The sequence below is a fragment of the Sitophilus oryzae genome, unplaced genomic scaffold (assembly GCF_002938485.1).
Source record: "Sitophilus oryzae breed Bouriz unplaced genomic scaffold, Soryzae_2.0 scaffold_1430_pilon_pilon, whole genome shotgun sequence".
In the NCBI taxonomy this organism is placed as follows: domain Eukaryota; kingdom Metazoa; phylum Arthropoda; class Insecta; order Coleoptera; family Curculionidae; genus Sitophilus; species Sitophilus oryzae.
Genome location: NW_022146094.1, coordinates 1,634,570 through 1,759,117, shown reverse-complemented (window position 1 = coordinate 1,759,117; position 124,548 = coordinate 1,634,570). Strand labels below are relative to the sequence as shown.

The 124,548-nt window shown below is 30.7% G+C and overlaps 11 protein-coding genes and 1 long non-coding RNA gene across 24 annotated transcripts in view; 8 read left to right on the top strand and 4 right to left on the bottom strand.

Annotated features, from left to right (window-relative positions):
* Positions 1–4,836: 4,836 nt before the first annotated feature.
* LOC115876313 lies at positions 4,837–10,311 on the bottom strand. 3 transcript variants are annotated; one of them, XR_004049126.1, is made up of 9 exons: positions 9,973–10,311; positions 9,787–9,912; positions 9,317–9,479; positions 8,683–8,948; positions 8,149–8,365; positions 7,972–8,092; positions 7,751–7,891; positions 5,850–6,010; positions 4,837–5,188 (listed from the first exon to the last, which is right to left on the bottom strand). It is a non-coding gene; the product is annotated as an uncharacterized LOC115876313 (long non-coding RNA). The 3 variants fall into 3 exon arrangements; XR_004049127.1 differs by having other exon boundaries at positions 8,683–8,909; XR_004049125.1 differs by having other exon boundaries at positions 8,683–8,851; positions 9,973–10,307.
* A 2,697-nt stretch (positions 10,312–13,008) lies between these two features.
* Positions 13,009–19,852, bottom strand: LOC115876311. Of its 3 annotated transcripts, none has more exons than XM_030892044.1 (12): positions 19,582–19,852; positions 19,474–19,528; positions 19,018–19,126; positions 17,466–17,680; positions 17,085–17,224; positions 16,181–16,444; positions 15,953–16,114; positions 15,519–15,723; positions 14,919–15,273; positions 13,712–13,806; positions 13,330–13,395; positions 13,009–13,277 (listed from the first exon to the last, which is right to left on the bottom strand). In XM_030892044.1, the coding sequence occupies exons 1-12, from the start codon at positions 19,648–19,650 to the stop codon at positions 13,249–13,251; spliced, it is 1,764 nt and encodes a 587-aa protein (XP_030747904.1). In that variant the 5' UTR covers positions 19,651–19,852; the 3' UTR covers positions 13,009–13,248. The 3 variants fall into 3 exon arrangements, with proteins under 3 accessions (XP_030747904.1, XP_030747907.1, XP_030747906.1); XM_030892047.1 differs by having other exon boundaries at positions 13,334–13,395; XM_030892046.1 differs by having other exon boundaries at positions 19,585–19,852.
* Positions 19,853–20,514: 662 nt separating this feature from the next.
* On the top strand, positions 20,515–23,819 carry LOC115876312 (elongation of very long chain fatty acids protein 6). The gene has a single exon (XM_030892048.1). The coding sequence runs from the start codon at positions 20,751–20,753 to the stop codon at positions 21,609–21,611; it is 861 nt and encodes a 286-aa protein (XP_030747908.1). The 5' UTR covers positions 20,515–20,750; the 3' UTR covers positions 21,612–23,819.
* Positions 23,820–29,025: 5,206 nt separating this feature from the next.
* LOC115876310 lies at positions 29,026–30,019 on the top strand. Of its 2 annotated transcripts, none has more exons than XM_030892043.1 (2): positions 29,026–29,502; positions 29,571–30,019. In XM_030892043.1, exons 1-2 carry the CDS (start codon positions 29,211–29,213, stop codon positions 29,876–29,878), a joined length of 600 nt encoding a protein of 199 aa, XP_030747903.1. In that variant the 5' UTR covers positions 29,026–29,210; the 3' UTR covers positions 29,879–30,019. The 2 variants fall into 2 exon arrangements, with proteins under 2 accessions (XP_030747903.1, XP_030747902.1); XM_030892042.1 differs by having other exon boundaries at positions 29,038–29,514.
* Positions 30,020–30,150: 131 nt separating this feature from the next.
* Positions 30,151–31,762, top strand: LOC115876308 (eukaryotic translation initiation factor 4E1-like). 2 transcript variants are annotated; one of them, XM_030892040.1, is made up of 5 exons: positions 30,151–30,294; positions 30,589–30,642; positions 30,810–30,982; positions 31,075–31,252; positions 31,310–31,762. In XM_030892040.1, the coding sequence occupies exons 1-5, from the start codon at positions 30,289–30,291 to the stop codon at positions 31,559–31,561; spliced, it is 663 nt and encodes a 220-aa protein (XP_030747900.1). In that variant the 5' UTR covers positions 30,151–30,288; the 3' UTR covers positions 31,562–31,762. The 2 variants fall into 2 exon arrangements, with proteins under 2 accessions (XP_030747900.1, XP_030747901.1); XM_030892041.1 differs by having other exon boundaries at positions 30,204–30,298.
* Positions 31,763–33,076: 1,314 nt separating this feature from the next.
* LOC115876307 (four and a half LIM domains protein 2) lies at positions 33,077–72,028 on the bottom strand. Of its 5 annotated transcripts, none has more exons than XM_030892039.1 (10): positions 71,996–72,028; positions 67,969–68,054; positions 53,904–54,060; positions 53,526–53,687; positions 53,187–53,468; positions 41,775–41,975; positions 41,543–41,717; positions 35,818–35,987; positions 34,882–35,085; positions 33,077–33,863 (listed from the first exon to the last, which is right to left on the bottom strand). In XM_030892039.1, exons 1-10 carry the CDS (start codon positions 71,996–71,998, stop codon positions 33,723–33,725), a joined length of 1,581 nt encoding a protein of 526 aa, XP_030747899.1. In that variant the 5' UTR covers positions 71,999–72,028; the 3' UTR covers positions 33,077–33,722. The 5 variants fall into 5 exon arrangements, with proteins under 5 accessions (XP_030747899.1, XP_030747898.1, XP_030747896.1 ...); XM_030892038.1 differs by having other exon boundaries at positions 71,790–72,023; XM_030892036.1 differs by lacking the exon at positions 71,996–72,028 and adding an exon at positions 68,731–68,928.
* Positions 72,029–73,735: 1,707 nt separating this feature from the next.
* On the top strand, positions 73,736–80,915 carry LOC115876306. 2 transcript variants are annotated; one of them, XM_030892034.1, is made up of 6 exons: positions 73,736–73,858; positions 78,427–78,674; positions 79,741–80,059; positions 80,122–80,344; positions 80,419–80,622; positions 80,680–80,915. In XM_030892034.1, the coding sequence occupies exons 1-6, from the start codon at positions 73,844–73,846 to the stop codon at positions 80,823–80,825; spliced, it is 1,155 nt and encodes a 384-aa protein (XP_030747894.1). In that variant the 5' UTR covers positions 73,736–73,843; the 3' UTR covers positions 80,826–80,915. The 2 variants fall into 2 exon arrangements, with proteins under 2 accessions (XP_030747894.1, XP_030747893.1); XM_030892033.1 differs by having other exon boundaries at positions 80,416–80,622.
* Positions 80,916–81,512: 597 nt separating this feature from the next.
* Positions 81,513–92,202, top strand: LOC115876305 (sodium/potassium-transporting ATPase subunit beta-1). Its single transcript, XM_030892031.1, has 7 exons — positions 81,513–81,723; positions 83,236–83,386; positions 86,557–86,814; positions 88,433–88,602; positions 88,664–88,741; positions 88,809–88,992; positions 91,286–92,202. Exons 2-7 carry the CDS (start codon positions 83,239–83,241, stop codon positions 91,474–91,476), a joined length of 1,029 nt encoding a protein of 342 aa, XP_030747891.1. The 5' UTR covers positions 81,513–81,723; positions 83,236–83,238; the 3' UTR covers positions 91,477–92,202.
* A 498-nt stretch (positions 92,203–92,700) lies between these two features.
* LOC115876335 lies at positions 92,701–93,869 on the top strand. The gene is made up of 3 exons (XM_030892069.1): positions 92,701–93,155; positions 93,248–93,482; positions 93,538–93,869. Exons 1-3 carry the CDS (start codon positions 93,153–93,155, stop codon positions 93,849–93,851), a joined length of 552 nt encoding a protein of 183 aa, XP_030747929.1. The 5' UTR covers positions 92,701–93,152; the 3' UTR covers positions 93,852–93,869.
* Positions 93,870–94,308: 439 nt separating this feature from the next.
* On the top strand, positions 94,309–114,834 carry LOC115876304 (serine/threonine-protein kinase 26). 2 transcript variants are annotated; one of them, XM_030892030.1, is made up of 11 exons: positions 94,309–94,504; positions 94,566–94,774; positions 108,568–108,792; positions 109,415–109,682; positions 109,747–109,988; positions 110,051–110,196; positions 110,473–110,674; positions 110,733–110,913; positions 110,994–111,110; positions 112,361–112,538; positions 112,606–114,834. In XM_030892030.1, exons 2-11 carry the CDS (start codon positions 94,760–94,762, stop codon positions 112,616–112,618), a joined length of 1,587 nt encoding a protein of 528 aa, XP_030747890.1. In that variant the 5' UTR covers positions 94,309–94,504; positions 94,566–94,759; the 3' UTR covers positions 112,619–114,834. The 2 variants fall into 2 exon arrangements, with proteins under 2 accessions (XP_030747890.1, XP_030747889.1); XM_030892029.1 differs by lacking the exons at positions 94,309–94,504; positions 94,566–94,774 and adding exons at positions 98,696–98,991; positions 105,827–106,309.
* Positions 114,835–116,151: 1,317 nt separating this feature from the next.
* Positions 116,152–122,797, bottom strand: LOC115876303 (transcription initiation factor TFIID subunit 6). Its single transcript, XM_030892028.1, has 8 exons — positions 122,318–122,797; positions 122,026–122,256; positions 121,774–121,971; positions 121,541–121,720; positions 118,411–118,711; positions 117,029–117,336; positions 116,547–116,678; positions 116,152–116,489 (listed from the first exon to the last, which is right to left on the bottom strand). The coding sequence occupies exons 1-8, from the start codon at positions 122,558–122,560 to the stop codon at positions 116,271–116,273; spliced, it is 1,812 nt and encodes a 603-aa protein (XP_030747888.1). The 5' UTR covers positions 122,561–122,797; the 3' UTR covers positions 116,152–116,270.
* Positions 122,798–122,960: 163 nt separating this feature from the next.
* Positions 122,961–124,548, top strand: part of LOC115876300 (ubiquitin-protein ligase E3C) — a 5,739-nt gene continuing 4,151 nt past the window's right edge. Inside the window, exons 1-6 of the mRNA XM_030892026.1 lie at positions 122,961–123,142; positions 123,211–123,341; positions 123,401–123,586; positions 123,641–123,845; positions 123,898–124,218; positions 124,277–124,548. The exon at positions 124,277–124,548 is cut by the window's right edge and continues 29 nt beyond it. Of these exons, the coding sequence (XP_030747886.1) occupies positions 123,139–123,142; positions 123,211–123,341; positions 123,401–123,586; positions 123,641–123,845; positions 123,898–124,218; positions 124,277–124,548 (1,119 nt within the window). The 5' untranslated portion in view covers positions 122,961–123,138. The remainder of the gene's footprint in view (positions 123,143–123,210; positions 123,342–123,400; positions 123,587–123,640; positions 123,846–123,897; positions 124,219–124,276) is intronic.

Sequence of the window (124,548 nt, the reverse complement as noted above, 5' to 3'; positions counted from 1 at the left end):
TTTAAGCAACAAACTATCATTATTACCAATTATCTCCATGATCTCTTTTTTACTCTTCTTTGCTATATTAAATTTCATTATTAGATGTTCAGGTTTCTGAAGAAGTTCTAACAAGTTCTCATAATTCAATTCTAACTGAGTCTCTGCCTTCTTGAGATTTTCACAAAAATCCATTAAACTATATAAGCGATTTTCCTTTAATAGCAAAGAAATATTTTTATCAGCATTTAATAATTCCACTTGATATCTGAAACACTGAGATTCTAACTCTGTTCCATTCATCGTTATTAATACTTTATATTTTTTGTCAGCTTCTTGTTTGATAGCAATAGCCATTACAAAAATTCCTATATATATATAAAATAAATAATTAAGTAATAAAATTATAAATGTTATGAAAATATTTACCAACATATGTAAAAAATATCCTGTTTTTCAAATTCATAGAAAGTTCAATATGGGGTGGATCTAGAAAAAGATCTTTATGTGTTTTTAAATGTTCTTGTAAGCAATCTGAAGTTCCTATCCAGGGGCATACATTGTTTATTTCCAATAGTTTACAAGATATAGGGCAGCTTATTATTCGATACCTAACAAACATAAATATTATTAAGCTTGGCCCTAGGGTTCCCTAGATATTGGAAAGAGGTATATAGCAAATTCAATCATTCAGTCTTCAACTTATACCTTTAAAAAAATATGAAAAAAAAGGGGTAAAAAGGTTAAAAGGGGCCCTAGAATAGGCCTCAAAAAAACCTAAATTCTATTACCTATATATGTAATATATTATTTGCACCTATCATTACTTACTTGCATGTTTTCTCATGTAAATCTACTTCGTCATGTTTTAACATTATTTCACAGCCAATTTTCTCATTTGCACATGGAAAAGTAATGAATTTTATTAGTTCCTCATACAAAGATTGTCTTATAAGAGAAGATATTCCAGAATTTTTGGTATTACATCTACCACAAGCATATCCTAAGGTTTCGTTATAAATGATAGGAGGGACATTTAATGGTTTGTTGCAAACAGAGCACAAAAGTAATTTTCTTACTGCTGTTTGGTCCAAAAGCATTATATCTTTAGAACTCATTACGATTTCAATTAAAAAATAAAAAGTACTACACCAAATAAATGGAACAATTGGGTACAATCGGTATATCGGTACAATGAAAAAGTATGAGCAATGAGCAGAGAAAAACAGAAAACAAAAACAAAAGATATGAACCAATAGATTAAATATAAATACACAGATCACAGACACAGATCACAGATTAATAATTAATAATTGGTTAAATTTCGAAAAAACGTTGTTAAATATGAGCCATAGATTAAAAATTGAAATAACAGACGGAAGCAGAGAGAGAGCACAGAGCACAGTTCTTCTCTGAGGACAGAGACAGATATCAACAGATTCAACAGGCTAAGCATAGTCTAGGGTACATCCACATGGCATCCACATTCCACATTTGGCACATTTGCACATTATCCTAGAAAAAGCGGAACGGCGTGGCTGCGTAACGACCTTGGGTCGATTTCATTTTATCTGTCAAATCCCTCTGTCAAAAATTTCAGCCAATAGAATTACGGGAAATTCCTAGCCTCCATACGGGAAATCTATTCAAGGTCGTTACGTCGATAAGCTGTTCCGCTGGTTCTAGGATGGTATGGATTGGTATGGATCATAGGTATGGATCATGGATCAGTCCATGGATCAGTCCTATGGAATACTATGGATCAGTCCTTGGGTATTAAGTATGAAGATCAGATTGAATATGCTCAGATATCAGATTGAATAAAGATTTCTTCCCCGCTGCATCTTTTTATATTGTAGCTTATGTACCTATTCTCTGTAGCGTTTATTAAAAAAAATGATAAACATACTGTCTAAAGCAAGTGATTCGCCAAAAAATATTGTTCAGTTCCGCTTTTTCTAGGACGGTATGGACAGCACTTCAGTTAGTTATTCTATGGACAGCACCATAGGTTATTTTCTCTGGACAGCAGCCATAGCTGTGTACGAAATTGCCCATTTTTTAAAACTAGAACATCGTTAATCCAAGGTTAAGCCGTTAATCCTTTGCTAGATATAAAAATTAAGCTGTAGAGTAAAAGTGTTTTTAATACCTATCTTATAAATTGTGTTTACGCTCCCACAATTCTGTATAATATACTTACCAATACCTACATATAAAAAAACACATTCCAAATTATTTCATAAATTTATTATTACACAGTTGATTTTAAAATACAGTATTAATAGCTATAGTCATTAAATTTTGAAGAGTTTGTTTTAATAAAATGAGCATACTATTGAAAATATTGTATTATGTATGAGCTTTTTCAAATAATAAAAATATGTTCTTACTTTTTAACCCCCAAGAATTAAAATATATTGCATAAATTGATCCTCAATATAGAATTTGATATACATATTGTAGACAACATTTTATTAAAAATATAGACCGTTTATAAAAAAAAACATAATTTATGTTAACATTATAAGTAGCAATTTTACCAATAAAAGAACTTTTAACTCTTAACAATAAATAATGCTATATCTAATTATTTCTAAGCAACTTTCAGATCTATCTTCCTCAAATCTCAAATAGCATTTACAGAGAAAGTTATAAACCTTTATAAAAATATATGTAGGATATAGTAACACATTGAATTATAAAAAATATATAGATATTAACCAACAATAAAATTCAGTAAATATTCTTAACTCTAATTTTATATTTTAAGTAAATATACCTAAAACATATTTGTGCTTATTTTAAAAATGTGAAACAAATCTTTAAGCTACAGTTTCAGTCTATTTCTAGATTTGGAAATGGAAGAAGTAAACCTACTTTTATTATCCATTGCAGTTTGTTTTGATATGGGGTTTGTTATGCATACTTTAGGTATCACTATTTTTAATTCTCGAAATAACTTTTTATTTTGAATTTTGATTTTTAGTAATTCTAAGTTTTCTCGTGCTACTTTAACTTTTAAATTCTTAGATAATAGCTTTCGCTTATAATACTCTGAGTCACCGGGATACTGCCACATTTGTCTTCTAGGAAACTTAAACATGTGAAGAGTTGTCTCTTTTCTCTCCTGATATGTATTTTCATACTTTATTTCAATATTATGTACACCAACTTTGTTAAGATACCACTCAGTACGTTCCAATTTTCTTTCCTTTAAATTATCTGGAAAATAATGATTGTCTCTTTTCATCAGTTGTCGTCCGAGATCTGAGGAAATGGGAATAACTGGACAGTTTACAAATTTAATTGAAGTTGATGTTAGACAATGTATCTTTTCTTCTGTAAAATTCAGACTAACATTTTGTAAACCAAAATGTGTTAAAAATGTTTCTTGTCTAGGAGGATTTGCTTTTGGACAGTAAAAAATATCTCTCAATGGAATAATTGGGTATTTGTTCAGTTTATTATCACCATTCAGGGGAAAGATTCCTCCTGTCTTAATATTTTTAGGCTTCAATGTTGGCCTTCTTGTTTGCCTTAAACAATGTGACTTTGGCCTTTTCAGTCCTAGGCAATTTTCATCATTCACAAACGCAGAGTCGTTTAGATTGAAAGTTTCATTAGGTTTTTTAAAAAATTCACAACACTTGTATACTAGAAAGCGAAGAACTTGCATAAGATGTTCTCCATCCGAAGTTAAGCTTTGCTCAATTATTTTTTCAGAGGGCCACCAATCGGGCTTATTAAACTGCTTCAAACATAAACTTTTGTAGAGACCTCTAAAGTCTTTTGAACTTCGAGTTTCCATTTTAGAGCTACATTGTACAAGTTTTAAAACAAGATTTTCTAATTTTTTTCTACTCATATTCTTCACGCATTCCTCTGGAAAATCACCATTTAGAACCCTTAAAGCAGAGCTAGATGTGTCAGGATGAAACATTTTATACAATAATCAATAATCTGATTTATCTATTGATAAATTTAATTTTTTTTATCAAACAGTCCTTTTAAAACATCTTTTTTTAAGTTTTGACTTTTGACAAATGACAAAATGACATGACATGTATCATACTAAAGATAGCTAGAATTTTCTCCAGTGTGAAGTTGAGTGAGTCCTTGTCGAATACGTCTCTTTTTTGCTGCTAGGGCTAATATAGAATGATCTAGATGGATCTAGATGTGGTGACAGGCAGGGTTCGGAAGTAGTTAATTAAGACGTAATTTACCTGATTAACTACGTGTAGTTTTTTTCAAAAACTACGTCTTTTCCCGTTCATTAACTACATGAAAACTACGTTAATAAACTATGTATTGATATTATGAATAATTTTCCTTTGTATGAGGTGTAATAGGGATAATATGATTTAAATATTATATTTAAAACCATATTTCTTCTGTTTTATTAAATACATTATGTGTTTTTAAAGCTTCAAGTTATTATAACCTCACCTCAAACCTTTGATATTTGAAGGTAAAATACATAGGTTACATAAACTACACCCTCTACATAAACTACATTAACTACAAGTAATGTAGTTTATGTAGTTTTTAAAAGTAACATGTAGTTTTCCGAACCCTGGTGACAGGGCATACTATGTTTGCAGAAAACACGAGCGGCGTTCCTCGACCAGAGAGTTGTCAATTGCCTACCGCAGCCAGAGATAACTACGAGATGCCCAAGTCAATGTGTATAACTGGTTCTCTAATAGCTATATATAAAAATCCAATGACGGATCCGTGGAATCTGGAGATAGTTGGCGCTGCGATCGGCGCAAAGCGATTCAAAAAGCGCGCCTTTATTTGAATTTAAATATTTTTATATATATATTATAATTACCAAATAAAAGACTAATATAAGAATTAAATTATTTATTAAGAGATAAAAAAATAATATTTTCAAATATGTTACAATAAAATGATAATTTTAAATAAACATAATAATAAATAAATGGTACAAGGAAATAAAACAAACATTTGAGATACAAATGTTGCAGTAAAAAAACAGTAAAAAATGGAATATCCGCCTTTTTTCATATGAAAAAACCATGACATCAGGGAAAAAGCTTTACGTGCCATATGCTTAACGCACGTTAGGGTCCACGTGGAAACACAAACATTCAGCACGGCGAAACAACGTGGCCGCATCCGAAACTCCTTCCAAAGAAAACTTTTCAATACATTGACAAATTTTTATCCTGTGTCCATCCTTGAAAAAAAAAGTATTATTAGATGTGAATGAATTAGGGTTTCCATACATCCGGATTTGGCATGTTTTAGTTTTTATGGTGTCTGGGGTATTATGCGATTAAACTGTTTCACAAAATTATTTAGTTTTTATGATCAGATTTACCGTACTTTCTTTCAATTTCCGATTGGATTACCCTTAAAATCGATCGGACACCTTAAAAATTAAAAAGAACATTCTTTCTAAGGTTTCCATGTTTAGGTTTTTAAGGTGTTTATTAGGTGCATACCTAATTATAGTAAAATAAAATATATTCCTTAAAGTCTTAAAAAAATTGAAAATTAAAAGGGTTACAAAATATGTATTTCTTCTTTATGTATGTATATGCTAGAAGAGCTAGAAGAATGTCAGACTGTACTAATAAAAATTACACATAATTAATTGCAGTATGCCATATATGAATTCTCGTATAAGACCATATGAGGAATACATTTTTTTATTTGAAAGTGGAAGACAAAGACATATTATGAAATAAAATATCTTCTTTAATTAATATTATATTTAATGTTGAAATTTTGTACAAAAAATCAACATTAAATAAAGACAATGAAACTTGAAACTAATAGATGTTTTATTTCAGCATATTAATTTGTTGTTTATTGAAATTACTGGGATATATTACCCCATGTCATTTTCCTTAGGAGTGCATATTCCTTTTCAATACTATCCTACAATTGCTTCTTGGTCATGTTGCTCTAAAAACTGAAGAGTGTATATTTGTTTGATGACATATGTTTATGTTAACCCTGATGGTGCTGCAATTTGTTTTAGAACATAGTTCACCTAGAAAATATAATACTGGTTATGTCATTTTTTTATGTAATTGTGATATGTTTTGATCTGTAATGTGTTCTGTAATGTGAGCTGTTTTCATGACAAATTAAAAATTTATTCCTGTTGGTTTAATATATAAACAAACATAAACATTGAAAATTTGAAATTTTTAGTTTGATAGTTGTTAATGTTGACTAAATATCATATTAAAAGAAAATAACCATCTATTAAGAATACCGATATTTTATATGCTACACCAAGGATATTTTTATACTTAAATACTTCTATTAGTACTTCTTGAAAAAATATTATAATCTACGTCCTACATCCAATCTAAGTCCAATGAAAAATATCGAATTTTGGATTGTAGCATTATTTCAGAGAATCATAGTGCGTTGGAACAGATGGTTGTATGAACATCAGCATTTTCTACAATACTAAATATAATAGATTTATTTGGTATTTTAGTATTTGAGATTAATTCTATAAAATTTATTGTTCGTTCTTATAAATGTTGGTTTAATTAATTCACGGTTATTCAGCTCATTAGACACGGAGTAATGTACTGTAGCCAAACGATTAGATTTTTACAAATTGTAAGTTTTGGATTTGTTGTAGGACTATTTATAATTATTTGCAACAAGTACTACAGTGTCCCAAATAAATAAAAATATCAAACACTAGTTAAGTAGATGTAAAAGAGGACTAATTAATATGATCTCAGTATTCGAACTACATACATTAATTGACTATTTGCGTTGATTAATAATTGCTCCAGTACTAAAAAAAACTGAATTTTGTATGTGTATTAGACAATGTGGTAAAAGTAACACCTAAATTTTATGTCATTTTTTGATAAATGCTTATTTATAATAACAGAGACGTTCATATTCATAACTTTTTAATATATTGATTTCTGATTCAAATCTACATTTATTTATAATAATTTATTAACTAACACAATTAAATGTGATTAATTAATATTTGGGCGGAAATAATGGTGGTATATTTAATTAATGGTACACTCTTTTGCAAAGATTTAAATAGTTATCTCTTTGTAAACAAATGGGCTAGCAATATTATCGTTTTTAGCATCGGTACAGTCTAAAATGTCAATATTATAAGAAAATGCATTTTCTATGAGAATTTGAAGATATAGGTAAAACGTTATATAATACAATTAAATTGTGCATCTGATTCACGTAAAATATACAGGGTGTTCCATTTAAATTAAACAAGTTATTGCCGTTTAAAGCTAGTAATTATTTAAAATAAATTTTAATATAAAATAAAATTTTTAGACACTCTGTATAAGATAGTATTATTTTTATTATTGCAACACAAAATTTAGAAAACAGAAAAACTTCAGTACAATATTTGGTTTTAAAAACTTAAATACCCCTAGAGAAATAAAGCATTAAAATTGTTACTGCATTTTTAGGTGAGATAAACCTTAATCAAAGTTATCTTTATTTTAATTGGAGAAACTAAAAATTTCATAATATAGAGAGTGTTCCATTTAAAAAAATACAACATTGGTATTTTTTATTTATTCGGAACAATCTGTATCTTACAAAAGTACGTTTAAATTGTAGCTCTAATAGTCCTTAAACAAACCCAAATCTTTTATAATTTGGAAAAATTCAAAATCTTTGGCTACAATACTCCGTGTCGAATGAGGTGAATAACCCTGTATAGCAAGATTACACCTTCGATGGTATTAATCTGAAAGCGCTGTTAGTTCCTTACCTAATTTTTGAGTTAATATTATATTATCCTTTAAATTTATCCCACTATCTACTAGCACTTTTATTTTTCTGTTGGGTATAGACTCATAAGGTAAATAAGTATATAGATATTCTTGTGTGAATTTTCACTATCTTGAAATCACTAAAACAAAGGTAAATTAATAAATGAATTTTTTCCAATATGTGAAAACCAATATTGGAAGACAAAAAAAAATAGTTTACCAGATAGTCCGTTCTTTATGTTTTACCCTCTCTGATTGTATATTATCCTCTCTGATAGTCTTATCAGAAGTTGCAGTGAGGCTCCTTTACCCTATATTTCAGATTTTGTGACTGACATTTCCTACAAATATAGGGAATATAGGATGTAAATTATTTTATATTACGCTTTGGGATTACCTATGAATGTCGGCAGTTTTTCTACATGATACACAATGATGGTGCTTCAATTATGAAAGAACATGAAGATGATATACCACTTCTTAACCATAAGAAAAGCATGTTTTCCACAAGACAAGTGACGGATTCATCTGTCATACAGCTCTTCACCTCGTTTCCCTTTAGTAGTTTTGTTCTGTTTCTATAAAAATATCAGTTCATTCCACTTTAACTGTACCTACAAATTTTACATATTGCTTATCACCTCTATCTGCAACACGATCTTTTTATAAATACTTATAACTAAGAGATTATAAATACATGTGTAAAAGTTAATATAAACAATTACCTATTAAATTAAATATAAAATATAAAAAAATATATGTTCGAATATAACAAATTTATTTTCTAACTATTTTAAAATTGATTAGACCCGATTACTTAAAATTATTTACCAAAGTAGTAATAGGAAATATTTTATTTAAACTAGGATGTTATAAATAAAACAAAATAGTTTATATAAAGAAATAATAGAATATAAGCTTCTTTACTTACAACCATTTTTATGTTTTCTTTTTGAAAGTGAATTTTCTACACTGGTTAGTTCTTTTATAACTTGAATCACTTTTATTTTATTTTAACAGTGAATATTATTATTTTCAGGCCTATCTTCTATACACTTTCATGGTCATATATTTCTCTTGTCTAGCGAAACCTGATTATGCTGCAATGTTCAATTTTGTTATTAGTCCCATTAGAAAATAAAATACTGTATTTTTTCTCTACAAAATTACATAACATGATTTATTGTGCTGATGGAGCTGCAAAATATCAATAAATATTTTGAAATTAAAGTACCTTTGTATAAATCAAATGTGAGGACAGTTTTATACATACGTTGAATTAAAAAGAAAATGTGAATTTACAATTTTGTGATTTTTAAATGTATAGAAAAGTTAATCTTTAAAAATGGCCATATTTTAAAAAACATTGGTATTATTTGACATATAAAATATTATTTTAAAATTTAGTGTAATATTCCCTGCATATTTTATAAAAACATGGAAGTGAAACTATATAACACTTGAAAAAGAAGAAGATATGAAGAAAGATATGAAGCTAATTTACAACCCTGTATTTTAAATAACTTGAAAAAATATATACTAGAGCCTAGGGCTTAACTGCTCACCTGAATTAGTTAAATCCTGGGTAACGTTATCACAGAGTCATTCATAGAGCAGGAATAGTTATGTTTCAGTTTTATATCAACCAAATTTTACTATCATCACAAAACAACATAATTACAAAAGGCATTGTGTTATATTTTCAAAGATTCTTGTCATATTTTTGGTCTACAAATACAAAACATTATTAATTTTCTTACTCCTCAATTATTAAAATATAGCTGATCCTCAAAGAAAGTTAATATCTGACTCGAAAGTTTATAAACAGCAAATGTCCATCTACAAATAAAATTCACAAATGTGTTTTTAATATAGCATTTTTAAACAAGCTAAGCTGGCTAGCCTCAGGCAAAGAATATTGTATTTTCGTAGTAGAATTATCTTTGACTTTTTTGTCATGGCTTCTCCCATCACCGGGAGAAGAAAATTTTATCAGTTTTATTGCAATACTAAACATATGTTTATATGTACTTACTTTTCAGTATTTTTGGAAAATTATGCATTTTGGCTAAATTCTGGACTCATCTTTGTTATTTCCTCCATAGATCTATCAATACAACATTTTTCTTGAGCGAAATATAGGCCTTGTTCCCATGTTGGTCTTCAAATAAAAATTAACTAATTGCGTTGAAATTCACTAATTATTGTGGTTAATAGATACCTCTGGGTAATTCGCGCAATATATAGGATATTAGTGATCACTTAAACACACATAATATTGCTAATACAACTCAAATACTTTGGAAATTCGCAAGCGAAAAATCAAATCGACAATCGATATTTGATATGAGCAATGGCTGCCGCGGCGTCGCGTAGAGCGGGACTAGCGGGAGGCGGGGACTAAAACGGATGCGGAAATAAAAGCAGTAAAATATGTACCGGGTCATTTAAATTTGCGAAACAGCGCCCTCTCACTACAGATGCTAATTTTCCAAAGAAGTTTGATCTGGCCAGAGATCCGGCAGGCCTAATTCCCATATGCGCTTGATCGTCTCGTAGTTGTCTCTGCCGCAGCCTACCGACTACCGACTCAGAAAGTGGTTCCCATAGACAAGAAATATACTAAAGTGGGTAAAGGTGTGGATCCGGTGGCTGACCTTGAAGCCCATATTTGCTGGATTTGATCATCGATACTACGCAAGCGCACATCGTCGATGTTGCCAAATTGCAGTTTATTTTCGAATTATTTGCAGTTGAAAAAATTTTTTTTGAGTGTTAAGTGTTAATCAATAACTGTCAATAATAATACAAATTCTATAATTAATTTTATAATTTCAGATTTATCTTAATATCCAAAATTAAGGTAAGAAGGATAATGAAGATTGTGAAATGAAAGTAATATGAATATATAAAATTGTAATAATCACAGATGAGATATGAATAGAATAGAATAGAATAATTTATTGATGTCAATACCATACAAATAGTGGCGTACATAAGTCAAAATATAAAATAAAATACATATATAAAACACAATTAACTTAAAAATTAACACAAAAGACATAAATTTAAAACCATCATATTAGGTGGGTATACAATGACAGTTATATATTCTAGTTAATACATTGTAATATAAATATAGGGTGGGAGTTTCCAGTTTCCACATTCTGTTGTAGAGGGAATTTCCATCAAGTGAGATTAATATGTATATCACTCGAAAGAAATGGAAGTGGTTGAATAATAATAACATTTATTTATATATTTACACGAATTTTTTCTTATTAGAATTGTTTTATTTCTTTCAAGTTATTTAATTTCTAGTTATTTACAGACAGGCAACAATAGCTTTGATTATTTGTATTGATGTTTTGAAATACTACCATGACGAGTCTTATAGAACAATACACGTCAATGGGAGATAGAGGTAACATATTTTACCTATAATGTTACTAATATAATATACTTTGATTGTAATGTTTGTCGTAAAGAAGCTTGTCGATCCTTATTTGTCCATAACAAAATTCTGTATGTACAACATACATATACCTAATTTATTATTAAGAAAATTAGATTATATGATCTCAGAATTTTAAGAAATTTTTTTTAAGATAAAATAGTTTCTTCTCAACTGTAATATTGTCAACTTTGGCCTGTATTTTATCTATTTAAAAACATGGGATTGACAATCCCCTTACTAAAATACATACTGGAAGGTACCGATTAAGTTTCATTGCATCAAATACCTTTGCTATAAATCCTGGCTCACAATTTAAGGCCATTGCAAAATGCTTTTGAACTTCATCATAGATTTTACAAGAATAAAAGTGTAATATTGAAACAAAGTAACATTGTAAGCTTCATGACTAATAGTCTCATTTTTAACACTCTTTAAATATCATCTCGTTAACAATTATGAATATTATATGATTTTTTTCAGTGATTTGTGGCACAGATACAAATTAATATATGCCCCATAACAGTTTTTAAATAAGAAACTTCTGCCTACAGATTTAATTTTCTTATTGGCATAATACCCTTTCTTCCTATATAAATCTTGCCATTTTTTCAGTCCAATGTTCCTTGTATTTACAGTAGTAGGAATACTAAAAATGTTGACTATAGAACTTGATACTATGTTTGAAAAAGCCTTCATACCTGTAACTGTGCATAAATCTAATTAACTGAATTCTCCTCCTCTTGACACTCTGAACACTGCTGCTGCTAATGTTAGAAATATTTAGCACAAAACTACAACTACCTACAACAAACTTTACAATAAAAATGTTAAATTTTCGCTGTTCGATTAAAATACCCTATCTCATGTTTTCTTTTCCTCCAAATAATCTTCTTGTCAAGTAAGGACCAATCTTATTTGACATATTTCTGGTACACTTGAACTTGTGCTTTCATGGACACTATAAGAGTGCACTGTTTTACAGAAGCACGAACATTGATTCCAAGTATCTTCTTCCTCCACACGTAATAAAAACATCCTCTTTAAATGGCCACATCATACACTTATTTTTGACCATTCCCAATTACAATCACGATTTTTACAAATCGCCTTTAGGAAAACTAAAAATAAACCGTTTTGGATCATCTGTAAACACGATTATGTTGTATAAACTTACACATGAAAACTAATCATTTTTCCCGGCGTATTAGCTTTCTTAGAATGACTATGCAATATACAACAAGCGTTTTTGAATTAGTGTTTAGAATAATTGAGATAATAATAAATTTTAACTAGATAACAACACAAACAAAAAAAAAAACAAAACAAACAGATGTCAATTAAAGAGGGGAAGTGACAGCGAGACCTGGAAGATGTCTGCCATCTTGCCGTCGACAAAAATTTGGATGCGCACTCGTCGAAGCTCATTCTCCCACTTCCATATCTCTGTTTGTTCCATACTGAGTACTGCGAATATTCGCTTTCTATGATTTTGCGGTATAGCAAAAAGTTAAAATATTTTAAGCTTTTTAGCGATTTATTTTCGAATAGGATAGGTAATGCATGTTAAAAAGACTTTGTAAAAAGATAACTCGAATTGGGCGGGAATTGTTTTCTTTTGAATTGAGTAGATTTTCTAAGGTATATCTGTTTTAACGCCGCGAAATTAATTTGACATTTAGTTCCGCAATTCGGCGCTCGTGAGGTTGCAGCCTAAGACTCTCGTTAACGTTAATTAGTCGTTATTGAGCCTAGAGATCTATGGCCTAGACCCCGGAGAAAATAAATGAAATTTAAAATACATCTAATTTATATCATTTATTAATAATAACATACATATTAACATATTATGTATCAATTGTTTAAAACAGCAACGCAGTAAACCCTAGTAGAGAGTACAGTCAAAATATTTTATTCCTACCATAATGTAATACATAATAAACTTAAATATTTAAAAATACTCTTAATTTAAAACATAAAACGATAGCTGTTATTTAAATAGCATAGGTAAAATATCACATATTGTGATTCTGTTGTACACCATTATGTTACTGATGATACGGATAATTCTTCTACAAAAAACTATATTATATAAAGAATTATTATTAAATTGACCAGTCATACTCACACCAGGATTAATCTCGTCATCTAATAATCTGAGGAGGTGCTGAAGAGAGTCCGGGCTATCAACTAAACAGAAAAGACAATAAATTAGCAATTGGTAGTTTAGTTTGGCAATAGCAAAGATTAAGAAAAAAAAAATTATACTACCGTATGATCGAAAAAAAAACGTCGTCCAGTTGGCTTGGAAATGAACATTGATGACATTTCCCATATAATTTTACATATAAAATGACAGCGATCTTCATTTCATAGCCATAGCTGACAGTTTTTTTTTGGTCATATTGTACTAGGAGTACAATACAGTGTCATCAACGGTCATTTCTAAGTCACGTAACGCCTTTTTTTTTTCAATAATACCGTACATTTGTTTCATCTAACAGACCTTTATCGTCATTATGGATGGTTTGTGATTTATCGTCAAAGATGTCCTCTTCTTTTTTAATGAACGGGATTTGGATGTTCTCACTAGCCGGGTCCCTGCAAGCAGAAAAAAAAAACAAACGAATTGGACATTTTCATAATTTGATCCATTCTACTCGAGCGACTATTACAATAGATGCGAACTCGTACGAGTGAGTCGATTGTTTACCAACCAGATCTTAATATTCATAGTTATTGTTATTCAGAACATAATATGGATGCTGTAAATACCTTTTTACTGAAAAAAAAAACATTAGCAAATGGGTTGTAGATTATTTCTTATGTAGAATGTAAAAATGTATAAGGAGAATTAAAAATGGAAATTAAAATTTCTTCTAATAAAATCCATCCCATCAAAAAGATAGAATGTAAAAAATGCCAAGTGTCGCAATACAATTCTTCCACTATAAAAAGTTGTGAGATCTCATGTAAAACCAAGTCAGTTTATTTTATTTAATTTCTCTTTAAACACCTATTCAACAGTTTTGTTACTAATTGTTAGTATCAATATTAGTCATCTTTATTCCTGTAATAATTATAATGACTTTAAAGAGAAACCAAATAAAATAAACTGACTTGGTTTTACATGAGATCTCACAACTTTTTAAAGTGGAAAAATTGTATTGTGAGATTTCGTGTTTTCCGGTAAACTAGGGCAGGGGAATGCAATAAATTTTAAAACCACGGAATATATTTCCGATATATACAAGGTGTTCCAGGCTGAGCGTGCATTACAAGTTTCTATAGAAGTTCCTACAATATCTAGATAGGAGATTTTTTTCAAACAATTTTTTCACCAAATTTGGCGTTTAGGTTATACATTTTTTTTGACAAACAGTTATTTTTGTCCAAAAATTTTAAATATTTTTTTAAAAACGGTTAATGCCGGGTATAGAGTGTTTAATATCAAAATTCATAAAATTTTACCGAGAATTTAAATACGCAATAAAAATTGGGGTAGTCCTTAAATTAAGAAAGTTGCTGTCAACTTCCGGTATTTCCGAAAAAAAATATTTTTAGTCCATAGATCTCATTATGAAACAATGATGTGCAAAAAATCTCCGAACACCCTGTACATTTTGAATATCGGACCCATGAAAATCGGTCTTAATTCGTAAGAAACATATCAAGTTAAAGGTTTTTTTTCCGACAACTTGTTTTATACGTACGATTCATGATGCAGTGGCGCGTCGTCAGGATGGTCCGCGGGCGCCATGTCCTCGTCGTCCAGCGGTTCCGTCTTGATCTTGGCCAGGACCGGTTCCGGCGAGACCGGCTCTGCCTCCGGAACAAGCGAATCCGGGAAACCGGCGACCGAGACGCGGTCGAACTCGCTTGGCGGCGCGCTCGCCAACAGATTCAAACTGTCAAAGTCCGTGATAGCATCTTCCTCGTAGGGGTCTGGCTGTTCCTCTTTGAACCCGAACAAATCGTCGAACGGGTTCTTCTTCTCGTGGCTGGTCGCGGCCCGACCTTCTGGCGAATTCTTCTTCGTGTTTTGCGGTTTCGGCTCGCCCGGCAGACCTAGGAGAATGTGGATGAAAAATCTTTACAATATGTTACAGACCGTAAGCCGTAACGGGTCTGCTAGTAAGCGTATAAAACATTTCCTGAAAGATCTGGAAGACAAAAATATCAAACGAGACAGCGAAAATAAACACGATTATTGTGCGCACCATTTCAAATTAAAACTAATAAATTTCTTAAAAAATTATATTTTCTACCTTTACAGTGCAAAAACAGACTTTTACGGTGTTTCTCGGACTTACCTACTGTACCGTGCAGTCTTCTGAATCGGACTATTATAGTTTTGGCATACATTTCCTCGGCGCGAGTTTTTTGAAAGGCTTCGATGGCGTCATCGACTGTGTGAAAAGAGACAAACGCGTACCTCGTGTACTTCATCTTCTTCGCGAAACCTATGTCCACCCTCTTATTTTTCGGATAAGCCTTGTGAACTTTTTCTACCGTAACCTGAATTATGCCAAAAAAAAACATTGCATGTATTAATAAATCGTTTGAGAGGGAAAACTACACTCCATTGCACTAAAGCTGGCGATACAATATTTTAGCGTATTCTAAATGTGCATCTTAGATAATATAAGATCGGCTGTTGTACGTCTCGAAAAAGAACTAACTACTAAGCAAAATGTATGCTATTTTGTAAACTTTTCAAAAAGAGTCAAATAATATATCTTCTTACCTCCTGAGCTAGATTGCCCACATACAAAGTTAATGGATCGATATCTTCGGGACCCAGTCTTAAATCTTCCTCCCTGTCCTTCTTGGGCTCCACCGTCAAATATCCGTCGCCAAACTTGATTTGGTTCAGTTCTTCCATGACCTTGCCCACGTTGGCATCTTCCTAAAATTGAACGGCAAGTAATATTTAAATAAAACGCGAATTTGGCCGGTACCCCGATTTAATTACCTTTAGTGTGACGAAACAGAAGCGCGGCGTGCAGGGCAACTGAAAGTATACGTGGTCGATCTGGCCGTGCAGCTTGGACACAATTTCCCTGTTCAGTTCCTTGTCGGGAAATTTCACAATCAAAGACTGGCTCTTGTGCCGCCTGTTGTACTCCGTTTCCACTGCCAGGGCCCTCTTCGCCTGCTCCAGCGTCCAGCCCCTTGTCGACGGCATGCTTTGGGACAGCGGTTTTTTCTTCTTACCTTTATTCAGCGGCTCGTGAGGCTACAAAGAATCAAGCACCATATATGTACAGTCGACATAATTTGGCAAACTTTTCATTCGCATTTATCTCCCCGCGAGAGACGGTACATGTTTTTTGAAACACCCTGTATAACCAGGACAATTACGTACAAATTTAGGAGAGAAAAATTGTAATCTATCTAAAATGTTTAAGAATTTTCCAATTATGTAATGAATGTATCAAACCCTGATGCAAAAACTCCTAGAAGGAGTTATTGCCTAATGACAATCAATGACACTCACCATAATGCCATCGATCATATTTTTTCTGTCCTGCTATACAGGGTGATTTACGGCCATGGCATATTAGACGTTTATGAGAACCGCTGATAGGATTTTTTTAAACCTGGATTTTTGCGTAAAGGCACCTGCTCCATATGTCTAAATTATTTTCAGCATTACGGTTTTGCTGTTTGTAACGTAAAAATGCAAGACATTGCAACGAGTAGGTGCCTTTGTGTAAAAATCCAAATTTTGAAAAAAAATCTATCACCGGTTTTCCATAAAGCACCATCGCCGTAAATCACCCTATATAAAAGTTACTAATTTTTCTGATTGGATATGAATCTGTCAGAACTATATTAGGACGTTATTAAATATCATCATCACATTTTCAACTTACCTTCGGTGCCGTTTGTCTATTCTTAGTATAGGGATAATAATTGCGACCAGATCTATTGTAATTGTAATATCCTTTATACTTTCTGTTATACTGGCCCTTATACTCCTCTGCAGGTTTGGGACTAACGGTCGGTCTAGCTCCTGTACCAATATAAAACATTTACAGGGCCTGTACACCACTAATACACCTTAAAATCTTATACTATTTTTGCGTCTATACATTTCCTTAATAAAACACTAATTCAGATAAATATGTTTTGATAAGTTTAAAAACATTATATTTTTGATCTTGACTATCTTTTAACTTAATTTTAGTTAAACAAAAATCCTTATTAAAATTGATAAACATTTAACCATAAGTATTTGATTACCTAGTTCTTACCTATAGCAGTTTGAGAGCGAGGCGGTGCAGCATACAACGTATTATACAAGTCGGAGTAGTAATTTTGACTAGGATTAGGCGAAGGGGCTTCCTTGGCTGAAGATGAGGTTGAATCTGTTGGAGGCGGAGGAGGAGGTGGTTGAAGAAGGTAATTTGCATAGAAACCATTTTGAAAGTTGGACTGATTTGCACTGTTAAATGTAGCGTTACTTGACCTAAAAAAATCATCTTTCCATATGCATTAAAGTATCTCCATATACAAGGTGGTCCGAACTGTATTCGGTAAACTTCGGCAGTATATTCTGCAGATAAAAATAAGTAAAAAAGTTCCTGTAAATTTATGTCCTAAAATGCTTCGTTTCGGAGATACAGGATCTAGAAATTTCATTTTTATTTCGGTTTTATCCAAATAATATCTGAACTAACGTCGATATTTGGATGAAAATTATTGGTGTCTGGGTGTTTTTCAACATGAGAAATTTGACTTCGATGTCAATATGACTCCTACTTGTAGAGGGCGTCACCTACATGTTTTTAACTCTTTTCCTTGTCTATATCTATAATCAAAGCTCTTTTGAAAAGAAATATATTTTCTCCCATACCTGTATAAAATTACTGAGTGAAAAAATATTCATTTCCGTCGTAAAAAAGGTCTCTTGGTAAAAGTCGCTACGAGCAACTGTTTTCAAGACATTCAAATGTAAATAGTGACGAAAAATAAACATGTTGACTAGTAGTTATTTGACCGAAATAATAAATTTGGGAACTTTTTATTTTTCAAGCTAGTCATGAATTTTTATGAAAAAAAAAACGATAATACAGTTTCTGTTGAATCTTTGGAACAAAATACATTTTAAATTTATTATTTCAGACTAATAACTATCCAGTGAACATATATAATTTTTGGTAATTATGACATGTATTGGCTATTTTGATTCCAAATTTCTTGAGACCATTCCTTGTAGCGATTTTTACCAAGAAACCTTTTTTTACGTAAAAATTAAGGAAATGTATATGTTTTCGCTCAGTAGTGTAATACAAGTAATGGAAGAAAAGTTATCTTCAAAACTGACATCAAAATCAAATTTCTCAAGTCAAACATAGACTTTAGTTCAGAAATTGTATCTCCAAAACAAAGCATTTTAGGACATAAATTTATACAAACTTTTTACTTATTGTTATCTGTAGAATATGCTGTGATGTTTCGCGAATACCATTCGGACCACCCTGTATTTTGTGTTGCAAACAATTTTTTATAAGGATCAATTTTAGGCTGTTACGTAATTATTTAACAAGATATAGGAACCTGATAGAAATTACCCCTATTACCCATGCCATGTTTTGCTAAACAAACAAATTTATAGAATAATGGATAATAGACTAATCACCAAGGTTATTTCACTTAAAATAAATCTTAAAGTCGTAAACTGCTTTGATATTAATAATAATGTATCTGAGATTTTCTTCTTTAATTCTTTTAACTATACTGTTTTAAATTATAACTTAACTATAAACTGTTTTTACTGATAAATAAAAACACAGAATATCTTACCCTGGCTTGCTAACATCCTTTTCTAATTTTATCTGAGAATTCTCAGCATACCTATTATATGAATTAGGTGTTTGTCGATTATTTGGTGTACCTCTTCCTGTGCTCTGATCTTAAAATATATTATGCTTGTTAATTATTTCAACTGTTAATTAAATAAATAGATATTATAAGTGCTTGGAACTATAGAATCTGTGTCTTTTACTATATAATGAAATCAAGCTTTAACATCTATATCATGATATAATCCAATATAGATTAATCTATTTTCAGAAAAAAATATGTAAGCGGGTTTACCTTATAACATCAGTGCATACTTAATACCTACCTATAGCCAATTTTTATCAACAAAATCATGAAATAATCAAATAAAGGTATTTGAAATTCGCAGTCAAACGAGAGACTAAGAAACTAATAACAGACACATTTTACTATTTTAGATATTGTGGTAAAACTTACTTGAAGAATTTTGGTAATCTGTCCATGAATAACCAGTTCTCCTGTATGCCCTAGGCTAAATTAGAAAGAAATTATTATACTAATGAACTGATAAATACAGTAACTTACCACATAACCCGGAGGAGGCTTGCTTAAATCTACATTAGGTTGATTATTATCATTTCCTGGATTGCTCATTTTTCTATGAAGAAAATACTTAATTCATTCAATGCTCTTTAGAACCTATTCCTTTTATATATGGGTAGACTTCATAGGTGAGACGTGAGACCCGAAATGTTTTTCTCCTTTTTTAATAGTTAAAAAGAGGAAAAATCTGTAAAGGGTAAGTATTAAAAAAATAAACAAAACTCATGACAAAAATTGACGATTGACGTTTGGCTAAGTTGCCAACATGTTTATCCAATGTTTATCATATTTATCCTCTGCATCAGTGTTGCCAACAGTTTAGCGCATGTTCTGATTTTTTAAAATACGAATTTCATTACTTTCTGCTTGGAAAGTTTTGATTTTAAAATTTATTTATGTGTGACGCCAAATTTTCAGTTAGTTGATGTGCTGGTATAGCAATATTGTAGAGACCGGGCCAGAATAATCTTAATTTCAGGATAGACAGTTAACGATAGCCACTAGAATAAAGAGGAGCAAAGAGGAGAGTGTCCTTGGGACTTGGCGGAATAAGCCTATTCTTGTGTACCTAACTTTATTGTTTTTTTTTTGAATAGGGACAGAAAAAACCAGAGGGTGGAATGTGATTTAAAATTTTTCAAATATCTAAAAATGTTTTATAATGTTTTTTTTTTTGTTTTCTCAATTAAAGTGAATACATAAATCAAAGTATAATATGTATAATTTCTATAGAAAATATAAAGTGCCTATGTATTACCTTGTTTATATTTACGTTATTATAGACGATTTAAACGAAGTGCTGTGTATTTGTATTATTTGAAGTGATTAAAAAAGAAAAGAATATTAGGAAATTTTGCGATGTCCTGGGTGGAAATTTGAACGTTTTAAGGCGGTTTCTGACCGAAATCATGCGCAAATGGCGCGCAAACGGCCCAGCGAATGACACAGTTCGGGCGGGCGCAGCGTTTCGGCAATCGCAACGCAAGCTATTTGGCCGGCGGCCGCGACCAGTTTATAATCGAAGAATCCGTCGAGAAATTTACAGTTTCTAATAAGAGTAGAACGAAAGTGTGCCGGGTGTCGAGTTGGTAAACATACAGGTCCGCGGATTGTATAAGCGCTCATTTCAGTGAGAGTGAGTGCCCGACAAAATGAAGGAATACAATCAGGTTACATTGCCCAACTACACCTACGTTTTCAATTTCGAGTCGGATTTCATCCACCAGAAAACCAGGACCTGGATGCAGGACAACTGGACGCTGGGGTTCTATTATGTGGGCGCCTACATGGTGTTTATCTTTGGGGGCCAGTACCTGATGCAGAACAGGCCCAGATTCGAGCTCAGGGGCGTCTTATGTTTATGGAACACGATTTTAGGGACGTTTAGTATCATTGGTGCCTGCAGGACGGTTCCAGAGTTTTTGCACACTCTCACCCACCACGGGCTCTATCATTCGGTATGTGTGCCCTCTTTCATTGAGCAGGACAGGGTCTCTGGCTTCTGGACATGGATGTTTGTACTGAGTAAGCTGCCTGAACTGGGCGATACAGTTTTTATAGTCCTTAGGAAACAGCCACTGATTTTCTTACATTGGTACCATCATATAACTGTGCTTCTATATTCTTGGTTCAGTTATTCAGAGTACACCTCTAGTGCAAGGTGGTTTATTGTTATGAATTATTGTGTACATTCTATTATGTACTCCTATTTTGCACTGAGAGCAGCAGGATATGCACCTCCAAGACAAATAGCCATGGTCATAACTTCCTTACAACTGTTACAGATGGTTGTTGGATGTGCAATAAATCTGTGGGCCCATCAACTTCTACAAAAGAACATTGAATGTCACGTTACGCCCTTTAATGTAAAGCTGTCCATTGCCATGTATTTTAGCTATTTTGTACTTTTTGCAAGGTTCTTTTATACCACTTACGTTTTGAAGAGCAACAAGAAAAAGAATATCTCTGCTTCTACTGCAGAATATCCTTTAATGAAATCTAAGATTCACTAGGTGTTAAGTTGTAAAGAGCATTGCAGAACATTCCTGGTAGCAAGAAATGCATTTAATTTTAAAAGTATTTTAAGTATAAAAAAGTATTTTCCTATCTCTCGGTTCATTTAAAAAATTCATTAATTTAAGTAATTGGTAAAATAATGTTTTGTTAGAGTTCTAAATTACTACATCAGCTTAAGATATAGAATTATGCACTATTTTGATTAAAAAATATCAAAATACAATTAAAAAGAGTTTTAATATCTATAGAAAAAGATGATTATAAAGTTTTTTAGAAAGTTACTGTAGGATTATAAAAATCGTATTAATGTGTTGTCTATAAATAATTAAGTATGTCATGAAATTATTTTGATCGCACAATTTTTGTTACTGTTTATTTTATGCGTTTGTTATTATTTCCGTCAGTTTGATGGTCTATTCAAATAATTTATTTTAAGTAATATGGATTAGGTTAGCAATAGGCATTGTTATTTTTTTATTTAAGTAGAAATTAAATATAAATTGATATATTGCCAGTGATTAAATAACTTGATAATTTGTCCGTATTTAAAAAGAATATTTAAACTTTTACAAAACAAAATTTCAGAGTTACCTTATAAAACCTCTTACTTTTTGCATGAAAATAAAAAAAATGGTTTCTTTAGAAACATTTTTAAAATTACACTCAAGGACAGGAAAAACGGGCACCTTCAAATTTAATAATTATTTAGGCACCTTTAATTTTAAAGTTTTATATATTGTGTTCTAGTGGACTGATTTTGATAATTTTTTAAGGAATTTCATGGAATTTGTAGCTAAATTATTGACTTTTTAGTAAGTATATCTTTCTAAATTAAAAATGAAAGTTCCCATCTGTCAATTATACGAAGGAAAACAAAATGTTGACATTTAATGAAAGTTTGGAAAGCAATGAATTCAGAAATCATCATTTTGACATGTAAATTTTTTCTCGATAGGTAGATTGTTTTTTCTTTCATCTCAATAGCTTTATTTGTTTTGGAGATATTCGCTTTTGAAGAAGACAATAAGATTTTTTCGTATTTGCTTTTTGTCCTATTCAACAGACCTATGAAATATTGTTTATGATTTTTATGTAAAGCCATCTCTACTAGAGTAAACGTCGATAAAACATAATAATATGACTTTTTAACCATAATGAAATTACAAAAACAATAAACACTATTTTAGTGTGTTGATGAGGACCCAAAAGCGAAGGCATATTTTCAATGCTAAAATCTTTACTGTTTTATTCAAAAGCGAACTCAAATAGAAATAAAGCTATTAAGACGATTAAAAACAAACTATCTGGAAAAGACGTACCTAGATGATAAAATAGTTTTTACATTCTTTGCTTTATTAATATATTCCACAGGGTGTTTCAAACATTCACCAAAATATCAACATTTTGTTTTCCCTCGTATAATTGACAGATGGGAACTCTCGCTTTTAATTTAGAAAGATATACTAAAAGGTAAAATAATATAGCTACAAATTACTTAAAAAATCATCAAAATATGCCCACTAGAACCAGGTATTATATTAAACTTTAAAATACATCAAAATTTTAAGGTGCCCGTTTTCGTACCGGTGAGCGTAGAACCCGTGTGCCAACTGTGAAATTACACGCACATAATATCATAATAACGCTTTGGATGAAACTTTGTTTTGTATTAGCTTATTATCGATAAATTTCGTATTTGTAAAACTATAAAAATAATTTTAGAAGTGATATTTTCCTTGGGTATGAAACCTTTGCGAAATCGTAGGTATTATTCCATTTAAAGTAATAACATAGAACCTGTTTTTATACCTATTTTGGAATTTTTATTGATATAATTTAATGTTCGTAGAATGGTTTGTGACTCTTTGTTTTCTGGGCTAGTCATTAGTTAATATGTACGACTTTGCTATAAGGCATCTCAAGTTTGTAATTAGTTAAAAAAAAAAACGCTTTTTAGAAAGAAATGTTGCAAACGACACATTTCTATAGAGTAACAGCCAGTTTGTTATGTAATTCTTGACTAACGCGGGTTGTTAAAATAAATTCGATGGATATCGATTGTGATGGAACTTCACTTTCATGCCGTGCCACACGGTGTTATAAATAAGTTTTGTTTGTGTTGTACATACTTGTATTTTTACATTGATATATTACGTATGTACTTATAAGAAATGGTTTAAATAAATTGCCTAATTTGTTTAAGAGTGTTTTTTTTTCTATATAAGTAAATTTTTACGCTAATACTACTACTATCGAATCAAATCTTCCGACTCGACTTTCTCTCTTCTGCTAAATAGTGGCATACTATAAAAATACCAGGAAAACTACTGCATCAAATTAAAAAAAGGATTAAATATGGACGATCCATAAAATAATTTAATATTCATTTGTATATCTTTGACCCCTATACCTAATTTTTGTATACCTATTATCTACACTATATAGTATTCCATTTGTTTTTTTAATTGTTTTATTTTTTCTATATTTTGGAAGATTTTTAACAGATTAAGAGTTGTTTCACATGGAGCGGGCCGTCCGTTGATTGAACAAGTACCACGAATTTATATGAGTATTTTCACATGGGGGCGGACGATCCGTCCGAATGATGTTGTCCGACGGCCATCCGTCGAGCCCTTGCTTTGACATCCACGCCCATATGATTTTATTCGTATAAACTCATGGTAGGTACTTGTCAAAGTAACGGAAGATCCACAGGAGAAAGTACTCCGTCGGACCTTGAAAATACACACGATGGTCCGCGCGGTTGGTCCGTTCCATGTGAAACAGCATTAATTACGTTATTAATGAAAAAGATTAGTACTTTTAAAAAATCAAGCATAAAATTATTTAAAGGATGTTAATTGTCATTTAACTGGGTTTTAAAAAGAAAAAATGTAGTTATAAATTATCCTTTTGGGTCAATCTATTATCATAACCGGTTCCTCGGCCTACCCCTCATTAATGGGTTAATTTCCCAAAAAAAAACAATAATTAATATTCTGATCACATACAATTGAATTGCTTGATATAAAAAATTCAGTTTATTAAGATATACCTATATGTATACATACCTAAAAAACTCACTATTGACATTTTGAGAAAATGCATTTTTCTTAAAAATTTTGGCTTGTTCTAAAATGGTTAATCCCGTTTATACTTTTCCGAATTTCCTTACCGTTTCAGAGAAAATTAAAAAAAAAACATGAAAATATTGCTGAATTTTTTCCAATTAAAATTTCCAGTTTCGTTTAGATGGCTATTATTTTGCTATTATTAATTTTGATTAACGTCATATTTTTTGCTGTTCCCAAGGATCACATTTTCCGATAACTGTTATAATAATTTTTCCCTAATATTCAACTAAATAAATTTTGTACTTCTTTAACATTTTGAAACAGCCAAAAATATGACATTAATTAAAATTCTATCAATAACAATCTATGACTGATAACGAAATTATATTTCCATTGAAACGTGTTTTGATTTTTAGGACTTCAAAAAATTCAACTATTTTTATGTTTTTTTTATTCTTCCTTAAAACAGTATGGAAATTTGGAAAAGTATAAACGGTATTAATGATTTTAGAATAAGCAATACTTTTTATGAAAAATGCATTTTTCTCGAAATGTCAATAACTTTTTTTTTCTCTTGTAAAGACAATATGAGGACATACTGTATGTTAATATAGAGGTCAAAATTGAAACAATTCTCGAAATTTTCTCCAAAAAATGTGTTAAAAAAGTAAATCTGATATTTAATTTTAAACTTAATTGTGACCATAACTTTGTAGATTGTAAAACAATATGTAACACTCCTTTAATATAGATAATAAATATAGACTACAATACTAAATGAGTCATTTAATCAAATATGTGACATACGAATTTAACAATTTAATTAAAAAAAGAAACTTTGGAATAAGAAAAATTTGTTGAGGAAAACTATGTCAATATTTTAACAAAGATTTAATTACTTGTATACGTAGAAATACGCATCTGCTGTTTGCATAATTTTTACTTAAAAAAAGAACTTTGTAACCTATTATTTGTTATTTGAATTTGATGTTTAGAGTAGATTACCTCTATTACCACTAATACCACTATACCTACATAAAGTAATATCCGAGTTTGTTTCTCTGTTTTTTGTGACGTCCAGGTTTACAAGATTATACCTATAATTAAAGGTTTATTTATTACATTTTAATTTAAGTAAATGACGTAAAATACTACTGACAATAGAAAAAAAGATGACTTATAATTATTTCGATAATTACTGCACACGTACATAAATTGAGAATGGCAATGCCTTAATTAGATGGTGTACGATACGCGAAAATTGTTATGGAGAACGTTTCAAACCTGTAAACAAAAATTAAGTGACCATTAGCACCGTAAAGATACAAATTAGTGCTAAATTTAAAAATTACATTGTTTTTTTTGCTGTTTCTTTCATAAAAGTTGGTTTACAAAATATCTTAATATCTCTCTGAATTTGTTTTTTATAGGTAGTATTTCTTGTTAGTTACATGTTACATGTTACATGTGTAAATTTACCTAAAATCGTTATCATAGAAAGTTATTTTTATTTAAGTCAATTGCTGGTAACCAATCTATTCGGAAAATTGTTATAACCATATCTGATCATAGTTATTTATCTTCTATTTCCAAATTTGTGACATAGGTATGTTTGGTTCTATTGTACAATATGATCGAAAATAAAACCGCGTCAAAGATGGCTCTGAAATGAAGATCGCTGTCATTTTATATATAAAATTATAGTATGAGGAATGTCACCGATGGTCATTTCCAAGCCAATTGGGGACCGCGTTTTTTTCGACCATACGGTATTTTGCATTTAGAACGATGCTTATATCCTTTTTATTTTTTAACTCTTAGGTAAAAAGTAAATAGTGTGTGCCTGCTTAAAATATGTGCGATTTTTTCTTCTTTGCAATAAAAAACAAGTTTGAGGAATAATTAAAAACTCGATGTTTTTTGCTGATAATTTTAAAACAGGACCTACAGGCATGATTTGATACTTACCTCCGATGGCCGAAATATGCAAAATATCTTTAGTATTTTTCGAATATGACGTAAAAGCCTTTGAATAACGCAAATGAATTTAATGAATAACAAAATAGCTGTCAAATATTTGAATTTAATTAATTAAGAAATTGATCATAGGAAATATTATTTATTTCTCGAAAAAACACACTTAACATTTTTAATCGGAGTGTTTGAAAAAATGGAATCAAAAAGATAGATTCTCTTGCCTTAACAAAAATTAACCATTAGAATTTAAATTGTCATATTATTTATATTTTGTATACCTACATAAAATACTCATATATCCAAAATTCCAATAAATATAAACACACTAAGTTAGACTAATTATTATTATAGTAATCATTAAGAGAAAGCGAAGGTCGATGAATATATTCTTAATATAAATGCACAGAGTTGTATATTAAAAAAAACGTTCCTCTGTAAGTAATTTTCCTCTAGGAAGGATCGTTAAGGAAATTATTGTGATTTATTGTTTAAATTTAATTACAATAATATGTTTTCTATTGTCGTCAGTGACGAAAAAATTGAAGTTACAAAAAACAATTTAAAATGTAAATAAATGACAAGTGTATACGGAGAACAATTATTAACTGGTTTCCATAAAAAATATTATTTTTAAAGCTATGAATTATGATAATGTTTGGTAGGTACATTTTATACAAATAATCTGTATATTTAAATAAAAGGCCGTATATTCGATAGACAGATTAGTGATATTTAGGTTATATACAGAATGTTCCATTAGTTGTTGGTTAGGTGGGTTGGTATATAAGGGGGTATGGGAGAGGGTTAAAAATTTTAAAAAACCGTAACTACAAAATTACATTAGCTAGCGAAACGCGGTTTTCAATTTAAGAATAGGAATAATATTTGCAACAAAATTTGTAATAACATCAAAATCAGTCAGAGTCGCAGTTTTTGAGATAAAAAAAAATTGGAAAAATTCCTTTATTTTTGAAACTAAAAGAACTGCCTACCAACTTTTTATTAACATATTTTAGTATGGGCGGCTATACGCGCCTCCCGGCACCAATTTTTTATAATTTAATTACATATGTTTAGTTTTCAGATTTCTCCCTTAACTTGTAGCTTGTAGTATATAAAACGATATTACTTGCCAAATTTCATATAGTTCTAGGTCGATGGAAAATATCCGATAAATGTTGATTCTCTTGAGAATGTTGAAATATACTACGTTTGTGCGGCATAAACGGCCGTATTTTTTTTACGTTAACTTTGCAGTTTGATTTTTTCACAGCTTCAAGGGACTGTAGATCTGAGTATATGGTTTTAATTTCAACTTGATAGCTCCACGCTCCACGTCCAGACGGACGGGTTCCGTTCATGGGTTCCGTTTTTTGTTTTTTCCCTTTTGAGGTACAGACCCTATATTTTGTTAAGTGAAAAACTGTCCATGTAAAGCAGTTGAAATTGATTTTTAACGGATCATATCTCCGGCAATGTTGCAATGAATAATTCCATATAAATATTTTGTAATTATAATTATTATGTGTTTGTTATTTCACAGTTATTCTATCAACATAAACGGTATAATTATTTTATTTAAATAATGATAATAAACCAGACGCTATGTCATAGGTCTATTCCTTTGGTTCATCTTAAAGTAAAATTATTTAATTTTAAAATATCTATTTCCGCAATCTACTTCGTATAAGTTAAGCCAATCAGCGCTAATTAAAACTAGTTACAGCTAGAGCAATAAAATTTTATTACACCTTTAGTTAAATATGTTATCTTTATTTCAAGCAGTGTTCTCTTTGTTATTACAATAAGCAATAAGGCTCATACGTTGAGATAGTATTTGTTTCTTGCAAAAATTAAAAAATGAAATTTCTATGCGGTAGTTAGGCATAACGTAATTTTTAATATAAATAATGCGTACCTACATCTACATACATATAAAATTTTAAAAAAATCTTGCAGACTTTTTATTTTTACGTAGTTAATATCAATGATGGATTTGTAATAAAGATCGCTGCTATTTTATATGTAAAATTATATGGGAAATGTAATGGATCGTCATTTCCAAGCCATCCTGTGAAGCCATCTGAATGCCGTTTTTTTTCGATCATATGTGATCATACGTTATTGAGCCCAAGAAACTCAAAATCAAATGCTTTATTGGTTGCCTATGCTTAATACAAATTTTAAATTGAATTTTAATGTCAACATATACAGTGTAGCATGTATAGGGCATTACCGGAGATTTTATAATAAGATGCGTAGGTACAAATTTGGTGCAAATGCATTTTTTAAAAACGTTTTTGTCTTTAAATTATTCTGGTCGCCCTGGTCAAAGTCCTGTTACTAACGTATGTTATCTGTGGTACTGACAGATGTTGACGTCTGTCATTTCTGTCAAATTTTATTTTATATTTTTTTTGTTACTTTTTTGTATATATTTTTTTTGTCTCAATTGTTTTTAACATAAGAAGTATCTATCAAAACATTGTCTAAGTACTATAAGGCATACAGTGATATATGTATAGGTAATCCGGATAAATATAAATGGCATTAACATCTGTACAATACATGGACATTTGTAATGAATTAGTATCTAGTGCAACAAATACCTCTTTGAATCTTTTAAAACATAACTTCCGAGATGTTATAAATTCTAACAGAAGATTCTGCAAAATCGAAAATATACACAGTTTGTTCAAAGTATTAGAAAAAAGGGGCATTTTATGTGTTGAAAATGGGTCCATATTGAAACACATAATTGATTTAATCGCTCCCAATAATCAACGTATCCAAACTATACTTAATTCCAATTCTCGGAACACAGGAGTTACTAGAGGTACTACAAGAGGTTGTAATAAAGGTTTTGTAAACTTGGAGAGTTATAATTTATAATTAAATTTTCAGTAATTCCACCTGTCTCAGATGACTACATTGAACAAATTCATGATTTAATTAGACTTGAAATGGGCGATAAATGGAAGGAATTAGCCAGGGCACTGAAAATTTCTGAAGGAATTATTGATAATCTTGATTCCCAACACAGGGGGAATATTCCAGAAATGGTTAAAGAAATTTTAGAAAACCATTTGCAAAGGCTTAAAAATAATCCCCATATGTGGAGATCTAAACTACAGCAGGCATTGGTCTCTGCTCGTAGAACAGATCTAGCTGAGAGAGTTGACAGTATACTTGCTAATAGCAATGCCAGTTAAAAACCTATATACCTAGTTAAACTTATTGTTTTACTTGTCTAATATAAACTTAAAGAATAATATAATATAAATATGTAATATACTATGTAAGTTGCATTAATTATTATAAGAAAATCATGAATAAACTTTGAGAAATAAAACACAATTTCACTATAGATTTATACCTATGTATAAATTCAATTTTAGTTCAGCAAAGGTCAATTTCACAGAAGAGGTCAGTTTAAAATGAAATGGTATTTATAGGTATTTTTATAAAATTTGCTGACATTTGGCTGACATGAAGTAGATATGCAACTTAAAATACGTTTACTTTCTTTTGCCATAGAAACTAATAAATAAATAGTTGTAAATAGAAATTAAGCAGTAAATATTATTTGATTGTACAGAAATCTTAAGAAAACCTTTTCTAAATGACTGTAAGTAAGTAAATATATTTTTTTTTGTACTCGTTAAACTAAAAACTTTATGTTACTTAAAATCTGATATATTTTTTTAATAATAATATTTGTTCTGCTTTTTACTTGTTCATTCTATATAACTTGTCATGCTGAATAATATATATTATCATTTGGATTAATAAAACAGTATAATCAGAAGTATAATTTGAAAATTAATGAAAAAATGTGATTTGTAAATAACAGGAAATCGTAATTCTAATGTTGGTACACCCTGGGTACACCTGTCTACATTAACGTCTTTTTTGGTTATAGACATTTGGCTGTCCAGCTTCCGTAAAAATGTCTACAAATTCACTGGATATTGAGGTATTTCTTAAAATTAGGCAGCATTGTTATATACAAACTAGAGTATTTATGCTCCCGCATTAATATTTTGGTATATCTTAGAACAATCGGTCAGAATAAAAAAAATTACATTCGTGTTTTTGAAATCTTGACAGCCATATTGAAGTAGATGGAATTTTCTTTTTTAGAACGAAAAAAGTGAATATAAAGACGATAATGAAAATGTATCCATGGATTATTCCATTAAACACCCGTTGCAAAATTGTTGGACGCTTTGGTATTTTGAAAACGATAGAAATCAATCATGGGAAAAAAATCAACGAGAAATAGCCTCTTTTGACACTGTTGAAGATTTTTGGAGGTTCGTAAAAGATTTGAAATGTGCATCTTAGGAAGACTGGGCCTTTCTTTGTAGTAATTAATATTGTAAACATTTCTTTATATTATTTTTAGTTTATATAACCACATAAAACCTGCCAGTGAACTGAAACAAGGGACAGACTATTCGTTGTTTAAGAAAGGTATTAGGCCGATGTGGGAAGATGCTGCAAATAAGAAGGGAGGCAGATGGTTGATCAGTTTAGAGAAGAAACAGAGAACTAATGATTTAGACCGATACTGGTTAGATATTGTGAGTAAAAATAATAATGTGAATATCAAGTTTGACATGTAAATATTATACTTTTAGATTTTGTGCCTGATTGGTGAAGCTTTTGAAAATTCCGATGAAGTTTGTGGAGCAGTTGTTAACATACGGTATAAAGGGGATAAAATAGGTGTTTGGACTGGAGATGCCAGCAAAGGAGCAGCCGTGCTCGAGATTGGGCGCAAGTTGAAGGAACGTTTGCATATCTCAAACCGGATAACAATAGGTTATGAGGTCCATAAGGATACAATGGATAAGACTGGTTCTAGTTCGAAATACTCTTACAGTGTATAATTTTAAGAGTTACATATTCAGTTTGTTAATTTATCTCATAATTTTTTCATAAATATAATTATACTATAGACATATTTGGAATTGATTCAGTTAAATATTAATTTATTATTTGTTACTTGTTATGGGTTATCAATACCAACAAATTACAAATTTTAGTTTTTTTTTGTAATTAATCAGTTAGAATTGTATCATTTTTTAACTATATTTTGTTTAATTTTACCCAACCCACCCATTCCCACTACATTTTTTGTGTCTTGTAAAAATATTGCCATATTGCATATTTTCTGAGGAAAAAAAATTGGGATTTTTTTTCTAAAGCAGAATAACAAAATGCACTTACAGGGAGTTCCAATATTCCGAGGACATAAAACAACTACCTAATTTTTGTATAGAAATAAGATAATTGGCAATTATCACTATATTAATTGCACTCAATCTACCTCTATACTAAAGTGCTCCGTTTGTCCGTTAGAGGACATTAATCAAAAATAATCTCGAACATTAATTTAAAATTTATAAAGCTTAATGTCAAATATCATTCATACATCAAAATGAATAAAGGGGCGGGTGTAATTTTTACCTTTCCCATACTATCTCTTGATTTATGTCACAGTTTATGTGAAAGTCAAATGTTAAAGCACTTGGCAAAACAAAGGCAACCCAAATCGCAATAACGGTTCTTAGAATATTCCCAATGGATTTCCAAATTTTCCCAAATATTCCCAATCAACTTATTTTGATTCTAAAAATCTGTAGTAGTTCTATATCCGCAGAATATGGGGACAACCCTGTATAAATAGGAAAAATTTTAGCTAATGCTTGGTAATATACTAGGTAGCTAATTCCATTGAATGCGAGTGATTTAAAAATGTCATCATGAATCACTGAATGAATAATGGATTAAAAATTCACCAATAGGTTGGGGTACATTAGCGTAACTAGCAAATTATCCTGGGCGGGCCTGAATAATAATTTTAAAATAAAAAATAATTTTAAAAAACACATTCTTTGAATAAAATGTCAAATTTTTGAATTTCTCTATCAATAAATTTCATAGACTTGGTTATCAAACCGTGTTCCCGTAGATTACTTAAATACCTACAAATTTTCTAAAAAAATAAAAATTAACACTTTTTTTGAACACAACAAAATAATACTAACTAAACAAAACTAGAAAACGTCATTTTTACTACATCACAAGCTAATAAAAATTAATACGTAGCCCAAAGTCATAATTCAGGATTCCTCTGGGGGTGCCCTGCAGTACAAGGGGGGGCCCGGCACACCCGGGCACCCTTGTACTTACGCCAATGTTGGGGTACTTAAAAAAAGGTTTTAATAAAACAGTATAAATTTTAAAAAGAATTTATTAATGAATAAAATATAACAATATCCCTAAGCAAAGCCCTGTGTATTTATAAATTTTATCATGGGAGAAAGCGCTATAGATCAACATTCCAAATTGTTAATAAAATTGGAAATATAACAGCATCGATTGTTAATAATAAATATTTGTATAATCAGTAACATATCAATAATTAAAAAAATCTAAGTAGCACCATATCGCCCTTTATTTTTAACGCTTCAAGCTCTATACAGCATCTCTATATCTACAAATCATCTCGTTATACATACAAAACAAAGAGATTTTAAAGTAGTAGGCATATAATCTCTTAATTTTAGGTGGATCCATTTAAAATAGCGCTTTAGAAATATATTAAAGCCGATAACAATGTAAAAACTACATTAAAAATATATTCAAAAATTTTATATATTGCGGTTTTTGATAGTAAAATATATGTTTTTATTTCTTAAAAAATACTTTGATTCGATATATATCTTTTATTTTTTTAAAGTTAATAAAAATAGTCACGTACGCGTGAAGTTTTTTTAAGCTCGAAATCTCATTATTAAATAGACTAAGAAAGTTGATAATAATCTTCTTAATGATTTTTCATTTTAAATTTTAACTCAGTTGTTGTTTTTTGTCATTTGTGCGGTGTGTATTGATGTGTGTCGTGTGAGATTCTTAAAAGAATTCATTTAATGCGTAATATAGTGCAAAATAATGGCAACTCGTATTTTTTTGTTATGTTGATTTTTAGACAAAGTCGATTATTCGCATTAAATATTGAATACTGGTCCTGGAAGCGGACGTGATTTACATCAGTTTCTGTTTGGCGCAGTCGGGACAGATAATGTCTTCTTGGTCGGTGATGAAACCTCGGCCCACTAGACTGGTGCGGCAACTGGCACAAAAGAAGCAATCGTTGTGCCAATGTCTATCCTCGAAGGAGATAAACTAAAAGAAAATAAGATATTACAATACTTAAAACTACAGGCATGAAAATTACCCTAAAATTTTCATGTATTTTACAGTTTATATTGTTTTCTAGTGAACCGATTTTGATGATTTTTTAAGAAATATGTAGGTACATAAATTATTTGACTTTTTGGTATCTCTTTGTAAATTAAAAATGAAAGTTCATCTGTCAATTATACGAGGGAAAAGAAAATGTTGATATTTTGTTGAAAGGGTGTTCCAGCTTGTGGACTCTGTTAACAAAGCAAGGAATTTGAAAATAATTTTATCATCTTTTTCTTTATCATCTGTGCAAAGTGCATCTTTTCTCGATAATTTATTTTCTGGTTCGTTCCAATAGCTTTTTTTTTGAGACAATCGCTTTTAAAGAAGACACATCGATTTATTGTCACTATCGCTAAGAAATCGCCATTTGCAAGCTTTTCACATTTGTAATGAATGGCACCTAAAGCACCTATTTTATGTCAAGAACACATGCTTCGGGACCACAACTTGCTAGGTCTGTTACTAGGACTATCACCAAAAGTAAAGGCATGATTTTAATATAAAATTTATGAAAAATGTTAGTATCTTCTTCAAAAGCGAACATCTCCAACAAAAATAAAACTATTGAGATGAATGAAACAATCTATCGAGAAAAGACGTACTTAGATGAAAAAATGATTTTTAAAAACCTTGCTTTGTTAATGTAATCCACAGGGTTTGGCACTTTCACGAAAATATCAACATTTTGTTTTAACTTGACAGATGGGAAGTTTTATTTATAGTTTGGAAAGAGATTCTAAAAAGTTAAATAATTTAACTACAAATTGCTTAAAAAATCATCAAAATCGGCCCACTATTATTATATACGGCCCACTAGAACAAAACATATTAAATTTTAAAACGTAAAAATTTTAAAGTGCCCGTTTTCCGTGCCTGTGAGTCTGTATAAACAAAGATGTGATCTAGGATCTAGGGACACCATTAATCGGGTTAATGGAATCTAGTAGACTACCTTGGTGCCACCGATTCCTGTGATGGGCCTGTTGCAGGCGAAACAGCGTTTGGCGAACAGTTCCCCGAAACATTCTGCGCAGTAGGGCTTCTCGTCGCGACTAGTGAACCGTTCACCTGCCAAACTCTTCTGACAATTGGTACAGGTGAAACATTCGCGGTGCCAGGGCTCGTTCTTGTAGGTCACGCCGCCACTGGTGATCACCTGCAAATAAGATAAAGAAAATTAAACAAACCAGGACACAAAAAAGTTTCTTTTTATCAGTTTTGAAAAGAGGAAAAACTTTTATTATTGACATTTTGAAAAAAATGCATTCTTCATAAAAAATTTGCTTCTTCTAAAATGGTTAATCCCGTTTATACTTTTCCAAGTTTCTATGCCGTTTTAGGGAAAATCACAGAGAAAATTAAAAAAACTGAAAATATAGTTGAATTTCCCTTGAAGTCCTAAAAATCAAAACCCGTTTCTATGGTAATATAATTTGAATTTCATTCTTATTTCATTATAGATTGTTATTGATAGAATTTTAGTTAACATCATATTTTTTGCTGTTTTAAAATGTTAAAGAAGCCAAAATTTATTTAGTTCAATACTACGGACAGGGTGCGAATAGTTATAGAAAAATGTGATACTTTAACAACAGCAAAAATATTACGTTAATCAAAGAATTTTTAATAATAACCATCTATCAAACAATGAAACTGAAATTAGATTACCATACAAACACGTTTTAATTTTTAGGAAAAAATTCAGCCATATCTTTTTTGTTTTTTTTTAATTACACATTCAAATCGAGCTAGAAAAAATCGATATCCTCTAGTGTGATTCTTTACGGAACAGTATATAGAAAAAAAAATTTTATAGCTTCTAAAAAAAGTAATATTATGTTGAAGCAGAGCAATAATAATTGTAACAAAATTTTGATGCTCTACTCACCTTGTTGCATTTAATACATCTAGTAGCGAACTTGTCCTCGTAACACTTGGCGCAATAGATCTCTTGTTCCCTCGGGATGAAGCTCTGGGTACCGATCGGGACCTTGCACACGCAACAACAGAAACATTTCTCGTGCCACTGCCTTGTCTTATACTCCATTTTCTTCGTACCTGACAAAAAAATACTAATTATTATATTCATTAACAAAGATAAATCTCTATGACATATTAAAAAAATACTGTTAAAATTAAATTAAAATTCTTCTTTATTTGATGTAAACTTTAAAATCGATTCTAATCGATTTTTAGTTTTTACTTAAAAAATTTAATTTGTTAATAATATGCAACATAGGTAATAGGTTAAATTTATAAGAAAGAAAATCCAGAAAAGATTAAGTGGTTCTCAAAATTTTGGCAAAATAACATTTTTTTGGATATTTTCAAAGTAAAATATCTCGGTTATTTTTGAGTTATTTGAAAAACGGTAAAGAGAAAATTTGTTTGTTTTATCGAGATCTACCAGCCCTGAAAATATTTGCACTTATTTAAGACTCATCCAGTATAACTCGATTGACTCGTTTTTTTTTCTAAAGTTTGATAGTAAATAATAAGAGTTGTTAATTTTACAAATTTGTAGCTTGGCTTCCTAATTTGTTGATTTTATACGGTTATTCCACTCTCAGATCTTATAATAAGATTTAAGTTATCACTACGTGTATAAAAATGACAACTTTAAAGTTAGTTTAAAATATCCATTTTGGTAATTTAATGTCACAGATTTAAATTTTCGTTAGATAAACAATTTTTATGGTTGAAATAAATGATAATGCTAATTAAATAATATCATTCATTTTTATCTTTATTTATTTTATATACGATTTGTTCAGTTAGTTTCTAAGAATATAAAGTAAACATACATGAGGAAAAGTTTAATTTAAATTATAGGTTCATATCATAAAGTTAAAAATAAAAAGTTCATATGGTCAGTGACTAAATACTATGACGACATTAGTGCTTTTAGGAATTGTTTTTTTATGGTACTTGTACCTGAGTACCTGCTATAGATATTATCACTGTATATTTAATAACTAGAAAATTATTCGTATATTGTAGTTGTAAATCCACATATTTAATGTCAAATGATACCGGTTGGTGCATAGTCGTTGGAAACAGGAAATCCCATGCAAATTTTGAACTCAAAATATTGGATCTCCTGTTAATTTTACAGCGAAGTCGTACATACGTTTTCTAAAAGGTCTACGTATGCTGAATACACATTCATGCCAAATTTGAACAGTTTTGTACAAGCCGATTTTAACCAATTAGGAAAACTGCATCTATTTTTTGTGAATAGTGCCAAACTGTGAGTTTTCTATTCATTAGGCTTTTACCTCATCCGAACAAGTTTTAAATTACAAAAAAGCACTTTGGGGACACTAAGCGCTTTTCTTAAATTAGTTAAAATCGGCTTGTTCAAAATTGTTCAAATTTGGCATGTGTATTCAACATATTCAGACCTTCTTTAAAAAACCTATTTACAACTTCGCTGTGAAATCAACGGAGAAGCCAATATTTGGACAGTTCAAATTTACATGCGATTTCCTATGTTTCCAACGACGATGCACCACCTGGTATACTTGATTAAAATACAGGAAGTAATAGATATTCAGATTAATTACATTTCAACTCAACCAATAAGCTCTTTCTAATAGATTTATAATCATTTTTTTTTTCATAAGAAGAATATAATTAACTTCTCTTGATCGACATGACATGCCTTTTTATAAATAAAAAACAATATAAAAGGAAATTAAATAACTTAGAAATGTTATTTCATTTTACATGGGTACACTAATCAAAAAGTTAATTATCTGCCGCCCAAACAAAATAAGGCATTTTCTTAAGTCGTCATCTCGCAGTAAGCGAATGAAAAAAAACCTTATTAGAAATAAAAACTTTTTTTCTATACCGGAATAAATTTACTGGTGGGTAGTGCACAATGACATGTCAAAAAGCCATTAGTTGCCCAAATTCAAATAAAACCGTAGGATTACTATATAAAAATGAGCCAGAAGGAGGTCAATGCGACCAGACGACCCTATTCTATATATTTTCGATTATCGTCAGACTTATGACAATGAAATAATAATTGCCAGTGTTAAAACAACATTTATTTAATCTTTTGTTAGTTCTTTAATCACTAATGATTGTAAATGTTGCAGTTAATCGTGTCCATTTTTACCGTATTGTGTATTAAAAAAATTATACTTAACCAAATCAAAATATTATTTCTCAGTACAAGCTCAAAATGGTTATTCTTGTATACAAAAAGCGCATGTAGTAATTGAAAAGTTTATATTATGCTCTTAAGTCAGATTTAACGACACTACATAAAGAAGAGAGTCATTATGCGTTTATTACAGTAAAATCTGCAAGTAGTTAAATTTAAACATAGCCACTCTTTGTTTATCATCGACGTAATTAAAAAAGGAAAATGGATATTCTGCATGTAGTTCCAAAATTTTAAATTAACTAAAATTTTTCTGAATATTATCCATTCATATTGACATTTTATTACCTGTTTTGCATAGTAAAATGTATTTTATTACACAAACCTCTGTATAGTTTTACTCGAAAGAAAAAAAATGAGTACGACAAACAGCTTTTCCGAAGCATCTGAAATAATATTTATTTAAATCTGTGCGTCACGGATACAGCTTTGCTGCGGGGCTTTTATTCTTGTACCCCCTTATTTGCATATATAGGTTTTTTATTGTTTGCTTTTTCGCTAATTAGAAAAACATACTTCGAGCTACTTGGCACCATTTAGATGCTAATTTCAAACTTGTAAATTAACAATTATTCGCACTCGGCTTTAAATTACAAGTTTTTATTAAACATTTGCACACGCAGACTTTTTATTTCCGGCTCTTTTTTCTGTTTCACGTTACTTTTCATATGATTACTTGCTTTCGGCACAAGAGATGGCACATGTCTTTCGAAACACCCTGTATACAAAAATCTGTTAGTGAACTTTATTGATTACTTTAATACTATGACTCGATTGTGTCAAAAGTTTAATGGCATTACGTAATAATAAGCGTAAACTCTGGAGAGAGTATTTTAATTTACAAATTTGTAGTTGCGCTACAATTTATTACTCAGAATTACCTACTTTTGAGTAATTTTATTGTTAAGGTATTTTGTTAGATAAAGAGATTCATAGTTAATTAATGTCTTTTTTTATTGAAAGTAGGTAGGAAACTGGAAGAAATATAAAAATTATTTATAACAAAACGACAAAAAAAACACACCACATATTCTCTGAAATATAAAACTGCTATTTATAAAGAGATTGTAACTGGAAAAAAATCTTCCTTAAAATTTCCAGCAAAATAAAAAATAATCACACCTAAAGGAAGACTGGCCGCATCCCCAAACAAACAATCCTTTCCCAGACAACATTTGAAGCTTTTATTATCGCCGGGCAGGTCCATCGACAGTATCGCCACATCCTCGTTCCTCTCCCTGGCCCTCTTGATCCGATCGCCTCCCACAGTTTTCGTCTGCAAGTTCATCCTCTTGAACTGGTCACTCAGAACACTGGTCATTGTCGTGCAAGAGATGATTTTTTCCGCGGCACCGAACTAACGAAACTCGTTTGGAACTCATCCGAAAATTAGAAGCACCGATCGGTCGTTCACTCGCGATATTCAAGATTCAGGCAGAGAACTCGACGATAGACTGTTGTTACGACGAGACGGGTTGTCCTGAGTCATCGATCAGCCTTGCTTCTGCTGCTGCCGCTGCCGATGTTACAGGAGGGACGAGACTGGTAAATGTCTGCCTGCCGGTGTTTAATCCTCGGTAAAAGTTCGTTTTAATCGTCCACCTACGCGCAGATTTAACTCCTTACAGCAGTAATTAAGCTCTGCTATTAGTGTGCGATGTCATAAAAATCTTCAGCTCTCTCAAAATATATAATGTATAAAATGGACAATAAAGAACATTTTGAAATCACGCCAATACATCTGTATAATTTAATATAATCAAAAAAGTAATTGGGTGATAACTTATGGTAATCATCAGGTTTTGATTTATAACTCCTTCATTCAGTTTAGAAATAACAGATTTTATTTCTAGTAAGTGCAAATAGTGAGTAGTAAAAAAATTTTTAAGTGTGCCTTTTTTAAGGTTTTATTTTTAATTTCCTATTGACGTTTTGCTTAAAAAGTAATCCTGTAGTGACACCCTGTACGAAACTATTCGTTCAATTCTATAAAGTCGCGTCCGATTTTTGTACCTTGTCACCAACGACGAAGACCTACATAATTCTTGAATCGCAATAAAATTGTATTAAATGTAAGGTCGGCTATTTCACGTGAACGAAAATGGTAGTATAAGCAACAGAACTTGTTACTCACTTTATAAAACAGAAATCGTGACCATTTTAGGATGTTTATCGTTGGAGAAACATTTTGATTCATCACTTGTATGCCGCCGCAATCACAGAGAAAAAACCCAAATATAATTATTATTTATTATTAACATAGGTATGCAAATATATAGGTAACAAGAAAATATTAGAAAAATTTTGGCACTACAATATTTAATGGGTCGTAATTGTTTTCAATTTTCTAGACAATCATTATTAGAAAGTAAATTTAACCCATAACAACATAACTTTATGTATAAACTTATAAACGCATATATCTACAGGGTGGTCCACTTTTTCGTAGTAAAAATTTAACAATCGATATAAGAACTTATTTTAGGAAGATAATTTATATCACAGTAGAGGGGTTAAAAAAGATTCATTATAAAAATGTAGGCTGTTTGAAAACAAGATCAATTATTTATGCGGTTTAGCTTCTAAAAAGTGGATCGCCCTGTATATATTAAAACTAATTTATGTCACTAAATGTTGAGAATAACATTTACCAGAGATTTCTGTTTCTGACTCACGTTTTAAAATAAAAGCAATCTTAAAATGCCGAAAAAAATTGACATTAAAACCAATTTAGTAACTAAATTACTTTTGACAATAGCTTATTCTCCTTAAGTACCGTGCGTGAATTTTTTTTTATTTTATTATTCCGCTGCCATATGGTTCGGAGAGAGATTTAAGTATTTTTCTGACAGCATTATAAATGTATTACGTTGACAAGTTAAATTTAAACGACATAAATTAATGCTGGAGGTGGAATCGAAGATTTATTACGATATTTTTTTATAGATTCCGGTGTCGTTTGATTTACATTGTGGGCGATACGGTGATATCATCCTCATGTTTATTGTTTTGATTGTTATTACCTTGTAATTATAGTATTCCTTTTATACGTGATTTTTTTTAAATATTTTCGTTTAACTTTTACATATTATTGTAATTCAATCATACGGACTTTATGATCTGTTGCGCTCTTGCCTGTTGTTTATCCAATTTTTACGTTGGATATTTCTCACAGCACAACTTTCAGTAATGTAAAAATTATGTCAATCACGAAAATTCACTAAGCGGCACGAAAAACGGGCATCTTCAAATTTTAATGTATTTTAAAGTTTCATATATTTTGTTCAGGTGGAACGATTTTGATGATTTGTCCAGAATTTGTATCCGCTATAGTTGCTGTCTAATTAACCAGAATAAAATATTTGAAACTTTAAAATACATGAACATTTCAAGGTGCCTTTACTTTTCTTACCTATAACTAAATAAAAATACTCACCAGCTCTAAATATCTCATGACATCCATCACATCTCGAAGCAAATTGTTCATCGTAACAACGTCCGCAATAAATACGATCTCCCTTGGACCCAAATTGTTTGTCTACCAGCGATTCCCCGCAAGTGGTGCACAAGAAACAGGCTTCGTGCCAATGTTTATCTTTGTAAGACAGATCCTGCAAATTAATAATTTAAAAACGATGTTTTCTGGCTAAATTCAAGAAAAAAGACACCTTGGAGTCGATGCCAATGGTTCTGCTGCATTTTTCGCAGGCATTGGCAAAAACTGACTCGTAGCAGGACACGCAGTAAGGGTGATCGTCGCGAAGAACATAGCGCTGACCAGTCAGGGTTTCATCACATTGCCAGCAACAGAAATGCTGACCGTGCCAGTCCTTGTTCATTGCTTTTGTGTACTCCCCACTAAAAATAAGCTAAAAGCAAAAACAAACATAATGAAAGGTCCAAAAGAATGATGTACTTTGGTAATGTATTCTGAGCGAAGTTTTCTACTTTTGTATTTTTATTCATTTTTAGTATGACTTTAAGATCTGCAATAAAACTAAAACATTGAAATCCAGGCACATTCGAAAATTTATGTTGTGCATGCATCCAGTCGTTTTTAACACAAACATACTTTGCCAGAATTTTATCCAATGACAATAATATCCTATAGTGCCAAACAACAAACTAATTAAATTTGCATATTTAAATGTTCTGAATGTATCATCAGAATCGAAGTAAACAGAAATATTTCATACTGGTATTTGACTGGAAAAAGAAATGTGTTTTTGGTTGAAGTATTTGACTGAAAAAAGAAACGTGTTTTTGGTTGAACTTCAGTTCCAAAAATAAAATCTGACTAAAATTTTACATAAATAAAATTCGAAGGGTCTTGGTACCAAGAACTTATTGGGAATAGGTATCACGCGAAATCGTCGTATTTCACGTTGACTTTGACGTCACGAGAAATTAAATTAAAATTCTAATATTAGAGTATTCTTTTATTTTGAAAGTAACTAAATTGATTTTATCATCTTAAAACTATATAATATTAAAAGTTAGTAAAATAAACCGCAATATAAACGCTGGCATATGATCTAGACAGCAACCGTTGTCTTGTTTTAGATTTTGTTTTCGTACCAAAATAGAACTTATTTTCATGCAAAACTTGATGTGTTCCTGTCGGCATTTTGTAAGTTTGAGTATTGCGAAATATAAAATATGTGGAGTGTGTCATCATGGATGGGGGATGTAGAAATAAAACTGAAATAAATTATATTTTATAAGGTTTTGTTTTAAGAGTGGATGTGAGTGGTATATACGTGTGGTACAACCTATAGTCGTAGGTAGTACTTTTTTATAAGTATGTACCTTATGGTTAATACAGGGGGTATGTATTTGGCATGTTTCCTTAATGTAATATCCAGTTTTAGTGACAAAGTGCTATCCAAAATTTTAGTAATGTGTTATAGTGTAATTTTTATTTTATAAAAAAGTTAAATAGATCATAAGCTGATATTTTCGCCAAATTATAGATAAGGCTCAATTTTTAATAATTCGATTGATCTAAAACGAATAATTTGTGTGAAAACATGTATTTATTACTAATATTACTACCATTGCTACTATTATGAGGTTCCTTGTTAAAAAAAACTCTAGCTATGAATCAATGAATCTTATGATGATTTGACCAGGCATTGTCTACCATCACTAGAAGAAAGTAACCAAATATGGAATAGTATCCCTAATATGGAATACCTCCATTTCTTGGAAACGAATACGCCTAATCGCAAAGGACAGTGAATTTTAATTTCTTTCCATCATTATACTCAAGTGCATGTTTTGCCTTGTCATTTAAACGGACTTTTTGGCCAAGGTGAGAGTGTTTTCTTTTAGCGCCATGAGAAAAGTTTTTAAGGTACTCAGAAAGTAAGTGTTTCTTGATACGTGATTACAAATAATATTGTATATTATGACAATGCATTGATTACATATTTGTTTGATTGTTTTAGGGTCTTTGACTAAGAATAAACATTTTTGATTTATACCTAATACTTTTTTTTATATAACACAAAAACTAAATGGTATTCCATATTTGGTTACTTTCCTCTAATTTTGTCGTTCATCGCATTGGTATAATCTTCTTTAATTCCCAATACTTATCCACAATCGCTAAAACGAAAGAAATTTAAATGCATTACCAAATATGGTATGAAACATATTGGTAACATAACAGAAAGAGTTCTAAACACTTTCTACTAAATATGTTAGAATTAAAATTTCTTTAAGCCTTGTTAATATATTTTTATATACGTAGGCATGTCTGTTTTCGATTTTAATGATATTCAAATTAATATTCGCTCCAATGGTGTGGGTGTGATGTTTAAGGACATCTTATAACTGTTCGTATCGAATATCCCATATCACGGTCAAATTGAAAACAAGTTTCCCGTAAAATTATCTCCAAATAACAATCTGCATCGGCAAGTGGGCCGTTTATACAATCCCCCTCAATCTTAATCGACCGATCGATGATTCATCGATTTGTTTTTCAAAAGATATTTTTAACAATCGACTCTAATTAAAATCATAAGGTTATGCAATTTATTTTTTAATATTCATTAAAAACTATTACTTAATTGTTAAATTAAACTCTACACCTTTTTTAAAATGATGTTTACGAAAACTGAAACATCCCGTACATATTTGCGTAGGCCGAAACCTGTTCATGTAAGATGACACGCCAGGTGGTTTCAAATACATATTGTACACGTTTGTATACATTGTATTTTATTTTTTTGAACGATTTCCAAGAAATATTATTATATAGGTAGAGATTTAAATAAACTTATAAACAATGATTTGGAAAAAGTACAGAATGAAAGCAAAATAAAACACTAATTCAACACAATAGATACACCAAAACACTTTACTTTTGCACTGGTTGTTACTGTTAGCAACATCAGCAGATGATAATGATCTGCGGTTTTAATCATCTGCTGATGATACTAACATGGTTAGAGAAACACGCGTCAAGTACAAAAGTAAAGTGTTTTGGTGTATTGTGGTGAATTAGTGTTATTATTTTGCTCTTGTAACAACCAACGGCTCCAATCCCCAACTGTATTACAGGATGAAAAAAAGGTCTTTTGGAAAGTTAATAAGAACAAAGCAATTTTACAACATGATCAACGGGGGTATGTTAGTCTCCTTGAAGCTTCTTATTTACAGTCGCAATAGTAAGGACGAGTCCTTTTCTTTGAAAACTATCAATTTAGCGGGAAAAAATATTTGAACATTCATTATATTTCACTCCAGAAACATGAAATATTAAATTATACCGTATGATCGAAAAAAAAACGGCGTCCAGTTGGCTTGGGAATGTCGATCGATGACATTTCCCATATAATTTTACATAATATAAAATGAGAGCGATCTTCATTTCATAGCCAACGCTGACGCAGTTTTTATTCGATCATACGGTACTTAATTGAGCATTAGAAACAAAAATTGTATGAAAATTTATTACATCTAGGTCCTAAAACTGGAACCACTGGTAACTTAGTAGACGAAATGAAAGCTATTATAATGACGCTTACACTTAGTATAAAATAACCGTTTGTGAAAATTAATTTCACTAATTTTTTCACTTTCGGCATTTTGTTACAGATAAACAGTTTTTTGGCTTTGAATTGAAAACTATGATTTCATCAGTTTGCTTCGAAGCCATAGTGATATGTTTAAAAGTTTTATGATGGCAAATAGTGTGATATCTCAGAAATTTTAGATGGTTTTGAAGGTGTATATGTACAAAACTTGACAATTTAATACAGATTCAATTTCTGATTAGGAAAAAACCTTTTTGAAACGGTCATTTTCGTTCGCATCATCACTTTGTCACTTTGAACTGGATAGCAGCGTCTCTTTAAGTCCCCAATGCCAATAACCACACATACCCCCTGCCGTTGGTGACGTCCGTGATGGTGGTCTCGCTGCCGACGTCATTCTCCTGCTGCTGCCTCTTGGTCACCTTCTTCACCTTCTTCGTCTTCTTCTCGGTGATGGTGAAGTTGGCCGTGGAATACGCGTCCACGTCTCCCATTTTGAGTCGGAACTACTTTGGGGCAGCGAATGCAGTACTAGAAAACGCGACGGGCACGACTGGATTGTGTGGATCGCGGCAGAGGCCCGTAAGAGATGATTTTCCCGATGGTATTTTTAGAAAATGATAGAAGAACGAGGTGTTGTGCCGGGTGCACCATCACCGACACACACAGAGATTTCGGTGGTGGCGAATACGCGAAAATAACATTTTTCAAACGGCAACTTTGACGTAATCGATTAAATCCAATTTTCACGACGGGCCTGTCTGGATTAATAACGAGGATTTGGCGTCTCCGAAAACCGCACTCGCTAAATTGGATTAACGTCTTTTATCAGTCCACCTTCTCGTAACTTTCTCACTGTTTAAAATATATTATTCATATATCTACAATAATGATCGAGTAGAAGACAGGTTTAGACATACTAAAACAATATAGAGTTCAAGTTTCAATTCAACCATAAAAAATATTTATCCAACAACTTCTAAATTTTTCTTTTAAACTAACTGTAATTGTCATTTTAATGTACCTAGAATGAACTAGGCTTTGTTCGCAACTTCGTCCGCGTAAAATTATGTTTCCAGTGCTCAATCAGTAAAGTGATGATCGTAAAAGTTTCAAATTTCTAGACCCGAATGTAATGAATTTTAATAAAATTTTTCATTCCCTGTGTTAGACAGAAATATATGATTTTCCAAAAAAAATTTTCGTTACTTCTTAATGCAAAAAAAAACACTAATTCACCATAACACACCAAAAGACTAAAACTTGGGTTTTAATCATCTGCTGATGATGCTAACATGGTTAGCAAAAGGCGTGTCCAGTGCAAAAAAAGTGTTTCGGTGTATTATAATGAATTAATGTTTTATTTTGGTGTTGTAACAACAAAAGTTCCAACTCTCAATTGTAATATTTTCCTATCAAAATACCCTTGTTCATTTTCATACTTTCGATCAAGTAGTCACACAAAACTTGGTAAAATAGCGCGTCCTCCATTTAATGGGATGAATTATATTAATGTTCTCCAAAAAACTTTTTTTAAGCTTCTAAAGCTTCATCGTTAAACGTCTGCTAACTTTTAAAAGAATTTACTTTACTATTTAATCATAGAATTTGATGAGCAATGTTCTAACAGAAAATCCAACGGTGCAGGGTTTGTTTTCTCCAATAAATTTATATTTTTCACACTTCACAATCAATCTTTATATAAAAATAGATTTTTTCTCGGCCACGACCGATTTTTGGCACAGATCCTTGTTTACTTGAATACATCGCATAATATAAACGCTCTCTCTTTTTGAATTAAAGAGATAATCTTTCAATTATCGTGCATCGACTGGTGACGAACACTCCTATAAACAAATATAAACACTCAAACACTTTGATCTTGGACGTAACACAGACAAAACCAAAATAAAATACACTGCAAAAAGCTGCTTTTTACGTATTTTATTTCTAAAACTACTTAAATAAGCAATGGTGTGTAATACAAGCTAAATCTTTTCAACGATTTACCCAAAAAGGTTCTCCTGGCTTAACGTCACTATTTGAATCATTTTTCGACACATCAAATTCTGGAGTAAAATTAGTTGATTCTTCGGAATTGGACGAGCCTTGATAAATAAAAATTAAATAGTTTTAACAATAATAATATACCTATATTTTATAATGAGTATGGAAAGTGTAGATTATAGACCCAAAAAAATTATGCCCATGAAAAAATACCAGCTCAAAAATCTGTGAAATTAATATTAAACTCTAAATTAAAGTAACAGAAATTGTAAACTAACCAAAAGCCTTTTAACTGTTACTTGGTTTGGTAATGTTTTTTATATATCACTTTGTGGTTGATTTTGTAGTTTTTTTGAGTGATAAAATAGGAATACGTTAGGAAAAATATATGAGTATATTAGTAATGCAGAATGCCAGTCTTTAGCATGTTTCTATAGTAGTTTTCCCACATCCTAAAATCAAATACAAATACAGTAGCTTATGCTCTAGAAAATCAAAAAAGAACGAAGTAAAATGCAAAAGTTTAATTATAATATATTTTTGTTTAAAAATAGAATACATCAGGTAATTTAATATTAAATTACCATTAAAATGTTTTATTAAGCGGAGGATTCCCAACATTCTAGAGTGTCTGGTAAATAATATACGTGTGATTTATTTTCTCGTTCACTTTTTTACTGACTGTGTATTTTGTTAGAAGTTAGTTTGTTTGTTGTGTTTGTAGGTTGTGGGAAAAAATATGACTTTTGGCTTCATAATATACCTAGTGAATCTTTGGTGTTAAACTTATTTTTTATTCTTTTTCTTTTAAGTAACTTCTTCTTCATTTTGCATCCTTTAGTTCCATCTACGTCATCTAACTGTCCCAATTTCGAAAATTCTGTGTTACTTTCTTCTCCTTCAGATGACAAAACGTCCTCAGTATCGTTATTTTCTAAACTATCTTTAAAATCTGATGAATCCAAAGTCGTATGATCGTTTAAAGTTATTTTTACAGCCGCTGCATTAGGATATTTAGTAAATTCTACTGGAGAAGTAGATTTTGATCTACGATTTTCGTCAACCTCTGCTACGCTATACGACTCGTTCAAGAATGAGTTACAAGATCCATTTTTCGAATGATTTAATTCAATATCGGGAAACGGTGAGGGAGATCTTTGATAATACAAGTCCCCATCGATTTCAAAAACGTTTTTGCTCTTGACCACGGTATTTTCTTCTACATCAGATCCCTCAGAAATGAAAAACTTCTCAGGTAAAGGCAGAGGCACCTTATTATTCCCATCTTTCAAAACAAATCTGGGAATTTGTGATTTTGCGTGGTCCTCGTCTTCCCGTATTAAAAACTCCGGAACACATTGTTGCGTTTTCGATTTCTGGATATTCCTCAGACATTGGGGTTCTTCGGAAACCAAGAAATGTCTAGGGGATGCCGAACGTTCCTTTTTTTCGGTAAGAAGAAATCTTCTGGGGGATGGAGTTCTAGAACGAGGTGTTACAACTTGATCGTTAAACTCAACGGTTATATCCTCGTGACTCGACAGTCTTTCAAATCTTTTTTCACGTGAAACCTGTTCTTTCAGTCTGTTTAATTGAAGTATAAGTTGATTCCTTCGATCCTCTAACTGTCTAATGTTTTCGTCCTGAATCTCTGGAAGATTTGGTGTTGAAATGTTGTATCCTACGCGATTCCTTACAATGTTGTAGAGGTAGAGCAGTTCTAAGACTCCCACACAAGCGACCAGGACCGAGAGGAGGAGACCCATTTCACATGATTCCGTCCGTATTTATAACTCGCGTTTTTCAGAATTATATCGAACAGAGAAATGTTACGGTCGCGCTCAATGCATAACGAACTACACTAAAAAATCACTGTGCCAATTACGTTGGCCTGGGCAGGTCTATGTGTCTCTAAAAAACCTGGCTATTAATTGGTAATTAGTAATTAAAATAGTCTGGCAGCTTGGCTTGAAGATTTAAGAGTTTGGAATTAAAAAAACAATATTACGCGTGTCTGTGTTAGGTTTTTGTTCTCTATGTACGCTATCAGCGGCTATCGTCGCTAAAACACTACTATATTAAAATATATATAAAAATGTTCGGGACACGACTAGAACCAATGCCAATAAATACATGTGCGAACTATACATATTAGAATAGTTCATTTCATGTTAAATAATCGCCGCATGTACTCTATAATTAACCAGGACAATCGCTGGAATGAAGATATTTATCTTTTAATTTTACTCAGTTTTCTTTGGAGTGATTGTTCAGAGAAACTTTTTTAGAAAAAATCTCTAAATTTCTCAATAGAATAAATAAAAAAGCGAATCTACATAAAATGTAACTCGTCCAGACGTTTCTCTCAATTGTATGTATCAGTTTAGCTGGATACTGATTTAATATTTATTTTAACAACAGGCATATTCTAAAAATAAGCGCGTATACACAGCAAGATAACGCATAGTTTTGCCAACATTTCGAGATGTTTAGTGTTGTTAACCTGGCCTATTTTCCAACATGTTTATAATTGACACGTATATCTTTTTTATTCGAGAACTAGCTATTATTGCCCCCAACTAAAATCAGAGAAAACTAAGATTTTGATAGTGTTTGATAATGTTACTAAAAATACTTCAGGCTTCAATTTTCAGATATAAAAAGTTTACATTTCATTCCATTTTTTTTTCAAAAATTCTTTCGTAAAGCTTACGTCACTCCAAAATCTTTCATTCCCTATATCACACTTCCTAAGTAGATACATTTTCTATAATCTTTTTGTTGTATTCACGAAGAATCTGTCCAATTCTTTATAATTATAAATTTGTATTATAAATAATACAAATTTTCGTACTCTTAGGGGATGAATTTAGAAAAAAAAAATCTTATTATTACACCACTTAAGGACCGCTTTTGCAAAATTTCGTACTTTCAGGCCTATCAAGTTTATATATTCTAAAAGGCTTGAACATAATTTCCTTATTTGTTTTAAAAAAAAGTACCAAACTATTCAAGAAATACACTGGTGCATTTCAGGGCCGTCCACTGTGACACTCTAGCAAAAAATAAATTTATCATAAAACAGTGCAATTGTGTGCGTGTAAACGTTTGCTTTTCCTTGGCATCTTTACATTCTTGTCGATGTCAATTTCGATGTCGACATGATTGAAAAATGAGCTGGATTTATAGGTTCGAAAACAATTTAGTTTTAAATGTGTATATTTATAATATACATTTAGTTGAGAGGCTTGCTGTTTACATATTGGAGTGTAGATTAAAATAAATATAGACTGAATATTATTTTAAAAAAATTATGTTGTTATTATACACCATGTGGTGTGCATTTTGCAGCATAGTCGTACATAAATTTTTAAACATGTGCGTATGCTGAATACACCAAATGTGCCAAATTTGAACAATTTTGGGCAAGCCGATTTTAACTAATTTAAGAAAAACTGCATCTATTTTTAAATTAAAACTGAACAGGTAACAATGCAAAACCAGACAAATACAACCATAAGTTTTCAACATGAACATACCTAGTTGTCAACCTATGATTTTATCATTGTCAAATGTAATTTGTTGTGCTGTCTACACCACTACGTTATAGTACCGTATGATCGAAAAAAACGGCGTCCTGTTGGCTGGGAAATGACGATCGATGACATTTCCCATATAAATTTACATATAAATTGACAGCAATCTTCATTTCATAGTCACCGTTGACGCCGTTTTTGTGTCGATCATACGATACATACGCTTAGTGTTCCAGAAATGCATTTTGTAATTTAGGACTTGTACGAATTAGGCAAAAACTTAACGTCTAGAAAATACAATTTGACATTCACAAAATCATAGGTTGACAACAGCATAGTTTAGTATTTTTATCTGTTCAGTTTCAATTTAAAAATTAATGCAGTTTTTTTAAATTAGTTAAAATCGGCTTGTTCAAAATTGTGTTCAAATTTGGCATGTGTACTCAGCATACGCAGACCTTTGAAACACCTATGGACGACTTCGCGATTTCCTATGTTTCCAAGGACAATACACCACTCGGTATAGCAAAATCCTTCAGAGTGGTCAGTTTTTATACCCGAAAAACTGAAGTTTAGTTGTTTGGGATTTACTATACGCCCGGAGTGATTCCTATTTCGAGAATTGCTCCTCCGATGTCGTCCGTCTGTTCTCGCTCGGGAACATGGGATAAATAATAGTCGGTGTGCCGTGATTTGCACACGGCCCGTCCGTTTGGCCGCTGGGATGCGGGCTCGCCAAAAATGGCCGGCGTCTCGGGTTGCATGGTGCAACGACGGACGCCGGCATCTCCAGCGTCGCAGGACGGACTAAGACGCCTGCCGCACCCGGACGTCCATCGGGAGACCGGTCCCGGTGGCAGGAGAAGGGCAGCTGTAGCGAGGTATGACGTAGCGCAGCATAACCTATATCGCACAGTTTGGAAGATGCAGATTAGATTAGTTTTTACGAAGTGATTATTTGGCTTCTCCATTGCGTCCTTTTTAGATTTGCTGTAATTCTCTTATATCTCTATATTACATTCTCCATCTCGAAGAAATTTCTCGGAACCTACGTCCGACAAAAATTCAAAATTTTCTTTGATTTATTGTACCGTATGATCGAAAAAAAAACGGCATCGCGTTGGCTGGGAAATGACGATCGACGACATTTCCCATATAAATTTACATATAAAATGACAGCGATCTTCATTTCATAGCCATCGCTGACGCTGCGCCGTGACCAACTACGCTATTAATTGTTTTAATACACTCCGTTCATCTTCCTGTGTTATATCACCTATCAAAAATTTCCTTACATCTCATTATTTAATACTTTTAAACGCCAGTATATTTAAAAAGCGTTCGCCGTTTCCAACTAAACAAAGAGCACTTTTCTTAAGTAAAAAAGCCCTAATTTTGGAATTATTAATGTATCCATTAAAATAAAAAATATTTTTTTACATCCTGTAAATGAAAAATGTCTGTTTCTGTTCATAATATTTTTAATTATCACATCAAATAATGTTCTAACATCGAAACTAGATATTATACCGTAAGATGTAAAGAAAGATCACATTTGAGTGATCATGTTCTAAATTTCTCAATGAAAACTAAAATAAACGAAAAGTAGGATAGCGTGGGAGTATTACAAATAAATTTTTGCATTTGCAAGCTGATATCTTTTTTAACGCCCGACAGTCTCAAATAATAACACATTTTCGTTACTTGAATAATCAAACAGTTTTTTTTAATGTATGACGTAGCTCATTTGAATTTATGTTTAACAAAAATAATATTAATCAAAAAAACATTATTTTCATTAGTTTTAGTTGTGGTTTATTAAAATCTATGTAATATAAAATTCATTTTAATTCCTTAGATCTTCTAATTCACGGACTCTAGCGCATCCGCCATATTCTAGAAAAAATATCTCGGATAGATTTTTTTCCTTGACAATTTTGTCAAATTATTAGTGCATTTTTTTCCATAAATATGTTTTAATCTAACGTTTATTACGCCCACAATAAATTGTACCAGGACTTCGTAGAATACATATTTTAATTATGTAATTGAGTCTTTAACTATAAATTTGTCTATGCCAAAAATGTATTAACCATTTCAATCTTTTACGGTAATTGGGGTAACATGTCTTTTACTACATCCAGTATTGTTATTGTTGTTTGGTTAAATCCTGGTTAAATTTAAATGCATTCAGTTAAAAATCTACTGAATAATTTATTTAAAAATTTTAAAAAATTATTTGAAAAAATCCTTCACCATTTTGTCAAAAAAAAGGTTCCAGATTTTTTTACAATCCGATTTAAAAAAATTAAATTATTTTGATATTTAATGTCATAGCATTGTAGTCAAGTATTAATTGCATACTTATTAAGTCATACTAATATTTTTGCCATTATTATACAGATTCCAAGTGATAAATGTATTTATTTTTTTTGGCTGATTATTTCATAATTTTTTTAACATGTGTTGTAGTAGAAAAACTCCGTAATACCTCGTCACATCCTGCACATCGAGGTTTCAGTTTCTCCGCGTAGTGCCTTTCGCAGTAAATTTCATCCTCGAAAGCACAATAGGCCAGATCCACCAAATAATCGTCGCACGTCCTGCATTTGAAACAGGCGGGATGCCACACCAGATTGCCTAATCTCGGAGCGGTTACAGCGATCTGCTGGGGCGAGAGCGGCAGATTACAGTTGTCGCAGCTGCTCTTAGATGGCGCAGGCTTCGCTACGCCGACGTCTAGGGCTACCTGATTACGTCCCGTTACAAAATCCTGCAAAACATAGCAGTTTTTAATAGTTAAAATAAATGAATTTATAAACCTACTTACTTCATAACTACTTTCGTAATCTGGTTCTACGAATTTACAGGCACTTAGTGATAAGTCTTGTTTGGGTAATTGTCGCACTATTCGTTGCGATCGAAGCATCTCTCCTTTCGATCCCAGTTTGGGTACTTCTTCTGAAGGCAATGTCGAGTAGTACTGATCGACCTGAAAATATTCGATATCGCGATAAGTATTCGAATTTAATAAAAATTCTTGAGTATTAAGAAAGCTGACTTATATGTTCGTTATCAATATGATAAAGGCTCTCGATTAAAAATATAAAAAAATCAACAGCTTTACAGCAAATATTTTCATCCAACTTTATATATTTTTTTTAAATTTTTGTTCAAAAAATAGTTTTATGAAGGATTAATTTCTTACTTGTCTAGCGGTGGTCAGTCCAGGGGGTACAAAAGAGTATCCCAGCGATCTGGCATCTAGCCCATCGTGTCCTACAAACCCTAAGCGAGACCTTGCCCCATATTCGGTGGTGATTTCGTGACCATCTCGCGAACACTTGCAATTCTTGCATGTCTTTCTGCAAATTAAAGAAAGCAGCTTTATATTTTTTAAGTTGCAAAACAACTATAAAATGTTTAAATTAATGATATAAAGCTACAAAATAAGCATTAGCATATTTGATAGAAAATAATGAATGATTGAGTATAGTACGCTAAATAATTTACAAATTGAATATACCATACGAAAATAAAAAGGCGTCAAAGACAGCTGGAGAATGACAATCGATAAAAATTTTGGCGAGGTCAAGATCTAGACGACGTTACTTGGCCCGTAGTCTTCTTTATTTTGTAAAGGCGCTTACTGCCAGCTGGCCTTAAGAAGGTTATAATTTAGTTTTATATTGAGCAAAAATGATTTTTAAATGGTGTAGTTTAGAATTCGAGAAAAAAATATTTTTTTTTGGAAATAGATTCGTTAGTATTTTGACAAGCTTTATGTCAATCTTTAGTAAATGACGTCTAAAGATTGGCCTCCCAAAATTATCATCGATTGTCATTCCCCAGCAGTCTTTGACGCCTTTTTATTCTCCCTCATACAGTATACCTATAGAAATGCACACACCCAAAGAAGATGAAAAACAAGATATTAAAATTATTCGTCCGCATTCTCCAAAATTACAGTTTAGGCTACTTAATGATTATTGATTCTTTATATTTTATATTTGTTTTCTATATGACATCTCATCGGAATTATCTAAGCGTATACACCTTAGCCACTTATAAGGTTTAAGGAACGAGGAATTGAAAATAATCGTTTTCTTTAGGCGAGCAACGAACGACGATGATTAAGAATTATTGATGGTTTTGTCACCTTTCTATCTTTGCCTTTAGGAGTGCGTCCTTGAGTTCAATCCAAACTTAAAATAAATTTGCGCAAAATGCAAACAACTTAAAACGTTAAATTCATTCCTATACAAAATATTTATTTAGGATCTTATTAGAATTGAGTATCTTCCGTCATCAATTGAATCGATTTGTCATCATTAGGATATTAGGATTAAATTAGCGGCAACACATTTTTGGACGAAAATAAATAATATTAATTGTTTTTTGATTGGGACCATCGAAAAAAACAGCAAATTATTATAGAAACTTTATACTCAAGTCAAAATCTTATTTGAACTATGATATAAATAATAATATCTATACATTTGCGGATTGGACCAAGCAAGAATTAAAAATAGATGGAGAAGATTCGCTGATGACATAGTTCATTTTTTAATAATTTCCGATAGTCCTGAAGAACTACAACCACAAATTAACGGACTAAATACAGCAAGCAATAAAGTAAGTCTCAAAATAAATTTTGGAAAAACTAATATACATACTATAAGTAATATACAATGAACTAGGAGACAAAAAAGACATTCCAATAAATAACGCAGCACTGGAAATACTAGAAGAATATTTATATTTGGGACAACTAATACACAGCTCGGGATCTCTACTACCAGAAATCAACTGAAGAATTAAGTTAGCATGGAGTATTTATGGAAGAAACTCAATCATATTCAAATCCAGAATGCCACTCTATCTAAAGAAAAAAAACATTCGACCAATGTGTACTACCAGTCATGATCTATGCATCACAGATAACATATAATCTTATATATGTTATCTGTATATAATCTTATATATGTTATCTAATATGTGTTATCTGTGTATGCATGCGAAACCTGGACTCTTAAAACGGATATTATAAGGAAATTGCAGGTCGCACAACGCTCAATGGAATCAAATCCCTAATTTTAGTCGGTTAGGAAAATTTATTATACTAGTAAAAAGCCACTGACAAACTGATCCGTTTGAATTGAACGCCAGTGGTGTTTACAAAAAATAATTTTTTTATTTTATAGAGTTTCTTCCAGTAGTTAGAACCTCTTCGACAAAACTTATGTCACCTTTCGTCCTCTCAGTTACAGAGTATATTCTCGTTTTAATAACAATTAACAAAGATTGAATGGTATAAAAATAAGGTTAATACCGTTAATATCGCCGTTACTATTTTATAGCTTTGGTCGGTTTATAAAGAGGCATATTAATATTAGTGATTTTAGGTAGTAAAGTTGCTATTTATGTTACCATTAGACTCGTTAAAGTCGCCTTTTACGACCGGACAATATCGCTTTGTAATAAAACGGTTACGCAAATTGAATCATATATCGCGCTGCGATCGACGTTTCGCGCATCACTTTTTAACGATGTTTTTGTTTTGGCAACATTTAACCAATTCCAATTCTTCTTATTTAACGTTACATAAACGACTCTAATTATTTTTAACCAATGCGAAATTTGACGTCAAAAAACGAATTGCGGAGTTACACTAGTAAAAAAAAATATAGAGTTTGATCAAACTCTAGTGATCAACTTGCTGCCGAAACCAAAGATTTATTGCACAATGAGCCCTCAATTGATGAGTGCAAGTGCAATTGATGAGTAACGAGTGCCTTATATCGTTTCCCATTTTCTCCTCTAGTTTAGCACAAAGAAATAATTGTTGAGAATTCATCCTTTATGGGTGTAAAAAGAAATTATAGGTGAAAGTTTGTATGAAACTTCGTAACCACTGGATTCAGTAGCAACAAATTTTCAGCAGATTCTCTTAAACGACATTAGAAGAAAATCTGATCTAGAAGTACGAAATTTTGCTCATCCTGTGACATTTAGTATGAGTATGAAGCACGTAAGTTTTTGGATAATAAAAAAATAATAATAATAAAGTACCCTTATGGACAAAATTGGCTAGAAAATAATACGAAATTTCTAAAAACAATTAGCTTCTTCGTTAAATTAAAGTATACAGCAGAGATGGAATGAATTTTTTGATGTCGATTTTGCTTACTTGGTTGGTACACTTTTCTGAGTGTACCGTATAATTTTAATTCGACAACGGTGCAGCCCGGTAAATAGAAAACCAGAAAAAAGCGCACATTTGGCATCTGGCAAGAAATAGACGTGACGAATTTTATGGCATACGATCACCATCACAAATCTTTTTGCCGACTTGATAATTTCGGAAAATTTAATTCTTCGATTTCGGCATCTCCGATTAACAATAAATACAACTAGATTTTTTTTCGCCATTTCAAATATTCAAAGCTTTTAGCCAATTTTGAGTTTTAAAGCAGTTTCTGTACTTAAAATTGGCATTTGTTTAAAAAATATTTATTATTTTTATTAAGTTCTATATGTGTTCTAACATAAAAGCCGCATTTATTTATTTTAATGTCACCGAATGTTTATTTTGAATAAAATCTTATTAATTTAATATTAACTCATATAATATAAGATATTGTAATGTTTATTGATATGGACAATGCGAATATCTGTATAAAATTCGACTGTATCTGTTTTTGACTCACTGAGATAAAATATTTTTGCGATATCTATCAAACAGTAATCGTATTTTAACGGATAACATAATTACTCCATTTTCGGGAATCCAATAATGATTCGAGATGCCTCCAATCAAAATATAAGATTTCTGTGTGTTCTCCGAAAGCTTCTCCTATCAAATTCCAAATCCAAAGCGATTGTTGAGGTAATTTATCTCGAAAATAAACAAAACTTTCAACTGCTTCCTACTTAGAAAACTATAAAAGACGCATCGTTATTTCTCTATTATTCCTGAAATCAAAGGAACCTATAAAAATCTAATGTTAAGTCTAAAAATGTTTGTTTAAACAATATTTTTTGGTTTTATTGGATAGTTACTGAGAGATTTGTTTATGTTCTTTATATCCATTACAATGCAATTAGAAGTTCTATTGCAAAAACGATCAGTTTTATTCAAACAAAAATAGTTTTGTGCTGTTAGAAAACGTTAAATGTATTAAAATTGAGATTTACATGACGTGAATGTAAAAAATATTTAATAATTAACAATTACTCAAGCATAAAAATGTGATGGTGTTCATTTAGTTTCATGTCACTTCAAGTTTGTTGAAAATGAAATGTCGTCTATGATATTAGAATGATTTATTGGTATTGGCAAGGAAAATGTTTGAAAAATTCGAGATCATAGTGTATGTTCCTGCTTCTGAATCATTCATAAAATAATAATTCTGAATATTTAACTAATATACCTAATTTTCATCAAAAAAAATATACAGTAAGGTTCATAAAAAATTAGATACTTCACAAACTGTAAGTCTACAAATTTGTTAAGGTAAATTATTTAAAAACTCTCCAAAAGTTTTTTACTGCAAAACGATAAAAGATACATCGGAATTTCCCTATTATTTTTGAAATCAAAGGAAACCATAAAAATTACACTGCCCATTTTGCGTTAAGTGTCGAAATGTTTGCTTTAACAATATTTTTAGTTTTAATTCCGCAGCTACTGACATCTGTTTATTTTCTTCTAATTCCTTTCCGCCAATAAAAAGAAAGATTGCGGAATCTAATGCCATAGTAAATGCGAGATTTTTGAGATAGTATTTGAGTTTTTTAAAAGTAAACTCGTGCTGAAATGATAATATGGTTTCTAAAAATAAAATTTGGGAACTAGACAGACGTTTCGTCTCCCAAGTAGATAGGTTTGGTGGCACTAATTACACCAAGTTTCATCTTTTTTTTTATAAAAAAAAACCGTAATATAGGTCAGTAGTAAAGTAAACATCTAACATAATATGCAGTAGCCTTAATTACATTTTTTTTAAGTCTAAATTTTAGTTAATTCTGTTTCTAATTTGAGATAGTACTATTTTTTGAAAATATGACAAAAAACCTACTTTGGATTCAATTTGGAGATGTCATGCTCGAAAACGTCAGCGTATAACTGGAGAATCTTGACACAAGCCAATGCCAGTCCTGACCAAGGGCAAACACTGTAATCCTCCTTGATACTTTTGGTTTTAGTCAACATGATACACCTCACTAAACACTACTCTGTTTAAAACACTATACGCTTTCACTAATTTTTCGTTAAAATATCCACAATTTCGATGTTTATTTGCTGTCTATTAAATTATATTGACACGAGAATTTACATTTAAAGATATGGCTAAAAAGGAAAACTGATAAGTGTAAGTTATCGTCTTTTAAGTTCCGGTACGAATGTAGAGTTCTGTTTAACTAATATTTTCGAAAACCAACCATTTTTTTCTCTGAAAAATTATCTAAGTAAATTTCTCCACTACACATGTTAGTTTATGAGAACAAACAAATTTTCTACATAACTTTTTTTCCTAAATAAAACATTTCATATATGATAAAAAATACCGTCATAGAAACCTTTCAAACAACAATAAATAATAATTTCCGACAGGCGGATCTTCAGATTATTAAAGACTGACCAAAATTTTTTGAAAAATTTATATTGTTTTAAAATGTTAAAAATGTCCAACACAAGTTTATTTAAAAAAAGTAAATGTGCGTTTTAATAATCGATAAAATAATTAATATAATTGACATATCAGACCGACAGAAATTATGATCGAATGTTATTTCGAAGGCTACTGTTACACCGCTTTTCTTTCGTTTTATATGGACAGTAATAAACAGAAAGATTAATAAAATAGTAAGTAGCTTCTACTAAAAATTAAAAATAAATAAATTTATTTTTAAATTCGTAGTTTTTTCAGTTGGCTATAAAAAAATTTAATAGAACAAAATATTTAAGTTAATTTTTAAAAAAATAATTTAAGTAAATATTTCAGACTGAAACAAATTAATTTATGATACACAATAAAATAAAAACAAACATACTACATCAAACCTAAATTCTACAAAAATATTTTTTGATTAATATATTAATTTTTCTATGTCAGTTAAAGTATACACAACGAAATTTTAATAATATATAACCTCATTTTTACGAGCGTTTAAAAATAAATAAAATATTCTTGAGTTTAGATTTTTTTTGCAGTTAGTTCCGAAAAACTATAAAGAATAAAATTTATTTGGCCATTTAGAAGAACATGAATGAAACTTCGAAAAATAATTGAAAATAATATTATTTCTGCTAAATTACATTAGAAAAAGCTATTTTCAACACAAATTTTATATAAAAATACCCAAAAAATATTTGTTTTATTAAACTAATAAAATAAAAGTAGTTTGATATGTTGCGTTATACAAAAATTTAAAAAAATGGTTTATTTTTTATCCTTCGATCACAGAAATGACGCACAATTTGCAGGCTTTCCTGATGATTTTTCTCACATTGTCACCACTAAAAACACACGTTATTTGTTATAAACAATACGACAACATCGCAACGCAATTGTAAACAAACGTTGGCCGATTTTTTTCCAATTCAAATTTGGCGCGTTTTAAACACCGTGGTGTCGTTCTCACTGGTCATCGCGAAAATTGAGGAAAAATGTTGGAACTCGTAGCGGATAAACTCACAGCGCGGTTGTCAAATCGTACAACCAATCCGATAAATCAGAGAGAAATATTAATATTCAATTAAATAGCAAACTGAGATGACAATGAAAACTATGTACTCGAGATCGGAGATATGGAAAGTTTGTTGATATAATTAAAAAAAATATATTAATTACTAAATCTAAAAACAACTGGATTATGTTAATAAAATAGATAAGATTAGATACTCTTGACGATAGCTAAATTATTTTTTTCCATATAGTTTTTTGTTAGAATTTTTGTTGACATATACAGGGGGTCCGAATTGTATTCGAGAAACTTATTGGGCAGATAAAAATAAATAAAAAAGTTCGTATAAAATCATGTCCTAAAATGCTTCGTTTTGGTAATTTAGACACAAGGTTCATTTTTATTTCAATTTTTTTTAATAATTTCTGAACCAGCGGCGATATTTTTGGATAAAAATTGGTGTTTTGGTATTTTTTGACATGCGAAATTTGATTTTGATGTCAATATGACTCCTACTTGTAGGGGGCACCACCTACATGTTTTTTATCTGTTTTGAATAGTACTTTGGAATAGTAATAACTTTTTGTCCGTATTTGTATTAAAAAAAACTACTGACGAAAAAATCCACATTTCCGCCGTTTTGGTCTCTCGTCTGGGTAAAAATCGCTACAAGCAGCCTTTCTCAATATATTTTGAATGAAAATTGTCAATACGCATGTTCATTGACAAAAAATAAACATACTGACTAGATAGTTATTTGACTGAAATGATAAATTTGGGAACGTTTTATTTTTTTTAAATCAATCATAAATTTTTCTAGCCATACTGGCATCGAAATCGAATTTCTCATGTCAAAAAAGATAGATGTACGCAATTTTAAACAAAGTTTGTATGTTTAGTATTTTTTTTTTAATTTAAAAATATTTGTGAAAACAGGTAAAGATACTGAAATCCTTTAAATAAAGAAAACATTATTCCTGAGAGACCAGAAAGGATGCAAATAAAAAAACAAAATTCTTGGATTAAGAAAACCCTAATTTTTTGGGAATGTATAATGTTGCAGAGGAGAATAAGGGTTTCATAGTTTCATAATAAAATATACAGAACTTTCTATTGGATATATAATACCGAGACCGTTCAAAAACAAATTGATTTTTTCAAGTTTTTTCATTTTTTTTTTAATTCTGATCTTGTTTAAAGCGACTAATTTAAGTTGAGGTAATGTTGGACGCTCTGTATAACGAAAATCAAAGCAACATGTAAGACAAAGCTTTTTAATTACCAGATGGTATATACACGCAGAAAAACAGCAGCAAATTCGGGCGGACCACGTGAAAAAGTAAAAATAACAAAATTACACGATAAACATATATCATAGCTCACGGTTTCTCCAAACGTACGCGCTATGTTTATTCTTGTATGATTTAATAGGAAATGTGCTAATTTCGACGCTGAGGTGCCAATTAAGACCTATTTTTATTAGCTGAGAATAGCTCCCGGTGAAAAGCGAAATTACCTATTCGAAGACCGTTATTTTTTTAAATATTTTCCAGATATGTATTCTAATTAGATTTAAATTAATTTAGTTTTCTCCTAAAAACAAAGGAAAAACTTTTTCGACTAACCCTTGCGGTGTATCATCAGCTCTGCCAGAACTCCAATGTAAGGACATCGAGTTGGCGAGTCATCAACTCGAGGGAGGAGGGCCATGGTCAGGTCCTCACAGTAGAAATTGACCTCAAATCCAATATTATAGATTCGGGACAATACCGGTATCAGATTTAGGAGAGACCAAGTTAAAGAGTTTACTGACAACATTTAGTAAATGTTACTCTCACTAGCGAGATTTACTAGTATTTCCTAGTGATTGTTAACATTTACTGGATTTCCAACCTTTACTGTAACAGATATAATAATTGGATTTAAAAACATTTTACTGTGTTTTAAGTTTATATTTTGTACTTCTTATACAACTTATTATGTTATGAAAAAAAATAAAAATGCTTATAACGAGAAAGTTTTGGTTTGAATTTTTGTAAAAGATTAACTATAAATAGAAAGTTAATTAGCTTATAGGAAATATGCACGTGTTTTTATTACAAAAATAGAAATGGTTTCTAAACATAATTATGCATTTTACAGCGCTTTCAGATGGAGCGGAGCGTCCACGACGGACCGTCCGTCGTGTTTTTTCAAGATAGCTCATGGTACTTGCTTGAAGGTACGGACGCTTCGTCGCGGACGGTTCGCTCCATCTGAAAGCGCTGTTATAATCATTAAATTTACAGCGCTTTCAAATGGAGCGGAGCGTCCGCGACGGACCGTCCGCGACTTGGAGGAAGCACCATGAGCTTATATGAACAATTTCACATGGGTCGCGTATGCTCCGTCCGGATGAGCTATATTGAAAAACATCCGCGCGTACGGTCCGCTCCATCTGAAAGCGCTGTTAGAAGAATATGTGAAGAAAAAAACCCATCTAAATAAATGACACACAAAGATCGCAAATCATGAGGGAATAACCGTTAAAATAAATACTTATTAAAGACTTAGTAAAAATACAATATTTGTCTTTATGTAAAAAGCTTGCTGAGTTGATAAACCACACAAAAACAAGTTTTTAATTATTTTTTTATAAAAATATATTATTTTTTTCAAAAAAAAAAGTTTTAAACAAGAAATATGTGTGTTCATATTTCCCACTTATTCAAGGGGGAGGGTGGTAATACTCGGTATACAAGGATATTAGTAATAATTTTCTTATTATATGTTTTTTCTTCATTTAATCGGTAAGTAACATTTTATTACCAGAATAAAAATTACGAAAAAATATGTCTCATATTCTTCAAAAGCAAAAAAAACAAATAATAAATAATATAAAAACAAATAATTTAGCTACAAATTGCTTAAAAAATCATCAAAATAGGCTCACTAGAACAAAATACATAAAACTTTAAAATACATCAACATTTTAAGGTGCCCTTTTTCGTCCGGTGGGTCTATTTCTAGGGTACATAGACCACATTTTTTTAAATAAATTAAATAACATCGCTACCTGAAACCTGTGCTGAAACAGTTCAAGGTAAAATAGCATATGTAGGAGGATCTGTTGCAATTTTATTTTTCCTCCATCACGCAATGACAATTACAGTTAACTCTAAATTAAAAAAATCGATTTCATTATTTTATATTCGTAATTTAAATCTTTTAGCATTAAATAAATCCAAGTGTGTCTCAAATTTCGCTCTCTAATTCACACTTTTGTTGAATATAGTTACTTATTATTACGATTAACCGGAAGACATAAAATGGGGCCTAACTAAAAATAACTGGAGAAAATTTTGAGTTGCTGGCCAAATTAAATTAATATCGCATTTAGGATAGATTCAATGTCAGTATCCTTATGACTATTAATCATTATATTAAATCCACATCTGTTACTTCAGTTGTGTCGGTAAAACAAAAAACTTAATTGGATTTTTGGCAGACTTATTTGCGTCGATAAATCTATAAAGAGGAGGGGGAGGGAAGGATATTATTAATACGTAACTGTCAAATAGAGGATTACACGTCAACCACAAAACATGTATTTCATTTAGTTCTAAAAATAATCACACACATATCGAATGATTTACGAAATTATTCGATAAATACTTGGCTCGAGCAAAGTTTATTTACTTTTTGGCGATTTCATTCAAAAATATTGATGAACGAAGGAACAATTTTGCGAATTGACACTAATGTTTGTTTTGATCTACTATTAGAATTCTAATTGACTCATGTGTGTAATTATTACTAACCTTGAATCTCCCTTTAGAAAGTCTATATAAACCACACAAATGTTTATTTAATAAAAATATTTTATATAAATAATTTTACTCCAACATTGTTGCTATTTCCACTTCAATTGAAAAATAAAAAAGCTCCAAATTCAACAAAACTCATGCTTTGATAAATAATTTTATATCAAAAATCGATATATTTATTGTCTAATTTTTGTAATACAATGACAGAATTTAGTAAATTTTTACCGCTATGAAGCAAAATTAGAAAAAAATCTGAAATAGCGATCTTGGTGTGGAACTTCTCCGCAACACTGGGTCACTCTGTATAATTAAGTCTATTTTTAAGAATAAACTTCGTTCTCATTGGTCCTGCAAAATACTCGTACAAAGCAAAAAATCGTAAAAGAAAAGTAACTAATTGAACTTTCAACGACCACTTTATAACCAACCACTCATTCTCAATTCGAAATAATATCTCTGATGTTTAGAGTGAAACGAAATATTTTGACACTCTGTCCGAATTTAATTGATGGCGGCTGATTATTGATACGGATATTTTTCCAGAAAATGTAAACCTAATTATTTCTCGTTCTAATAAAAACCTCCATAATTTTTTCTGGGATTTTTGCAAAATTATTGAGTATCTACTCCGTCAGAGAAGAATGTATGTTTGAGCTGTCACCAATGAGGAACATTTAAGGAGTTAATTTACAGAGTTATTTCTACATAATTATTATTGAATTAAAATTATATCTTTTAGACACAAATCTGATTGTTTTAAGTAACTAAGTCTATTAGTGAAGCCATTCTACTTCTTGCCAAAATAATCATCTCTGCCAATCCATATCTAATCCAATACAGAGCTTGTTTATGGGACCTTAGAAATCACATTAGCTTCGAGTTTTTTTCCCATAAAAAGATTCGTTTATCGTTGATTTTACTACATCGTAAAAAAGAGTAGACAAGTTCTTAATTAATTCTATCAAAACGGTATTTGTCCGACGTTGTAATAACACCGGTTCAAAACACCGAATAACCAATATTCTTGCTAGTGGTATACAAAGGTACTCTTTAGATAGATATATTTAGATATTAAATTAATATTATGTGGCTCGATATTTCGCCACTGAAACGCAAAATCTATTAAAAATGCCAGTCTGATCAAATCATACCACCAATTTTGAACTGTCCAACATTAACAATACTCTTATAGCATTAACATTAACAATACTCTAATAGCTCTAAGTATTAATAAAAAGAATGGCGTCTCTCCCCTCTTCATAACATTCCCACTAATGAAAACGTTACAGTTATTATATTATTAATCTACAACGGTTTCGTGAGTGTATGTGCAACTGGTGTTCAAATTTTCGACCATAAGATAGCCAGCCTGCTAGACTATCGCCCAGTTGGAACAACAATTACATTTAACGAATATAAATAGTCGCTTACGTAATTGCCGGCCATAATAACGTAACAACAATCTTATAGAACTAGTTACCATGGAGATACGTAATTTTTTTAGAAGGTTTTCCGTTATTATTTGCAAATAAGTAAAATCGATATAATTAATAACAGAGAAAAAAAGTATTTAAAACAGTTTTTTAATAATTATTTATTCCATATAGCTCCTGTTTTTATCTTCTCTCTTCTAGTAGACCGCATTTCGATTTCAATATCAATTTGACTCCTACTTGTAAGAGACGCATCCTATATATTTTTTAACTGGTTTGAAGAGTAATAACTTTTCGTATGTACCTGTATAAACCTACCTAGTGAAAAATATACTTTTCCGTCGTTTTTTACGTAAAAAGGCCTCTTGGTAAAAACCGAATAGTGCAGTATAAATGGCTCATAATATGACTAAAAATAATTAATTTTACAATTCCGATAGGAAACTATCGATATTTCAAATTACCGATGTTTCAAAATATCGATATTTTATTATCGATATTCCAAAACATCGATATTTTATTATTGATATTCCAAAATATCGATATTTTATTATCGATTTTCTAAAATATCGATATTTTATTATCGATATTCTAAAATATTGATATTTTATTATGAATATTCTAAAATATCGATATTAAAATAAGATTTCGATATTTTAAAATATTAAATATAAGAATGGAATTTTTTACAGCTTTTGTAACAAATTTCAGGTACATATTAAATATTTAATGTAAGAGTTTTAAACAAAATTTAGCATTGCAAACATAATACATTGATCGTACGTACTTAATTGTTATTCGTTAGCTTTATTGTTATTCATTGCATGTAACTAAATTATTATTATTGTTTTATTCTATAATAGCACTAATTATAACTGAGAATATATGGCAAAGTTTCCAAGGCTACTAGCGTGTCTATTTTCGAACTAGACGAGAAACGAAATCCAAAGTCATTCGAAGAACAGTCAACCACCTCATCTTATTCGTCATAGACCAGATCTTTGGTATTAAATAATAGTTTTTTATCTCTTTTTACTTGCAATATAAATAAGAGTTTAAAAAATACGAAAAGGTGAAAAATGGCGTAAAACTGTTAAAAATACTGTCCTTTAGTCGTTTAAAAAAAACTAACAAGTGTTTAATAATGCATGAGACACAACAATAGAGTCCATATAACGAGAAGACGTTCTCTTTGGCATTTGGAGCTGATTTATTGTCACTTGCACGGCTCATTTTTCCTGACATTTCCACAGATTGGCTACTTAAAAGGTTCCCGGTCAATAGACTGCTCCTATAAGCGGAAAATTTGTTTTCGTTTTCCCAAACGGACTTATTTATTTATTTTTTTTTGTTCTTTACAATATCCTGTGATATTTTTATAATTATATTCTCTTTTTATGTTCTAATGGTTTTGTTTTTATTAAAATACACATTCTTGTAGTCTAATTTTAGTAAATAAGAAGCGTTTTTAAGAGCCAAGTATTGAATGTCAATTTCATAATTTCACAATCAAAAGTTTTTGATGAATTGACATGATTCGTCTAATTTAAATTTAAGTAACTTGATCATATTCACCAATATTTTTTATAGTTGAATTAACAACTACATAATGTTTCTTTTTAGGAGTATGAGACACCTTGTGCTAAATTGATACGAAATACGAATATGTGAACTATCACAGTTAATTTCCTAATAATGGCTAACCAAACAAAAAGAATATATTTAGATGATTCTTGCGATGACAAAAGTAAATTTCATGCACCCTTTTCTGGGCTAAAAAGGGTAATTTCCTGAAAAACACAGGCGTTCGTGATGCCGCACCTTCCTCTGTTGTTGCCCACTGATTTCTGTGACATCATTTCGATGTACACTCGCCGCTGATTAGAAATGAAAAAGGTTTTTGATAGAACTCTAAAAATAGAGAAAGATTAGAGAGCTTAGAGCGCATGATAAAATATCGACTGCAATTTTTAATTATTGGGTGCGGTCGCGATTGTGTACAATTACATTCGTTTATAATTAATGGGACGCAGGCAGCCATAAAATAAAAGGTTTTGCCTGCTTTTTTCCGTTTCTTTGTCCAGTCTGTTGCATAAAATAAATTTTCTTTTAATGTGGTAATTTCGTAAGTGATAAGTTCATTTATTTCACTAATCATAGACTCTGACAGAATTCTATATTATGGAAAAAAAAATTATTTAATATCGATATTTGGAAATTTAAATAACGATATCTTTAAATATTTAAAATATATCGATAATTTTGGTATCGGTGTTAAAGGAAAAAATATCGATTCTTTTGGTATCGATATTTTAAAATGTCGATAGCAAAAAATTGAACTTACCTCCACGAGTGTGGTTCATATCCTTCCTTGCATTCACTACATTCCGTACAAGCTTGTCCTACATCTGATTCCTTAATTTGAACACCCTGTAACAATACAGTAGATTGTCAGAAATTATCGGAATTTTTACCATCACTATTGAATAAAAAAGTAAATCTCGTGGCAGCTGTGTGTAACAAAATTATTCTATTAAAAAGCCTTTATTAATAAATAATCAATACAAAATAATGTTAGTTAGATATACCAGGGTTATCCGAATTGTAGTCGGAAAACTTCGGCATCATATTCTGCAGATAAAAATAAGTAAAAAGTTCGTATAAATGTTTGTCCTAAAATATTTCGTTTCGGAGATAGAGGAAGTAGAAGTTTCATTTTTATTTCGACTTTTTACAAGTAATTTCTGAACTTATGTCTTATGTCGATACATTTGGATGAAAATTTGTGTCTGGGAGTTTTTTGACATGATAAATCTGGATACGATATCAATATGTCTCTGACTTGTATGCGGCTTGTAAAAAAAGCTTCTTTTTCAGAAAATTCTAACATTTTATCTCAAAAGTTATAATGTTTAGCACATACATTCATATAAAGTGTTTTTCTTGGTTGAAAAATAGTCACCTTCAATATTAACATGTCATTAAGGAACACCCAGCATGCTCGTAAATAAACAAATTCGTCCTTAAATTGATTTTTGGCTGGTTCGATTTACTTAGCATTACCAGCATCGTAATCTGCCAATGAAAGCGAAACCTTGACACTTACTCTGTCGAAATGCTCCCACCGTTTGGCGGTACAGCCTTCCTCGTCGACCAATTTGTGTCTGTTAGCGCCATTTAAGGCGATCCTCGCCTTCGGGTACCCGTCCACGTCATAGGAGGACCGGCCCGGGTACAAGGTGACGCCACCACCGGTCGTACCGCTACTATATCCGGAAGAATGGGACATTTTTTTTAAAGTACCACTTTTGAAATTACACTTACGTGCTGTGTGAAAAAAAACTCGAAAAAATGAGATAAGTACTACAAAAAAACAGTTAGTTGAAGTTGAGGATGACTTCAAACAAAAAAGTTTACAAAGAAAGTCAAAATTTCAAATAGGAAACCTGATATAGAGTTTATTTGGAATACTTGGTCACCCTGTATACTGAAACTTCACAAAACACTTTAAAGTCTTTTAAATGAATCAGGATAAAACAATTTACGTAATTCACGCACTTTATAGTCTTTTAAAAGCTTTTAGCGAATTGTAGTGATGTCGCGGTTGGAAAAAATCAAGACTATTGCAAAAACGCGTCGCATTCAGATGACCGGGTCAAGCGGCCGATTATTAATTGGTCTGTGCGAGCAACAACTAGGTTTTCGTCTAGAAGGAGAGATCGACGAGGTGAAAAAGCACCAAGGCAGTCCCGCTCTTCGAATTTTCGATTTAAAGAGTGATACGTACCAGACGTACCGCCAAAACGTAAACAAGCTGGCTGGAGTTTACGCAGAGTGAGCCATAAACAACACCAGGAAAATTGTTGGTAAAAAATTAATATGCACGTCGATTGAAAAAGAACAAAAAAATGGCGTCTTGGGAGTCCATGAGATTGCATTTATATTTAAGCTGCCCTATGGATTTGGGCCATAATTTGATCTGATATTACTGGTGGAGTTCAATACAAAAATACCCAGTTGAAATATTAATTTCAGCTAAAATGACAAGTAATCAAATTATTAAGAATTAAGGTGACTGAAATGGTACGTGTAAAAATACTATCAAAACATCGTTTTAAAAAACAATGATGTCATTTAGCGACAATTTAAAATTCCGCTTAAAAATGAACAGAAACAATTTCACAAGATTCTTAAGCATGTCTCGCATAAAAATCACTCTTCAAACAAATCTTATTTGGTAATTTTATTTCGCATATTCCAAGAGTTTTGTATGAATTGAAATGCATTTTATATTCAATAGTAACGGAATCGCTCGATTACCCTATAAATCAATTAAATTGATCGATATATTCTTATCAATTATCAAATACGATAAACTGCTGCATCTGTAGCCACATACAAGGCAAATAACTACACTATGACCCTTGTTAAGGCTATGACTAATATTAATTTCTCCTAAACGGAAAATGAAACATTATTTCGAGATACCAATTACATGCTGGTGTACTATAGGACTTTCGCGGTTTGTTCTGTATCGATTACCACTTCAAGTATACTTGACATTAAGTTGAAAAAAGTTACTTAACCAACTGATAGTAGCTATCACAAGAACAAACAACTGTTGCTGATGATGCAAGTCGCTAAAAATACAACGATATATTAATGAAATTCAACTTAACAAGAGTTATTTAACGTATAAAGTGCATTTAATGCATATAATATTGCCAGTGGCGTAACTATACAATTAGCAAGTTAAATTCAGCTACAAAGAATATAAGAGTTGATCCAAATAAGTCATTTTTTTTTTCTTTAGCTACTTTTAGTTAACTCCAGAATACAACTAGATACTTGGTTGAACTATTTTGGGGTAATGAAAAGAGGTACCCACTATCCACCCCTTGCTACGCCAATGGAAAGCTACTTAAAATTATTCTAGGTATTTTTTGAAGTAGTCGGTTGTTGCGTTTTGCATAAATTTGCAAACCTGTCCGTAAATATTGCACTTGTCAGCCTCGATTCGATTTTTTAAACCGATACTTTCCTACGTTTTGTAACTTTTCAATTTGATATGTTTTTAACACACACGTATTTCTGCAAACTGTTATACTAATAATTATCACTGTACTTGCAAATTTGCAGCTATTTGTTCATGTTATATTTTAGTAATATTTCATAGTGCATGCGATTAACAAAAACTGGTATAATTTAAATCACAACCAGATATTCAATCTATACAGGGTTTTCCACTTTTTAGTGACAAGAAATATTCTAAATATTTCCAGAGTATTCCTGCTCTTTTAATAAAAACTTTCAACGCCCTGTATTTTTACAACAAATCAATTTTTAAATCAAAGTTCTATCAACTGTTAAATTTCTGCAACCTAATGCCGGACCACCCTGTATATACATAACTGATTTAGCCATGACTATAAATAAACATATATTTTATGTTGTAAAAGTTCATTTCAACGGGAAAATTAATAAAAATTACATTAATAACGTTAGAAATAAACCATTAACAGTTTAATAGCTTTATCAAGTAATTTATCTGTATTTAGCTTAATATTTTATATAGATGTGGATCATTCATGTCAAAAGCTGCGCCTGTGTTTGGTTTTTGATTAAATAATTAAGAATCTATACTAAACTTTTATTTATTTTTATTGACTGCAGAAAACATCTCTGTTTTAATTATATTTCGCAAAAATAACTCATTTTATTAAAAAGAAAATTCAAAATGAAGTAGAGAAATTTACATTCCCGCAATTTTTTTGCAAAAGAATTGGCGCTAAATTTAAATTTGCGCACTTTAATTTTAATTAATGCAAATAGAATTAAAAAATTAACTTTTAAGTCATACGAAAATATTAAATTATATCAAAAAATAGAAAAAATACAAAAAATATGTCCAAATATAAAAACAATATCCCAGACCATTCATTATTCATATAGAGTGTTCCACCGTGTAATGTTACACCTATCAGATGTATGGGTATTTTTAGAACTGATCATATGGGTACATTCTACCTCCCTTTTACTTGAACCATAACAAAGTAAAAGAAGGAACTTTTAACGTGCAGTCTTAAAAGTAAAAACAAACTTAATATACCAGAAGTGACTGTAACAGCAACATAAATAAATAAATAAAAAGCAAAACATACTTACATCTAAGGAAAAGGACTCGTTTGATATCCTGGTTACCAGCATTATAAATTTTTTATTACATACAAAATTGTGATTAGACGAACACAAATACACTCAAAAACAGCCACATAAAGGAACCCGGTGATAAACATACAAACTTTTCGAGGAATTCCTATTCGAACGCAACGATTTTAGGTTAGAACGACCAAGAAGAGAAGGCAACCTACCATTCGACCTGCAATGTGGTACCCTGACTGCTTCAAATTAATCAATATTGCCTTCTTCCATTTAAAGATTTGAATTTCGTGCTTCAAACTGACTGCCAACATAGCAGCGGTATATGTTTGGTTGCCTAAAACCACTGTTTTTTGTAAAAAAATTATAAAATTCCTTCACCAATTTGTCGATAAAATTATTAATTAATTTTTTAGTTTCCCTTTTCTCGATAAAAGCACAGACAACATAGTATCTTTGTATATGTATTACAAGGATAGTATACTATGTTCTCGTGTACATTTTAGCACCCTGTGGCTTAAAAGTAACGTTGTTAAATAAAATATTACACATTTTAAATAACACTTTTTCCTACGGTTATCTAAGGAATTAAAATTAAATATTTATTTGTTATTTTTTTATTAATTTCTTTAAAAAAATTTTTTATTAATCCCCTTCACCATTTTGTCACTTAGAACTTAGAATTATTAATTGTGTAATTAATTTTTTAGTTTCCCTTTTCTCGATAAGAGCACAGATAACATAGTATACTATATTATCTGTAATAATAGCTTACTTACTGCATGAGAAATAATAGGAAAGAACATAACTAAAAGATATAAATAAATTAATGGTAACCAATGGTGTTTTCTTTTATTGTAAAAAAAGTTTCTATTTGGTTAACAAATTTGTTTTCAACATTATAACACCCTGTAGCTCAAAAGTAACGTTATTAAATAAAATATACATTTTAAATAACATTTTTTTCTGTGGTTATCTATGGAATTAAAATTATATATTTTATTATTATTTTTTATTAATTTCTTTAAACATTTTTAATAAATCACCTTCACCATTTTGTCGCTATTAGCTGTACAGAATGTGATCCAAAAAAGAGCTATTTCAAGTTTTCTACTTTTTTTTGTAAACAATAGGGGAAGTAGCGGACATTTTAAGAATACTTCTACAGTTATACAGGGTGATTCAAATATAATTATATATAAAAAATTTATTTTTTAATGCATTGCTGTATTTTTCTTGGCGAGAAAGATTCTTACCATAAAAATAAGATAATATCGTAGTTAATGCCACTGTTAGTAGGTTTCTATTAAGTGATTTTAAAATATAAAGATTTTAAAATTAAATACACATTTAAAGCACTTTTAAATTTGAAAAATTGGTAATTAATGCATAGGTGAATCAAAAATATAATTTTACATTAAAGTTGTATTTTTTGAATGTAATGCTGCATTGTTTTTGCTGACAGACAACATACAGAGTGAATAAAAACTAAGTATAACTACAGACAGCTTTTTTTGAGTAGACGTATACTTTCATTTATTTTTGAGAAGCTTGGAAAACGACAAATTAGTGTCTTACTAAATATACGGAATTTTCTATTAAAGATACTATTTGTCCATATTTAATGAAAGAAAGATTAGTATTATTATTTATCGGAAAATACAATTTTTATTAATAAAACGAATTCTTTTAGGTTGAAAGGGTAAAAATAATACTGCATAGGTAGTTGTAAAAAATATATTTTTTAAATTTTAATCAAAATAAATTGAAAAAAATTTGTTATGTAGTTTTTTTAATGAAATTCTCAAAACGGAATAAAAAATCTCGGAATGATAAAAATTTAATTGTTCTCGTGCATTCATTATTCAACGCCATAGATTAAGAACGAGAATCGAAAAATAAAACCGAAACGGGTCAGGTGAGGTATTGGTCAAGCTTTGGCTTTGTCTTTTAGCCGATCATTTCTTCACTATATATAAAACCACTCGATTTCCGACCATCTTCTTTAGTACCATCGATTATACCGAGTGTCGCGTATCAGTAGTGCCACATCTATCGATATGAGAATAATAATCGTAAGTACTTATCGTAAACCAAAAAATTATTTTTTTCAGTGAGAATTTTTAATTTAAAATTAATTAATTTTTTTAAATAATATTTAAGCAACAAATTACAGGTAGTTAACTAATGAAGCTTTTATTTTGTACACTAAATTATTTTCAAACAATCAAGCATTGAAGTATCAACTATTGAAAAAAATGTTCTAAAGAAAACCAATACTGAAGTCCATATGACTTAAAATTTAGAAATTTAATTAAAATATATTCGACTTATTTTTTGAACAAGAAAAATAAAATGCCTCAAAAAAGCAAATCATCGCATTTTTAATTAAATTTTGACAACATTTTAATATACAAATATATGACCTGTACTGTAGTCAAACTCTGGATCAGCAATATGTCCACCGGAGAAACAGACAGGAACACAAGCATACCAAGGCTTCCTCCAAGGATCTCGTTCTAAAATTACAAAGTAACTGATAATGCTTTCCAAAAGGCTTAGCAGGAATAAAGTGGGGGTTACAACAGGTCTCACAACAGGACATATTATAGCTGTCAAGTACTTGTTTCGAGGAAGTCTTTGCTGCAGACTCTGGGATAAAGATTCTGAAACAGTATGGGGGCACTTAATATGTCACTGCGAGGCTCTGGATCGCAAGCAGGACTTTCTATTTTGGAAAGTATGACTAAAACCGGAGAAAATATGCTCTTATCCTATTAAGAATCTGCACAAGCTGGTGCAGGGTACAGGGATAGGAGAGTAAATAAAAAAGTACAAAAGATTAATACATTCATTCAAAAAAAATCACGTTATTAAGTTGACGAATCAGAATCAAGTCTTGAGCGACTATTATCTTTTCAGATATACAAGAAAATCTTAACCTTGCTGCTTAAAGTGCCTCATTTAATAGCCTTGCTCGCTTTTGCCATTAAAATAACTTTGCGACGCGTTAATTTAAGGTTTTAGTAAAAATAAAATACCATCATAATTGGGGTGCTTGCACTTTTTATATGCGTTGAAATCAAAGCTGTCCAGCACGGTAAGAAAGTGTCGATCAAAAAGGAATAAAATTGTTCTATACAGAGTGTATATAAAAAATTAATATTACATTACACTAAAAATAAATAAAATAAAAATACAAAAACAAACATTTAAATTTAAGTCGTTAATTTTATATGTAACGAAGATTTAAAAAGGCGGTATAGCGCAGATTTTGAGGTCGGTTCAACGTCCCACTAAGTTATTCTGGCTATCATTAAGCCAACATAAAAATATCATTAAATATTGTGTTGATTACAGACGTAAAAAATACTTTTAAATTCTTTTTGAGCACGAACTGGTCCTAAGCCGAAGTGATTTGTCTTCGGGTTCGATATTTTCTTATTCATATGTATATGTTGGAAGTAAGAGCTAGTCAAAAAACTATTTAAAATGTTCTGGTCGCACCCGATTCAGTTATGTGGTCGGATTTTTTCTCGTGTCTTGAATAATAATGAGTGCAATAAGTCATTCGGGCAGCGGTATGTATGTATGATGATTTTAATCGTAATGTATCGATAGAGATGATCTTTTATTGAAGAATATTATCACCTAAATATTTACTAAAAAGTCCAAATTTGCATAAAGATTTCTTAAGTGACACACTAAGGAAGGAATTTGGGATATCGTCCTTTATGGGGGTTAAATTAAGGGTGACAGTTTCTATGAAACTTTGTAATCTCTGCTCTTTAGGATTTATAACACTACCGAGCAGTGGCGGACCAAGGGGATTAATATGTAAAAAACATATGTATACGCAAACTATAAACAGTATAAATGGATGCAGATATTTCCTTAATAATCAATTATCAGGCCCAGTAATTATTGTCAATTTTATTTTTCAATTGATTTATCGATTTATGGATTCATGGATTTATGGATTTAAAATAAATTTGTTTTTTCTTAATTTTTCTTCAAGCCAAAAAATCGATTAATTTTCTTCTAGGTAATTTTATGACGGATTTTACGACGATGGAAAATATGACGTCTTCTAGGTCAGTAAAAATAATCAATAATCAATAATCAATAATCAATAATCAATAATCAATAATCAATAATCAATAATCAATAATCAATAATCAATAATCAATAATCAATAATCAATAATCAATAATCAATAATCAATAATCAATAATCAATAATCAATAATCAATAATCAATAATCAATAATCAATAATCAATAATCAATAATCAATAATCAATAATAATAATCAATAATCAATAATCAATAATCAATAATCAATAATCAATAATCAATAATCAATAATCAATAATCAATAATCAATAATCAATAATCAATAATCAATAATCAATAATCAATAATCAATAATCAATAATCAATAATCAATAATCAATAATCAATAATCAATAATCAATAATCAATAATCAATAATCAATAATCAATAATCAATAATCAATAATCAATAATCAATAATCAATAATCAATAATCAATAATCAATAATCAATAATCAATAATCAATAATCAATAATCAATAATCAATAATCAATAATCAATAATCAATAATCAATAATCAATAATCAATAATCAATAATCAATAATCAATAATCAATAATCAATAATCAATAATCAATAATCAATAATCAATAATCAATAATCAATAATCAATAATCAATAATCAATAATCAATAATCAATAATCAATAATCAATAATCAATAATCAATAATCAATAATCAATAATCAATAATCAATAATCAATAATCAATAATCAATAATCAATAATCAATAATCAATAATCAATAATCAATAATCAATAATCAATAATCAATAATCAATAATCAATAATCAATAATCAATAATCAATAATCAATAATCAATAATCAATAATCAATAATCAATAATCAATAATCAATAATCAATAATCAATAATCAATAATCAATAATCAATAATCAATAATCAATAATCAATAATCAATAATCAATAATCAATAATCAATAATCAATAATCAATAATCAATAATCAATAATCAATAATCAATAATCAATAATCAATAATCAATAATCAATAATCGATTATCGATAATAATCAATATCGATTTATTGATTTATCGATTATCGATAATCGATAATCGATAATCGATAATCGATAATCGATAATCGATAATCGATAATCGATAATCGATAATCGATAATCGATAATCGATAATCGATAATCGATAATCGATAATCGATAATCGATAATCGATAATCAATAATCAATAATCAATAATCAATAATCAATAATCAATAATCAATAATCAATAATCAATAATCCATAATCCATAATCCATAATCGATAATCGATAATCGATAATCGATAATCGATAATCGCTAATCGATAATTATTTATCGATTTATCGATTTATCGATTTATCGATTTATCGATTTATCGATTTATCGATTTATCGATTTATCGATTTATCGATTTATCGATTTATCGATTTATCGATTTATCGATTTATCGATTTATCGATTATTACTTAAATCTTTTTCGATATTACTTAAATTGAATTTGTATTTCCTTAATGTAAAATTTTCTTCTCGATAATTTTATCAACAAGATGAAAAATATGACGTCACCTAGACTCCTAGGTCATTTTTCAAAATTTAATTTAAGCGCTCAGGCGAATTTCTCATTTAAAAAAAGCAACGAAAGGGCTTTTCTGTGTTTCAAATAAGCCCTGAGAATTAGTTTTATGTAACTGTTCGTATCATTAACTTTTAACTTAGTTATATTCAGTTTTGAGATGGATGTAAGTCTATAAACGATATAGCTACGATATCGATTTATTGATATATCGAATTATGGTACTAATATATCGATACCATAGCCAAAAATTGTTAACCAAATAGAAACTCGTTTTTTCAATAAAAGTAAACATCATTAGTTACCATTAACTTATTTATATTTTTCAATTATGTTCTATTCCATTATTTCTCATGCAGTAAGTAAGCTATTATCACAGATAACATAGTATACTATGTTATCTGTGCTCTTATCGAGAAAAGGGAAACTATAAAATTAATTAATAATTTTAAGTGACAAAATGGTGAAGGTAATTATTTAAAAAGTGTTTAAAGAAATTAATAAAAAAATAATAAATAAATATTTAATTATAATTCCTAAAATTTTTACGATTTCAGTCCTAAAATGCTGCGTTTTACAGACGAAGCATTTTAATATAAATATAAATTTATATAAACTTTTTAGCTTATATTTATCTGCAGAATATACTGCCAAAGTTTCGCGAATACAATAATTAGGACCACCCTGTTAATTAAACTTTTATCAGACAAATATTGTTTCCTTTTTTTCAAATTACTTTTTTAAGTTTGTTCAAATTACTTAAAATACGATTTATTTAAGATTTTCTATGTAGAAATCGCCTCTAGTAAAAATTTATTAAAAAATGACAAACAATAATTAGTCTAGCTCTTGCATTTTGCATTGGCTCATCACTAATCCAAGAAGACCATTTTTCAATTTTGATTTGCATAAATTCTTTTTAAACAAAATTATTAATATTTTTTTCTTGAATTTCAGATATATTTTCTTCAGTTGCTGGTTTCCATCTGTTGTCATCCACTTTATCATTCCTTCGAGGGTCTGTATCAACCATTCGCCTATCCGTACTCGTACGGCCTCAACTATGCGCCGCAATTGACATCTTACAGCTCGTATTTACCCACTTATACCAACGAATACATTCAAGATTACGCATCTGGAGGCCATTCAGCCGTTGAACCTACTTTGAATCTGTTGACGGAACTACCTTATGCTATGTCAGATGAGTATGTCTCATATTATATAGCAAATACAAACAGAAGTTTAAAACCTGTGATTTGTTTAAATACTGTTTAATGGAATGAAAACATTGCAACATTGTTGAACATTCTCAAAGTTTATTCAATCATATAGGGTGCCGAAATGGGTCCGTACATGTTTTCTATCAGATTTTTACTACATTTTTTATGGAATATGCAGGTTAAATTATATTTGATTCACCCTGTATATTTATAAAAATATTTTTGAAATGTACGCTACCATTGTCCGTATATTTTTCAAAAAATATTCAGCAAAAATCCGAAATAGAAACTTATGAAGCTTTTTCGCAATACACCTTGTACCGCTAATAGTGACAAAATGGTGAAGGTGATTGTATAAAAAAGTGTTAAATAAAGAGCATGAGAAATATTTAATTAATTTTATAATAATTATTAATATAATTTAATCCCTTTTCACGATAATCACAGGTTTCCTATAATCACAGGCATTTTTTTAATCGATTTTGAGTTAAAGGGAATCAAAATTTTAGAAAAAATAATTTTTAACGGAATAGAAACTTCCTCTGCATATCTATAATATATTTTTATGGTCTACTCTACTTACAGTTGGGGGTTGAAACTTTTGGTGTTTCAACAGCAAAATAAAACATTAAATCACCACAATACACCAAAACACTTTTACTTTTACACTGAGAGCGCGTTTCACTACTGACTAAAAATCTTAAAATTGAGTTTTAATCATCTGCTGTCCGCGGGTCCAGTATAAAAGTTAAAGTGTTTTTTTGGTGTATTATGGTAATTTAGTATTTTATTTTGTTGTTTACTCTACTATAGGTCTTATATTTATAATAAACAATATTGGAGTAAAAACCTAAAATAGAAAAACTGATTTGAAGCTTTTTAGAAATAGTTAATAGTGACAATATGGTGAAGGCGCTTCATATAAATTCTCCCTTGACCCTAAATTAAACATCGACATTATTTTATTTACTTACACTGTAAATCTTTTTTTTTGTATTTAAGAACATAACTGTATTTTAATTTTCATTCTTTTTTTTGTTGATACTTTTAGATTTTCAGTAATTCCGATGTTCGTTGTGTCAAAAAACACAATGAAAACAGTTCCTCAGGGTGAAATAATATCGGTATCGAAAAACGAACCTGCCCTGACAGTGAAAGTAAACCAGAGTGCAACTATTAAATGCACTCCTGCAGTGAGGGTAACCCTTGACAAGCCCATAGTGGTAGGAAGCCTAAAAAGCAACATTCTGTTCCCATCTGAAATTCAGATTCTGCACGGGGAACAAAGAATACCTATAAGAATAGGGGCTGTAATAGCCCCAATGTCTCCAAATTTTTATGTGTCTCAAGAGACACCAGTAGCTATTAATGTAAGTTATTAACTTGAGCTTAAATTTATGTACATTTTTCTAACAAGTATTAAATTTTTCAGGTTGTATATGCTGTACCAACAAAGCCACTTAAAATTACAATAATTATCAAACAAGATGACGATACTTCTGAAACTACGAACAAAAATGATAATTCGGGTGGTAATGATGTAGAAAACAATGCCCATGTAGCTTTGAATTTGCCAAACTCAGATAAAGAACAGGAATTCAACAGTAGTATTCCTCCAGCAGCTGAGGAAGTATTACAGAACCAATCATCTACTGGTAAATAATATAGAGCTACTTTAAAAATGTATTTGTCAAAAGATTTAAGACTTTTTTCTAAATTCTTTTAGCAGAAAAGCCCTTAAATGGATTTGGTGCCCTCAGTAATGTTCCTGATTACATTAATAACAACGACGCCATTGTAGTACCCGACGGAGAAACACTGGTAGTTGAGAGGGAACCAGAAGTTTTACCTCCAAAGAACATCACTATCATAGAATTTCCTGAAAAAGAAGCCGCACCTCATATCGAAGTCGACGAAGAAGACGACGAATTAGGTAATTAATGTGAAAAATAAGCTTAAAAAATAAATTTTCGACGATATTTTTTTATAGTCAACAGAAATCCACCACAAGTACTTGCACCAGCTGGTATAGTTCAATCAACTCAGCCTCTAACGCATGAAGAACCGTTCCATAATGACAAAGAATCGACATATTTGGAAACTCTCAGGGAAGAGTCTAAGAAAAAGAGAATATGAGACTTGGCAAACAGTATTAAATAGATATACACAATGTGCGTCACTTTTGTAATAATTTTATTTATTAAATTTTGTAATTAAAACCATTTAAACATATAAAAAGAGTGTTTTTAATTTATATTTTAATTTAGTTTCGCATTTAAATAAAAAACTAACGCTGTCTGTCTTAGCAATCACAGTACAGATAACAAAATCACATATAAACGATATAAAATATATTTAAAATTTAAAAAAATATATTGGGCAGGCAACCATATACATTTGTTGGTTATACATGGCAAATTATTCATTTGAAAGTACATTTGTTAATACTGTTATGCAACTCTTAATACACTTGTAGTGTTTTATAAGTTGCATAAATAATATTTTGTTAGTATGCAACAAGTTATATAGCTAAGCGAATATTTGCTTTTGTATAACTATTTCTAACATATACAACTAGTAAATCACTTTGAGATATATTTGGTTGCATAATAAAACTAGTAAATCAACGTATTTGTAATAAATAAATGTATGGAACTCCTTAATCACATGTTATGTATTACTAGTTGTCTGTTATATAAATATTGTGGTATATATTTAGTTGCATAACTTAATCTTTTTATTTTTTATTTCATTAAAGATAATTAATATTTTGCTTTTAAAACTTTCTTTTTCGTATTATCATTTATCTACACAAATAAAACAGTTTACAACATTTTAGTTAAATAATTATCAAAGACTCAAGAATTCTACGTCATTAGTTCACTATTTCGTGTTATCGTAATTTGATAAAGAGTTTACACAGTGAGATTTGATAAATACCGCAAATTATCCTGAAACGGTCAACAAAACCAGTGATTATTACCAGTTATTACACAGAAAAACGTTTGTTTTCTACTGTGATATCATTTCTGAAGTAAGTTATCAAGTAATTTCCTATTTATTAATTGAGATATATAGGTACTGTTGCAATACCGGTTTAAAGTCATTAAAAGTATGATTTTTTAATTTGTTTTGTACTAGGTATTTATGAGTTGAATTGCATTACACAATACATAGGTTGATGCTATTTTACAATTTTATTATCGGTGACAATAATATATTCAATGAGATATCTATGAGATTCTTATTTTAGAATTAAATTATATAATAATTATAAATTTATAGTTGAGACATTTAATAAGGAGTTTATTTTTGTTTGTAAAACAGAGGTATCATTGACCGTAGTTTAATCAATTTTTAAGATAATACTTCATAATTTATTATTCATAATAGGTAATTCTGTAGATTTCCAGAACATATTTATATCAAATATGCTGTAATTATTACAACTAAAATTGATACAATAAATTGTGATAACTCATATATAATATGATATCCATTTTATTTTTTATCAAGTAGGTAGGTAGGTATTTCAGCATAAAACCACAAATCAAGGCAATTTCTCTACATTCTTAATATAATGGGCCCTTTGTTGTTTAATAATTCAACAAAGGTTCAATGTTTTTTTCGTTGTTGTTTGATTGGATCCCGTGTATTTTTACCTGTGTAGGTATCTGATTTGTTTTTGATTTTCTAAAGATACACAGGGTCTACCAAAAATACTTTTTTTAATTTTTGCTAGATACCTCTTATTTTTAAAATATGTATTAGGTAGAAATCATATGTATACAGGGTGTTTCAAAAAATGTGTGCCATCTCTCTTGGGGAAATTATCCTCTCGTAAAAATAAGATTTATTTTTCATATTAACATAGGTTCAATTCTGCTTTGTTTCTTAGTTACAGGGGATTAAAATCTTCAGCTTTTTTTCGATTTATTATAATGTTCTTCCAAGTGCTTTTAGCGATTCGAATGAAACTTTGAGGGTAAAATTTACTATATAAGTGCGACATAATATAATGCTAAAAAAGTGTGTCTTATAGTAACTTTTACCATGAAAATTTCATTCAAATCGCTAAAAGCACTTCGCAACAAAATGAAAAAATCGTTTTTTTTTTCATATATATTTGGAAGTAATCGCATTTTTTTAGATTTCGAATCATGGTTCTTATATGGGACACTGTGTATACAAAAAGTGCGACGATTGAACTGTACTGAATATTAGAAAATAAAATAAAAACCATCTAAAAAATAAGTCTTAGTAGGGTAGCGAATATACTTATTGATCGACCCTTGTATACACCTATACTTCTATGATCGTACTCAAATCTGTATGGAGTATATAGGTATCAAAAGGTACGTTCAACAGGAGTGACAGGATTGAAAAAACGCGCTGCTTTACCGCAGGTTGGCGACTTCTCAGAATATCTCATCGCGCGCCTCAGTCTATCGCGGACACTCTACATCGTAACTCGCGTATAAATACCTACGCTATATCTCGCTGCAAATCGGCAATTTTTCGACAATAACCAGAGAAAAACTTTCAGGAAATGGTAGCCTCGAAGTCGGAAGACAATGGCGGCGTTCGAGAGTTCCAGTTCCAGCAGAAACGGGTGGAGACCAATTGGCAGGCCTTCAAAAGGCTCATCTACGATCCGTCGACCAACGCCGTTTTCGGTCGTACCGGAAAAAATTGGGGTACGTACTTAATCATCATAGGAACGAGAGAAAAAAAACGACGTCATGGCAAGCTTTGAAATCACCATCGATGATATTTTTATCCGGATCGTTCTCTATATAGACGATATCTTTAAGATTTGTTCCTAAATATTTATTACTTTTTAATATCAATTTTTAATAAATTACTTATAGGGGTTATGGATTATCTTTTCAGAGACCACTTTGACGCCGTTTTTTACAGTATATGTGTTTGTGTGAGATAATCTGATGATGGATGAATGAGTTTTTCATCATATAGATAATACTTATCACGCGTTTTTAGATAAATTATGTTATACAATCCTATAAATCGATTATAAACAATAACATACCAATGAGAATCAATAATTATTTATTGTAAATTCTTGGTAATCCCAACGCAAATTTGTTTTAAATAAAAACACAAAGTCGTTAAATTTACAGAATTCTTAATTAATTGTTGAGATTTAATTCAATAATCAACTAGTTTTAGTGTTTAATAATTACCCTATCGCCAGGCTAATAAAAATAAGAGTTTTGTCTAGAATATACAGGGTGCTTATTCGATTCAAATAATATCTGAACTCATATCGACATTTGGATGAAAATTGGTGTTTGGGAGTTTTTTAACATGAGAAATTTGATTTACTACTTAGATTATCTACATCACCCTGTATCTTTGAAACGAAGCGTTGTGGGGAATTAATTTATACTTTCAGAAATTATTTTTTACTTATTTTTATCTGCAGAATATCCTGCCGAAGTATGTCCACCCTGTTTAATAGAAAACTCTTATCAGTATTTTTGTTAGAGCATTCAAAGATACAAAAAGAATCAAAATAAATTATTCAGCCTTCTATCCACCTCCCACTACATTCAAAATATTTGACTTAATTTTATTTTGGAACGGAGTCTATTTTAAAACCATCCAAACGCATGCTAAAGAAAGGATTTCCTGGCTTGAGCGTATAACGTCCGCATGTTAAAATAAATTTGCCAAAATTGAATTAGTCATGTAATTCATATCTCCAAACACTTTCTCTTAAGAATGCATTAAACTGAATCAGGCTTAAGGAAGATGACTGCTCTTTTTTTAAGGATATACGTCGTTTAGCGCAACTAGAACTAATGTTCTTTTAATTTATTGAATTTTCACGTTTTTGAAAGAGATCTTAAACACCAAAAAAGTTTTTAAGAAAATTGGTAAAATTCAGCTTTATTATTCCAATAACATCCTTGACATATAAATGTTCAAATCATATTATTGTTATTAAATGCATAATATTTCGAAAAAATAACATCTTTGTACTTTAACTTTACGAACTAATTCTTTCACACTGCCTAGCAACAAAGTTGCTATCACATTATTTATTTAGATATAAATCTAATTTTTTTATATTACAGTGTTAATAGATTTTATTTTTTTAAGTAGCATGTCATCGTCATATTTCTCAACAATTTTGATAGAAAAAAAGAAATACATAGACATCCAGCTACAAATTACATAGCTACATTATAAAAAAAATGAAGACATATTAATTCATACTTATAAATAATCGTATAAACTTTGAGGGATACATTTTCGAAAAAAAAATGGAATTAAATGCAGATATTTTAATTTAAATTGTAGCTAAATGAATAAAATCCAATTAGTTAATTTGTTATTTTATTTATTTAATTTATTGAGAGACCATTTAATTTAAATTGAATTACAAAAAGTACAACATTGGATGGGATTGTTCAAATCACTTTTCTCATATAGTTATATATGGTTTAGAATGATTGGAAAACCCGTTATATAACTCGAATATACAGGGTGATCCACTGTTTCGAATGTAAAAGGTTTTCAGTGATTAGTTTTTCATCATAGAATACTGTACCTACATTTTATCATTTATTATACAGTTTTTATTCAACTTTATGTATTTTTTATCTAAGTATATTTTATTTTTATTTAAAATTATACTTAGATATTGAAACGAAAAAATAACTCTAACTAACTAAAATAAATAATAAATAAATGTATCCTAAAGTAAAAAAATCATCATTACATCCTAATATAAATTTACTCTAGTATAAGCATTAATTTTAGTGTATTGGAACTAATTTGTTTTCAGTCTGTAATTTTTTGCACTAAAGCGCTAAATGAGAACATGTATTACATCAGAGAGCAGAATGACACTTTAAATCTTTCTATATAATAATAAAAACTTAATTTTAAGAACAAATATTCAAGTTTATAACTATTTGAACTAAATATTATTTTAGTGTCTTGGAATTAGCGGTTTCATCTATTATTCTATGCAACAAAAAGTAGGTTTTTAGATATTGTATTTAAGCTTATAAATCAACTCATACACGATATCGATAAATTAAGATAAAAAAAATTAAATTTTTAAGTTATTTTTACATTTTTTTATGAAAAAAAAATATTAGCTACAGGAGGACTAAGGAAATTTATTAAAATAAAATAACATTGCTTTAAAATGATACCAACTAATTAAGGAGCTTATCGTAGACTATTTTTAAGGCAAATTGCTATTATAGCCATTTTTACATGACACACACTGTATTTTGTGTATAAAAAGTATAAGAAGTTTTCGTTTAAAAGTTTTTGTTTAATTTACACCAGTTGGTTTATACACCCTGTAAAGTTTTCTTGCATGTTTAATATTTTATTTTTTTTATTATAACGAATATAGTAATATGTAAACAATGTTACCCTCACATGTTCTTAATTACATCAAGTAAATAATATGTAACAATTAAACCGGTCGGTGTCAAATAACATAAATAATGTGTAACTTAATGAGGAAATCATTGTCATCGTAGTTCCTAGACATGAAAGATGAGCGTGGAGTCAAATAGATCAAACGAATTATACATATAATTTAATCATTCTCATGGTCTGCACGCGTTTCATTTAAAACTCCCAGACTGTTATTAAAGGGTTAAAATGGCGTAACATACAGCTGAAAGAGGGCGGGAAGGGGGCCTGAAATAAAGGGGAGCCCTATAGAATGAAGCAGTGGCGTAACTATAGGTAACCGAAAACCCCGTTAAAAAAAATGAGGAAAAGATCTTTTATGGTTCATCGTCTGTTACTGAATCTAACATTATTTTTTCTTCTTTACTATTGGCTCTTAAATAAAAATTCCGTTTTTTTGCAGGTCAGCTTCTCACATTTTACGCTATCTTCTATCTGGTTTTGGCCGCGTTGTTTGCCATATGTATGCAAGGATTGTTTGCTACACTCAGCGATACTGAACCAAAATGGCGGCTGGAAAGGAGTCTTATTGGTACCAACCCTGGCCTGGGTTTCAGACCTATATCAGAACGAACAGAAGAAGGCTCGCTGATATGGTATAACATGACCAACAGCACGCAAGTGGTCAGATGGGTGAAGCTAATAGACGAATTTTTGGAACGTAAGTTCTATACAGAGTATTATTAGCTGTGTTCACATTTAAGAAAAGTATTATATCTAGTTTTGATTCACTCTGTATATAGCGAGCAATGTTTCCTATTTTAGTATGATTGATTTTGAAGAAGGCACTATCATAGAATACTTCCAGTTTAAAAACAATAATAATCTGTTAGTAATCAGTTTTAAGTCTATTTAATGTTTAGATTTTTTAATTTTTGAAATGGTAATTTTTTATATCAAATCTCACTGAACAAAAAAAATACACTATTTTATTTAAAAACTGGAATTTTAATGATATAGAGATATTACTGGGTCACCCTGTATAAATTTCATTATATTTTTTATTGAAATACGTCGGTGTAATTAAGTCAAATACAGGGTTGTATGACACAGAAAATAATGAAAATACATTTAAATAATAGGTGGGTATATTTTTTGTCAGTGGAAGTTTAATATAAAAATATATTTAATATCAAGTTGCGTGCTAATAGCTAATTAAAGTAACCTTTTTATTAATAAATTAGTTGATATAAATTGAAAAGTTTGGTTTGAATATATAAATAGGAGTATCACAGATAAAATCAAGCTTTTGTTATCTCCTTTTTTTGTGCTTTACCGATACACATATATGGGTCACACATAATGCAAATAAAAAAAAATTATGTTTAATTTAGTAAAAATAAAAACTATTCCATGTCGTTTTGAGCTATGACGAAATCACGCAAGCTGCCAATTATTAAACACAGAGTAACTAAAAGTCTATTATGAAATATGGAGAGTCATGAACATGTACGTACTAATTCTAACTCCTAGCACACAGATTTTACCATGTTAATGATGCTTATAGTATATGTAAATATTACTATGAGAAACTTAGCAATGGGTGTATGGTTAAATAAACCGGGTGTATGTACAGGGTGGTTCAAACTTACCGCTTAGAATTAATATCAGGAAAAAGAATATTTTTTATTATTTATTAATTTGAATGACTTTACTATTATTCATGAATGCTAATATGCTTTGTATAGTATCTAATTTTTCTTCTATACTTTGCAATAGAATTGTGTATACAGATTTTTAGAAAACAACTTGTATATACATGTTTTTAATACGACAAAACCCTGTAAATTTTAAAAGAGTGCGTTTTTGCAGACTTCGATATGTTTAAAATTATTTGAAATGCTGCCAAAGCTTATGATGAGTATCAATTAAATTATTTTTAGTTTTCCATAATAAAAAATCAATGAGTATTACAGCATTTCTTAGGTTTTAAATATATTACCACGAAAATTAAAAAAATATCAACAAGATATAACTATAATTTTATTATTTATTATTACTAGAGTTTCAATTAAAATGTTTGATCGTACCACGAAATAGACACGGGTTTCTGTGACGCTGAACCTTGAAGTTAACCTAATTCATATTTCTGAAGTTATTTCAGTATTATTTTTTTTTAATATACCATATTTTATTAAAGTTAGAACCTTAGAGCATATAACATTAATAGACACCTAATTTACATAAGCGACTTGAAGCCGACATTGTAAATATTTATGACGTCATTTCAGGGCAAAAAGTAAATTTATGACGCTAAATTATATTGCATTTTTTCCCAGCATATAACAAACCACAAACTGGTGAAAACTACGTGAACTGTGACTTCGATAAGCCTCCAGAAGCGGGCAAAGTATGCGTTACGGACGCTTCAAAACTTGGGAACTGCAACAGGAACAGGTCGTACGGATACAGTACTTCGTCCCCGTGCTTCTTTCTCAAGCTCAATCGAGTAAGCATACCAGCGTAATGATCACTTAATATCTTGCAATAGTTTCTGTTCTCGTTCCTAGATCTTCGACTGGACACCGGACTACTATACGGAGGTGGTATCTGACATGCCACAGGATTTGCAAATGCATATTAAAGCGGTAAGTGGTCTAAGTGTCTAAGCATTACAGATTTTTATCGTTGATATTTTTTTCTATGTACTTTTAGGCTAAATCTGAGGAAGAAAAAAAGCAAATATGGGTTTCTTGTAACGGACAAAGCCCAATGGATGAAGAAAACGTCAAAGGTTTCAATTACTACCCGCAAGGGTTTGCTGGGTACTATTATCCATACAGAAACGTCAAAAACTACTTGAGTCCTATCATAGCAGTGGAAATCTTAAATGTTACACGTAAGTAATAACAGATTATTGTTATTTATAGTGTACTGTTTTCGCTTTTATTCAAAATTAATTAGCTAGTACCGAAAGTAACGAAAAAACCGGAAAATATCCCGGTCCCTTAAGGCGTGGTACCGAAATTCCCGGTTCCGAAAACCCTACACCCAACGTTTCACTTCATACGTTTTGCCTGAACAGGTAGAACGTAAGGTAAAATATTATGTGTAGACAAGGCTTAAATCTTTTATGCAGCAGGAAGAGATTCATTATTTTTGTAAAAAAGAAAAAGATTTTTTTCTAAAGATTTCTTTTATACATAAATTCAAATATAATAGTACAGTTAAGGGATTGTTTGTGTGGAATGTCCCTTTCATTTCCACAACGTGATATTAAATTAAATTCCCAGTAAAATTTAGTGCGTCTAGCGGAGCATCTGACGTAGAAATTTATTTTTAACTCAACCTACATTATCCAGAAAACACCAAATGATATCCTTACGATTCCAAATTGCTTTACGAAAAATATCGATCTCTACTTATTCTTAATACATTTTATTCCAAAAATATGTTTGGACTAATTTTCACAAATTTTTATTCAACTTTTTAGCCGACCAACAGGTATGGTAGGCTATTAAGATCGACAAAAAAAAAGTTTTTTTAATTTCACTCAAAATCAGATTTGGATCATAAATGACCTAAATACAAAATATTTTTATGGTGTCTGTCTGTCCGTCTGTAGGTAACACGATAACTCAAAAACCGCTAAACCGATTTCAACCAAATTTGGCACAAAAATACTATGGCAGCCGAGAATCTGGCCATTAGTTTTTGGTTGGGGTGGGGGGTTGGTAAGGGGGTATGGGAGGGGGTTAAAAATTTTAAAGAATCGTAACTCCAAAATTACAGTAGCTAGCGAAACGCGGTTTTAAGTTTAAGATAGGAATAATATTTGCAACAAAATTTGTAATAACATCAAAATCAGTCAAAGTCGCAGTTTTTGAGATAAATGAAACTAAAAGAACTGCCTACCAACTTTTTATTAACATATTTTAGTATGGGCGGCTATACGTGCCTCCCGGCACCAATTTTTTTTTGAAGGGTTTCTTTAGGAATTTAAAGTAAAACCAATGCTGATTTTTTTTTCAAACGATGAAATTAAAAGCACACTACGGAATTCAAATGAATTTACTGAAAATCATGGATTTGTTAGTATTATACCAACAGTAACTCTTAAGACTTTTTTTTTCGTGGGGGAAAATCTGCAAACCAGAGACCGTAAGTGGTGCTGTCGCATGTCGGGGTGGTTGAGGTACCTTACCGACTAAAAAACCTCCACAAACCGCTTTGAGTATCTCCCCAAGGAACTACCTTTCGGCATTACTTCTGGGGGAGGCAGTTTTATTGTGATGTTACAGGTAATTGAGAACTTCAGTCAATTAATTACTCTTGAGACTAATAATTACGCACCCTTATAAGACTCACCCCGTATAAAGGTATTAGTGAAATTATTTTTTCAAAGTGAAGAAATTAATATTGAACGTACCTATATCAATTTAGGGACAATAAATTAATAGGGTAAACAATTAGTATTTTCTTTTTACATCGAAGAAATAAAGGAATTATAAGGAATGGATGTGTCGGTAGTCGGTAGGGATTCGTTTAAGGGCTATATTTAGCCCCGCTGGTGAGAAATATTAAGAAATATACACGTCGAGCGTATTCCAGGGTGTGGTACGGTCAGGATAAGGCCGGCTCAATCCGGTTCAGTTCCTTTTTCCTGCCCTTCGAGCCCGCGGTGACGAGACAAGAAACACAACGAACTTGTTTGCTTTTGCTTGTTCTTCTGACGTCCCAAGTAATTGATTACAAATAAATTTCAGCCTCGTCGTTATATTTGTACTGGAGGAGATCTTTAAAGCCGATAGAAAAGTTAATTGCATTTCGGTCGTTAGCATAGAGGCCATCGAACGACAAACTTCACTTAAGGATAGATTAATTTTTCTGTTTTGATTAAATGTAGGTACATAAAATAGGTACACAGCTTTTAAATAGGGGTTTGTGTACATAAGGGTGATTTTGAAACAATTATTCCTTGAAAAAATCATAGTTAGTTTTTTATATTTACATGAGGTTTATACAGGGTCGCTTTAGCATTCATAAAATGGGAGTATATCAAGTCTGGAAATTACACAATTTTTGTTTAACGTTTCAATTCTTCAATTTATGTACATCTGCGACCCTGTATATTTTTAAAGAGGGCTGCTTTACTTATTTATTAATAATTTGTCCTTTTTTTTTCATTGCAGCTAATGTAATTGTGAGTATTGAATGCAGAGCATGGGCCAAGAATATCGAATACAGCGGCAGCGCATTGACAAGGGCTGGATCAGTCCAATTCGAGGTCCAAGTTGATGCTGACACAGTCAGCACTAAACTCGTCACTACCACAGAAGAGACTCCAGCCACTACACTTCCTACTATCACCACCTCATCATAAAAATCACCCATATCACCCATGGCTACCGTACTTACTATTATATTATAAATTATAACGGTCTTTTTGTCGTGTAAGGTTGTGCCTTAAATGTATTACACAACTATCGTGGTTGTCTAGATACTTATTTTTATTGTTTACGTTTAATTCGTGTATGTTATATACTTCGAAAAGCTTTAAAAATGTATTTAGTTTACTTATGTTATGTACGTATCAAAATTTTAAACTATTTTTTCATATATGTAAGTCGATGGTTTGAAAAACTGTTTAAAAGTAGTAGTTTTAGCGCGCAACTTAATATGGTTATATAGGTAACCAGTAATACGCCGGTATGTATCTTGTGTTGCATAAACTCTTTGGCGCGATTATTTAAAATCACCAAGTATTTTTTTAAACCACCTTAATTTGTTTTTTATGGTACTTAAGGCTTAAATAGCGAAGTCACGTGTGTTTCTAGAATTAATATATTAAAAATAAGTAATTATTTTTGTAAAATGACCAAAAAATCAGCTTAGATTTGGTACAAAAGTTTTACAAGAAAATTCAAGATTTAAAATTACCTTAATTTTAAGTTAAAAGCTTATAAGTATTCTGTGTTCTCTGTACTACTATTTTATTTGAAAAAAAAACATTAATCAAATAGGTATATTCTTAAACAACTATTGTTTATTTTAATTTTAAGTATAGTACTTCAAAGCTTACTTAAATAAAGAAAAAATAATAAAGTTACGTGTGTTTTGTGAGATTAGAATAAATAAATAGTTTTGTAAAATTAAACTTACAAAACAAAGAAGAAAGTCAGTTTTGTTTAAAATAATTTTATTTAATTGGCTAGATAACCAGTAATACACATTGATGTATTGTGGGTTGCAGTAGTTATACTTTTCTTAGCGCCATTAGTTTAAAATACAAATACTGTTTAACGGAGACGAGGGCAAAGTTAGTTTTCTTATATAGCTATTGAAAAAAAAACGCACAATTAGTTATTAGTTAATATTCCAATTGTGGTGTAGCCTTTCTCGCATATTTAGATCTCTTTGTAATTGAGTCCATTGTTGTCTCTGCGGACCCAAGTTATCCCTGCTAATTTCCTAATATCGTGGTCCCATCTCAGATATGGTCTTCTTCTAGGTGTGTGTATTATGCTGTAATTTTTGTGGTCAATCTATTGTTCGTCCTTCTTGCCAGATGTCCTGCACTTAGGGATTTGATTCTGTAGATGACATCTATTACCTGGGGTTCTTTTGTCGTATCTACCCTACTTTTACGGCCTTTCTTTGTTATACCCAGCATATTTTGATCCATCGAGCGTTATGCTTTTAATGTTCAAATGTTTGTCAATCTTTAGTAAATTAATTATTACCCTTAAATACTAATGTATTTTATTTAATTCATACAATGTTGGATTACTATACTAATTTTAGGCTATACAAAAGAAGTACAAAGTCACAAAAACTATAAATGCCCTAATAGTAGATTAGATCATAATAGTAAATAGTTTTATACATACAATAAAATTAAATTTGCATTTAGGTACCCCCAAAAAGGGTCAGTTTATTGCCTACAGTAGACAAATTTCGGCGAAATAAAGTGATAAATGATTTGGACTTTTGGATATTAAAATTTACAAGTAGTCTGGTTATAGTCATGATCTCGGTTGTGTGGAATTATTTTGAAACATGGTAAGGAGTGTATTATATCTCAAAATATCTTGTTAATTATAATTATTCAATAAGACAATTTATTTTTATTCATAATAATTTTTATTCAACAGGATTCAACACCTAGCAGATTTAAGAGTCTTTCAATGCCAACTACAGACCTACAATTGAGACCTTTTACTGCAAGACACTCCACACCAATTTTGGAACGTAAAAGACTGGTGAACTTAGAAGACTCCCGAGCTTACAATAACTGGTGTAAAGCTCTTTGGAAACCGGCGCAAAAAAATAGGTTTATAGTGAATGGAAATAGAATAAAAACAAACATGGACAACAGCATAATTTCTGGTAAGTTTTAATTTATTTTAAAGACATTTTTTGTATATATAATTTGTGCTTTTAGGCTGTCTCAATATGTCTAGTATAAAGCCTAAAATAACAGATAGACCTGTTATGGAAGAAGATTCAATTATGAACAAACTAAAGAGGATATGTAACGGAAGTTATAAGGCTGTAGTTCTAAAAATGACTTCGATCTTTAATAGTGGTAGCAGAAAGAAAGTTCCAAGTCGTACAGTGAAGAGTCCCTCTAAAAAATGCAAAAATATGAAAAATATGGAGTGTTTTGAATTGTTAGAAAGTGAAAAAGTACCCGAAAGAACTGAAGAAGTAGTGCCTAATAATCAAATGTCTTCGAATAACGATATATACTTATAAGAAAGTATTTTATTTTGTATATACGTGTAATATAAACTTAATTATTTAATAATCACCAAAATAGAGTAATTAAGGCCTTTGTAAATTGAATGTATTACTTTTTTTTAATACAATAAAGATTGTTATGTTTTTTAAATAATTTTTATAAAATACATCAAAGTAATGTTATTTTAATCAAGTATAATGAGCATACAAACCAAATTTCCTTAAAATTTTAATAAAAATCCACTACTATATTTATTAATTTCCTTTTTTATATTATTTTTTAATTTTGAATGTTCTGTGTCAAATATCTCTTCTTTTCTTAAAAAATCCGTTCTGTTAATTAAATTATATTCAATCTCGTGCTTTAAATAAATAACTAAACTTTATAATTTGTATAAAATAAGATTTTTAAATATATTAATAAGAAAGTTTTTCACAAAAGAAAAATAAAAACAACTTTTGACAATTTGCTAATTAAAAAGTGAGGTTAGCTCACGTCACAGGCAAATGTAATATGGCGTCCGCTACTTCAGAACAGAATCAGATGTCAGCAAAAATATTGTGATTTAAGTTAATTTTTTAGTTTAATTCCCTGTTAAAACAAAAGTGCGATATATTTTTCGGTCGTTACTGTGCCAGATCCATCATCTTTGTGCAGCGTTATCAAGGTAAATCATCTCTTACGTCCTTCTGCAAAACGAATGGATTTTTTTTATTTTTACCTTTTAGATATATGTTTGCCATGTTTTGGAACTAAAAAGCTGATTTTTCGTTTAAATTAGAAGAGTATTTGTTGGTAAATGAAGTACCAACGGCCGCGATAGCTCAGTGCATCTAACTTGGAGTTTCCAAGAATCTACTGAAGAATTGTTGTCATCTCCTTACAGGTGAACACCTTAGGCCATCGAACTACCTTCAACGATATGGCCTTCAATGAGGTAAGTTAGGTCTATTTTCTAAGTTTATTAGGTCCTGGCCACGTATTTTTTCCATTTTATCAACAATTTACTTGCTGACATAGTATAATAGGTATATTTCCAATCCATTGTGTCAATACATGACACCAGTGGATATAAAAGGTTTTTCATACATTTTCCTTAAAAGTTTTGTAGTATCTAACTTAGATACAAATCTGAACATTTTAAGTTAATTTCTTTTACGTATATTTTATTCATTTTAAGTCAAAAATGACATTTGCCCAGCAGATGTAAGTTGTACATTTTCGTCAGTGTGCTAGCATCTATCTGGTTTTATTGCACATATAATTTTTCCTGAGGTAATAACTATTATAACATATGCTCTACCAAGTCATATGGTACAGTATGAAGCTGTTAAAATCTAAATTTAATCCATGTTTACATCGTGTCATAACTTGGCTTATTCAAAGCGTTCTATTACATATATTTTTCAAACTAAAATCCGCATTTAAGATACATACAGAACAGGTCAAACTTGTATTTAATTTATACACTATCGCTTAATTAGAATTTTAAGACTTAATAATTTTTAATTATTGTCATGTGTGGTTGGTGATGTTGGAATTCGATCATTTTAGAACTATCTTAAGCTGGCTGATTGCTAGGGGTAATAAAGATAGATCTAAATGATCTATTTAAATAGTTAATCAATAGAATAAATAGTGTGATAAGGATCCGTTTATATTTTTAATTTGATGTTATAAAAGTCTTGGTTGTATGTTTTTTCTAAGAATGAAAATTAATTTCTTTGTTATATTTTTTTTATTTTTAGTCCTATTTTCTTATTTTTTTTATCAAACTGTATATAAATATATCAACTTTAATTTGTAAACTCATCAGTTTATTAGAAACTTTAGTATTTGACTTATTATACAGGGTTAATCGAAGAGTAAGTTGTATCCTATGTTATAGGGCTTGTTTCTCTCTACAATTTCCTCTCTCACAATGTACCGTTTGTGTCGGGGAAGGGATCATAGTTTCATAGTTGTCGATTTTCGAAAGAAATCAGTACATGTATATTATTTCGTATATTTTTCATTTTATTGATTTTATGGAAAGCACTGTTCATTAAAATGTTGTATCCTATGTTATAGGGTTTGTTTCTCTCTACAATTTCCTGTCTTACAATGTACCGTTTGTGTCGGGGAAGGGATCATAGTTTCATAGTTGTCGATTTTCGAAAGAAATCAGTACATGTATATTATTTCGTATATTTTTCATTTTATTGATTTTATGGAAAGCACTGTTCATTAAAATGTTGTATCCTATGTTATAGGGTTTGTTTCTCTCTACAATTTCCTCTCTCACAATGTACCGTTTGTGTCGGGGAAGGGATCATAGTTTCATAGTTGTCGATTTTCGAAAGAAATCAGTACATGTATATTATTTCGTTTATTTTTCATTTTATTGATTTTATGGAAAGCACTGTTCATTAAAATGTTGTATCCTATGTTATAGGGTTTGTTTCTCTCTACAATTTCCTCTCTCACAATGTACCGTTTGTGTCGGGGAAGGGATCATAGTTTCATAGTTGTCGATTTTCGAAAGAAATCAGTACATGTATATTATTTCGTTTATTTTTCATTTTATTGATTTTATGGAAAGCACTGTTCATTAACTAGAAATTAAATGACCGTGGCATGTTCATTTCGGTCTTAAAAATTAACCAAGGCACATGTTGACATGAGTCAAAAAACAAAATGCTTAGGAGATATGGTTGTGATCGAAAAATAATGTTTTAGGAAAAGTTACTCATGAAATTAAAAAAAAGTTAAATGCATTCCTAATAATAGAGGAACCTTTTACATTGCTGCCCATTCCTTGATGAAAGTCAAATTGACACGAGGTGGAAAAGTCAAGGACTGTTGTCTGGGCGAAATGAAAGGCTTCCTGATTTTATTTTCGAACTAAAGGTGGTACCTCAGACAGAATGAAATCCGATGGCAATGATGTGAACGCGTTGATATTGTATTATCGGCGTTACGAATTGTTTGTAGCAGAGACAAACAGAAAAAAAATCATTTTTGGTCACGTACTTTATCGATTTTGTGGTTTCTATTGAAAAACTCATACCACGCAGTACCTCGGTCGGCGTAGAAAAGATTTTCAGTATTATACAGGATGATTTGTAGGTTTTTACTCATATTTTGTCAGAGTAGAATAAAAAACTTCATATGAATGTATGTTCTAGACTAAACATCATAACTTTTTCGGGAAACAACCCAGCTAGGTTGAAACACCAGTTTCCGATAGATCACCGAAGTTCAGCGACGTTAGAAGAGATAGGACTCATATTTCTATTCATACTGTCTCTACAATTTTATAAATCGTTTTATATGAGTATATTTTACTTATATGTTATTTGCAGTTAGTCTGATTATATAAATTCGTTGGTTTATTTGGTTTAACTGCGTCCAGGGCCGTAATGAAAATTTCTAAACTGCTCTCAAACGAGCGCCTTCCGTTTCCTCGTCGCCTCCGATTAGTTCTGTCTGTTTTTCTGTATTAATCATCGTACCAGGAGCCGGTACGACCACCATCGTCACATACGAAAAAAAACTGCATATTATATCGAGCTCAAAACAGAGGAAATGGCCGATGATCGAGTAGGCAGTTAATCTAAACCCGTAGAAATGAAAAACATAGGCTACACTTTCTCGTTTGACTGCCATTTTATGTTCTTTTTTTTCTGAATTGTACAGGGTCATTTTCGTGTGTTTTACACGGCTTACATGGCATCTTTGTAAACTACTCAAAAACAGAAGAATTTGAAAATGGGACACCCTGTATAGGTTGTCTCTTATTTAGAGACACACTATTTGATATATTATGTAGGTATTTTATTTTCAAAATTAAAATTACAAATAAATATTTTTTTTTTAAATTCACAACAAAAGTTGTAGAACCGGATAGTATGTGAGTGGCTGAAAACGCATATTCTAAGGTTGACGTAAGCATCAAAGATACCTTTAGATGCCCACCAAGACGTCCAATAATAACTTAAACATATTTGTTTAATTACGGTGTTCGCTATTTTGAATTATTAGATAATAAAATCCGCGTATAAAAACGTACTTACTGAAATTAGTCACAAAAAATTTGTGCAAATAAAATTGTGTTCGTACAATGTTTGTATTGTATTTTAAATATTTAAAACACTATTGGCCTTGATTTTTAAATGTTTAATTCCTTTTTTGTTGACCGCAAAGTTGAAAATTATATACATAATCAAGAGTGGTTATGTTAACATAATAATGTAGTTTGTGTGTATATTATGTATTATTATATGGAATATAAATATTCGTCTTAAAAAGAAGTATAATTCCCAATTTTTTTTAAATAAATGTTATGATATTTGACCTAGGCATAGGGCTAAAATATAGAAAATTTTGAGAAGCACCGGAATATTGAATGAAATATGTATGCGTTGTTGTCAGGTTGTCTTAAAATTCTAATGTTTCGAAATTTAGCAATACTACAAGTAAAGAAGGTACCGTATGATCGAAAAAAAACGCGTCAAAGACAAATCGATGATAATTTTGACGAGACCAATCTCTATAAAAAAAGCAACTACACATTTGAAATCAAACTGGCCGAAAGCACCTTTAAAAATAAAAAAGAGTAGTCTAGGGATTGACCTCGCCAAAATTATCATCGTTTTTCATTCCTCGGCCGTCTTTGACACCGTTTTTTTTTTATTAAAAGAAACTATAACTTTTTTATGAACGACCCTCGTAAGTACCAGCAATAAACAAACGCATACACCTTTATATCGTATTATTATAGCGTGTTGCTTTGGAGTCGTACCAACCAACTGCAAACGCTGTGATACTCGAACCAACACAACCATTCGAAAGTCGTACTACGTACGTACGCTCCTGCTGTTACCAGTTACCACTCTTCAGTGTTCCTCCACCTCCGGTGCAGTACCGATCGATAGGACGGCGGTACGCGTCGCAATTTTTTACGGTTTCTGTCGGTTCCCGGTTTAACCACTTCCGTAAAAGTGCACCACAGTGAATATAGTGGTACCGAGTAGTACCCTAGACGGATAGTAGCGGATTTTTATGTGTTTTTCTCAACCAGTGGTTAGATGGGTGTTTGGTACTGTTTCCGAAGGAATTCGGTGCGATAGGAGTGGTCGACGGTCGTGACAGTCGTACCAAAAGCCTTCAGTAGTACGGGAAAAAAGTCGAAATAATAAAATACACTCAGAAAAAAATAAGCTTGTGTTAAAATAACCCTATAGTAGTTTTTGGGTGTATTTTGTTAAGGATATCGCAACATATTTTTGTTTACTGTTATATCAATTTGAAAACAGCTGTTCAGATCTTACGTAGTTTCTGTTAGCGAAAAATCACAAAGAAGGTTTATAACACATGTACGGTGCGATCGAAAAAAAAATCGACGTCATAGTACCCGCGTAAATAAGCGATTAATGGTAATTTCTGTCAATTTTTGACATATATTATTGTTAATGTTTAAATAAATGACATAAAGGGTTTGGGTTTAAGAGGAATTATGCTGGATTATTATCGTTTCAAAGGTCACTGTGACTTGTTTTTTTTTCCTACTATTTCTATATATTTACTTCAGATAATGTATAGAGTGTAGCCCAACAAGAATATTTTGATTGATATACCAAAAAATACTTTTCTGGAAAAATCTGAAAGGTTAGGGTCAATACTAATATTTCTGATGATGATTTAACTAAAATATTTTCAAGATTGCGGTACTTATACTCGATACATTGTTATAAAATACACGGTGTCCCATGTCAAATAGTAGTGAAAAATATATCATCTAGTTTTGATTCGCCCTATATTTATTATAGCACAAAGTGTTCATAAATATTGCCATCATATTTTATAAAAAAGATTTCAGTAAAAATCTCGTATAAAAAATCTGATATGAGGATTGGAATGGATCACCCTGTATACTGAATATTTACCGTTCAATGCCAAATTAATACTAAGACTTGATAAATTTAGCTGTGACTTTCTTACTGATTATTACAAAATAATTTTAAATCGATTGGTTTATGTGATTTTAATTTGTTTATAATTTTAAAACCTATATATTTGCCCACGTATTCGTGTAGATTTTTTTTAAAAATATCCCAGGTTATTTAATTATAGCTAACTGACCGTATTTGTCGGGTTTCGCTTTTTATTTCCTTTAATCTTGCCGCTTAATTAACTTTTAATGATGGCACTTTGTCGATTTCATTAACTGTACATTTTGAAAACTGCAAGTTAATGCTACATGGTCATACATTTTTTGTTGTTATTGCTATTGCATTGAAAATTGTATTTTCTATTCATATGAAGACTAAAATAGATTTGTATTTATACAAAGTGTTTCTTAAATAGTGGTAAATTAATCATGACTTGTTCAGTAGTTTTTTAAAAATTATAATATTGGTTTTACTTTTGAACGGAAGGTGTTTTCTTTAAACGTTTTTTTTTTCAATCATGTTATTGTGGCTGGTGAGCGACAATTAGGAATATAGGCCATGTAAGAAGTGGCAACGTTGCGGGCTCTTAGTACAAGGTCAAAAAATATTCTGAGAGAATTTTAGATGAACCTGCAGCCCTAAAAAGTTTCTTAAAATATATGTATATTAAAAATTTACTGAGATAGGGATGATTAATTAATAGTTTTTCGGTATTCATAGATTTTTTATCGGAATAGATGTAAAATATATTACAGGGTGCTGACAAAATATGACAAAATAATAATAGAAATAAAAAATTGTAAATGTAATATTATTAATTGAATTTTTTTTGTTTGTTACTTTTTTCTAACGCATTTAGACATTCCTATTCTTTTAATTATGTATTCAATATTAAATTCTTCAGCTGAAATGTGGTCAAGGGCACGTATTAATGATTCTTGAAAGAAAATGTCAAGCTGCCAGATAGTTTAGTAATAACTACACTTTGAATTAATGTTTATATTTTATATACAGTTATTCCATATTTTTTAATATCGTTTTATAAAGGAATGCGATTTGATTGAAAAAATACCGTGTTTTAACACATTCATTTCTTACAACAATTAACATTCCGTAGACTTTCGCAATTCACTGAACCCATTGTAAGATTTTTTATTCGCTCATTAATTATGAAATTGTTTTAACTATTTTTTGTAACGATTCGTTGTTAATTTTTCGATTTTTTAAAGAAATCAAGGTATATACCGAGTGTTAAAAAAACTGTTAAAATAGGGTTTAAAGAAAATATTCTTTCATTGAAAATATTTATTTTAGCAGGATTTTGATGGCCAACGTATTTTTTCATAAGAAATATTGTCCAAATGACTAATCCACCCCGCCTATAAGGAAATGCTAATAATAACTTATTTGTTTTCTTTACGGTAGCTGAAGGTTATTCACTCGTGAACAGGAATGACTCCCGTCATTAATTTTTCAAATGATTTAATTTGACTCTCTAAATGCTAATAAACTGTGACAGACGGCAAACCTCAAAAAAGCGAATGCTAGTATAGATTTTTATGGCTGCAGTATAAAAAAGACAAATTGCTTCATGTAATTGATTTATGCGCCTCAAAATATATACAGTGTGTTTCATAATAAGTGCAGATATTTTAATTGATTGAAATTATTATTTTTTAGAAAACTTTTTAGAGCCTGCAGGTTCTTCTCATATTTTCTCATCATATTTTACTTTGTGTTGAAAAATAAAACCAAAAATAGGATTTTTGATTAAATCAAAGGAATATTATAATAAATTTACAATAAAAAATACAAGCTGTAAGCAAATAATAATAATAGTACATAGAGTGTCGTTTTATATTCAATGTAGTTTACTTTCTATATAATTCTAACAAGTTTCTTGGTTGAAACAGGTGTAAATCTGAATAATATGTACATTCAGGTATTTTACATTAAAAACAAAACAGCAGGAATGTCGACGCTCGTACGAAAGTACCAAAGATAATATTTGTTCACATTCTAAAGTCGGGTAATACAAGCGGCGTAACACACATTCTGAATCGGTTTGAAAGAAAGCTAGCTAGCTGGCTGCCTGTTACACACAACTAGCACTCAACCTCGCTCTACAGAAAACAATTCTCAATTATATAACCACTGTTTAACTCTTTATTACTTAAATTGTGTAATTTTCTGTAAATCAAACAAAGTCCGAAATAGTTCGAATATATTATTTTTATTGTGATTGGATAGATACATTTTGACAGCTAACAGATCATACTATAATGTATTTGTCAAAAAACTTTTGAATGCCACTGGTTTAGCCATAGAATTGTAATAAAAATCAGTAGTTTTGTTACAGGGTGCTCCAAAAATACGCAATTTTCATTAAAAAAATATGGAAAAAGTTGCTATTTGCTATGAATGTAGGTCTCGAAATGCATAGTTTTATACAGGGTGTTTCAAAAAACGTGTACCACCTCTGGTGGGGAGATTCCTCATAAAAATACGATTTATTTTTCGTATCAACATAGGTCCGATTCTGCTTTGTTTCGTAGCTACAGGGTGTAAGTTTTAAATAAGTACTCATTGATCCTCATCAAAAAATATGAAAAAAAGTTCTTATAAACATGGGTATGGAAATGCATAGTTTTACAGGGTGTTAAAACTTTTAAAAATTAGTTTTTTTGTAATTATCTTAAATACCATTATTTTTTTATTTGAAATTGCTGTATATTGGACTAATAGTAATAATAACTAATAGTGTAATAATATTTAATAATAAATTAGGTAAAATATATAATTTATTAATTTTATTTTTAACATGTGGTATTTAATAATGCGGAGTTATTGACAAACTTCTTAAAACATTCTTAATTACAATTTGAATTATTGCTCAAGACATTCTTATTAGATGTTGAATGTTCTGAATCACCGTATATGCATATACGTTCTTGGCTATCTGTATATCTAAGCATTTTCTTGCGTCACTGGGTTTGTCGTTACAACAGAACCACAGATGTTCAAAATAATAGATAGAATATTCCCAACATTTCTCTTTGCAACCAATTATAATAGGCCCTCTATTTTACTTATTTCTCCAAGCTTATAACTAACAATGGAACGGACGTTTAATACTAATAATAATTCATTACATTCAACAATATGCCGTTAGTCACAGTTATTGTATTCGTCGCAGACACAAGAGACAAACAAATAAGTACGCTTTCGAAACATTTTCCTGACCTTTTCAAACTCCCAACCCCGCGATGTAATCGTACTAATAAATACAAAAGGTACCACTAGATAGTACCCGGTACGCCACTGCATAATGTCACGGCTCTCTTACACAATGGTTCTTTGTTGGATGTGACGTCGCGATCAAAAATTTAAAGAGAAAAATAGGCAGTACCTCTTTCGTATTGTTTTGCGTATGTAAATTTTCTCAGATTTCGATATGTCTCTTGCTAGGTATACTCGTACTGCCAGAAGAGGAGGACATGGACATTTTAAAAAATAGATAGACGCATTAGGAAATAAAGTGTCAGACAAAAAATATTTTAGAAAAGAAGTCTAGTTTATTTTTTTTTAAAGGATTAATCGCCCGGTATATATGAGAATGAATAACTTTCAAACGATGCCTACTTAGAACCACTTATTTACCAGAAGCTAGTAAAATTAATCAAACAGAGTGGAGCTTAATAGATAAGTTTATGGCATGGGAGTGTACGCGTAATTTTCAATCATCAGATAAGAGATTTCTTACAAATACTGCTTACTTTTATAACGTATTAACATGTAAACATTTTTCAAATTAAAATCTTTTAAAAATTTAATTTTACAAGAAAAAAACTTTTTTACATATTTTATTTTTCAGTGCAAAATTTAGATTTAAGTAGAGATGTATGGACATATCGATATTTTTACATCGATAGTTAAATATATCGATAATTTTGCACATCCCTAATTTCAATTAATCGCCATCATCCTCGTATAAAACATAAACGAAGGTACGTACAGTACGCCCAAGTTAATGCAAAATTACTGCGAATCATCACTGAACCGAGTGACTCATACACATATACGTTTTAAATCCTAAAAATAAAATTTATCAACCAAGCCAAGGCCTTGCTAAACAGAAAATTAAACTTTTTTTTATTACACCTTCGGGCTGTTTGTGTATCGAATATCGCACATTTTTATTGTTATCAAATTGTTTAAGGTGTGTAAACAATGTTTGCGAAAAAATGTAAACAGAAGCCGTGTTGTTCAAGGCGACAAACATATTATATCTGGGTGATTCTGGTCAAAGTGTTAATTTTTTTATATTTTTTAATTGTCTGTGTAAAACGGCGTCCAGTTGACTTGGAAACGAACAATCGATGACATTTTCCATATAATTTTACATATAAAATGGCAGCGATCTTTATTTCATAGCTATCGCTAACGCCGTTTTTTTTTTCTTGATCATATAATATTGTATTAGGACAAGACCGAAAATGTTACAGTTAGAAACGAATCGCCCCGTATGGTGTTACGCGTCACAGATAAACAATTTTTAAAATACGTAGAAATAATTACTCATTACAAGCGATCAAATAAAAACAATACATAAAAATTACATTGTATTCGATTGGAGTAATACTAGTTGAATACAATCAGAATTTTTCCTTTATTCAAATTCAAAAACAGATAAAAATAACATTATTCCAGGCATATGTGAGTACCGTAACCCGATATAACAAAATGCCGACAGATATCTTGTTTGTAGGTACGATTCGTGTACCGTGAAATAATACTGAATTATTTATTTATTTAAATTATAACGATTGAATTATGTTATGAATTTTATTAACATGTTTTCATAAATTTCCATATCAAATATTTCAAAAATATACTATTTTAATGTTATTTTTGGAACTAAATTTTTTTTAATATTACCATATATGACATAAGGTATTTAATTCTATACAGGGTGGCCACATTATACAACATTACCTAGTTTTAACCATATACATACATCTTATTAACTACTCCAAGAGCAACAAAATGTTATCGATATTTATTTTATTTTGTTAACACAGTTCTCGGTCGTACCCGTTTCGTTTTTCTTTTCTATCTCGAAGGAGAACCGCTCAGGTTCTGTATGCTCCAATAAACTTTAATAGATTGGCCCGCAGATGAAAGTTCGTATATATTAGTAACGCTTTTTTTCCTTATTTTCCTCCGCAATAACAGCCAGCTAAGTACTACTCCGTGTTCGGTTACGAATTAGGCGTTAAATAAAACGGGTACTATTAATAATTTATCGATTTTCAGGTCGTACCACGGAGTGCCTTTCTAAATCATTTTTATATCAATATGCTGTTGTTCTTTCTTATTTTTTATCATAGATTAAGACTGTATTTTCTAAAAATAAAAAAAAAACGACGTTAACGTGGCCTTTGAAATAAAAATCAAGGATAATTTCTGTTTGGGCGATCTTCGTCATGGATATACAGTGCGATTCATATATATTTTACACTAAAGTTGTAGTAATTTAGATGCAATACTTTATATGTTTTTAAGAATAGTGTAGAGGCTAACAGGTATACTGTAGCAGTACCTAAAGCTTATACGGAAATTCTTCTGTCGTATGGAATGGTTCCAACGGTACTAGCCCCGAGGCACGGTACTACTTAATCGACCCGCGAGCGAGTGTTGCGTGTTAAACAATCCGTGTTTTAAAAACCACGAATTTTTCCGATAGTATTCTAATCGCGTATCATTCGCCCAGGTCGCCGTTTGAATAAATTGCCTTATTAATTAATTTGAACGCTCCGTTACTTTGACATTCCTCCATATTTTGCTTCGATCATTATTGTATAATGTTATAATAAATGAAGAAAAAGATTTAACTATCTTTCTGTCTTTGATTATGCTTTCTTATATGGGACACAGTGTTGAAAAAAAATATTTTCCTTATTAATTTAAAAAATCTATTGCTCCTAACGTAGATCTCTACATCTGTTTTTTTAATTAATAAACCACATCTAACTCTGTTATCTCCCGTTTTACAGATAAACCTTTTATTAATCAAACACAAAAATTATTATCATCATGCTGCGATAACGTCGTTCTAACAATTACCTAGGAAGGTACGTAAAATATTCTTAGTACCCGACAACAACGGATAGTTGAAAGTGAAAGTACGCGCACCATGAAGACCGCAAAGTACCACCGCACAAACCATCGGCGTACCTAGTGCTTTCTTCTCCCCCCAAAATTAATAATCTTTTAAAAATACGACCAAAATGTGGAGTTCGGGTGGTCAGACTAAAGGGGGCGCCATAACGCGTCATCCCTCCACTTTGGAACCGCTGAATCTGGGTGTCAGTGGGGTCGGTGGTGGGTTTCTCGGGGGGAACAAAAAGTGGACTAATAGGCCTGCCTCGTGGGCCGCTCCGGCAAACGTCAACATTTTTCCTCCTCAGGATAGAAATAATGGACATAATGTGCAGTCGCTGAATGGACGGAGCGGGAACAACAGGGGGTTCGCTTCTGTAAGTTTTTAGTTTTGATAGCTCATTGTTTTTGGTTCAAATAAATAGTGTTGTGATTCTTTAAGCTTAAAAATGTTTACTGATAGGCCTTGCAGTCGAACAATGTTCTTTTTAGAACCTCTTTTAGAGCGAACTGTACAAGATAACTTAATAAACGTTGCAAAAAACTCATCGCAAACTTATTTAACTTAATTATTAGAATATTTTTAACGGAAAAGCGGTAGTAATTGCCCTTTATGTCCCTTAAGTGCTGTTAAGAATGTGATTTTTGTTGATGTAAATAATAGTTGCTTTTGACTAAAAGCTTATTTGGTATGAATTTTACCTTTTTTGTGGATTCATTTCTTGAAAAGAGTGAGGAAAAACGTTTATGTCTAAATGAGGCTTAAAACGATTTGAATCACTTTGAAAACAACAACTGTTTATTACGTTTTTACAACGTGTATTCAGTAAACTAATTCAAGGTGTGTACACAAAGATTAACTGAGGAATCTTTATAGAGAAAACTGAAAAATTAAGATGCTAAAATGTAGACTAGGTATGACACATCGTAAAAATGTTTTTAAGACACACCTAAGAAAAATGTAAAATTATTTTGGATTTTAAGATTTTTTGTTAATATCCAATAATTAATAATAATAAATTAATTATTCTTACGAAATATCAGGAATTAATTTTATTTAAAAAAGTTCTCTGCAAAAATTCGATATCATTATTAAATATTTCGATATATTAAAAAAACTATTGATATTTTGAATTATCGATACTTCACATACATCCTTACAATGGACCTATATAGGGTGAACCACTCTTTTGAATCAGAAAGCGGAGTGCTGTTTAATTTACTCATTCAGTTGCTTTTGTCAAAAAATTTGCATTGCCATAATAATATATCATATTGCAATAATCGATGGAATGGTTTTAGAAATATGGCCATCTTTATACTAATATTTCTGCATACTTAAAGCTCTCTCAGTATGGAAAAATAGCAGTTTTTATAAAATTGAAATACGCATTCATGTTCTAAAATACCCTTCATTGCACGGTACATACAGGATGAACTAAAACTAGTAGTCTGCATATTTTCAAAAAAGATTGGAGTAAAAATCTCAATTAGAAAACACGATATAGAGTTTTTTAGCAATACAAAATCACCCGGTATATTACCTAAACATAATTCCCCTATCTGCTATTGTTATTAAAGACAATTATGCGGATCCGCGAATTTTATTACTTCAGTTATCGGTCTGTGATTGATTGCCTTATATGGATAACGGAATGGATCGGTTCGAATTAATGCATTGTCTTCATCATTCGCAGGGTAATGTAATGAGCAACAGTTGGCTATATTATTATTATCTAGTTAGTTATCTAATCTCGACTTGTCTCCATAGCATCATGTTTATTTTCGTATACCGTTACGATTTTATGTTCTTAAATGACAAAATGTACATTACTAGTGTTGTTTCATTATTCTACAAATTTAAAAATAAATACATTAAAATACAATAGACAACTTATCTGTTGTAACGTCAAACAATACAATTTTTTTGTATGTCGTAATAATAAAATAACTCATAAGTGTTCAAAATTAATTTTAGATTTTAATATGGTTGTTGCGAATGATTAAAAACGGTATATTTTGAGATGAATTTTCTGTATTTGACGTGTTGAAGTAGAAGTAGGCTTTATTAAGGCGAATATATTATTTTTTTCTTAACGTATATCTTAAATTTCGATTTCCAATATCATGAAGCGATTTTACCGATGATAATTCAAAATCATGTTTTTGTCAATATTACACATTTTTTATATTTTATCTTAAGAACTATTAGAGATAGATATAGGGAAAATGTAATAGAAAAATTTTGAGAAATAAAAGTAGTTTTCGAAAATGTAATAATATACCATGTCTTCCTTTTAAAATAACCAAAATACTACTATTGAAAAGAAACTGCAACACGTAATACTTTTTTTAAATTTAGATCAATGGGGCTTCGTAAAAATCTAGATTTTTTAAAAATGCTATTACTCTCTATAAACATCTCACCCTGTATATGACAGATTATAGAGATTATTATTATTAAAGTTGTAATATAAAGACGATGTAAATAGAGTTAGGGGTCCTATTCTTTTGAACTTGAAGAAATGTTTTTACATAAATCTCTGAACAAACTCGGTTATGGCTAATGATACCTGGAAATTAGTTATATTTTCTAATATTCATTGAATCTAGATTTTTTTTCCTGTTGTTACAGAAGGTCGATCCCGAGTTGATATTTACGAAACAAGAACGAATAGGCAAAGGCTCGTTTGGTGAAGTTTTCAAGGGAATAGACAACAGGTCAACGCAGGTAGTTGCCATCAAAATCATAGATTTAGAGGAAGCCGAAGATGAAATCGAGGACATCCAGCAGGAAATCATGGTGCTGTCACAGTGTGACAGTCCGTTCGTCACCAAATACTACGGATCCTATCTCAAGGTAACCTAAATTCACTAGATTAAACAGGGGTGTAACAAAAAATAGTACAGATAAAAATAAAACAAACAGTTCTGAAAGGGTTCTTGGTTCTTCCCAATATCTCTCAAATTCAATTTTCTATGAAATAAATTGTATCCTCGTTTCTGATACTAAAATATACGATATTATTATTTACATACTATTTGACTATACGTTTTCCGATAAGCATGAAAACCAAAACGCGCATTCGAGTTCGCAATGTAAAAGTTTATTATTTAGTAGAAAGTTGTTTATTAATTAACCTATATGCATTTATATCGAATATCAATTATTGCTGCCGATAATAACTAGACTTTTAACGACAGTCTTACTTGCTTTACTGCCTACATTCGTGCGTGCTTTTTATATTTATTTACACTTACACACACTTGTCAATATGTAGGTAGTAGCAAAATGTTATGAAAGTGTTTTATTAATATTACTCTTATATGTTCATATTTGGTGATAAACTAAATAGGCTAACCTTACTGTTCAAAACGAAGGTAGCCAAGATATACAAACTAGATGTAAACAGAAAATGCTAGGTTGCCACTTGTTTATCAAAAAAAAATATATTAATTGTAATATCTTTGTAATTCGACAGGGTACGAAATTATGGATCATTATGGAGTACCTTGGAGGTGGTTCAGCTTTGGACCTGATGAAAGCCGGAAATTTCGAGGAAATGCACATTGCCATCATCCTCAGGGAGGTTCTCAAGGGTTTAGACTACCTCCATAGTGAAAGAAAGCTTCATAGGGACATTAAGGCAGCTAACGTCCTGTTGAGCGAAATGGGAGACGTCAAATTAGCCGATTTTGGTGTGGCTGGACAGCTAACAAACACGACCAGCAAAAGAAACACGTTTGTAGGTCAGTTAACATCAAAATACAAAAAAAAAAATTTAAATTAATTAAAAATGAATTATCCTTGTAGGCACGCCATTTTGGATGGCTCCGGAAGTCATAAAACAATCGGCCTACGATTCCAAAGCGGACATATGGTCGCTGGGAATCACGGCGATCGAGCTGGCCAAAGGGGAACCCCCCAATTCGGAGCTGCACCCGATGAGGGTGCTGTTTCTTATTCCGAAAAATAATCCTCCCCAACTCACGGGCAGTTATACCAAACAGTTTAAAGATTTTGTAGAAGCATGTTTAAATAAAGATCCAGAGAATGTAAGTATATTTTTTTTTGTTACATAATTACTGTTTTATTTGTGGATTTTTTTTATTTTTAGAGACCGACAGCTAAAGAGTTGCTCAAATACCCGTTCATAAGGAAAGCCAAGAAAAATTCGTATTTAATCGACCTGATTGACAGGTATAAGAAGTGGAAATGTACGAGAAACGAGGAAAGTGAGACAGAATCTGAAAATTCCGACTCGTAAGTATCAAATTTTCTTCTTTTTTTATCAAAAATTTCAGTATTTGGTAATATAATATTCCTATGAAATTTATTACAGTTTAAATATATTTATTTTGCAAAAATAATGGTGAATTTGGCCTAGTGCCGCCAAATCGTGATTTATGTTGATTACAGACTACTAATAAAAAGAAGTGTCTAGGTGTTTTATGATCAAACATTAATTTATTGTATTTTTAAAAATATGTGTTTTTTTAGTAGATTATTTGTAACGAATAAATGTTTTGTTGTTAATAGGGAAGATCCTAAGCTAGACAGCGACATTGAATCGACCGACTGGGTGATGACAGTCAAGGGAAACATGAAAGTACAATCGGAAGAAATAACGGCCTCGAATCAGAAGAACATCAACTATCAGAACGGTTCGAGTTCGGCCATATCTCGATCTCCACCGACGGATTCCAATCTGAATCACTACAGATCGGACAAAAATATCCCAGTACGTGTAAATCAGCTTCTAAAAGACATTTTTGATGAATTTTTTATTTAATTTTTAGCCTGTAACGCAAACGCCCGTGACCGATAATAGAAAAGAAAGGATCGATAGGGACCATCACCATCGCACCGACAGAGACAGGGACAAAGATTGGGAAAAAAGAAGTTCGATTACTCAGGGACCTGCCAGGGATTCCAGTCCTTTGGATCATCGGGGGGATCCCAGTCTGCAAGACTCTAAAGGTAAATTTATTGAATTACCTTGATTCGAAATATATGTGTGAATAAAAAAATACATTACTGAGAGTTGTTTTTTTTTGCAGAAAATAAGAAAGCCAATCGCAGATCGACCTCTGGTGGAAAGAGCGATAGCAGGACGTCGGTGACTAGTTTCGTATACCCGTTGATAATGGATTTGGAAAGAAAACACCACTACAATGGTAAATTTATGCTACAAAAAAATTATAACCTTAGATAAACCTTCTTTTTAAAGAAAAAAAAAATCTTTTAATGTTAATACTATAGAATAAAGATCAGGGAGCTTTATACAGTGGTAATTTATTGATATTTCGTCAATTTGTAGGGCGAAACGGTGATGGCTTTCACAAATAATATGCGGTAGTTCAAATGTCCCAAAAACGAACTTTGTTTATTTTTTTATTAAAACTTTTTTAATGACAAAAAGCAATTTTTAATATTAATATGACAAAATAAAGCACAGTGATCCTTATACAGTGGTAATTTACTGATATTTCTTCAATATACAGTAAAACACAGTGATAATTTCGACAAATAATATGTGGTAGTTCAAATGTCCTAAGCACGAACTTTGTATCTTTTTTTATTAAAACTTTTTTTAATGACAAAAACAGTTTTTAATAGTAATATCACATAATAAAGTACAGGGATTCTTATGCAGTGGTAATTTACTGATATTTCTTCAATTTGCAGGAAAAAACAGTGACAGTTTTCACAAATAATATGTAGTAGTTCAAATGTCTCATAGACGAAATTTGTTACTTTTTGATTTAAACACCTTCCTTTAAAGAAAAAAAAATATTTTTAATTACAATACCAGATAATAAAGATTAGAGGTACTTATACAGTGGTAATACTGACTTTTGTTCAATTTACAGAGCAAAACACTGATGATTTCCCAAATAATATGTAAAAAAAATAAATAATAATGTCCCAATGACAAACTTTAGTACTTTTTTTATTAAACCTTTCTTCAAAGGAAAACATAGTTTTTAATTGTAATACCACAGAATAAAGATCAGAGATCCTTATACAGTGGTAATACTGACTTTTGGTCAATTTAGAGAGCAAAACACTGATGGTTTTCTTAAATAATATGATACTCGTTCGTCCCAAAGACGAACTTTAATACTTTTTTATTCAATTGTTCTTCAAAGGAAAAATAGTTTTTAATTGTAATACCACAGAATAAAGATCAAATATCCATATACAGTGGTAATACTGATTTTTCGTCAATTTGCAGGACTTTGCAGTGATGATTTCCACATATAAAATGTGGTAGTTCAAATGTCCCAAACTCATCTTCATATTTCTTTTTGATTTAAACGTTATTTTAGTGAAAAAAAAGTAATTTTTGAGTGTAATACCACAGTATAAAGATATATATGATCTTTAAACAGTGGTAATACCGACATTTTTCCTCGATTTTCAGGCCGAAACAGCGACGGTTCCCACAAATCTAGCGACGCCCTGGACGAACTGAAGAACGCGTTCGAAATAGCGGAAAGAACGAGTCCGGGCATCAGCGAAAAGTTCGTTTCCGAGTTGGTGCAGAAACTAGTGCCATCTATATCCGATCAGAGGCTGAAAGGCGTCCTCGATAGATTAAGGTAACTGTCAGAACAGTTGCCTAAAACCGACGCTGTTTAATTTTACATATTTCTTTTTTTTTTGCAGAAACGCGATGTAAAATTCTTAGCTGGAAAAACCACACAGGATCTAACACTTTCCGAACTTTTTTCAAACATGACAATATCTTCATGTCCAATTTAAAATACATATATGTTTAAGCACTGTACAGAAAAAAAACTATGAGAATATTTAAAATAAAAACGAGTTGACATTTGCCATCCGAAACTAAAATATATTTTGACTATTTTAAGTTTAAACGAGATAAAACAATCTTTCGGAAGTATTATTCACACTAAAACACATCTATTAACGCGCTAGAATATGGAAATATTAATATATTTTGTAAATTTGATTTGATTTAGGATATATATTGCCAAGTCCACGTCGAGATGATTTTTTTTTGTAAATATTGTATATTTTAATAAAACTATACTGTAAGAATATATTTCTTCACTTATATATTTTTAGGAGGTCGAGATGTTACGAGTTTCTCGAGTTTCTTCATTTTTAATGCGTTTTTATACATTTTTTTAAAAGGATCCAGAGAAATAAGTAAATATAGAGGCGTATACAAACAACTCTATATTTACTTATTTTTCTGAGTAATTAATTTTCAAGTTTCTTCTTTTCAAGTCTATTTTTTTCCATTAAATTTGAAGAACTCATAGATATTGAAAATGTGGTTTAGACATTTTTAAACGTACAAAAAATCTAACAAAGGAACTTACACTTTTATTTTTTTAAATATTATTACTAATACTAGAGAATTACCACAGAGTACGTGTTTGTTACGTTGAATTTATCGCGTGTTAAAAAAACGCCGTCGCGGTAGCTACTTGCTTGTCATTTTTATTCAACCATACTAATTATACTGTGCCATGGTATTGTAATTTTTTTAGAAGTTGAGATTTTATGTATATTTTAAAAAAATGTAATAAACCACAAATGTAACAAAACATCAACGGTGTAAAAACAGATAATGTGTATGAAAGAAAAATAATGTGCCAGGTGATGGTAAAGTATTATTTTAAAAACAAATATTGAGTTGGGTACATTTTATGAAAATTTAAACTCTAAGAAAAGATAAGGAAATAAGTGTTTTTGGTAAAAACACTGACTGTAAGCTGTTGAAATGTTTAATATTCTGCCCATAAATGTGGAATCGTGTTTAAATACTTGTAAATAAAATGAGAAAATTGCATAGAATAACCGCAGCATTCAGAACGTTTAGTTTTGTACTGTATGGTAAAGAAAATAATGTTATAACGTTTTGATTTGAGCATGCTAAAGACTGAAAATATACAGGGCGATTTCTTAAAATGATGCAAATGTTTAGTTAGACCTCAACCTAATCTATTTTGAGCTTATTGGATGAATGGATATTAAAAAAATAAATCGAGATCTACTATCAACAAATATTTACACTTATTTAAGAAACGCCCTATATATAATCATAAAAATGTACCCTAACGTTATACAAAACTAAAGTAAAAATGTGTTATGTTTATATTTCTTCGAAAGAAAGTCAGAATTAAAAAGAAAATATGATTAATAATACATGTCAATATAGGTGTGATAAAAACTTGACTGTAAAAATGAATAATTATATAGAAATATGATAATAGATAACAATGTTATTTAATTACAATAATTAACACTAAAGTATGTCGGTTAATGTTTTTAAATATCTCTTACAACATTAACTTAATATTTAGGTACCTATCAAAAGCACTAACTCTCTCAAAAGAAAAAGTGTTCTTCGTGTAAACTCCTCATCTTCAGACAGTATATTTCTATAGACGAAAAAAGTTAGAAGTAGTTTTTTATTTTCTAAAAAAACCTTTTGCATCTATCTACTTTACTCTATAGAAATAAAATCATTATCTAAATCTGTTATAAATATTTAGATAATGAATCAGAATCATTATCTATATTACTGTAAATCTTTTAGAGTAACTGTGATAACGGTGAACAATATAATATAAAATTTTCTAATTAAAAGTTAAACAGCATAGTCAGTGGTGTACTCAAAGGGATATTTTTTATTCTTTGAGTTAGATAAAAATATGTTGACTACACCACTGCGTTTAGTGTTGTGGCACTAATATGAACTAGAGAACGTAATGTTTCTTTGAAATAACGTAGAGTGTTCTATTAACGTTCAGTTTCAAGTTAGTGTGTTACTGTTTTACTACCAAATTATTTTACAGGCAGTTCGAGATCTGCTATCCTTGTACAAAAGACTAGTATATATTAATAAATAAAATCATTCAACAAATACCTCTGTGTTTTATTTATTACTGTTTAGAAAATCAATTTTAAATACACTTTTATTGGTTGCTTTCAGTTAGAGGCAATCTCTAAAGATGCAATAGTATGCTTTGATGTATGTTTGGTTGCCTAACTTTTCTCTCAAAAGAAAATTTTTATTTCAAATTCTACAACAAAACAGGATTTTGAGAAAGAACAATCCAAATCTCTGATATTTCTTTTTTGAATGAAAGTTGCAGCATAATTTTAAACCCCCCTAAATATCTGCGAATCCTGCCAGGAACACATAAGTGTGAAGATATAATTTTTATCTCCTTGCCCTTTATGTGCTCCTGATACAAATCCCTGATATTTCGTCTTTTAATAAAAGTTGCAGGATAATTTATAAACCCCCCTAAATATCAGCGAATCCTACCAGGAACGCATAAGTGTGAAGAGATAATTTTACCTCCTTGCTCTTTATGTACTCTTAATAGAAATCCCTGATATTTCATCTTTTCATAAAAGTTGCAGAAATTTTTTTAAACCCGTCTAAATATCAGTGATTTCTACCAGGAACACATAAGTGTTCAGAGATAGTTTTTACCTCCTTGCTCTTTATGTGCTCCTGATGCAAATTCCTGATATTTCGTCTTTTAATAAAAGTTGCAGGATAATTTATAAACCCCCCTAAATATCAGCGAATCCTACCAGGAACACATAAGTGTGAAGAGATAATTTTTACCTCCTTGCTCTTTATGTACTCCTAAAACAAATCCCTGATATTTCGTCTTTTCATAAAAGTTGCAGAAATTTTTTTAAACCCGTCTAAATATCAGCGAATCCTACCAGGAACACATAAGTGTGAAGAGATAATTTTTACCTCCTTGCTCTTTATGTGCTCCTGATGCAAATTCCTGATATTTCGTCTTTTAATAAAAGTTGCAGGATAATTTATAAACCCCCCTAAATATCAGCGAATCCTACCAGGAACACATAAGTGTGAAGAGATAATTTTTACCTCCTTGCTCTTTATGTGCTCCTGATGCAAATCCCTGATATTTCGTCTTTTAATAAAAGTTGCAGGATAATTTATAAACCCCCCTAAATATCAGCGAATCCTACCAGGAACACATAAGTGTGAAGAGATAATTTTACCTCCTTGCTCTTTATGTACTCCTAATACAAATCCCTGATATTTCGTCTTTTATTAAAACCTGCACGAAACATTTTAAATCTGGTCAAAAATCACTGATTTCTATCAGGAACACATCAGAGTGAAGAGGTAAGACGTACTCTGAGAAAACAAAATGTCCGATATACATTAAAAAAAAACAACAATTCAACAAATATATAATGTGTTTTATTGATCGAAATTTACATGCAAAACCATACAAAAACACTACTTATCATCTAAATAAAATTTAACTTTCTCTATATACAAATATTTTTTTTTATTATTATATCTGTGAAAGGTCGGTAATCGACTCTTGCTTCACTTGCATTTCCTGTATTTGTGGCTGCTGACTGATGAAATTCTGTTTGATTATATTCGCTTGCGTTTGCAGCGCCGCACTTTGCGAAGGGAAACCGCCCTGATTTGACACCACCACCAGTTTTGGTTGGGTAGCGATCTGCTTGGTTTGCTGCATGGACGGACTTGACACCAACTTGACAACCTAAAAAAAAATCATTGAGATTTTTGTATGAAAAAATGGTAGAATATGGTGACTTACATTGGTGGGAGTATGAACCACTGATGTGTTTGGTTGACTTCTTTGCTGCATCAGTATAACTTTTTGTTGCGGGCTTTGCTGAACTATTCTTTGTGGCTGTGTCATTATGATGGTCCTATTAGGCGTACTACCCTGAAAAAAATCATTTTTTTCGTAATTCAAACTGTTTGGTCAGATATACAGGGTCGTTCGAACAGTATTCCGAAAACTTCGGCAGCATATTCTGCAGATAAAAATAAGTGAAAAAGTTCGTATAAATGTATGTCCTAAAGTGCTAGTTATTTATGAATCTACTGTCGTAGTTTCCGGAATACAGTTCGGACCACCCTGTATACAGCATGTCCCCGGGTTGTCTTTACAAGAGGAAAAACTTTTTTTATTATTGACATTTTGAGAAAAACGCATTCTTTACAAAAATGTTTGCTTGTTCTAAAACTGTCTATATCTCTGAGTTTTTGGTACTCATTTTCGAAACACCATACCTGCTGAATTATCCCGACGCTTCTGGAGATCGTCTGACCCACCGACGTTATCGACGTGGTTGACAGAGTGGACGGCAACGTTGTCGTTACGGTGGCGGGCTGCGTCCTGGCCTTGCCCACGGCATTGTGTAATGCCACGCCCAAATACCCGTAGTCCAGTTTGTATTCGTCGATATTGTCGGGAGGATTGCGGATAGTTTTGATGATGGGAGCGGTTATTTTCGTTATCAATTGTTTGATGTGGCCGGATGCGATCTTGTCCGAATTCGACACCAAATTTCCTTCCAGGTGTGTCTCAATTCGGGCACCTAAAAAAATTAAATACTTTACTACAGGGCGAGGGAAACAATTTGGAGGTTCGCTATAAGTCATTGCAACAAGTTTAGTATAGTCTGTCCAAAGAGTGAGGGAAGATTTAGACAGACGACATCTGAAACATGACAGAAAATATTTTTTGCCTGTGAATTTAAATGACAGACACATTTGCCACTGTCAGGGATCCTCCTGTTGGACAGACTATATCTTAAAAATCTCAAACATATTCAAATTTTTCGTATTTTTGCAGTCTCTGTATATTTATGAAACTTGGTCTATGAGAGATCTATGAGATGTAAAAATTTTGCAACAAGAGATTTTTCATATGAAAAAAAATCCCACATACTCAATAATTAAAAAAATGTAAAATTCGCTCCACATAAATTTAAAATTCTCTGAAAGAAAGAAAAAAATTATACAAGGTCGTCCAGACTGTATTCCAGAAACTTCGCCAATTATAAATTTGGGAACTTTTTATTATTTAAATTAGTCATGAATTTTTCTTCGAAAAAATGATGATAAAATAGTTTCTGTTGAACTTTTGACACAAAATCATTTAAAATTTATGATTTCAGTCTATTAACTATTTAGTTTACATGTTTAATTTATGTCAATGATGACAGGTATTGATAATTTCGATTCCAAATATCTCGAGAAACATTACTCGTAGCGATTTTTACCAAGAGACCTTTTTTTACGTAAAAAACGTCGTAAATCTACATTTTTTTACTCAGTAGTTTTATACAGGTACGGACGAAAAATTATTGCTCTTCAAGCCAATTAAAAAAGAGCCCACTACAAATATGAGTGATACTGACATCAAAATCATATTTCTCATATCAAAAAACTCCCAGACACCACCCTGTATATTTCGGACCACCCTGTATATTTGAATTTTTAAAGAAAAACTACTCTAATCAAGATATGGTTTTTTCTATTTTTTTTATAACACTAAATAAAACAAAGTTCTGTCTCTGCACAGAAATATTCATATTTTTACAAAGAATACAACCAAAGTTCATTTTTTTGTATTGGTAAATAATTACATGAAAAAAACTATTCCTTACCTATATTTTTGATTTTGGGCAAAATAAAAATTCTTGTTACTTCAGTCCCCAATTCTGACAACCCTTGCAAAGCCCCATACAAAGACGACAATGGAATTTTATCGCATTGGTGCAAAGCGTTCGTAAACATCCTTGTTATCCTGGTCTGAATATTGTTTGTGCTTGTATTAAAGTTTTTACAAATTTGTGACATCAATCTGGATGCAAAATCCCTCAAAGCCCAGTGATTGTCCAGCTCGGGCCTCATACAGAGTTGTTTAGAAACTATGCAAGTGGTCACTGATGGTATTAACTCATGTAACTAGAAATATGTAAAAAAATTAGGTCACCCTGTATATTAACCCATTTATTCCCGGGGATAGAAATATATAAAAAAAAACATTTTTTTTTAAATACTTTTATTATTATACATATAAAAAGACAAATTTCATGTTTTGGAAAATTCCCAATTCATTTTTTAAAAAAAATAATAGTGGTGCGTTGGCGAACCACTGGTATAAAAAACTAAATAAAACTTTTCTAAAAATATTCCTAACTGAAAAACCCTACTAAAGTACACTTAACACATCGGAATTATCTTACATTCTACTTAGAAGTATAAAATAAAACACTAAAACGCTCAAAAACAACTAATTTATCAACTTTTATTTGGTGCATGTATGAACCACTGGTAACAAAGATTATTACTTTTGGTGATACGTAGCAAAGCACGGAACATGCAAATGTACCTTACATTTTTGACATATATACATACTATGATTATGGCAAACTCTACATCTCCTTCGAGCCTTAGTTTCGTGGAAAACAATGGTGTGGCCTTGATTATCAAAGCGAATTTCGTCAATAGATTGTGGAATGTTTCTAATAACTGCAGCAACTCTTGTAGATTTCATTAGACGTAGTGCAACATATGATTTGAAATCGATTTGAGATATTTTACTATTGTTAGCAACATTATAAAGCTTCCAAGCATTCACCATAATACTGTCCAAAGTATTACAGAATAAAGGCCACCACCATTTTTTCCCCAAAATTCTGGTTCTGTAATTGGCTATTCCGTTATCGTGCAAATCCACACCTCCCATATATTTATTATATTGTGTGATTACATTAGGCTGTGGAACAAAAACATCTTTTTTTTCTTTTCTATTATAACGTTTGACTTTATTTATAGGTTGCACATTATGTACGTTACTACAAAGCGTTACGCAAGAGTTATCATTCCAACGTACAACTGAAACTTTCGAATCTTTATCATATGCCATATCAAAAGCGCCGCGTTCTTTTTTCGAAAAACTTTTACTATTTTCTAGAGGGCAATTATTCGTCCTATTTTCTCTGATAGTTCCAGTAGCAAAGTAACCAGTGTTTTTCAGGTGAGAAAATAATCGAAAAGATGAGAAAAAATTGTCGAAAAAAATTTCATGGTTGCTGGGCTTTTGGATAACAGACAACAAACTCATTACAACGTCACCGCTTAGTCCAAGCTCAGAATATATTTTTTTTTGATTCCCAGCATATGGCATTGTATAAAATAAATACCCGTCAGAAGAACATAGGCACCAAAGCTTGAAGCCAAAACGTACCGGCTTGCCTTTGATGAACATTTTACAAGAATGCCTTCCAAAATATGGCACCATTTGTTCATCAATTGATAAATGAAAATTGAAAATTCCCCATTGCAAGTTTTTTCTATTGATTATGTCCACAAAAGGCCTTATTTTGGAGAACTTATCATTTTTGTCTAATTGTTCATTGTCAGACAGATGCAAATTTCGTTTTATACTATAAAACCTGTTTCTACTCATGCAATTTTTCACTATGCCCACACCTTTGTCTTCCTCAGTGGACCAGTACATTGAAGTTTGTGGTAAAGTGTGATATCCGGAAAGATACATTATTCCTATAAAATTTAACAATTCTTCCTTAGAGACTATGAAGTCATGTCTATTATTATCTGCAGCATATTTATGTGAATATCTCAAAACTAAGTCTGTCACTTCTTCGTCAAAAAATAAAAAGAACACTTCTAAAGGTGTCTTACCACCTACAGCTACAGCTACGTTTTCTTTGTCTTGATGTTCAGTTGATATTGGAGAGTGTGTATATTCTATTTCTCCTTTGAGCCACTGCGGTGCAAGAACAGTATTACGGGAAACTGAAGCAGTAATTTTTCGTTTTTTGGTTTCTAAAGTTTCTTCATCAGAAGAGTCCCAATCGTATTGTTTTCGTACATTTTGATCGACATCTACAGAATTGGAAGAGCTAGGGATGTGAAGTTCGAAAGTACCGACAATATCGTTTGGCTTTGCCGTTTCCGCCAATATATTCTCATCATCTATATCTTCTTCATCTGTCAAAGCATCGGTGTCTGGAGGTATATAAACTGCATCCAGTACAACTAATAATAAAAAACAAAATTTTTATTGAATTATAAACTATAGATGTAAGTAAGTGATTTCTTACCATTATTATCATTTTCCAGCTCAAAAACAACACTTTCCAATTCCTCTTCTAATTGTCTTTGCGTCAAAAATCGTTTATAAGGCATCTTAGCTAACTTACATGCATATAACACGAAACACAAACTAATAATAACGCATTTATTCGATTATTATGACTGTGCACACGTTCGTCAAAACTTGTCAAGACCGGCAAAATTCGGCTTCTAGTTTATTTTTATTACCAGCGGTGCGCGAATGCACCACTAATATTTTGGAGAAAAATTAAGGTTTTTATAGAGACTGTGGTAAATCATCCTTTTTATCATAAAAACGGAAGATCATGACAGATTAGTAGTAGTAATAAAAAAATGGAAATAATTATTAAAATGTGGAAATTTTTCAAAATTCCATTATATAGTTTTTGCAGATTTATTTTGTCACATTTTATACGTTTGTATTTTTTATTACCCGAGGAGAAGAAAAGCCTCAATAAGTATTTTTATTAACAAAAATCTATTATCAACGAATGGGTAGAAAAATCTAGGCTCCAAAACAATATTTTAATCGAAATTTGATTTTCATAAGTTGCTGGTGCATTCATGCACCAATGGGATAAAATGGGTTAATAGACGGCGGCGCCTCATGCAGGCTTCAATGGAATATTATAGAATTTTTTATAAACTTACATATTTTTCTAGGTATAGAGACTGGTTGTCCAACAGGGCTTTAACCATTCGCATCAAATAAATGAGCAATGCCAAGTTGTTTTGTACCACGTTCACTCTAACACCTTCAATAATAAACGTGCACATTCTAGGTAACATTTCGTGCAAGCCTGGATCCGATGACAAGCTTTGTAATGCTTCCTAAAATAACACATCATTAAAATAAGTTTTTTTACTTAAATAATTATCATTACCCCTCTCCTAATCTCATCAGATCCCACACAAGCCTCTGTAATTTCTTTATAATAAAGCTGTTGCTCCACTGACAATTCATGAGTAGCCAATTGCTTTATCTGAACAGTTTCAACGTTCTTCAACTTTTGTTTGCCCGTACTTGGTTTGCCTGATGACTCTTTCATTGGTTTTTTATTCACTGGATCAACAGACTCCAACTAAAATTATATAAAGTGTAAACATTAAGATATAATACAGATATTTTTAGGTACCTTTTGAACACTTTTAGCAACAGGAGGTGGATTCTCAGGTATAGTTGGTTGAACCCCATCTATACACAACCAATGTGACCTGAGGGTCGTTTCTAAAGGAGCCTTAGGATTCACATTTGATAACATATCGCCCAGGTCCACTTCTTTCTCTTCGATAAAATGGAGTTCTCTGCCCCCTCCAGATGCAAACCGAAATGGAAGAGGCTCAATTGAGTGAAACCCGTACTGTGGCTAAAAAATTTAACACAAAACTTAACTACAAGCCGGAACAGAATGTACACACACAAAATACCTCTATGTTTCTAACTTTCAGAGCTGAATCCACATCTGTCTGTAGTAATTTCATTCTTTTTGCATGGTTCATAAACTTCGCGGCGTCCTGTATGATATGCTTGAGTCGAAAGGAGATGTCATCGGCCAACTCTTTAGCTGCATCATCTTGTAAATTACCGATTCCTATACTTTCCGCAATAATTTTCATCGATTCTATAGAGAAATTGGTTCCGTACAAATCGCTGTCGTACATTTTAGCCATTTTAAACGTTGCTTTATTGCACCATCAAGAACAAATTAGGTATTCGGTAAAATTAAATGAAAAACTACACTAATGTTATAACATTATTAAATAAATCGCTTAATAAGTCTTGTATTTACTAAATTTCAGAGTTTTATCAAGTAAAAACCCTCAAAAAATAAATTAAAATTAAATTACCCATCAACAGTACGAACAGAATAAAAACATAAACAATTGAACGCTAAATTGACATATGACAGCTGTCATTCTTCTTTTTCTAAATCATGGCTTTTTGCATAATTTTTTTGTTTAACTGTAGGTGAAGAATTGTTATACTGGAGCCATTAAAGTTAAAAAGAAGAAGAATTGCTTTATTGATCTAAGGTAAAAATCTATAAATTTATTCTATGGATCAAAATTTTATTGTGTAGAAGTTGTCAAATGTCGTTTATTTTTCGTATAAATTAAAATTTATCAAAAATTTATTTAATAAGTCTAGTCATTAGTGATTCTTTTAATACTGGTATAAAGTAAAACGTTAGTTATTTATATATTTAAAAAAAACTGTCGAAAGATATTTACATCAAACAGAGTTTACGATGGGTAAATATCAACAATGATTTTTAACTTTTTGTTTTCATTTGTATTTCATTATGTTTTCGTTTTCGCAGCGTTCAAGATGAACTACAGTTTCGAAGGAAACACCAAAACCAGACCGGAACAAAACCTATCTGGTGCCAGTAAGAAATTAACCAGGGATACTTTGCTGCAAAAAACTCAGGAAGAGAGACGCAAAAGACAGGTTTGTACAGAAACTATTGTAGAACAGTCAGTAAGATTATACATTGATCAAATTTGTAGGAACAAAGATTGAAATTGAAAAGTGCAGAATTTTTACAATCACATATACGTAGCTACCTAGTAAGGAAACATATTAAAGAGCAACAAAGAAACGAATATAACCAATTAGCTAATTCTATAAGCATCTACGAGAAGCTCAAAAAATTGCTCTTCTTTTATGACTCTCAAACTGATCCTTTTAAATTAGTAAGTGACCATATTTGCATTATTTCAAGTAATTACAACTTTTTATTGTTTTAGTATACATTAGCTCGAGAAATATTAAGAATAGAAAATGAAATAAATCCAATTTTATCTACAAATACTCAATTATGTTGGACTGTAAAGAGATTTTTAGTTTTGTGCATGAAAAACTTTCAAAACAGGGAAATGACGGAAGTTATGCTCAAGTGTGTCACTGCGTTTTCCGATAATGCTGAAATTATTTTTTATTTAATAAGAAAAGGTATTTTTTAAAGTATAGTTAAATACAGATACTTAATTAAATTATTTTCTAGGATATTACAGCTACTTGAGAATGATTTTTGATATCCGTCTAGAACAATATTTACAAGAAATCATGAGTTTAATATACAGACCTTTTAAGTATCTTAATGACTTAGGACCTTCTCAAGATTTAGTGCTCACCGAATTTTGCAATGACTTCTTAAAACCAACAATAACAAGTAATATTAAGATGTATCTTATACCATATTTAAAAGAGAAATTAGACTCTGTATATTATGATAAACTGATTAGATATTTGAATAGCATTTATTATATCAGTAATGGAAACAGCATATTTTACTGTATACTTGCATTGGAGCCTCTGGATTATGGTGGGTTACATTTAATAATTATTTATACTTAATATTATGGCTGTTTTATATTTTTTAGAGCCAAATTATGATAGTATACAGGTTTTGTCTAAGCTGAGTCGAGGTATGTACAGGCTGAAACCTTCATTGGATTTGACAGAAGACAGTGATTATGACGATGACGATGATGACTGCATTTTAATATCAGACGATGAACTTTTGCTGTCAGAATATTTAAATATTCTGAATAATCCAAACAAAGTCAAAAAATGGTTACATTTGTTTGAATATAATTCAGATGATGACATGATGTTATCAGCTTATATACAGTTTTGCCACAATCTTTTGCTG

Coding starts and splice junctions, on each gene's coding strand:
- LOC115876310 (XM_030892042.1), top strand. CDS start 29,211: ATGGCATTAACATCTGTACAATACATGGACATTTGTAATGAATTAGTA. Junction 29,515..29,570: donor TACTAGAGGTACTACAAGAG/GTTGTAATAAAG, acceptor TTAAATTTTCAG/TAATTCCACCTGTCTCAGAT.
- LOC115876308 (XM_030892040.1), top strand. Junction 30,643..30,809: donor CAAATTCACTGGATATTGAG/GTATTTCTTAAA, acceptor TTTCTTTTTTAG/AACGAAAAAAGTGAATATAA. Junction 30,983..31,074: donor ACTGTTGAAGATTTTTGGAG/GTTCGTAAAAGA, acceptor TATTATTTTTAG/TTTATATAACCACATAAAAC.
- LOC115876307 (XM_030892035.1), bottom strand. CDS start 48,925: ATGGGTCTCCTCCTCTCGGTCCTGGTCGCTTGTGTGGGAGTCTTAGAA. Junction 47,261..47,922: donor TAACACCAAAGATTCACTAG/GTATATTATGAA, acceptor TTATTTATCAAG/GCTCGTCCAATTCCGAAGAA. Junction 35,988..41,542: donor TCATGAGATATTTAGAGCTG/GTGAGTATTTTT, acceptor TTTTTTTGTCAG/GTACGAAGAAAATGGAGTAT.
- LOC115876305 (XM_030892031.1), top strand. CDS start 83,239: ATGGTAGCCTCGAAGTCGGAAGACAATGGCGGCGTTCGAGAGTTCCAG. Junction 86,815..88,432: donor AATAGACGAATTTTTGGAAC/GTAAGTTCTATA, acceptor ATTTTTTCCCAG/CATATAACAAACCACAAACT. Junction 88,993..91,285: donor GGAAATCTTAAATGTTACAC/GTAAGTAATAAC, acceptor TTTTCATTGCAG/CTAATGTAATTGTGAGTATT.
- LOC115876312 (XM_030892048.1), top strand. CDS start 20,751: ATGAAGGAATACAATCAGGTTACATTGCCCAACTACACCTACGTTTTC.
- LOC115876304 (XM_030892029.1), top strand. CDS start 106,061: ATGTGGAGTTCGGGTGGTCAGACTAAAGGGGGCGCCATAACGCGTCAT. Junction 110,675..110,732: donor GATCGGACAAAAATATCCCA/GTACGTGTAAAT, acceptor TTTAATTTTTAG/CCTGTAACGCAAACGCCCGT. Junction 111,111..112,360: donor AAGAAAACACCACTACAATG/GTAAATTTATGC, acceptor CTCGATTTTCAG/GCCGAAACAGCGACGGTTCC.
- LOC115876335 (XM_030892069.1), top strand. Junction 93,483..93,537: donor GGACAACAGCATAATTTCTG/GTAAGTTTTAAT, acceptor TTGTGCTTTTAG/GCTGTCTCAATATGTCTAGT.
- LOC115876306 (XM_030892033.1), top strand. Junction 80,060..80,121: donor AGACACCAGTAGCTATTAAT/GTAAGTTATTAA, acceptor TAAATTTTTCAG/GTTGTATATGCTGTACCAAC. Junction 80,623..80,679: donor CGAAGAAGACGACGAATTAG/GTAATTAATGTG, acceptor ATTTTTTTATAG/TCAACAGAAATCCACCACAA.
- LOC115876303 (XM_030892028.1), bottom strand. CDS start 122,560: ATGGCTAAAATGTACGACAGCGATTTGTACGGAACCAATTTCTCTATA. Junction 117,337..118,410: donor GCCCAAAATCAAAAATATAG/GTAAGGAATAGT, acceptor TAATTTTTTTAG/GTGCCCGAATTGAGACACAC. Junction 116,490..116,546: donor TGGTTCATACTCCCACCAAT/GTAAGTCACCAT, acceptor ATTTTTTTTTAG/GTTGTCAAGTTGGTGTCAAG.
- LOC115876311 (XM_030892044.1), bottom strand. CDS start 19,650: ATGAGCAATCCAGGAAATGATAATAATCAACCTAATGTAGATTTAAGC. Junction 19,529..19,581: donor AGCCTCCTCCGGGTTATGTG/GTAAGTTACTGT, acceptor TTTCTAATTTAG/CCTAGGGCATACAGGAGAAC. Junction 13,278..13,329: donor CGAGATTAATCCTGGTGTGA/GTATGACTGGTC, acceptor AGTTTTTTGTAG/AAGAATTATCCGTATCATCA.